The sequence below is a fragment of the Malus domestica genome, chromosome 10 (assembly GCF_042453785.1).
Source record: "Malus domestica chromosome 10, GDT2T_hap1".
Lineage (NCBI taxonomy): Eukaryota > Viridiplantae > Streptophyta > Magnoliopsida > Rosales > Rosaceae > Malus > Malus domestica.
In genome coordinates this window covers 9,698,825-9,822,646 of record NC_091670.1, presented here as the reverse complement: position 1 = coordinate 9,822,646, position 123,822 = coordinate 9,698,825, and the positions used below count along the sequence as shown (strand labels likewise).

At 36.7% G+C, this 123,822-nt stretch overlaps 5 protein-coding genes, 2 long non-coding RNA genes and 2 pseudogenes across 12 annotated transcripts; 8 read left to right on the top strand and 1 right to left on the bottom strand.

The window, feature by feature from the left end:
- Nucleotides 1-18,117: 18,117 nt before the first annotated feature.
- On the top strand, nt 18,118-21,664 carry LOC103440385 (uncharacterized). Its single transcript, XM_008379060.4, has 4 exons — nt 18,118-18,375; nt 18,742-20,108; nt 20,341-20,369; nt 20,565-21,664. The coding sequence occupies exons 2-4, from the start codon at nt 18,812-18,814 to the stop codon at nt 21,309-21,311; spliced, it is 2,073 nt and encodes a 690-aa protein (XP_008377282.1). The 5' UTR covers nt 18,118-18,375; nt 18,742-18,811; the 3' UTR covers nt 21,312-21,664.
- A 3,377-nt stretch (nt 21,665-25,041) lies between these two features.
- On the bottom strand, nt 25,042-25,725 carry LOC103440386 (uncharacterized). The gene has a single exon (XM_008379062.2). It carries the CDS (start codon nt 25,723-25,725, stop codon nt 25,042-25,044), a length of 684 nt encoding a protein of 227 aa, XP_008377284.1.
- Nucleotides 25,726-31,117: 5,392 nt separating this feature from the next.
- Nucleotides 31,118-32,961, top strand: LOC108173897 (uncharacterized). Its single transcript, XR_011572472.1, has 4 exons — nt 31,118-31,316; nt 31,718-31,884; nt 32,306-32,464; nt 32,681-32,961. It is a non-coding gene; the product is annotated as an uncharacterized lncRNA (long non-coding RNA).
- A 10,612-nt stretch (nt 32,962-43,573) lies between these two features.
- Nucleotides 43,574-45,094, top strand: LOC103440523 (small ribosomal subunit protein eS25y-like; annotated as a pseudogene).
- Nucleotides 45,095-65,458: 20,364 nt separating this feature from the next.
- On the top strand, nt 65,459-66,028 carry LOC139188546 (uncharacterized). Its single transcript, XM_070806143.1, has one exon. It carries the CDS (start codon nt 65,459-65,461, stop codon nt 66,026-66,028), a length of 570 nt encoding a protein of 189 aa, XP_070662244.1.
- Nucleotides 66,029-74,923: 8,895 nt separating this feature from the next.
- On the top strand, nt 74,924-78,463 carry LOC103440525 (disease resistance protein RPV1-like; annotated as a pseudogene).
- Nucleotides 78,464-78,472: 9 nt separating this feature from the next.
- On the top strand, nt 78,473-82,910 carry LOC103440387 (disease resistance protein RPP2B-like). The gene is made up of 5 exons (XM_070807149.1): nt 78,473-78,604; nt 78,771-79,730; nt 79,850-80,468; nt 81,751-82,521; nt 82,635-82,910. Exons 1-4 carry the CDS (start codon nt 78,557-78,559, stop codon nt 82,131-82,133), a joined length of 2,010 nt encoding a protein of 669 aa, XP_070663250.1. The 5' UTR covers nt 78,473-78,556; the 3' UTR covers nt 82,134-82,521; nt 82,635-82,910.
- Nucleotides 82,911-87,412: 4,502 nt separating this feature from the next.
- On the top strand, nt 87,413-92,915 carry LOC103410487 (uncharacterized). Its single transcript, XR_525355.4, has 3 exons — nt 87,413-87,605; nt 87,728-87,814; nt 92,158-92,915. It is a non-coding gene; the product is annotated as an uncharacterized lncRNA (long non-coding RNA).
- Nucleotides 92,916-108,883: 15,968 nt separating this feature from the next.
- LOC103440384 (glucose-1-phosphate adenylyltransferase large subunit 1-like) lies at nt 108,884-114,206 on the top strand. Of its 6 annotated transcripts, none has more exons than XM_070806051.1 (15): nt 108,884-109,042; nt 109,356-109,577; nt 109,737-109,865; nt 110,035-110,205; nt 110,510-110,602; nt 110,749-110,832; nt 110,907-110,962; nt 111,491-111,584; nt 112,150-112,335; nt 112,594-112,674; nt 112,966-113,052; nt 113,130-113,234; nt 113,353-113,459; nt 113,555-113,615; nt 113,774-114,206. In XM_070806051.1, exons 2-15 carry the CDS (start codon nt 109,374-109,376, stop codon nt 113,873-113,875), a joined length of 1,560 nt encoding a protein of 519 aa, XP_070662152.1. In that variant the 5' UTR covers nt 108,884-109,042; nt 109,356-109,373; the 3' UTR covers nt 113,876-114,206. The 6 variants fall into 6 exon arrangements, with proteins under 6 accessions (XP_070662152.1, XP_070662153.1, XP_070662151.1 ...); XM_070806052.1 differs by having other exon boundaries at nt 108,898-109,042; nt 109,365-109,577; XM_070806050.1 differs by having other exon boundaries at nt 108,904-108,987; nt 109,365-109,577; nt 109,743-109,865.
- The last annotated feature ends 9,616 nt before the right edge of the window (nt 114,207-123,822 follow it).

Genomic DNA, 123,822 nt, shown 5'->3' with positions numbered 1-123,822 from the left:
ATTGGCATTGGAATTTGGAGGCTTGCATCCACATCTGCTTGTTGGCAAACTCATGTCGTGTACCGCCATGAGTTTGACGGGAGGTGTTGGAAAATATTAGTATTTTGGTTTATTTGAATGTTTGGTTTTATGGGCTTAGCCCATTAGAATTAGGTTTTGTTAGAGATTATGGTTAGTTTATTATGAATATGGTGCTTTGTTATTCATTAGAAATAAGTTAGCCATAATGTAGTCTCTTAGGGTTTTGTAGCCGTTTTGGCATTCTCAGTTTGTTTATAATATTCTTATTTTGTTAGTCTTATTCGTTGCGCACTCTGATATTCAACTAATTAGTCATTTCACAATTAATTATTACTTATCAGCTATAACTACCAATAAAATTTTAACACATGGACGCAAAATAATTCAAAAATATATAGCATAATGAGAAAACATAAAAAACCAAAAGTACACAATAGACCAACTCACATTGTCATTACACATTATTTTGTTTTCACATGTCATAATTACATTGTTGATTATAGTTGATAAGTAAGAATTGATGAATGAAAGACTGATTTTCCTTTGAATTTGACGAAATGGTAGATGAAATTTACCTACAAGGGATCAATTAGCTTATTTCAAATAATTCAGGATTAACTTATAAATAAAAAAAAGTTTCAAAAAAGTCAATTTTAACTGAAATAATAATTTAAGAAGTCAAATTACAGTTAATCCATATTTATACTATCGTAGACAAATGGACCTCCCAATGACATGACGTGGATAAAATGTGGCCAAACTAATGATGTTTGGTGAGTGAACAAGATTTGTGGCAACCTAACCCTCCAACAAATACTAGGATATTATTAATTTGGTTATTTATTTTATTTTATTTATTTATTTTGTTGGTCCATACCAATATCTCTGCTCTGCTTGCTTCCTGCTTGGCTCCACTCTGAAATGTCTGGAAAAACCAGCCGAGCCTCAGCCTGCCATCTTTCATTTTCAATGTTTTGTTTGCACGCGTCTTCATGCTTATCTTTTCTTTTGGACAAAAATCTTCATGCTTATCACTCACTGTGGTTTGTACACGTCTTCAACCAATAGGGACAATGCGTTTGACTTACCTAAGTGTATGGTCTAAAATATTCATAATATTCCGATATTTTCATCGAAATTTTCGTGTTTTTAGACTACCGATATTTCCGATATCATCGATATTTTAGACCTTGCTAAGTCACTCATGTATCTTACCATGCAATGTATAAAGTATAAAATATTGTACTAATTCATTATATATAAATGATTATGGTGTGTTTAAACTTCTTTTATTAATTATTACATATTTTCTACACTCACAATGTTTACCAACTCGCTATATAATCAACTTAAATCAGTTATATCTATCATGCAATGCATTTTCTTCCAATTTTTTATGATAAACTAATAGATAATTGACTAAATAAACATCCTGCAAAGTTTCAATAAAAATTTCCAAGTTTTTCTTACAATTTTCGTGGTTTTTATTCAATTTTTATCGATATCGATAATATCCCGATATTTTCGTGTTATTGGACTATCGATATTTCCGATATCATCGATATTTTATACTTTGCCTACGTGTTACTCTGGTATTTCCTAACAAGAATTATGTATTTTGTTTTTCTTTATACAAATGATTGCTATCTACATTACAGAAAAGGAGATTTAAACTAGAATGTAGAGAGATAAGTGTGAATGCAAATTTCTTCCTCCTTATTCTTGAACAAAATTGCACATACTAAACAAATAACACCTTAGGTTAAGGTCAAGAGTTTCACGCACCTACGATGAATGGGGGGCTTTGGCCAAAAAACCTTCGAAGCCAAAGTTAGAATTTTGAGAGAAAAGTGTTTGAAAAATTTAGAGAATTTAGCAAGAAAATTGGAATCGAGTTTTTGAGAGAATGATGTAGTATTTATAAGGGTGTGACCGGCCTCCTTAGGTGAGAGAGGACCGGCCACTTGGCTTCTTTTGTGGGCTAGGTTCTTGATTTGTGTTCAATTGGGAATAATTGAATAATTAACTAATTAATTAGTCAATTAATAGAATAATTGCCTAATTGATTACTAATTAATATAATAAAAAAGGGAAAGATTTGAGAGTTACCTTGTGGATAGGATTTGATGAAGATAGATGAAATATGTTTTGAATTATTACCTATTTTGGGCACTTTTGACTTGGTTGAGGAATGATTGCCCGCTGCTCGTGCGTAGGAATCCCAGTGTGCCTCAAGGGTAATTTTGTCATTTTTTATCCAAAAATCCACATGTCGCCTTGTGATTATTTTTGGCTCCACAATAAGCACACTATCTTTACTCTTGTTAACTTACCTAAACTAAAATGGAATATCATGTTTCATAGGTAATCATGTATTGTGATTTCATTTTAGACAAAGAGAGGTTTAATTGATCTTTTACAGAGCCCACTTTGAATTATGTATTAATGATTCGAACAGTTAATCTGTTAGATTTGCTTTTTTAATCGATCGTGTTCAAAAATTAGACAAATCTAAGAAGCACTAAGACATTATCACTTAATATTACAGTTTAATGATATTTCTCTTCACTAGTTCACTTATAAAGTGAGAGATCTTATGTTCGATTTTCGCCAAAAGCGAATTGAACCTTTTTTTTTTTTTTTGGACAAACGATATTATCCATATTAAAGAGAAGCGAGAAAAGCTTAGTCACAGAATGAGTTAACAATAATGTAGTTCAAATTTACCTTTGAACCACAATATTATGGAGCTCATTATAATGTTTAGCCCACTCACACACTTCCTTAGTGTAGATACTATTGTTTGTTCAAGAAAAGAAAAAAAAAACCACCAAAATATCGTATTTCATGAAAATACTAAAATGACTATTATTTTTAATAAGTAAAACAATTTAGGATGAATTTGTGCAAGGATTTTCCTTAATTAAAACGCCAAATTTAAATTTGGGTTGTTGAATCATCGTTTACCTTTGTACTTAACCACATTTATATGAATTGTTGGATCACCTACAAAAAGAATGAACTGAAGAAATAAAACGTATACATTTTTCGAGTGGAGTTATCATACCCTAAATCCTTGAGCATAATTTGATGCCTCCATTATTTTTATTTGATATAATATTTTACATACATAATTAGGGCTGAAAAAAAATTTCGAAAATCCCGAATCGTACCGAAAAAATCTCGAAACCGAATAAAAAACATCCCGAACATAAAATCCAAAACCGTTTGGTACCCAAGCTCAAAAAGTTTGATACAGGATTTAGGATCTCATATGGCTTTGTTCGGTAATTTCGAACAGAACCGATTAATATTTTAATATAATTTTATATATAGTTGAACTAATAATGGCCATTAGATTTAGTTGAGATTCAATATCAACGATTCGTTACTCTCTGTCACCTCACTTCCTCAGAGACTTCAAACTCTCCGATCTGTCACCTCACTTCCACAAAGGTTCCTACACCTCTATCATCATTATGTATGGAGCCATAATGACTTTCAAACAAAAAGCAAACACAAATTGGCCTTCACACTAAAAAAAAAAAAAAAAAACTAATGAAAAAGGTTTGAAAACTTTGAGTTTTAACTAAGACTGGAAAAAAATCCCAAAAATCCCGAACCATACTGAAAAAATCCCAATCCCGAACCGAAAATCCTGAAAATTTTGGTACCAATCCCGAACTGTTCAGTACAAGAATCGATCTCTAAGTTTCTTTTGTTCGGAAATCCCAAACTGATATATATATATATATATATATATATATATATATATATATATATATATATATTGTTGAATCAACCAAGCCGTTCATTTGGCCAATAACCTTTTTTGGAAGATAGCCGACCTATATCCACCAGCCTATATCCACCCACCTTTTCCTTTTATAATTCTTTCTTTATCTGTCATCTTCACTAACCATTCATTTCCTTATTTTATTTTTTGATAACATCATCATCTTCTCACTCCCACAGAACAAAAAGCCATCATTTCTCTCTCCATCCACCTACTCCCTCAAATGCAGAAGCAAGTCCAAGGCTTCCAAATCCTTTCTCAATCTTCAAAAGCAGCCACACCCGCAACCCATACCCAACCCAATCGTTCTTCCAAGACATCAGATCCATTGATGTAAAGCAGAGCAGCCATCCATCGCTACAAAGCAGAGTAGCCATTCGATGGCGATTTCGTTCGGTAAGACATGAAAAAACTCACACATTGACGATGATCGGTACCTGATTATGTTTGATGCACTTCGCAAAGCCCTCTGACTCCCTAAGGCAGCAAAGACAAGCCCAGGAATGAGAGGGATGGAGATAGGGGTGGAAAGGTTGACGAATCTAGGACAAAGTGTGGTTGTGTGGGCTGGAGGGGAAGGTGGGAGGTGTTCGGGCAAGAATTTCGCTAGGAAGGGTCCCTAACTTGAGCACACAACTCCCTAATGAGTTAGCACTTTGGTTGTTTGTCGAGCTCCTGCTTGTCGGGATACTGTAAGAGGAGGACACGGTTAGTTCTGAAAGGTGCCTTTGTGGGGCCTTAGGTGTAGGCCTTGAGCCTCACAATCAAAACTAACTAGGTGCTTAGACGTGCCACTGCCATATATATATGGCAGATGTAGAACAAGTGTGTTTTAAGCCGATTACTTGCCCCCCAAGTTATTTCTGACTTCTTGTTTATCAAATAATTGTTGTAGATGGGTTAAGTCTACATTAAGTTCTTTTCTATACCCTGAGATCAAAGACTTTTAGTTATCTTGTATGCTCGAGGGATGAAGCTCCAGATCTGATCAAGTCATCAGTTTGATTCATTTCAATCTTTATAAAACCACTAAGTGAACCAGATCTGAGAATTGATGGGACTTTGAGTCATCAAAGGACTGGAAATAACTTGAATATAAACTAGGGAATACATTATAACACCAGATCTGTTAATTGAAAGACAAAAACAAAGAGAGTCGGGCAATATTTCACCTTGTTGGGTAAGGTTAAACGTCTTGCTGTCTCTTCTCTTTGTAGTTTACAAAGGATTGAATACTAAAGGGGACGCCTAGAAAAGAGTTTATACACGAGAGATCGATACTACAGCATTTAGGAAAAAAAGGTAGCAGAGCTTTTACATAGATAAAAGATGTATTTCTAAGGAAATCTAAGGCTAAAAGGGTGTAGAGTCTTGACAAAGCACGACTTTCTGGGTATTTGCTTGGCTGAGAGTCAAGTTGTATGTTTGTTTGTTTGATTGGTTGAGTGTCTTTGTCTTTGGGCCCTCTTCCTCCTTTTATAGATGAATTCGCCCGACTGCATGTAGCTATTCTTGTTCGAAAGCAATTGAAGGGTAGTGACTCATAAGTATTTTACTTGTATTGCCACTGAAAAGTACTTTTGGGTTAAAGGTATGTTGATTTCAATCAGTTGTCACTTCTCTTGTAAGCACTTAGCCTTTGCATTAATGGGGAAGCGCTAATTGGTCTTGAGATGAACGGTCTGAGCTTGGTGCTGGGCTTTGAGCAAGCCTCATTTCTTTAGTCTTTTTTGGGCCTTTCTTCCTTTCAGCCTATTGATGTACAAAATCAGTGAGGACTTTGGTACAACAGAAAGTGTTAAGTTTGTGAACTTCGCTAGGTTGCTCCGGTCACTAGTGTGAATAAGTATGTAAATGGATAGGGACAAGGAAGCAAACACAAGATGTACGTGGTTCACCCAAATTGGTTACGTCCACGGAGTAGAGGAGTTCTCATTAACTGTGAAGGGTTTACACAAGTACATAGGTTCAAGCTCTCCTTTAGTGAGTACTAGTGAATGATTTAGTATAAATGACATTAGGAAATATTATGGGAGAATGATCTCCTTTTATAGATAAGAGTTTCTAGCTTTGTTCTGACATTGACACGTGTCATGTTGTGATTAGCTTCCGATGTTGACACGTGTTGCGCTATGATTGGCTTCTGATGTCAACACGTGTCGCGCTGTGATTGGCCTCCTGGTTGGAGGGAAACTCTTCTAGGTCCTTGACGGTATAACGTTGACCAGTGCTTGTTAGTTTCAGAATTGGTCAAGTATGGTACAAACAGTGCTCCCCTAAGTTCCCGAGTGAGGGAAACTCCTCGGTTGGGGACTTGCAAGATCCAAGCCGCTGAGTAATCATGAAACTTCTAAGTACCGAAGTGTGGTATCGTCTTCACTTGCCTTATCTGTCTCATATGTAGATGTGGCATATTCTCTGGAAATACTTTTCCTCCATCCAGGGGTGGTATCTTTAACCGATAGAGATGCACAAGGTAATGTATCAATTTGACTTGAAGCTTACTTGTAATTTCAGGCTTGGTCAAGCGCGATATAAACCATATAGTAAGAATCCCCCAAGTTGTCGAGCTAGAAGATTTGCCGAAAGAGGTGACAGACAAGGTAAGCAATCAAAGCTCACAGCAATCAGTCCCAGATCAGAAGTTTGATTTCAAGTTCCGGCTAATTGTTCTCATTCTCCCTATCTTACAGGCAACATGAAGGATAAAGAGAAGAAAAATGAGAAGAGATGATATGAGATACTTTTGCTTTTGAAGAAGTAACTTTCCACAGGCTTATTCTTGAACTGCGTTTGAGGGTTTTCTGGTTTCCTCCAGAGTACAAGGCCGACTCAAGAATTTGATGGTCAAAACAAGTCCATCAAATCAAGAGTGTGTTCGACCTTGATGATATGGGATACTTTTGTTGTTGACAAGGTAATAGATGAATCGGCACGTGTTTTGTTGCGCTTGTCTCCACATGGTTCCTTGTATCATTCTCACTTGCCCTATCTGTTCCTCAGGCAGATAGACTCTGCTGAGAGTGCCCTCTCGGATGTGAAGAAAAGTTGAGCATTTTTTTTATTCGCAGGTCTGCCTGGCTGTGGAGGATGAAGGTCGACATATATAGGAATTATCCCAACAACGAGTGGTAACGCTGCACCTTTACCCTTCTCGGTCATAACAATGTAGTAGGAGCTGCAAGATTCACGTGTTTTAACTTTGTCAGAGCACTTTGAACAAGTGGTATGTGGTATTTAGAAAGCTGATGTTGCGTGTGAAGGTTGCAGACAAGTTTTATCCAAGGAAATCTGGCTCTTGAAGTTCGAAGAGCGGTGCCTCTTCGGTTTTCGAACAAGCAATCATGTTGAGGATCTGGGTCTCGAGATTCGGAGAACGGTGCCTCTTCGATTTTTGAGAAAGCAATCATGTTAGAAGTCTGGCTCTTGAGATTTGGAGAGCGGTGCCCCTTCGATTTTTTAGAAAGTAATCCTGTTGGGGATCTGGCTTTCGAGATTCGGAGAACGATGCCTCTTCGATTTTTGAGAAAGCAATTCTGTTGGGAGTCTGGCTCTTGAGATTTGGAGAGCGGTGCCTCTTCGATTTTTGAGAAAGCAATCTTGTTAGAAGTGTTTTCTCGAATGTGAGTAAAGGTTGGGCATTTTTGCTAGTCTTTTTTACCATGGAGTACAGAGGTTGACACACATAGGGACTTTCCAGTTATTAAGCAGTGGTACTGTTCCTTTACCCTTGTGGGTAATAGTAGGGTAATTGGACCTTCAAAATTTATGTGTCTAAACTTTGTCAGAGATCTTTGGCAAAGTTATCTGTGGTACTCGATGTTGAAGCATAAAACCGGAGGGATCTTAGAACAACGTAAATCCGACCGTGAATCTGTAAGAAAGTAAAGAACACAAGATGTATCGTGGTTCACCCCAATGTTTGGGCTACGTCCACACTGATGTTGATATTGTTTCACTCGGAATGGTGAATATACAAGAAGGCTAGAGGCAGTGTGCTCTCTAGCCTATTTTCTGTGTTTGCCCTCTCTGAGATGTTTTCTCTCTTCCGATGACCTAAACCTTGACCTCCCCCAATGAGGAGAGTGAGGAGTCATTTTATAGAATAAGGGCTCTTCACTTATTACATATTTACCCCTTCATTTATTACATAATTATATTTGAGCCCCCGAGTATTTATACGAGGTCTAAATACGGAGGCTCTAAATATGGTACAAACAGTAGTCCCTAAGTCTTCAGTCAAGAGAGTCTTTTGGTTGAAGACTTGAAATTCAGTCCATGTGTGGGCCGAAGTAACTAGATGTCGTCTAGAACTGATACTTGATATGAGGCGGTGCTCAATGTGAAATGATGCTCAACTAGAAGTAGCACATGTTGCGAGGCTACTCGACTTGTGGCTTATGTTGCCTTGGTTGGCTCGGCTTGTGGCGTTGAAGGTGAGGGAGTCCCTTTTATAGAATAAGGGTTTGCTCCTCAATATATAAGTGATGGGCTAAGAGTCTCTCTCTAATGAAGGTGAGGTAGTCCCTTTTATAAAATAAGGGTTCGCTCCTTAGTACATAAATAATGGGCTAAGTCCTCCAAGTATTTTTCATAAGGCCCAGTTGTGGAAGCCAAAATATATGGTACATAGTGTAGTCCCCCAAGTCTTCAGTCAATAAAGTTTGTTGGCTCGAGACTTTAAATTCAATCCATGTATGGGCCGAAGTGGCGGTTGTTCAGAGGCGGTCTCTGTATACAATACACTGCAGCTTTGTAGGTGAAGCTTTGAAAGTGAAGTTTTATAGGTGAGGCTTTAAAAGTGAAGCTTTGAAACTAGAGCTTTTGAAGTCGAAGCTTTGTAAATGAAGCTTTCGAAGTTGGAGCTCTTGTAAATGAAGCTTTCGAAGCTGGAGCTCTATAAATGAAGCTTTCGAAGCTAGATCTCTATAAATGAAGCTTTCGAAGCTGGAGCTCTATAAATGAAGTTTTCGAAGCTGATTGACATGAGTGATGCTCATGAATGTTTATGTTGATTGACATAAGTGATGCTCATGGATGTTGACATGAGTGATGCTCATGAATGTTGGCATGAGTGATGCTCATGAATGTTTATGTATGATTGACATGAGTGATGCTCATGTATAATTTTAGAATACTGGATGTACTTTTGATCACCTAGTTGGTGATAATAGCGACAGGCTGCTGAATAATTTTGGAGTACTAGATGTACTTTTGATCACCTGGTTGGTGATAATAGTAGCAGGCTGCCAAATAATTTTGGAGTACTGGACATACTTTTGATCACCTGGTTGGTGATAATAGCAGCAGGCTGCTTGAATAATTTTGGAGTACTGGACGTACTTTTGATCACCTCGTTGGTGATAATAGAGGGTGAACCTTAAATGGAAAGATGGAGGTTGGAGTTTGAAGCCATAGGGCTTGGCTCTTTTGGGCATATGGGCCTTCGCCCTTCACATAACATTCCAGCCCACTATTTTGGGCTTGCCGACATTTTGCCCCTTTTTTTTTTTTTTGGCATGTTGCCTTCTTTCTTTATTTATGATTACAAGTGTGAGGGGGAGTCCCTCCAGAGAAAGAGAGAGTTTGAGAGCAGGGATTGTGGTTGTGAGCCTTGTGGCTTCTGTATATGAGGATGAGACTTCTGGATTGTGAGGGTGAGAATGCCCTTTTATAGATTAAGGGCTCCTTCCCTTTTACATAAATCATGGGCTCAATGTCTAGAAGCCCAAGTAACGAGGCCCAATATAAACTTATCATTTTAGACAATGTAGTGGGCATCTTCCTTGGTGGTCGACAAAAGCCATTTTGCCTGATAATAAAGTTCTTATCTCTATTTGTGACGAAATTATGGTCTGCTCCCTTTATTCCTTGTTTTTGCAGTGCCCCCCATGTGCTCTCGCATAGGAAAGCCTTATTTTATTCCTTGCTTTTGCAGTGTCCCCCATGTGCTCTCGCAGAGGAAAGCCTCCATTTATTCCTTACTTTTGCATGTGGGTGGTCAACAGTGCGCCATTTTCCTCATCAGCACCTCTCTCTCTGTCTCTACCTCACCTTTCTCTCTTTGGGATCATTAATGGCTTTAGATTTAGCACAACATATCTGAAGCACTTGCAGCCTCAATGATAACCTCAGTATAGACGGACCATCGTATTTTTCCATTAGGTTAAAAATTGGTCTAGTAACCAACCGATAAATCTGGCCATCATAAGTTAGACCAGTTCTTCCTCTACGCTGCTCAGCCTGAGAATGAGAAACCCAAGCAAGCTTTGCAGCTTCCTTCTTCTGAAAACTGTTCCAGAAGACTTGTAAAGATCGACATGAATCAATAACATAGGCCACCTTGGGTATTGTTACTAATGATTCTGCAATATTGGTAGCCAGTATCACTTTACGATGGGATTTCCATATCTTCATACTCATGAGAGCTTGTTCAGTGTCAATGCTGTTATGTAAAATATGAACTTTAAAAGATGAACTAAACGGCTTCAGAAGGAACCATTGCTGCTCTAGTGCATAGTATGTAGGAAGAAAAATCAAAATGCTCTTCTCAATGTCTGGCTCGTGGTCGTGAATATGTAACACCAAACGATGGATAAGTTGGTGCACTTCAGGCTTAATATCAGCTTGAGCCATTGAAGGACTTGCATCTGGACAATATTTTGAAGGAATCAACTCTGAGTCAATGTTGAGAAGATCGGTGCTTAAAGCCGCGCAACCCCACTACCTCATTTTTACATGAAAGCCGAGAGGTTGTGATCTCTGTCGGCTACTATCGTAATCGACGACCTCGACGCTGACGAAGAAGACTTGCCGAAGAGCTCTGATGGAAGTAGCACATTGTTAACGGTGAAGGTGGCGAGATGAGTCGCGTCCAGAACCGTGTCGGCGACTCAAGATGAGTCGACTCCGGAATGGAGAGTGACCTGGTCACCGGTGGTGGTTACTGTGAGATCGTACTTTTCGACTCCGTTCGTCACGAGAGTGCTGACTGTAGCCTTGGAGGTCTTGACATCACTTGGAGTCGCAGTTCTGCTGTTGTCGGTGATGGAATCATCGTCGCAAACTGGCAGTGCCCATCTCAAGGGCTCAGATGACAACTCTCTGGATTTTGACGCGGGTCCTGAACGAGGCGGAGATGGAGCTCCGAGCGACATGAACGGGTCGCCACGCTTCTATTAGCAGAGCAGAGCGAAGCGCAGTCCTGCACGCCATTTCTAGTCCTTTTTCGATTCCGAGAACATATTGTTTCCTCTGTGTGTGTGTGTGTGTTTTTGGTTTCTGTAGATTCACGATGGAGTATGGTGAGATCTCACGGTGGTGAGATGAAAAAATGAAAGAGAACCGACATAGTTTTTCGTGTCGTTTCCCACAGACGGCGCTAAATGTTGATGCACAAAATCAGTGAGGACTTTGGTACAACAGAAAGTGTTAAGTTTGTGACCTTCGCTAGATTGCTCCGGTCACTAGTGTGGATAAGTATGTAAATGGATAGGGACAAAGAAGCAAACACAAGATGTACGTGGTTCACCTAGATTGGCTACGTTCACGGAGTATAGGAGTTCTCATTAATTGTGAAGAGTTTACACAAGTACATAGGTTCAAGCTCTCTTTTAGTGAGTACTAGTGAATGATTTAGTACAAATGACATTAGGAAATATTGTGGGAGAATGATCTCCTTTTATAGAAGAGAGTTTCTAGCTTTGTTCTGACATTGACACGTGTCGTGTTGTGATTGGCTTCCGATGTTGACACATGTCGCGCTATGATTGGCTTCTGATGTCGACACGTGTTGTGTTATGATTGACCTCCTGGTTGGAGGCAAACTCTTCTAGGTCCTTGACAGTATAACGTTGACCGATGCTTGGTAGTTTCGGGATTGGTCAAGTATGGTACAAACACAGCCCAAAGTTCAAATGTTAACCCAAACAGGAGATCTATGAATCCCAAACCATACCGAAATTTCGGATCGATTTTGGTTTCTGAAATCTTATCCCGAAAAAAATCAGTTTGGAATTTGGGATCCCATATCGAACCAGCCATAGTTTTAATGATAAGGACAAAATAAAGGGTAAAGTGAATAGTACAAGGATTGACTTTTTAGTGTAAAAATATGGTTTTTCATTAAAGTGAACAATACCAGAAGCTTTTCGTTAAAATTTCCGAAAAAAAAAGGCAGCCACCATGCACCACCACCAAATGACTTCGTAGCGCAACCACCACATGTCCACCGCCACATCGCGTAGCCACCATGACTCGCTTGTTATTTCTTTGTCTCTCGATATGTCCACCTCCCTTATTCTCCACCTCTGTCGGCGCCGTGGGAAATCTTTGCACATAAAATGGCCAATCCCAGATCGTACTGAAATCTTGAAAATTTTTCGGGAATCCCAACTTTTAGTTTCGGTTTTTGGAATCCCATCCCGAAATAAATTGGTTTGGGATTCAGGTTATGTGTTTCGGTTTGGAATCCCGTCCCGAACTACCCCCATATATAATATATAATGTAGAACTTAAAAACAAATTATTCGAAGAAAATATAGACTAAAACCCCACAAATAGTATCAATATACATATTAGTGTGGATGCAAATTTCCGTCATATATTTCTTTGACAAAAATGCACTTGCAAAATAATAACACTTAAGATTAAGGCCAAAATCCTTACGCCCCCACGATGAATGGGGGGTTTTAGTCGAAGAATTTATGATGCCAAAGTTAGAATTATGAAAATAATGTATTTAGGAGTTTGTGAGTAGCAAATGACTTGGCATGTTAGTGGGATAATAGGGGTATTTATAGGAGGGTAGCCGGCCATTTGGTTGGAAAGTGGCCGGTCATATATGGTGGTAACTGGAGAATAATTGCAAGATATTATGTGAAATAATATCTTGTAATTAACATGACTATTATTCTTAAATTAAATAAGAAATTTTGGGAGTTACCTTCTAAATAAAATCAATAAGGGATTGATGAGGAGTGATGAGAGGGATTTGAATAAATACCATATTGATCACATTTGACTCTTCCTTAATTGAGCTGTTATTGTCCGTTGTATGTTCGTAGAAATCCTGGTATGCCACGAGAGTAATTTTATCTTTTTAATCTAAAAGTTCACATGTCGCATCCATAATGTTTTTAGATTATTTTTTACTCCACAATTAGGGTCTATCATTTTTCACATTCATCTTATGCGGGTGGATAACAGATTTCCTTAGAAATTTGTTGACGCTGAGGATCTGTGTAGATATTGGCGACCATATTTCCAAATGGAGAAAAGATATTTTCGGATTGAACCATATGTATGCTGCTATTGCCATATTGAAAGTTAGCATGGTGTGCCAGGCCAAGACTCTAGAAATAATATTATTATAAATATTATGGTGTGCCTCATTTTTGTTCAAAATACATAAGGATATTATGTAGTATCCTTTAATGATATGGTGTGTGACGCGGTGACTATCACATTTTTGGTTAGTGACATACTTTCCTTCCTAAATAATGAATATGATAATAGGGGACAACGGCCTTGTGATCCAATAGAGAATCTACTTGTCTGTCTACTTATGATTAACCTATCTTTATTATGCGAACATCATAGCAGGAACTGTTCATTTTTTTTATCATCTAAAGATCATATCTAAAAAATAAAATAAAAAATCATTCAATTTGGAGATCCTCCTATGCATAAAAAAATGAACGGTTCAACATGAGAATGCTACTTATTACCAAAATTGTCTATTAGTTTGACACATATAGATGGCTAAATAATCTCCAAACCAAATGGTTTTTTTGCAATAGGATCTTTAGATAATGATAAAGAGAATGATCAACGATTATGGTAACGATGTTCGTACAGCCAAGATACGTTAATTACAAGCGGTGGATAAATAAGTTCACCCATAAGGGGAACACAAGCATTGTTGCATGATTCTTAATAATATCCATCACATTTGACAGTTTCCCTAAAATGTTGCAAACTTGAAAATAAAAGTGAAAATACTAGAACATCTCCAATGGAAGACGAAAACATGAGAATTAAAGGCATATTTACATCTCCATTTACAATTTTCAGTGGATAAAAAGAGAAAGAAAGACAAATAGTAACACTATGTTTGGATGAAGAAATTTAAAATTACTAAGGAATTTTAAAATGATGGAAATTGAAATGACGAGATTTTATTTTATAGAATTTGTGAATTTTCTTGTTTGGTTAACCTAAAAAACAATGGAATTGAATACGGAATTTGTTATTTTTAAACTCTCAATCATAGAAATTGGAATATGACACCTATTTACATGGAATTTAAACTTGAGAATTAGAGATCCCAAATTCCAAGTTTTTTTTCCATGCAAAAATTCTAAATTTCTATGTTTATGAATCCAAACAAAGAAATTGGTGCATGTTAATTTATAAATTCCGAATTTTACCAAATTCCAAGTTTATTTCCCTCATCCAAACACTTTGATTTTTAGGAATACGAAACCTCTCCCTACCAAAATTCCTATGCTGGCTGCAGTAGTGGGGAAAAAAATATTTTCAGGCCAACCAAAAGGAAAAGAAGAGGGGGCAAGATAATAACCAAACCAATATTAGATGGAAATCACCAGAACCAAACACTTTAAAGATAAACTTTGATGGCTTCGTGGTGGTTGACAAGGCTGCTGCTAGCTTTGTCATTAGAGATGAAAATAGAATCCTATTGTTGCGGGTGCAAGAAGTATTGAGGAAAACACAACTGCAGTTGTGGAGGCTCTAGCATTGCGAGATGCTCTGAATGAAGGAAACTAAGTTCATTGAGCAACATAGTACATGCATTTAACAATTAAATGGCAGAAGCATGCTTGTATGCACTCTAAAACATAACTTAAACCATGAAATTTAAAGTCTAGTAGTGGTGGTGAACCAAGACTCAACTCAAATCACAAAGAGAGTTGAGAAACTTTATACCTTTGTAGCACCTCTTTGCTTAGCAAAGGTTAATCACTCATGAGAGTGCCTTCTTTACTTTGCATCCTTACTCCTTGGCTCCATGGATATTGATGGACAAACTTTGCTTCTTGGCTCCTTGTCATCTTGGATTTAGATGAAGGAATGGGTGAAGGAAGAAAATGAGTGGCTTTGGAGGAAGAAGATAAGTGGCATGGGAGGAAGAAGTTGCTAAAAACCCCCTCCCCCATGTGGCCAGCCTCTCTAAGGAGAAAAGAGAAAATGTTTTCTCATCTTTCCTCAAAGAGACTCTAATGATGTTAAGGCTATAAAGTTGACTTTTACCCATTTCTAAGTGAGTGAGAAAATTGTAATAAGTGAACCATCACTAACCCTCTGGCATGGCTGGCCTTAGTGTGTTTAGCTAGGTAATTACTCATTTTATTGTAGTTGTTACACAACTTAAAGCTTATGTGCCTTGTGAACCAAAACCCATTTGGGTTTCGAAACCCAAAACTAACTTAAGGCCTAATACGAACCTTTTCTCTTTAATTAATTAACTTTGAATTTGTCTTTGCCTTATAAAATTAAACTTTTTAATTGTTCTTACTCATCTTCATTATATTTTTCAATCATTTCCTTACACGGTTTGCAATTCATTAGGCTCATTTTAGCGAGGTAGTGGATGATTGAAACTCTTACTAATTGATTATGAATTGAAACTTACTTTCAATTCTCCCTTAGTGATTCTCCATCTTCAGAGCTTCCACAAACTATAAGTGACACCTATAAGTATTTCATAACACCCAAGCTAATCAGAAGAGGTTGGAGAGCTTATTCAATTTGGGATTACAATGCAATACAGTCTTTCTCTATTTCAATACTCTTGATTACATTGTTTGGTTGATAGTTCAGTCATGTCTATTATCCAATGTGATTCTTTTGCCTATATGATTACCTTGAATGTGATTTGGAACGACTTCCTAAATCTCATCCATGCTTTGGCAAGAGATTCTTAATCATATCATAGAGTATTCTCCCACAACAGTTTGAAGGTTAGAGTTCCTTTGTTGTACATTCACATGCTCACATGATTAAGTACCTTAGCCCAACTATGCCGTGGACATCCTCAAATGAAATGCCTTTAACACAGTCAAATACCTAACCACAAGGCAACTATTATGTCTCAAGTCAAAATACTATTTTGCATTATCCCAACCATGAGTTCTCGTGTGACATGACTACGAGAACTCATTGTTGATCGCGTTCAACAGACTCACTCTCTATTAAGCATCTACATACTTGTCTTGGTGTCATTCACACCAATAACTCGAGACCAATCATTTTCCTGAGAGAGAAGACATAAATTTATCCAGATTGTCAATGCCCAATTAGTAATCCTATGATCATGAACGTTTAGGATATGTGAACTAAAGAGAAAGGTCTCATGAATCTAAATTCTTGAAACCACATTCTTTTAATTACATATACCTTGGGCTTATTGTCTAAGCGTATAACATTTGATGATACGACTTTAAACAATAATATTTGCAATTACATTAAACTAGATTAGCTTAATATGTTAAATGTTTGTAAGGTATCATCTTATGATTGACTTTAGGACACATTTCCAACACTAAAAGCTACACGAAATAAGGGGTTCAAGAATGTCTGTGCGGAAGGTGATTCTAAGCTAGTCACTGAAGTGGTTGAAAATAGGTACAAGACCCCTTGCATAATACATTCAATTATCTAGGATATTAGAAGGTTGGCAGCTTCTTTTCAGACTATTTCTTGGAGTCACATATTTTAGGAGACCAATTTCCTTGTAGATGCTGTTACTAGTGTAGGAATTAATATTAGAGATACCTATGTTTTGAAATGCACTCTTCTTGCATGTGTCAATCTTGCTTATGCTTTTGACTGCTTGGGAAATAATTGTTGTCACATCCTGGCCCAGGGCGGACCACTTCCCAGGCCCGCTCCACCACCGTAGCATAATATTGTCCGCTTTGAGCCCCGACCATGCCCTCACGGTTTTGTTTCTGGGAACTCACGAACAACTTCCCAATGGGTCACCCATCATGGGACTGTTCTGGCTAACTTCTCGCTTAACTTCAAAGTTCCGACAGAACCCAAAGCCAGTGAGCTCCCAAAATGCCTTGTGCTAGGTAGAGATGGGAATATACATTTAAGGATCACTCCCTTGGGCGATGTAGGATGTTACAATCCACCCCCCTTAGGGGCCAGACATTCTCGTCGGCACACTTCCGGCCAGGGATTGGCTCTGATACCATTTGTCACATCCTGGCCCGGGGCGGACCACTTCCCGGGCCCGCTCCACCACCGTAGCACGATATTGTCCGCTTTGGGCCCCGACCACGCCTTCACGGTTTTGTTTCTGGGAACTCAAAAGCAACTTCCCAGTGGGTCACCCATCATGGGAGTGCTCTGGCCAACTTCTCGCTTAACTTCAAAGTTCTGACGGAACCTGAAGCTAGTGAGCTCCCAAAAGATCTCGTGCTAGGTAAGGATGGGAATATACATTTAAGGATCACTCCCCTGGGCGATGTGAGATGTTACAATTGTACTCGTGGTTTTTCCCTTTAATGAAGTTATTTTCTGAGCAAAAATAAAGTATTGTCTTTATCCTTTTCTCAAAACTCTTGAAACTTCATGAAACTATTGCAAGTTATAACGTGGGAATTTTAATTCTATTGTAACTCTCGAATTACTTCTTGATGCTTTGTGAAGGTTCGTGTAACTTCGCCATATAAGGCCTACTATTTTTATAATACTTCCTATTTTTCCTTATAAAGTTCTAGACTCTTCGTAAAAGTTAAGTACACGAGAATGTATCATATCTTTTTTTTTTTTTTAACGATTAAAAACTACTTCTCGAGGCTTCTTGGTCTATGTGTTATATCAAGTGTCATAACTTTCAAAACACGATAACACATTATGTCAAATACTTTCCCTTAACTCTTAAATTATTTATTGATGCTTTGTGAAGGTTCATGTAACTTCCCCAATTTACTTCAAAATATTCCAAAATCCCCTATTTATATCTTCTAATTTAATAAGTATTGCAAGAAGAGAAATAATTGCCAAGTACAATGTCATTACAAGTTAACAGTTGTCAATTATTACATCCAAATTAACCGTAAATTCATATTTGTTGTGCGTTACAAACCCATTTATTACATCCTACGTTGTTAAAAAAACAACAAAAAATAAATGGGTCCCGTTTTTATCCTAATTTCCTAATAAAATGATTCATGTACATACTTTTATGAACAAATATATGCAATAATATCAAATAATTGAACGAATAAACAAAGTAAAAAGTATGAAAAGAGAAGGAACCAATTGGAAAAGCGCAGGTGAGTTGGGTCCCCCCCCCCCCCCCCACCTCCCCCGCGGGCGGGCCGGAGCTCACATATTGTGGCTGTGGCTATATGGCTGAGTGTTGTAAAGCCTCGGCTTTCAGATGCTCCTTCCTCTTCCTCTCCTTCTCATCCTCTATAAAAGCTTTTCTCTTTTGGGTTTAATTGCTACCTCTCTCTCTCACTCTCTCATATCTGGCAGCTTTGGTTACCATCTTCACCTCTGGATCTTCTCCTTTGGAGGTAACTTTGGCTTCAATTCTCTCTTTTAATCTTTTTTTTTTTTTTTTTTTACTTTTAATTTACAGATGATGAAATTATATACTTGGTTGCAATTATTGTGTGAAAAAATGATGGAAATTTAGGTGCCTGCATTAACAAAAATTGAAAAGTGTGTGTCTTTAGCAAATAAGAACAACACCCGAGAAGCGTTTGCTTTTATACTTTTCCCACAGTTATAATCTGGGAAAAAGAATGTGAATTTTCTTAGCATAAATTTGGAACCTTTATGTACGTATTGGATTTCCAAGGCTTAGAATTTGATTAATTTTGATATAACATATGAAAAGATGGACTCTGATGAGTTGTTGGGGTGTCTTGGCTGTTTAGGTGATTTCTGATATGCCATTGAGATCCTTGATATTTTCGAAATTGGGTAGAGTTTATAAGTCTACTTATCATGCATGGTAGTGAAGGAACTAGTGAGCTAGCTTCACATCCTTATGAATCTGTTTGGATGGCTCATCGGAGGTGCACAAGTTGTAAGTCAGAAACCGAAGCATGCGGCCATGTATCGATTCGTTATGAGGAGGCCCAACAACACAATCATGGTGTTAAGAAACATTCCTTGTTTAGAGGGTTTGATGAAGTAACTGAACCGAAAAGAGTAAGAAATATTGATGAGGGCCTCGGTTTGACAGAGAGTTCGAAGAAAACAAGGAAGGAGATATGGGAAGGCCAGTCCTTTCCAATGTTCAATCTTCCTCCAAAGACTAGTGTGGTTAAACTGAATCAGGACAATTCTACTTTCCATGGGGGATTACTTAGTGAGAATAGCCCACCGGCAATGCCTGTCTGGACTCCTACTGATGCATGGGCTCTGGAAGCCGCCCCACCACCTCCAGAGCGACAGGTGAAATATCATAATTTTCTTGAGAACAATAGCCTAGCTGTTTCCAAATCTTTTCGAGTTGAATCAATGAGATCAGATTCCAAAATTGTGCCGCATCCATCTTTCCTGTGTAGTGAAGAGGAAATTAATCTATCCAACTCTTTTCTAGCACCTCGACAACATGCCACAAGCACTTATAATCACACAAGGTCCACATTGTTGGCCCATGAGAATAACTTCCATAACAATTTTGTCTCTACAAGATCAGGGGGTTCATTGCCAAGGCAGAATGATATGGTTTTGTTACAGCATGACCCCTCCACAAGCAGTATGCAGCAACCGAATTATTTCGGTAAGAATTTCCTAGAAATGCAAAATCAGTCTTGTATTGGATTGCTTTCAAGCCACGCCAGCCCCCCAGAGGTGACCGGACTGGAAAAAGTATTTCACGGATCCGGATCTCTGCCAAGCCTGCAGCGTTCTGTGCATAACATAGAGACTATGAGAATACGCGCCACTGTCAACGCTGATGAAGAATTATCTAGGGGTCCTCGTATGTTTTCAAAGACAGCTCACCATTTTCAGATCACGAAAAAGACTGGTGTTAACTTGCCTGAAGTAGGTCAAATGTTTGGACGGTCAACTGTATCAACAAAATTGAAAGGAAAAGCTTTCAGTAATCTTTCTGGTTTTTCCACGGAGTATGGTCTCCCTCCTCAACCTAGATTGAAGCTGCTACCTTACAGGAGCTCTACAGATACCGACGGAGAGGAAGATGTAAGAGTTGTCAAGGCTCAAGCACTCGAATCATCATCTGAAACAGATATTATGGACATGGATGCTTTCCAGGATAACCTTCTTTCTGGTACTACACACCCTATCTCATATCGTTCAGGAATCTCAACTTTGTTGAACAATATTTATACCATCTTAAATGTGTAGGCTATTTAGCTTTTACAGCATCATGCTTGGATTAACTCGTGTTTTAAAAAGTAATTATCACTAAGTTCATATAGTATAAAAATATTATAAGTTTTCAGTGTATTGTTGTTTCATCATGTCTTTCGGCTAATAATGGGTTTTGCTTCTTGTATCAGGTGTGGCGGTAGTATCCACATCAGACAAGGTAACTTTTATAATTCTGCTTTTGTGAATATTTGTTAAGTAACATAGTTTTGGAATCACTATTTGTTCATCCAAAACACTTTTTATGTCGCATTCCCAGGAAACTGGCTTTTAAAGGATCACACTATGTTGAACTGAATTTAATAATATACTTAGCATAGTACTAAATTGCCTTTCTGATTTTTGAATTTTGTAGCATGTTGAGAGTGGCAAGAAGTCACCAAAATCTCGATCAGCCATCGCTTCAGGTAGAGAAGAGAACGGAGCTAGACTTCCATACACAAAATTACCGGACATAAATCAAGAGCTTCCTGATTCAGCAAAAGAAAGGGAGACGAGCACTTCAAGAACCCAGAGTTTGGATGTCGAACATCTCCTTTCCCATGCTGAGCATCCCACAAATTCAAAATCCAGATCATGTCCAGAAGGATCTCAGGGACCAGAACCAAGCAGCAGGTGGGTTAAACGGCTCAAGTTGACGGCTTCTCAGTCTGTTCATGGTACAAAAAGCTCAAAAATGGGAGAAGCCTCTTCACCTGAAAAAGTCAAGAAATCTTCTAACTCAACTATGAAGTGCAGTATAACTAGTTCACAACCTGCCACCGGCAGATTTCTTGGTAAAGAACAGATGGTGCCAGATCAAACTGCAATGGTATTAAGGAATTGTGAGTCATCTCCCATTGACTCCGCCAGGAAAGGTCCAAATATAACGCTGTCTCATCCTTGGATTCGGAGGTGGTCTAAAGTAGCATCCCAAAAGAAGTTTGAAGCAGTGGTTGCTTTTCAATCGCAATGTTTGAAGCCAACAGTGGATGAGTTTCAGAAGAAGCAGTTTCCAAGCATCGCTGCTATGGCACTCATGGGAAAGGCTATGAGTGGTTTCCATCCATGTGAGTTTGCAAACAAGGGGTCTTTTGTAGTTTGGAATACCAAGGGATTTTAAATAGACAAGTCATGCAACTCCAGAAACAAGAGTATGGTAGACAAAGCATGGGAATATGATTGTCCAACTGATGGTTAGCGTTTGCTTGACAAGGATAAGGAATGCATTGTCCATGTTTGAGAATCCACAAAGATGGCTGATTGTGGAGTTTGTAGATTATGAATGTCGCATCGGTATGTATCCAACTTGTAATGTTGGTTTCTTTTTTAGTTTTAAAAGTCGGTAAACAAAGGGATTGATTAGCGGCCCTAGTTTATTGAGTATGGCCTCTACAATGGGGGATGAGAGTGACTGTGTCAACTTCTCTTACTTAAATTGAGTAATTGGAAACTGATCTGCTAGTTGTGGTTCTATTGCTTTTCCAAAATTCTGGAAGGAATGTCTCTAATGCTTAGCAACCAAACACCGAAACTACAAAGAAAATAGGTCATCTCGGTGCATATGTCATAGACAATGTTCCTTGTGATTGTTAGGCAGGCAAGAAAGATAGTACCTGAAGCTCTGGAAGAATCGTGGGTCGTGTCCCCAAGAAAGATAGTTCTATTGCTTAGTTTTTACAATTTACTATAGTTTGGGGCAATTATACACTTCAATTACTTGCTTTTTCTGAATGAGTCGATTATGATTGGAGTAGACAGAGGAATCATTTATGCGGATTACATTGATGGCCAACCGTACAGGATATGGTCCAGAGATGCTGTTTAAGCTGATGATGCAAGGGAGGTTTTGATAGAGACGAGTTCAGGACCGACTGTGCAGTGAATCACTTCCATGTTCAGTTTTTCTTGAACTAGCGGCTTCGGCTACTAAGTTCTAAGTTTTGGTAAACAAAATGTGAGAGAGTTTTACAATCGTGTGCTGTATTGGCATTTGGTTGGTCTCCTCAATTCTTTGCTGCTTGATACTTGGTTTGAGTCTATGAAACATACCATCAATTTTCTTTGGTTGATAGATTGCTGATCTTTTTATACCTCTCAAATATTTGGCATTCAGAACGATCATTTTGGTCATGTTTTTTAAAATATTACCAAACAAGTTTTTTAGTTTTCAAAAAAGCTGAAAACTGTAAGTGAAAATACTTTGCCAAAAGAGTAGCTTTCAATATTGAAATTTAGAGATAATTTGTTTTTGAAAAATGAAAAAAAAAAAAGTTATTAAACGGGCCTTTGTAGCTATTGAGTGGCATTGTGATTGGTTTCTCATGCTTTCTTTGGCTACCCCAATTGGAAAAATAGATCTTGAAGATCTTTTCTCAACCTATGCAGGCCATATTGAGGCCATCTCCAATCGAGGGCTGGCCAGATGGCTCGTTTTAGCCCTTTGGCCCTCCAGGATATTAATATTTTAATGAACAATACATGGTCATATTTGCCTCCATCTCCAACCGAGGGCCATAGGGCTCGTTTTATCTATGTCACAAAAAGTCGTCTCCAACCGAGGGTCATAGGGCCATAGAGCCAAACATAATTTTTATGTTGGTTAATGTTATTTAATGTTGTTTCATATTGTTTAATGGTGTTTCATGTCACTTAGTTTAATTTAATGTTGTATAATGGTTTAGGAAGTTATAGGAAAAAAATAGAATTTAAAAAAAATATGAAATTCTTTTGTAAAATAGAATTTTAAAAAAAAGTATGAAACAAATTTTGTGAAATAGAAGTTATAGGAAAAAATGGAATTTAAAAAAAGTGTGAAACAAATTTTGTAAAATAGAAGTTATAGGAAGTTATAGAATTAAAAAATAGAAGTTATAGGAAAATTTTTGTAAATAAAACTGTAAAAAAAAAATTCAAAAATAACGGCTAGCTGACGTTAGCTAGGCGTTATATTCAAAATTTTCCCTACTATTCCTGTCGGTTATAACCGACACTATTGCTCTTAATCCTGTCGGTTATATCCGACAGGAAATCTGACATTTTAAAGCAAAAATAGAAGCTAGCCCTTTAGCCCTTTGGCCTTTTTAGATTTCGTGGGGCCTAGGAGCCCTCTGGCCTAGCTCTCAGTTGGAGACGATTTTCGGGTTATTTTCGGCCCTTTGATCCTCTAGACCATTCGGTTGGAGATGACCTGACTCCTAATTAGTTATACACACGCCACCTTTAATTGGATAAGTACTTTTGAAATTGCTATGTGGCAAGAACATCCTTGAAGATCTTTTCTCTAACTCTTAGCTTGGATAGATTTTTAAGTGTACTTGGAACACACTCAACATATCAAGTGTCATTATACAAGTGATTGGATACTTGAAAATGAAAATTTCAAACCACTTATATTATGACAGTTGGTATACTGGACTGTGTTTCTGACACTAAAAAAAATTCTCCCTAGCATGTAGTTGTAACAAGTACTAATAGTAAGTCTACCAATTCTATTATATACTAGTATATGCCCACACACAAAGTGTGTCCAATTTTTTATTTTTGTTTTTTAATTGAAGGAGATAGGAAGAAAGTCAGAGAGAAAACATGAGAATGGGAAGTTTAATTTTTTAATTTTATTTTTTGTAAATTATCTAAACTATATATTAAAGAACCCTCTTTATCAACATAAAAAGGATAAAAAGACTATTTAATCTTCTATCACATCAAAAAAGTTAAGGACAATAAAATAATTTTACAAAACAAAATTTTGCTCTTAATAAAATAGAAGTAACATCTAGCACTCTCTTGTGAATTATGTTTAACATATTGGTAATCCAATAAGGTTATAGTTTAGTGGGGTTACCAAAAGTTATTATAGTTAGTGCCATTGAAAGGGCAAAGATTTTTTAGTTGGTGCTTTGTATAGGTGGATGTCCCTCTTACTCTGGTTTGTGTTAGGAAGTGCTTTACAGTTGCTCTATTTGTTTCAGTTTTATAGGAAAAAGTCATCAGACTTTATGCTCCTAACTTATCCAATCCATCCCCCCCAAAACAAGAAAATTTGGAATTGATTCATAATGATGTGTTAGAACAGAATTTGGAATACATTCTTAGCAATGATGTCATACCAAACACCTCTGGAAAATTCTCTAATTATCTGCAATTTTATTCTCTTAAAATTGGAATTACCTATTTGGTTTTGGCCTATTGGCACATGCTTGGAAGTCATGCCATTTGGACAACTTTTGTTTTTGGTAAAAATGGAGAACTAAAGCGAGAGGCGAATTTTGATTGTGAGTGAGATATATGCTTACGTTATCTATTTTGCTGCCCATATGCCATGTTTGGTGTCTAAAATTAGATCACATTAATTAATGTACTAGATTTAAGGTATGTCGAAGTAAGAAATAAAGGCCGACTTTTACCTCTAAATTTTGTCCAAGTTGAAGATTGGATATTTAGTTAGTGCGAATGAAATCTCACCATTTTACATGGGAATTGGAAGGGAAATGTTTCATTCATAACTAATCCATCTTTTACCCAAGTTCCAACTTGGATAAAATTCGGAAGTTGACTTTTAATTCTTCCTTCAACATACATGAATGTAGTGAGTTGTCGAATCCAAATCCGAGCCACGAAACATGAGCAGAGAAAATTGTTGTTTTAAAAGTTTGACAAAATTACTAAATCAGTGGCATAATTGCTTCTGCTAAAAACGGAGAATAATTAGAGTGAAATATGAACAGAACTACAGTAGATTTACATTGCATGCTTTATATAGCAATGTCCTAATACATATAGAAACACCCCACAATCCCCCAAAGAGAAAAAAAAAAGAAACATAAACAGAGATTTCCCCATATTTCACCCTAGTTTACAGAGAAATCTTCTTGCAGTCGAAACTTCTGCTGCCTTGCAATGAACGACTCAACCTTGCTCCGAAACTCCTCGTTACTCATGCCGTCTTCAGGGTACACGCTCCCTGCCGGCTTCCCACCAGGCTGAACGTTTTTCTTGAACTTCTCCGTCTCTGATCGTTTCAATAAGCGCCGCGAGCTCTTGCAAATCTCATGTTCTAAATTCTCTGACTGACTCCTTGTGAAGTTCTTGACTTCCAAATTTTGAGGAGCTTTCTCAGAAAGTATGCTATCCTTAGGTGTGTTTTTTATGGCCTGGTACTCAATCACCTCGCCACGAAGTTTCTGATTTTTTTCGCTGTTCTGAACAAACTCTTCATAAAGATCATCGCCCGAGCTGCCTGTGCTCGAGTCTTTAGCTGAATATCTGCCCGACTTGGCGAAGAGAACGATAACTATTACATTTCCAATGACAAACACGAAGCGAGGACTTACCATGAAGCCGGATATGTCCTTGAAGTAAGAGCCAGAGTTCTTGACAGCATGAGGGAGTTGGACAGAAAACCTGGAAAGCAGGAGCAGAACAGCAAGCACCTCAATCAACCGAAACAAGTTTGCAAGTTTTCGAAGCTGGCGGTATTTCAAGATTGCGTTCGCCTTCTCAGTTTTGATGTCATAAAAATTGACTGAATCCATTTTTTGTTAGTGAGGTTGTGTGAGAGAAATCAATGAAAAATCCGGAAAAGGGTTTCGAAGATTTTGCGTTTCTCACTCGAAAAGGATTCGGGTTTTGATAGAGGATTCGTAACCCACCATGTCCCTGACGAGAGCCAGTAGGAGCACTACTATCAGAGTAGTAGATTTTATAAGGATTTTGATCACCGGAAGCATGAAAGCAGTGGATTCAGAGTTGTTTTAGAGAGAGAGAGAGAGAGAGAGAGAGAGAGAGGGAGGGGAAATATAGGGTTGTGTGAGATGGGATTTTTTGTTGTTGAACACTTTACATGGTGCAGGCTTTGTATTTATAAGGCCATGGGAAGATATAAGATATTTTTTTTATGAATTCTTAGGAGACTAGCCTTTTCTTTTTCTTATATTCCCCCATTCATTCTTTTCTTTTTCTTATATTCCCATTCATTTTTGCTTTATTTTAAATCTGCAACTGCAAGTTGAGGGTTTATCCAAGGCTCCATTATACTAAGGCCATCATCCTGCTGCATGATTTTCCGGAATATGGTACACTTGACTAGGATTTAGATATAAAAGAGCATGGACAAAAACATTAGGAATAAATTAGACAAATATATGACAAGATTTTTCTTTCTTTTTCTCCAATTGATTTAACTGAATTGAACTCTCGACCTTGGCCCCTAAACCCTAAATTAAATTCTTTTTTGCTAAGGTAAATGTTAAGTTGTTCACAATTAACATAAAGTCACTTAGTACTATGATCTAGTGGTATTCCTCTTTACTTGTAAGTGAGAGTTCTAAAGACGAGTTTGAACAACATTATTGCTAGTCTATTGTGAGGCTAAGCCCTCCCCTCCCCTTTAGTGTATATAATATTATTTGTTAAAAAAAAAACATAAGAAAATAGCATGCAGCGGAATTGGAGTTTAGTTAGTTATGCACCCGACATTCTAAGTTTGATTCCTCCTTCCCCTCCCCCTCCTGTATCGCTTGCAATACAAACAAACATGAAAATACCAACTGCATATTGGCAAAATTCTTTCTAGTGGCGGAAGACGTTCCATGTTCGTTTCTTTCTTCTTATGACATTTTTCTTGTATATCTTTTGAGTAATCTTAATTGCAAAGACCTTGTTAGTATCATACTAGCACATTCTTGTGAACTCTGATTAGGTATTATTGTGCTTTGAACTAAAAGTTACTAAAAGAAAAAGTGAGAAAATAATTTAGAAAAAAAGTTTAGAAATTATTGGTTTCTTGACTTCCACAGTCCATCTAATGGAGTTCCCCAGGTGGCAAACTCAGATACAAATCCATATCCCTGTCATCTAGATTCCAGGCTCAATTTCTTACTCACTAAGAATGTGCCAAGTAAGACCTAACTTTCTCTTGCTTTAGTTCATTTCTTTTTTTCTTCAAATAACTTTTTTTAATTGCCACATTACCTTTTCTTCTTTTAGTTTGGCTTTCAGTTGCTTCCGTGACCTAATTGACCCACCAAAAATAATGGCCCTCTCTTTTACTTGTGGACCACGAGGCTGTGTGGCACGTTATGAATCACAATGTTGGTTGTTTTACACCTTCCTCCTCAATCGTGGTATTTGTCCAAAAAGATTATCTCTTTGTAAATCACATGATATGAAATAAGTTTAAGAGTAGTAAGGAAACTCTAATGAATGTGTTCTTCTGCTTAAGAAGGTGCAAAGGTGGTTTAGAGTTATACAAATAAGGAATATAGTCTTGGACTAGAAAGATCAACACACGCTAATGATAATTTTTGTTGTTGTCAAAATTAGCTCAAGCCAACTAGTATACAAACAAAGCTCGCAGTAAGTTGGTGAATAATAACGAGTCAATTAATACAGAAAGATTAATTCACGCTAATGATAATCTATAGTCGAGTGACGTAAGCACTACTACAAATTTGACGTGAGCACTACTACAAAATAAGGAATGTATCTTCGGGAGACGAACATTTTTGTTAGGGTTCTACCGCACCGCATGCCAATTTTTTTTTTGGTTTTTAATCAGTTTTTATTTTTTATAACTTGAAAAAAATAGTTATCAAATGGGGACTTAAGAATTGAAATTAATATAGAAAATAGGTTTTTATATTAATACCTTACAAAATGTTGAATGCACCACACATTAAAATTTAATATTAAATGACTTATTTACTCCACTATGCAATGACAATTTTGACCTTATTAGGTTTAAAAAAAAGTAAAGATTTATAAATACACCCCAAATCACTTTTAGCGTATTATTTATCTTCTCAACTATCAAACATGTTGATTAAGAAAAATTGTTTTTGATGAATGGAACACGAAATCGATGTTTCAGGAGCTTCACATGAGGTAAGACTTCATAGTTTTCATTGTTTTAGTGATTTCGATGACATCGATAATTATTTAGCCCCAGTTTGGGGTTGAGGTGATTTTAAAAAAAACTCCTATGAAAAAAAGCTGGGAGTGTTTTTGGTGTTTGGTAAACTTAAAAAAAAGGGCTTATTTTAAAAGCTGCTGTGAGAATAAGCTGAAATCAAAGGAAAAAGCTGAAGCTGCAATTTGTAACTTTGGAAAACTGGCTTTTTTTCAAAGCACACAGACCTACATTGCTCCTTTAATGAAAAAACCCACTATCAGACTGCTTTTTTTTCCAAAAGCACTTTTACAAAAAAGTTTACCAAACACTCTGCTGATTTATTTCACAGCCGCTTATTCTCACAACACAGCCGCTTATTCTCACAGCAGCTTTTTTTCAAAGCATAGCAATACCAAACCAGCCCTTAATCTTGCGTTTGCTGCATTATTTAAACTTCTATATTCATATTTATCTTTTAGTGTTCATATGGTTAGATTCAACCCCTGAAAATTAAAAATGAGTGTTATAAGATTTGAGAAATGTGGGGTGTAAAGAAAATGTGGGGTGTATGTACAAAATATAAGATGTATATTGAAAATATGGGGTGTGGGGGTATTATGGGAAAGTAAGTGGGGTGTATTAAGATAATTTTTAAGTGAAAAAACAAATATGGGGTGTATTAAGTTTGTGGGGTTTATTCAACAATTTGTGGGGTGTTAATATAATTAGCCTAGAAAATTTCTCTTATGAAAATGTTATCATTTGTTGCAAAATATTGGTTAGAATTTAGATCAAACATAGGACATCTATTACGACCCGTCAAGTTGGATATCTATTACAGTTACTTTTCTTAAAACATAGGACATTTTCATTCGAAGCACAGTGCACATAGAACTATAGAACTATAGAAGCACAGTGCACATAGCCCATGAACGTTACGGAATTATACGTAATTAGAGATTTTGGTGGACAACGACCATATACCCCATGACTCGAAAGTAGTGTAAGCGACTTTTATTAGGCTTTAGCAAAATAGAACTCGCATTACTTAATGATACCAATAAATCTAGTTTGTTCAAACACTTAATTGATTTAATTATCAACAAAATGTACTTTTGTTTAAAGACCAACGTTTAAAAATTTTGTTTGTGTTTTTTTTTTGTTTGGAACAAAAATTTTGCAAGCAAACAACAGATTATAATTGTTAATACTTGATTTTATTACATGATATTCTACACTAAGGAGAGGGAAATTTGGAACTCATAATGTAGTTGGTTAAAGAGATGGATTCTAACCATTAAGACAATCCGCCACTTACTACTAGCACACAATTTTAAGAGCACAGAAACTCTAAAGAATAAAATATTATTTACAGGGGCTTAAGACAATTAAGGACGCAGTGTGTGTGTGTTTCGCTACTCAACGTTTAAAAAATAATCAGGGGGCGGTGAGATCTTTCCCTTGTGGTGTCATTGCGGGTTTAAGGGAATTCATAGGCGTGTTTGTTGTCGTTTGTCTTTGCATGTACTTAGGTGATAGTATTGTGTTTACCTTATGTGCGTGGAGGGTGTTGGTAAGGTTTAGGCCATGTAAGCTTATTTAAATTGTTGGTTAGGTATGGATATTTTGTGGCCGAAGAATTGTACTTCTGAGGAGTTTGTTATGTGCTAATTTGGTAAAGGACTATAGGGACCTTTTCCTGATGACTCAGAGCAGGGCTTCTTTGTCAAAGTACTGTCGTCCCTTGCAAGTTCATCAGAAGGTAAAGCACGCTTTTGTTCTTATGAGCATTATCTTTTATTAGGTTAGATGTGAGTGAAGTTTTGTATTATCTTTGTGTTGTGCATTTGTAATCTTGAAATTGTATTCCATGTTGATGATGTTCCTCGGTTTATTTATTAATGAAATTCTCATGTTTCAAAAAGACGTAGTCCATATGAATAAGACCAAATCGTTTGCAAATCATCATGTGCTAACCATTGGGTTGCTTTTAATCAGTTTTGTCCTTAGTTATTAAAAAGAAAAATGTTACAGAGATCATATTTTTGTACTGTACTATAATGGTGTATCATCTTATATTGCAAGGGGTGTTTACATGCCGTGTTAATCAATTAGTTTATTTGATCGGATGTTAATTGTTCATCATATGCCACATCCTATGGTATAAAAATGTAGCATTACTCTTTTAGAAAACTTGGTTACACGTTTTACGGGAAAAAATAGTATTGTTAGAGGCTATATAGTCAAACTCTTTTAGAAAATTTTTAGTCGTATACCCACATTAGTTAGAGCAAATATGTTAAAAATGTGTGTATATATAAATTTGATAAAAGATGTGGGTCTTTACGGGAGAATATTTTTGCTTATCACCCTCAAGTGATGGTGATACTCAATGATACATAAATTTTGAAATTTAAAATAAATACTGTACTGAGCATTACCATTGCTTGAGGGTAGTGAGAAAAAATTCACTCTAATACAACACAACATCATATTTACCACAACATTTCTATCATAGGCTTTAAGAGCTCGTGGTAGAAAGGAATCAATTATCACGGTCAAAGTCGGTCTGTGGTAGATATGATTAATTAATCACGATCATATTCGCGCCCGTTGTTAAAATTGAGTAAGTTACAATAGGTATGTAAAATGTAATGCCCATGATTGAAAACAAAAATCACCACGTGTGGTGCTTGTGGTGATTAACTAAAACCACCTCACCGCCCTTTTAAATTTCAGCACGTATTTGGCCCGTGGTTGATGTTTTTGATGTTTTATTTATTTATTTTTGTTAGCGTCTTGATAATATTTGGGGATATTAAAATTATTTACTTCCCCCGTGCACGCCACAGTTGAGTGGTTTAAAATTTTTCCCAATTGAGAGATAAGGTCGTGAAAATTGAAAACCGTAAATATCCATCGTTTCCTTATTCACTTTCAATCCTCTTGTTTCTCCATCTCCCGTCTCTTTTACTCAAAGCCCGTACCTTAATTAGAGCTGAGTGGTTTTTATTTTTTTATTTTTTTATTTTTTATTTTTTTTGCTGTTTGGAGTTTGAGCAATTATTTAAGTACATCATAATTTGACTTGCATTACTTGTTTTTATTGGAATTTTGATTGCAGGTTATGGTAGTTAATGGGAAGTTTTCAGGCCCTCTTATCAATGCTACTACAAACAACAATATTGTTGTTAATGTACATAATGAATTGAACGAGAATCTCCTAATAACTTGGTAAGGCTTTTGTATAAATATCATTATATTTCATGAATGAGACGTTTTGAGATGTTTATGCAGGTTGTGTGAAATTGATTCTTATCACATTTGTTGTTTGACTACTAAGAATTATTGTTGATACTTGCGTTCGGTTTAGTAAGCATTTCAGATTTTTAGTTGTTCGTAGAGCTCCAACCTTACCTGAATTAGACATATTTGTCACCGTGATTTGAGATAGTTGTGGTTGAAATCGTGTTGTGACATATCGGCAACTTATTGATTTTGATGTCTACACATTTCTGTTTCATAATTTGATCTTATGGGCATGGGGTTTCTTCCTATGCTTTGGTTTTACACAAAATTTTCTGGTTAAACTTGTTGTACATGGTTGGTGATTCTGCAAATTTTCTCTTTTGTAGTGCAAGTTTTGTGAGTGGGGTGCAATGATTATGATGCACCCAGATCGTGGTAATCCACTAACCCATGCAATAAGTAAAGCCAAGCAATTCGCCCCATTGATGATGTTCGAGTGCAGGGTTATTAGCCTGTGATCTTTGTATTTGATGGTGGCTGGAAAGCTAAGTATGTAAGTTTCTCTTCCTCACGTGCAACTTTTAATCATACAGCATTCGAATGAACATTTCTCATTGTACTTGACCCTAGAAAATTCCTTTCGTTGGACCTATGAGCCGAATAACCTTAATAAATAATATATGTGTGAAATTTCCCAACTTCAGTGAGCATTAAGGATTCCTTTCCTGTTTATATTCTGGTAGTTCGTTTGAAAGCTTATTTTGTTGTTGTGGTTTGTTTGTGTTTTGATCCTTATTAGATTCTAGTAGTGTTAGATATCATGTTATGAGAACAACACATTCGAGATGTGGGAACTGCAGATAATTGAGATACTTTTTTTTTAACCCCGTCTCTTGGAATAACATTTAACTGTCACCAAATTTAATTGTATTGCATTTTATGTAAACTTAAACTAGTGTTCATTTCGTTTGTAGTTGAATGGCGCAAACTTTGAGAACATTGACTTGTGTCTGAGGATTTTGCTGAATATGATGAGAAGGGAGAGTACCCGGTTATGATTTCTAATCTTTAGGCTGCTTTTGTGGTGAGGTCTTAGATTTTTTGCCACATGAAATGCACATGGGTATATAAAGGTTGGTATGAGAAGCTAATTGTTCGTTTGTGAATAAGATAGACTATTTCTTGTACTGTGAACAGAAAAACCTATGTAATTAATAGACGGTGGATGTTCTAGAAAAATTTAGAATTCATCTTTTGTACGTTATTCGATTTTGTATATCTATTCACTTTTCCTAGTTAGGAGCACAAGACTTTTTTTCCTTTTGATACATATGCTTATGCCTATGCAGATATAGAAAGCCAAGAACTGTTGCGACTCAAGCATTAGGGTTAGTATTTAACTCTCAAAGTCCTTTCATTGGAGGTGTTTGAAGAAACGTGAAGTCTTCAACTAACAATGTTCTTGTTATTGGAAGCTTGGTTTTGTTGTTAGCTTTAGTGCTTGTAATATTTGAATTTGTGATTTTTTATGTAGTTGTTAGATTATGGTGAATCTGTAATTTTGTTGGTTATTCTGTTCTAAAATATATAAGTACATATATATATATTTGTTAAATAGTTTTTTTTTTTATTTTGGAAAATAATTTATAACTGGCATTCGTTGTGGTCAATTAGTAATCAACAACGGCCATAGCACATGGTGTTAGATACCAATCTACCACGGGTACAATCCGTGGTTATATTGCATTTGACAACTAGTATAACCCGTAGTAGAAACTGAAATTTTTTATCACATCCAAAATACTAACAGGCACAATATCTGTAATGGATTGCAATTGATCACGGGCATTCACCATGATAGATGTGCTCTTTTTCTAATAATGTGTTGGGCCTTTTTTTTTTTTTTGTCATATAATGTGGCGGGCTATGAGTGGTGTGAGAAGGAGTGAGACACAAAATGAGAACGGTGAACCTAACGAAATCAAGGGAATGGGATAGATGATGATTTTTGTGTTTTGACCCATAGGGACACGCGGTCCAGTCCGGACACAACAGAATTTCTCTTTTATCGGGTGCGGTTTTAACTTCAGACGGGCTAGGTCTTTGGGCTCCATTTTCTTTATAGGTTACATTATTCAATTCTCTGCGTGTTGAGTGTGTGTGTTTGTGTAATTGTGTGTGTGAAGAGAGAGAGAGAGAGAGAGAGAGAGAGAGAGAGATGCCTTTCGAATCTTAAAAATAATGTCGAGTCCTGTTGGAAAAATTGGTCCTCCTATCCAATCCATACCACAATATATAATGTTGGAATCAGTTGCTGATTCAATTAGAAGCTTTTGTTGTTAGTGGTAATGCCACTTTTCTTGCTGGTAAAGACTTTGGAGAAGAGATAAGGCTGCGACAAACAAAAGCCACCCAGTTTAACTAATTATTGTTAAATAAAAAACTAAGTCCCTTTATTAGTGTCGATGGAACGCCAAATCTTCTTTTCAAATTGTTAATTTCTTACATGTTTCTTTATCATTTTAATCAGCTGAGATCCGATTGCCTGGAGTTTAACTGATTGGCTAATTTTATAAATGCGGTGAAATAGTTGACTCAAAAAAGTACAGAACCGATGTTATTTTGTCGAAATTGTCTTGACATTTAATGTTATTAGACTATCAATTCACTCAAATATTTATACATAACTAGGAATCCATAATGACTCATAACATAACATTGAGAATAAAGTTATCCAAAATAGTCCATGAGATTGACAAAATTCCACACTTTGGTCTCTAAGATATAAAATCGATATAAGCATTTTATGAGATTGTTTCTTCAATTTAATGGTGAAAAATGGAGATTTTTCACAAAATGACCAAAATGATTGACAGTAGACAATATCAGGAATCACTTATATCAATTTAAAATCTCATGAACAAAAATGAGGAGTTATGACAATCTCAAGAACCATCTTAATTGAAAATTAATCCATAATTTATGGAACAAAGCTACAGTTATTCGTAATTCAAAAACCAATGCGAATATATTTTCTAACATCAAAATCAGTTGGAAAGAAAAGGTTCTCTTGATTTTTTATTTGAAAAGCTAAAGACCACACAATTCTTCTCCGCCTTGATCGAGCATTTCATATTTGCTATCCATTATTTCCTATGCATACCACAAAACGCACACGTTGGATTTGAATTAGTCAACTTTATATTTATTTGTCATTTTGTGGGCAGAAATTAGATGAAGGCATGTTAAGTCTTGACATATCTTCGCATGAGAGGAAACACAATCGTTAACAACTATCCACTTTAAACATGTTCAGTGCAAAATCATCATGTCTTGGATCGACGGTTTGATAACCATTTTATTTTCAGTTTTTGTTTTGACCTTTTTTAAATCATTGAAACTTGTTTAGTAAGTACTTTCATTTAGAATATTGGGTCGTGTTCCTCATGACCTGATTACACATTCTGGAGAAGTTATTCCAAGATGATTCACGCATGGCCTGTTGGTAACTATCCATCTTCAAAGCTGAGCATACTCTCTGAAGCGTAGTTAGGGGTAAATGTGGGACCATGATTTTCTGGAACCATAGCACGTGGCAACTTGGGAGGCAAGGTTGACTGGAATGCATGTAGCCCATGAAGTGTAGGCCAACAACCTTACTCTGACAGGCTAGGCTTAAGCCCATTGAAGATACACTTGTCTCCCAAGTAAGAAAACTCTAATTCAGATCAAATTAGGATATCTTGAGGATTAGTCAACATAATCATAAATCCTAGAAGGATTGAATATCTTATCCGAGATTCTCTCCTAGATAGTCTCCCGATTTAATTGGGATTATTCTCTCCACAAGGATTCTCAAGATCTTTATAAATACTCTAGCTTGGGTATTTATCTGTAGACTTATCTTTTGATTCTGAGACGACTCTTCACCTTTTTGGACTCTTCATTCGTTCCAATGTACACATATTCTCCCTACGCTTAACATAGGCTCATCCTACATATTTGCCTTTGCTTGCGCTTAGACACATCCATAGATAACACATCTCCTTGACACCCCACCATAGACTATTTGTGGATGCAAATTTCTTCCTCATTCGTCTTGGACAAAATTGCACCTACAAAAGAATTAACACCTTAGGGTCAAGGCCAAGAGCCTCACGCGCCCACGATGAATGGGGGGGGGGCTTTGGCCGAAGAATCTCTGATGCCGAAGTTAGAATTTAGAGAGAAAAAATGTTTAGAGAATTTTTGGAATTTTGCAAGAGTGTGAGAGCTTCCCTTTGGAGAAAATGTGAGGCTTTTTATAGGAGCGTGGCCGGCCTCCTTGGGTGAGAGAGGACCGGCCACCTAGCTTTGTTTGTGGGCTCATTTGTTTCAAATTGGGAGTTATGAAATAATTAGCTAATTAATCAAAATAACTCCCTAATTAACTTAGCTAATTATTATCATAGAAAGGAAAGATGTGGTAGAAAATGTAGAAGGCATGGTTGATTTCTTTGGGGGTGAAGGATGACCGGCCTTATTGTACGTTTTGGGTAAAATGAATGACTTAATTGACAATTAAGGGATTAATTAGACAATTAACCCATTAATTAGCTAATTATCATGATTTTAGAAGGAACGTTTTAGGAGTTATGGAATGAATAAATTATTTAACTAATTGATTAGCTAAATAATGAAGTAGAAAATATATGGAATGAGATAGGTTTTGGGAATTACCTTGTGGATAGGATTTGATGAAATAGGTTTTAAATTGTTACCTATTTTGGGCACTTTTGACTTCGTTGAAGGCTGCTCGTGCGTAGGAATCCCGTTATGCCTCGTGAGTATTTTTAGGGGTGTGATATCCACAACATTCTTACTTAGAACTGCATCTATGGTTTGATTTTCCTTCTCGGAGATATATAGGCAATCCAATATGGATTCAACCACACCACCCAATTAATCTTATTCTCCCCTCGCCGTATATCATGGACAATACCGACCTGATCTCCGTATGTAGATGTGTGCGAATTTGTTTCCAACAACATGATTGAAATTTTGTGTGGCGATATCTTGATCGAATTAACCACTTGATTGTTTTCTCTATTGCGGCTACCTTGGTAACTGATGGCCAAGGCATTCGTGGCGGTGGTGGCGCTCAGCTGTTGGAAGATAGATAGAGATTAAGGTTTCTGTTATGTTTGTTTGTTTCGGTTATATTTTTTGGTCGAAAGTTTGTTTCGGTTATTGGGTTCGGCTTATTTTGTACTCGGGTTTTCCCAATTTTTTTGGATTGCTTGCAATCCTTTGTGTTGGCCCGGTAATATATGCAGGCCCAATCACAACTCTTGTCTTTTCTTAATGCAATCAAATTATTTTTTACAACAAAAAAAACTTGCTAAATTATTAAAAAAATACGTGGACAATAAAATGGTACGGACCATGAAAGCCGCACCCAATAAATTAATATAATTTCAAAGCCTCATGGTGTAACGGGAGAGAAGTTAAACCCAAGTATTTTGGATCTTTAATTTCAGGCATGGGTTGGTCTGTCAACCCAAGGGACCCCAAATGGCCCAGAAACATGTAAATTTGTAATACGAGGGCAACGAAAGCGTTGCTCCCTAACCCCTCTATCTCATCCGCATTCACTCACACTCCCCCGCCCCAAACCTTCATCTATCTCCTTCTCCCTCCCTCTCGCCGTAAACCGATCCAGTGGTACGGACCAACTCCACAACCAAGTTTAACTTGCACGTTGATCTCCACCTGTTTGTAAAATGCCTCTAAGACCATCTCCAACCATGTGATAAAACTTAAAATATAAGCTTTACACCCCCCCCCCCCAACTAAAAAAAAAAAAAAAAACCATCTTCAACCATGGGCTACAATAAATTCTGGGGATATGCAGGCTAGAGTCTCCTAGGATTTAAGTTTGGCTTAGATTATTTTGGATCCACCAAACTATCATATTTTAAACTTTTTGTTTTTGTTTTTTTTATTTATAATCTAACGACAATGATCAAATAAGGTCAAATCTAATGGTAAACAAAAGGTTTGACGGCACAAAATTAAATCTAACGTCTAATATAATTTAAGAAAATTATTTAAATTAAATTTAACTTCAAATTTTATAAATACCTATGTATTTGTATGACTTTTAATTACTTATCAGAATTTAAATATTTTTAGATTAAAATGTTCAAAAAAATAAATTAGGATAATCTACATAAATTTTATTTTAAAAAGAAGTTACCGAAAACAAAAAAGTTAGGCTAAAATCATTATTTAATAATCTCAGGCTTGTTGCAGTCCTATTGGATTAGGAATGTAATTTGTGTAAATCCTAGTGTATCTAGGAGTATCTTGTATATTCCCTTTAGTAGTTAAATTCCTATTAGAGTTGTAATACTAATAGGGTAAGGATATAACCTTCCCTATTACTATAAATAAAGGCACAATGAGGTGATACAGCACACACCTTAGAATTACATCTCTCTTTGTTACCGCTGGCCTCTCTCCCTCTCTGTCCTTTATACAATTCAGTCAAATAAGCTTACAATATGTTATCAGCACACTCTTGCCAGAAGCTCAGGAACTGAAGGATCATGGATGAGGCTTTCTTCTACAAAATCAAAGGCTTCCAATTATTTTCTACCAATCAGGTTCTTCTAATATAAATTAAGATATTTGAAAAAACCTTGAAGCATGAAAACATTCCCCATGATGCATGAACCCCTACATTTATATTTCCTTTCAATTATATATATTGTATATATGTTCATATATTTTGTCAATATATACTTGTTAATGCGAGACGCAATTATGCTACGTGGAATTTGTGAGTCAAAGCATCAAAATTAATTTAAAAGCAATTAGGGGTTTAAACCATAGAATTCGAAAAAGAAAAAAAATTATAAAAACTTGGGATTTTTTTTGCAGCACCGCAGCTGCACCACTGTGGCACCATCGCTAAACCATCGTGCTGTCCTGCAGCCCAACCGTGTGGGGAACGGTGTCATTTTCGACACCCTGGACCAAGCATAACAACCTTTTGGGCTTGCTGCCATTAACTCGCAACCAGGCTTCGACATGGGTTGAATTGCACATGGGCTTGAAACCCTAGTCCATACCTAAGCCCATTCCAGCACAGCCCGAAGCTATGCTGAGCTTATCCCTGATCGGGCATGAAGCCCCGACCCACGCCAGCATGCTAGAAGCTTGCTGGGCTTTGCCTTTGCCACAACTCACAACTTTATAAGCCAGCCCATGTGGTTGGGCTTGTCCTTCCAGCCCAACAATCTAAAAACCAGCTTCAGCTGGGCTTCCTTGCACCACCAGCAAGCCAGCCTTGGGCCGGGCTTGCCCCGTGTACTGGTTTCGGCCCACATCCTCAACAGCCTTGTTGTTGGGCTTCCTAGACGCTCGGCCCGTGGCCTACAGCCACCCGAGGCCATATGCTTCTTTAGGGCTTTGCCCTACTCACAGTACTCAAGCCCAATGCTATTGGGCTATGGTTTTTCGAATCCAATGTTATTTTTTTGGCATTCTCTATAATTTTAACCCTAATGTCATAATTATTTTTGCTTCTACGATCAACCTAGAACGGTCTCAATCTATTGACTTAATTAAAGTGACCAACAGTCCATTAATCTGACAATTAATCCAAAATTATTGGCTTGAAGCTCACTTTTTGGCAATTAACAATTCAATAAATTATTTCGTTTCTTTGAACTGTTGACTAACTTTCGTAGTCCCAAAGCACTCACACTTGGGTTTCTGAAGCAATCCATAAATCCACTACACTTTATTGTATATTGTATTTTGTGTTCTTGCAGGTACCCCTATATATGAACTAAACGTTCATAACTAAATCGAACATGTAGTTTTGAATTTAGTGCATTTGAAACCCGAAGTTTTCATTCAAAACTTACCACATGAAACCTGTAGCTTTCATGCTTAAATTAAACCAATACATGCCTACATAACCTGAATGTTCTACGATATATGTTTATGGCTTTCCATATGACTAACCATGTTTTGTTGTACCCTCTGTTTAGGGACATGTCGAACTTGAACAAACTCGATTTCACTGCTTTGGAAGTCTCTGGAAGAAACTACCTGAAATGGGTTCAAGACATGAAGCTCCATCTTACTATAAAAAGTCTTAAGAGCTACTATCGAGGAACCTATCGACGATGAACCCGTTGACGAAGGTCAGAAAGCTACTGCTATGAACTTCATCCGTAGGCACATCCATGATGCACTGTAGACTGAGTACCTCACAAAGGAGGATCCACATATCATCTGGCTCGCTCTAGCCAATCGCTTCAATCACTTGAAAGACATTTACTTGCCTGAAGCAAGACACGACTGGCAGCATTTACGTTTCCAATACTTTAAGTCTATGAATGAATACAACTCTGAAGTTTGTAGAATCTGATCACTACTTATGTTTGTAAAATTCGATCACTATTTAAGTTTTGTAATGAAGACTTAATCGAACAGGATCTCTTAGAGAATACCTATTCGACCTTCAATGCCACCAATATTATCCTGCAGCAACAATATAGGGCACAGAAGTTCACCAAATTTTTGGATTTGATATTTGTTTTACTTTTCGTTGAAAAGCAGAACCAGCGTTTGATGAAGAATTATCAAGCTTGACCCATTGGTTCGAATGCTCTGCCTGAAGCACATGCAACCCATTTTAGCAGCCACAACTAACGAAAACCCCATTGTGGCCGTGGAAAAGGGTGGCAAGCCCCACCACGGGACAAAGTTCAACAAAACAGAGGCTTACCCAAAGGAGGAAATTTGACCCAGAAGCGCCAAACCTTGCCCCTAAGGCCCCAAACTTCAAGAACAAGGGAAAAGCTACCGTTCAATCGATTTCCATTGAACTGGACATGTGCTATCGCTGTGGATCAAAGGATCATTGGTCATGCATATGCCGAGCTACCCCCGAGGCTATTGCCAAGTATCATTCCGGTCGTGAGACTAACTTTGTGCATGTGGAACTTCCTGAAGATAATACTACAACTCTGGAGGTTTCAAATTTTAAGGAGGCATACGCTCCTATGGAAGATTAAAGTTTTATTTTTTCAAGACATGTTAGGGTGTTTTACACCCCTAGTGGCCTAACCCACTAGGAGTGGCCTAACCCCCCTAAATTTCTAGGTTTATGGTTTAATTTTCGGACAATTTTTCTAAGTATTTGGAATTATTTGTTTGGTTTTGGTTTGTTTTGAATTATGGTTAATTATTTTATGGATATTATTTCTCGAATTAATTAATGGAATGAATGGAATTATATTTATGCATGTGACCGATTCAATTAATTTATTTCTAGGTATGACTAGTGGGGAAGTTAGTTGTCTAGCTAATAGTGCCACCACGCATACCATATTACGTGAGAAACACTATTTTACTAACTTCGTACATAAAAATGCACCTCTGACAACCCTCTCAGGCCCATCCAACCTGATAGAAGCATACGGAAAAGCCCGTATAATGTTGTCCAATGGTATTGAATTAACCATTAAAGAGGCACTTTATTCTCCACGTTCCGGAAGAATGTTGTTGAGTTTTAGAGATATTCGAGATTATCAATATCATGTTGAAACCACTGAAGAAAATGGTTATGAATTTCTTTGTATCACTTCTTACGAATATGGTAATAAGTGTATTCACGAGAAGTTGGAACGTTTCCTAAGTGGGCTGTACATAACAACCATTCAATCTGTTGAGACCCACCATATGGCAGGCCCTATGGCCAAGTTCCAGACCACTTTGCTGCTTTGGCATGATCGAATGGGACACCTCGGATGAGATATGATGCACCGTATCCTCAAAGCATCACATGAGCATCACTTAAAATCTTATCCTAGCCATCTGCTTTGCAAAGCATGTTCTCTGGGGAAGTTGAACATTCAACCCTCACTTACAAAGATTATTCATTACCCTCCTAAGTTTCTTTAGAGGATTCAAGGGGATATTTTTGGACCTATCCAACTAACATGCGGACCATTTATATACTTCATAGTGTTGGTTTATGTATCGATGTGATGGTCACATGTCTGCTTATTATCCACACTCAATGCAACATAAATGATTAAGCTTAAGGCTCACCACCCTGATTATCCGATTAAGTTGATTCGACTGGATAATGTTGGAGACCTTACGTCATAGACTTTTGACGATTATTGCATGTTTATTGGGATTGAAGTTGAACATTCTATACCCCATGTTCACACCCAAAATAGCCTGGCATAAGTTTTCATAGAGTGCCTTCAAACAATAGCTCGGACTTTGGTTATGCGAACTAATTTACCCATATTTTCTTGGGGCCATGCAATATTGCACATAGCTATGTTGGTTCGCCTGAGGCCCACCGCTACCCAACCTCATTCACTTTTACAGTTGGTTACTGTATACGAGCCTGGCGTCTCGTATTTACATGTGCTTGGGTGCGCAGTCTATGTTCCAATAGCGCAGCCACTATGTACCAAAATGGTTTTCAGAGAAAAATGGTTATGATTCGCCATCCATTATTTGCTATCTAAAGCCATTGACATGAGATCTCTTTACCGTACGTTTTGTGGATTGTCACTTTGATAAGACAATCTTCCAGTCGTTAGAGGGAGATGAGATAAGTAATGTTCCTGTAAAACGCAATGAATTATCGTGGATTACTCCCACTATGTCTCATATAGATCCCCGCACCCCTAAGTTTGAAATTGAAGTGTGACGTATTCTAGATCTTCAGAGCATCGCTCAAAACATGCCAAATGCTTTTACTAATTTAACAAAGGTGATGAGATCACATGTCCCCGCTGTAAACGCACCTGCAAGTATGAACGTACTTAACATAGGCCGTAACACCACCTTGGAAAGTTAGACAGTCCCCAAAGGTAAGGCGGTCGCGCCTCTCACACTACACATCACATTGGCGACTAGCCAATCACTTCCTCCTACCCTGAAGCATGACAGGCCCCATAGTTCAAAGGATTCACAACCCCAGAAGAGGAAAACGACACAAACTAGTAACCCTAGTCTGAATCCGACCATTACTTACTTATATGTTCCAACGCACGAGGTTATTTTAGATTACGATGATGTTTTAGATGAGACATACCGACCTCCCGAGAATCGTGAGATTTCGGTTCATTACGTAGTATTGGATGAGGTTTGGAATCGGAATGAGATGATTGTCGATGATGCATTCGCGTATAACATTGCTTCCGACATCATGCTTAGTGATGACATTGAACCACATTTCGTTGATGAATGTCGATGTAGAACAGATTGGTCAAACTAGAAACAAGCAATCCAGGTTAAACTCGATTTGCTTGTGAAACATAAGGTTTTTGGGCCCGTAGCTCCTACTCCACCACATGTGAAGCCCGTGGGTTACAAGTGGGTTTTCGTGAGGAAGTGTAATGAGAAGAATGAAATACTGCAATACAAAGCACGCCTTGTAGTGCAAGGTTTCTCTCAGGGCCTGGGATTGATTACGAGGAGACGTATGCCTTTGTAATGGATGTCATAATGTTTCGCTACCTTATTAGTTTGGTAGTTTCCAAAAAATAGAATATGTAGCTTATGGACGTGGTAACCGCGTATCTCTATGGGGATCTAGATACAAAAATGAACATGAAAGTTCCAGAAAGACTTCCATTGACTGGTTCAATAAATATAGACCACAAAACACTTTCTCGATTAGATTGAGGAGATCACTCTATGGATTGAAACAATCCAAGCGGATGTGGTATAACCATCTGAGTGAGTATTTGACAAGTTAGGGTTATGTGAACTACGAATTATGCCCATGTGTGTTCATTAAGAAGTCACATTCTAGATTTGTGATCATTGCAGTTTATGTCGACGACATGAACCTCATCGGAACTCCTGCAGAGCTTGAGGAAATTACTGTTCACTTGAAATCACAATTTGAAATGAAAGATCTTGGGAAAACTTGATATTGTCTCTGCTTGGAGATCGAGCTTTGTTTAGATGGAATCCTAGGACATCAATCAAATTACACCCAGAAGGTGTTGCGACGTTTTAATGAGGATAGAGCGAAGCCTTTGAGTACTTATGTGGTCGTTTAGACTCTAGATGCTAAATGAGATGCCTTCCATCCTAAGGAAGATGAGGAAGAGATTTTGGAGCTTGAAGTTCCATACCTAAGTGCAATTGGTGCTCCATTGTACTTGACTCAATGCACTAGACCCGACATTTTTTGGCTAGATACAGCAATGCGCTTACACGCAGACACTGGAATGGTGTTAAAGACATTTTTTGCTACCTCAAGGGTACGATGGATTTGGGCTTGTTCTACACCCACAAATCCTCGAGAGGAGCCGCCGCCCGACTCGGTCCTCGGGTTGATTCTTGCCTCGTTGGTTATCTGTCTGACCCACATAGGGCATGTTCTCAAACAAGGTATGTCTGTACCGTTAAGGACACCGCTATATCTTGGAGGTCTACCAAGCAAACGTTAGTTGCGACTTCTTTGAACCATGCTGAGATTCTTACCCTACATGAAGCATTGCGTGAGTGCTTTTGGTTAAGAGCAGTCATGGAACATATTTGAAGCATTAGTGGTCTTACTTCCATCGTTGACCTTCCTATGACGATCTTTGAAGACAATGCAGCATGTATCGAGCAGTTAAATAAGGGGTACATCAAAGGAGACAACACAAAGCACATGTCACCGAAGTTCTTTTATTCTTACTAATAACAACAACATCAGAACATTACGTCAAACAAATCCATTCCCAAGAAAACTGGGCCGATCTCTTCACCAAGTCTTTGCCCAAGTCTACTTTTTTGAAGCTTGTCTAAGGATTCGGTATGCGTAAATTGTCTGAGTTGAAATGTTTGTAGTTCTCTTATTTGGAAGTTATGTCTAACTCATGGGGAGTATCCAGAAGCATACTCACTTGATCTTAATGTACTCTTTTTCCTACGATTAAGAGCATTTTTCCCATTGGGTTTTTGCTACCTAACAAGGTTTTAATGAGGTACCCATCCTGGGATGATTATACTCCTTTTAGTTCACTACTTTCGTCCTGTTTGACGTTTATTTTAGACATTATGCATACTTCTCAATTTTCTCCTTAGTCTATGGGTTTTCCCCTGCCTTGGGTTTTACCATAGCTAGGTTTTGTGAGTTTTACTACCAATGCATATTTTCTTTTAAAGTTGAGACTCGTATTCACCCGTTGTGCCGACGACTTCATCAATCGTTCTACTTTATCTACTGAAGATCTGATGTGATGTTTTATTTGAGTATTTACACACTCAAGGGGGAGTGTTGTAGTCCTATTGGATTAGAAAAACAGTTTCGAGCTTATGGCTTAAAATTTTCTGGCTTAAATTTTTAAGTTTTATCCTTAAGGGTTGAAAATGGTCTAACAATTCGAGTTTTTTAAATTTCAGGCACCAAAGAAGGACAAGGAACTGCTGCCCTTATTGAAGCCGACGAAGTCCGGAGGAGAAAAACAGAAGAAGAAGAAGAATAAGAAGAAGTAGAGCAAAGGGAAGCAAAATGAGAAGGTTAACAACATGGTGCTTTTCGACCAGGGCACCTACGACAAGCTACTCACGAAGCTCTCACGTACAAGCTCTTCACGCTTTCCATTCTATCCGACCGCCTCAAGATCAACAGGTCGCTCGCGAGGAAGGCAATTAGGGAGTTGATGGCTTGAGGGTTGATTCAGATGGTTTCGGCTCACGCCAGCCAGCAGATTTACACTATAGCCACCAACACCTAAGTCCATTTTGCATTTTCATGTCTAATTATGTAGTATTGTGTTTATGACTCTGCAAGCTTGGATTTTTTTTTGGCTATTGATATGCCTCTTACGCTATTTAGCAACGTTTCGAATTTACAATCTTCAGTTTTGCTTATGAGAACCAAGAAAATTTCTGATGAAATTGCTTTCTACTTACATATATGCATCTTAGATTTCGGTTTTTGTTTATTGTCCATGATACGATCTAAGGCATTTTCTTCATTAGTGGGGTTTGTCACATAACTACGTAGACTATTATCCCGATTTCATGTAAATGGTGATGTTGTCTAGAATTTATTGTATAGGCTTGAAACAAAATCAATTTTGTTTAAAGATGAATTGCATCACAAATGTTGTATGCTTAACTAATGATGGTTATCCTAATGCGTGTTAATAGATTTTCTTTAGGTTGTGTGTTGCATTGTTCCGTGGTGAAACGACGTTTGGTGTTTGCCTCAAGTGTAATATGAATACTAAAACGAATTTGGTGATTATGGGAAAAGTGCTCCTAATCGTAGTAAAAAAGAGTACATTAAAGTCAAATGAGTAAACTTTTAGATAACCCTCTAAGTTTGACAAAACTTCTAAATGAGATTTATAAGCATTACATATGAATAGTTAGGCATACCAATTCCTTGGACAAGTTTCTGGAAGGTTGACTTCGGCGGTGATGTCGTTAAGAGGTCAACAAGGTTGTTTAAGATTGGATTGCTTAACTTCAATCTTATGATACTTTGGTGATGTAGATGTTGATGCAATATGTCTTGGCATTGATGTATCATATTTTGGTCGGGTTGATACATGCGGCATAATCTTCATGGATCGTTGTTGGAACTTAATGATGGATGAAAACTATATGTACTTCGAATAAGCTTAACAATAGTTCTCAAGCATGTCTCAGGTGTTGGAACAATTCGAAGATTTCGCAACTAAAGCCATTTCGTTGACCAAAGATATTGCGGTATCCCTAATGGTAAAGACATAACCATTTCGGGACGTGCCTTGTACGGGTTTGATACGTAACCTGTGTTAGCATAACAAACAAGACAAGCATCATTCCAAGGATCAGGGGTCGGATTTGCTCGGGATGCATTGGGATAAGCCCAAATTTGTAGTACCTTTTGGGTAACAAAAATATGTCTTTAATATCAATTCAATGGTTGTGTGTAGGCACAGTTCTACATCTTTACTAATAGATCAATAACGAATGAGATATCCTGTCTAATGCAATGAGCTAAGTATAACAAAGCGCAAAGTTAAGCTCAGATATGGAACTTCATATTCCATAACCAATTCAAGGTCTCATTTGCATATAGCTTATGGAAGATCATAGGTATACACAAAGGTCTTGTATGACGGTGTGGGTTTAAATCCCGTCGGTGACTAATCTAACAAAATCTGTCATTTGACAAATAATAATAATAATAATAATAATAATAATAATAATAATAAATTAACTATTTTGCCTTTCACTTAATAATAACAATTTTTTTTTTTAAAAAAAGGGTTGTGTAAGAAAAACACAAATTTCAAGCATGTGGCCCTTTACCACAGTGATTGAGAGAGCAAATTCTAGGTTAGACATTGCTCTACATGATAATTATGTGGTTGCACATTTCCATTATGTACTTTCTATAGGAGCCATTTTTACTTTATTTGCAGGATTTCACTATTGGGTGGGTAAAATCTTTGGTCGGACACGGTGTGGGTTCAAACCCTGTTAGTTCCCTTAATCTAACATCTAATCTAACAAATTTATTGTTTGACAAAAAAAAAAAAACATAAATTTCAACAACTTTGAAAGACATCACACAATTACAACATTAATGGGTAAATTACACAAAACTTCTCAATTATGGGTCGAATCACAATTTCATACCTCATATTTTAAAAATTACAACGACATACCTCATCTTACGAATTTGCTGTAATGTCAGACCTCTTTTAGTTTTTCTGTCAATTTACTCTTTTTATAGGCATCCCAATTTCCAAAGTTCTCTGCTTTGAAAATAATAGATTTGAAATTGGTTTCTGATTTTGAAAATGAAAAATTGGTTTCTGATTAAATGGGGTTTACCATTGATTGTTATAATATGCATTTCAATCTGGGGAATTTCAAGCGTGGATTTTTGCCCAAATTTTCTTGAACGGAATCAGTTTTATTGGTTTAAGATCCCGACCTGAATTCTGCCTCCTTTTGCTGTTGTCAAATTTTTTATTCTTCCTCTGCCCATCCTCGCCTTCCACAAGCCTCGAGAAGGTCCTTGATATACCTGAACCTCGTAAACGGATTCAGATTGCAAGCGAGGGTTTATGGGATGGTGCTCAAGAAGGTCTTTGACGGAATTGACGTCGGTAAAAAACTTGTCCGCGACTGCTTGCTTGAGAAGAAGAAGGTGCCTTTTTTTATTATTTTAACTTGGGCGGATTGATGATGACTCGGTGGTGGAGATGAAAGAGGAGAGGGCGGCAGTGGGGGGGATGCGGGGAGGGGGTGGGGATGGGGGAGTGCAGAGACGGGTGGGCTTGGGAAGAAGATGAGGGGGATAGGTTTCTAAGGGTGGGTCCCACATTGAAAAAAAATTATCTAAATAATTTAATTTTTAATTTTTAATATTTAATTAATTTTTTAATCTAGTTGAGTTAGGGAATGGGCCTCGCCTTAAGCCACCTAAGCATTTAATAGAGAAGTTGACAAAAAAATTGATGGAGGTATGACATTGCAACAAATTAGTAAAATGAGGTATGACATTGTAATTTTTAAAACATAAGGTATGAGATTGTAGTTTGACCCATATTTGAGGTAGTTTTGTCTAATTTACCCAGCATTAATAATGAGTGCTACTAAGCCCAACTCCTTATCTTATTTTCCCATCCACATTTTATAGACAATATTAATAACATGTTTATCCTTCTAGAAAAAGACTTTCAAATCCCTACCCATTTCTCTCCACAACTGTCTCTAATCTCCCCGTTGTTCCCTCTTCTCGGCTTCTCTACCATCTCTCTCTTCCATTTCATCTCTCTCCATCCAGGAGAAAGATCCATTTTTTTCCGGCGGCAGAAGAAGTTCAAGAATCCACTGATAGGTAGCATTTCTTATTGTTTGTTTCTATGATTTCTAGGGCTCTAATTCCAAATATGTTAATCAATTTGTAGTGTTTCCCAATAAATTTTGAACTTTTTAATGTTTTAATGCAATTTTGAATTGCATCTTTAATTTGATAGCTTCCAGCTCATTTGAATCAAATCCCAACTTTAGGATTTTTTTTACTTTTTCTGATTTTTTTTACTTTCACTTTTTGGATTTAATTCTTTTGATTCGAACGAAATTAGTTGAATTGAGGAAGTAGATCTCTTGCTCTCTGCAACTCTCCAACAAAACCAATGACTATGAATTTCAAGGTTGTAAATTTCACCAGATAAATTTCTGGGGTTGTTTAGTTTGTATTTTTAGAGATTTGCAATCTTGACTTTGGTGTAAAGTTAGTTCAAGGAAGGGGAACATAACATTGTAGGTGTAGTGGTATAAAGATTATTTTGGGAGTAATAGTTGGTGGGAAAATAAGATTTAAAATTTAAAATTTTTTATGGTGGGTGAGATAATAACGTGCGTGAGAAAATAGGACAATGAAGTGAATTTAACAACACTCTTAATAATTCAGTGGGTGTTGTGACATATGTTCTAATACATATTGTGATTGTGTAAATCCTAAGTAGAGATAGATTAGGAATCCTTTGAGATCTAGAAGATATTTCCTAATAGACCTTGTATTACTTGGAGAGCAAGTTTCTCTCTTATTACTATAAATAAAGGCACAAGGATTGGAGAATTAACACACAATTCCTCAAGTCTATTCTCCACTCTCTTTCTCTCCATGCCACACCACTCAGTTAAATATAAGCCACAACACGTTATCAGCACGGTCATCCGCTGCGCTAAGGAATCTGACGTGGTTATTCTTCAATCAGGGGAGTATTACGTTTCAATTATTGTTAATTGATTAATTTTGGCTTTGTTGAATTCGTATACTTTTATTGATTCAATTTACAATTTTTTTTCTTGAACGTGATACAAGCTTTGGAGATGGAAAGCCGAAATTGAAGAAATAATTTTCCGCATCAAACCAGTTCATTAATATCATCACGCAATCAGGTTCTTCCAAAACAACATTTTTTATTTCGTTATTTTTGTAGCCCTGATAGCATAAACATTTACCATAATGCATGACCCAACTTTACGTTTTTCAAATTTTAGATTCTACATAAATTGTGTATGCATTATACTCATAATTTTAAATTATGTGAATTAATATTGCTATGAATTATATTGAATATACATGAATTGAATGATATATTGTTATATATGCATAAAATTGAATTTAAAAAAATTAATTAAAAACTAGAGATCGAGAACTCAACTGAGCGAGCTGCAGGCTTTGAACCGCGCCGCCATGCGAGCCATTGAGCTGTGATGCACCAGAGCACAGCTATGTTGTGTTGGGAACCCAAGAAAACGACACCGTTTGGGCATCATCCCCAACCTAGAAAACCTAGCCTCCCCGTAAACCGAGACCACATCTTTGCTGCTCTTTTTCTAGACATCATGACCTGCAGTCGTGTCCCCTTTGGGGTTTGCATTGTTGCCTTCGACGACGTCCTTTGAATTTCCCGTTGAAATTCATTGAAACTAAGGGTTTCTCGAACCGAATCCTCTTGGTTCTACCCTTTCCCGGCGTCGAGGATCCTCCTCCGTTATTGCGACTGGTTCTTTGATGAACCACCATGCATCGCAACTCATTCCCGATGTTTCCTAACCAAGACACCGTCGCCAGAAATGACGGCTCTGGTTTTCTTCACAGTTGACCAACCCAACACTACTGGGATTCTTGATTGGATCAAACCCATGACCCTTTATGCCTATAGTAAGCCTTGTACTCACGGTCCGCTACCGCTCGCGCTCAGCCCACACTATACCAACCCAATTGTGCTCTAGTGTTCCCGTGTCCCGCGCTGCAGCGGAACCTAGCCCACGTGGCTGTTGTGGATTCCCTTCATTGCACCACACTAGATCCAACCTCTATACTGGTGCATCCGTGTACACGATGCACATGATTTTGCCCTTTTTTGGGCCTTCACCATCTGGGCCTGAATTGGCAACCCATCTGTGCACATGGGCTTATTGCCCTTGGCTGGGCTCGCCTCATGTCCAGTCTAGATTTGGGTTTGGACCCCACGACAACAATTTTTAAGTGCACCCGTGGGTTTTGGTCCACTGTTTTGGGCCCCGAATTTTAAATGCCTATTCTTTTTTAGGTCTTATGGATTTTTATAATTTTTTTTGCTTAACCTTTAATTTTGGCCCGAAGTCTAAATAATTAATTCAATTATAATCATAGGCCCCAAAGATCTATATGTATATATTTGTTGCATATTTTTGTCTTGTATATATTGTGTTTGTTTGCAGGTATTATGAACTTGAAGTTCATATTTCCAAACCCAAAATTTCAAAAAAGTGCCATAGAAACCTAAAGTTTCTTAATGTGCAACACTCATGTTGAGACCCGAAGTTCTCCATACTTTAATCCGTTTAAACCAAACCATGTCTTAGACCCTGAATATTCTAACTTTGATGTTTATGAAAATTTTATTTCCTAAAACACCAATCACATTCTTGTTTTCGCCATTCAGTGTATTGTCGAACCGTAACAAGTTCGATTTCACTGATTTGGAAGTTTCAAACAAGAAACTACTTTATGTGGATACAAGACATGACACCTTGCTTGACTACGACTAGTTGTGAAATCATTGTAGCTAGTTATGGTGTGGAAGAGCTGAATAAGCCTCTGCCATGATTTTCATTCGAAGACTTATGCTTGAAGCATATCAAATAGAAATACCTCACTACCAAGGACTCCATGGTTCTTTGACTCGTTATGGACCGTTTCAAATCATGCTAAGATGAATTCTTACCTGAAGCAAACTTGATTGAAACTTTTACGTCCATGAATCGTACAATTTTGAACTTTATATCCGTTTGAATTTTGACTGGGAGAAAATCTTTCTACCACACTTGTGAGAGAAAGGTACCACAATAATTTGGCTAGGAGGTACTGAATGGTATAGGCCCAGTTTCGGCTATAGTCTATTGAATGGTGGTGCCATGCTTCGGTAGGGATGCACCGATATGCATGCTCTACTTTGGCAGAGGTGCACCGACCGACATGCTTTGCTTTGGCAGAGTTGCACCGAACTGTATTGCTCTGCTTCAGCAGAGGCCTACCGAATAGACCTCTCCAGCTCCAGCTTCGGAGGGAAAAGGTTCCCCCAATATTTTCATTTTCCGCTTGCAACTGTCACTTCAATTATCTATACGGAGGGAAAAGGTACCCCTAATATTTTCATTTTCCGCTCGCAACTGCTGCCTCAATTATCTACATGGCGTGCTCAGATAATGCCACGTGGAAATATGTTAGGAATATTTAATTTTAGTGAATAAAAAATAATAAAAAATAAAAAATTTTAAAATTTCAAAAAATTATGGAAATGCTCGGGATCACACTTTCTACGTCATGGTCATGGTCATATGGCAGTGTGGATTTTCAGAACTATCAAAGTAGTCATGAATAGTGTTTTCACTAGATTGGTCATAAATTTGTAAAAAGTATAATATTTTTTTCATAAATGGAAAAAATGTGAAAAAATAGAAACGCTCGTATTGACAATGAAGGATGAAAGTCCAAACCCTGTACCGATGATGCAAAATCTATAACTACCAATACTAACTGTCAGATTGTTGTTTATGTTTACACCTTGATTGATCATCACCATTAGCATTTTGTAGGTAATTTTTTTTCCAAAGTTTCACCTTTTGGCTAAATGCGAGAAATGAACAGTTTGGATTGTTGACCTCTCGTTCGAAATTTTATAGGTTGGTCAAATATTGCTTGATGTTTTAAACATTTTAGAAACTTTGTAAACATCGAGCAATATTTTAGCAAACTACAACTTTCCAAATGCGATGTCAACAAATCATTCATCTTTTGCATTCTAGTAAAAGATGAAACTTTGAAAATGAAATTACCCAAAACATGAAAAAACAATCTGATGGTTAGTATTGGCTGTTATTGATTCTGCATTATGGGTAAAGGGTTTGGGCTTCCGTCCTACAAGGAAGTTGTAGCCTTTGTCCATACGAGTGTTTCTATTATTTTTTCCATTTATAAAAAATTATTTCATTTTTTAACAAATTATGGCCAATCCAGTGAAAATGCTATTCACGACTGTTTCGATCGTTCATAAAATCCACATCTCCATATGACCATGACCATGACATAGAGAATGTGATCTTGAGTGTCTCTATATTTTTTTTTGGATTTTAAATATTTACACTATTTATTATTTTATTATTCACTAAAATTCAATATTCTTAACATTATCTGAGCACGCACGTGGATAATTGAGTGGCAGTTAAGGTGGAGGGCAGTGTTTTTTTTGGGGGGGGGGTGGGTATGTTTATGAAGAGGATAAATCTCACCCACCCACACGGTAAATCTGGTGGTGGAGGGGAGCTTTTACTTCATCCTTTAGTGTTGGCTGAAACATCCAATCATACCCTACAATGTGTCCAAACCAGGTGGTTTCTTCTTAGGGGGTTTCTTTTCTGGGTTTTGGTGTCATAACATATCATAAACCATCATCACATGCGTAATAAAGTTTACAGCTATAGATTTAACACCCACTTTGGCAAATGAAGGGGTGGGAATAACTGCAGGAACTTCTACACTTGGCATGCAAAGTATAGGTGAGGAGGTTATGCCCTTTATATGCCATGTTTGGGCAGCCACTATTAAATACGAAGATATTGCAGTTCTCCTAGGCACATTGGGGGCAATGATCTTTCATTTCCCCTAGACGCCTTGGGGGCATGATGTTTACATGCACAGATGACTTCATTATGCACATATAATTGCTATATTGGTCATTATTATTTGGCTGTTGGTTATGTTATGCACGCCACCATAATACTTTATTTAAGGGTGATTTTAACTTTGCATGGCATAATCTCCTTGCTATCTCATTATTTAAACCCGAAGTTGTAAACTCCCTCTTAGTCTTTCTCTTTTCTAATGGCTGCCAACTTACTAGTTCCTGGAATTTTCTCCTATTGTAGGAGATCAATCTCCTTACCCAATCTTTCATCATGGGCAAACCCATTCTCGGTCCCTAACTGTGGATAACCCATATTTGTTGTGGAAAAAGACAACTGTAAGTTCACCTTGGAGAGGGGTGTCACAAAGGTTGTCACCAACAAGGTCTTCACCATGAATGTCACTCATATGAAGTCTAGGGTGTTTATGGACAAAATGCTCAGGAAAGCTGAAGATGCGAAGGTCATCCATAGGGAACTCGCTCTTTAATGCAATGGCTTTCAGGGTTTTAATAGAAATCGACGTTTGTCTGCCGCTCAAGCAAGTGCTAGTCGTGAATGGGGATGATGAGTTGCCAACTTTCCTGAGTTGCGAAAAGTTGTTTGAGGTATGTTTCTATTATGGGAGAAGAGCAGTTGAGAAATGTGGATGTGATAAGGAAGATTTGGAAGTAAGTTGGTTCCTCGTTAATTAGATGTTCGAAGATGAGCCGAACGTACTACGTAAAAGATGACTGTCTCACATTGGCAGATGCAGAAGATGATATCATTCTTTGCTTCCATCAACCATCAAGTATTAAGGAAGATGGTCCAAGGGATGAGTCAAGAGTGGGTCCAGAGGGTGAGGACGAAGAAAGGATGACTGCGCTGGCTGCGGTTCGTGTAATAAAAAGAAAAAAAGATGCGATGGCTAAGGTGCAGGGAGTAGTAAGATGGTCGCCGACAACTGATAGCGGAGTTGAAGAGTTTACAAGTGCAGATAGTTTAATTTCAAGTTTTAATTATGTTGTCGTACTTTATGGTTTAATTTCATGTTTAAGACTTTTTAATTTATTTTGTAATTATTGTACTTTATGGTTTAATTTCATGTTTAAGACGATTTAATTTATGTTTTATCTTTTAACTAGTAAATGTATTTTGCAATTCGTAGGTTCTTTAATTCTAGTTCCGCATTTGTGAAATTTCATTTCAATGTTGAGAATTTAACAATCGATGCTCGAACTTGTTAGCTTTAATTCATATATTTTATTATTTTACCTCTATATGTCCTTATTTGGTCACATGAAGTATTTGTGAATGAGACTTTCATAATCCTCATTTGTTGAACATGTTAACGAAAATAAATGTCATTTACGTATTACTCGTAGCAATGACTGGAAATGTAATGTCATAAACATTATGGTAGGTTTCATAAATGTTCATTCAACGATAGGGTTTATTTCATAACTTGTCACGTACATTCAACAAGTACCAATTTGGAAAGATATTAAGAAATAAAATAAACTATCACATTCATTTAGCATAATAGTTGGTTTCATAAATTCTCACAAACGTTCATTCAACACATAAAATTGTAAGGGGTGCCACTTAAGTCATCCAAAACAAATAACAAGTCATCACGCAGTTGTCCAATAGACTAAATTCATCCCACAAAATTACAAACTCGTGAGCTAATGGAAAAGATTTCCAACATAAGATATAAACAATAAATCATTTTGTTTATGGATTAACATTGTTCATCACATTATCACCCTACACTAAAACTGCACTAAAATTCTTAATTTAACTGACTCTGCACATTGTGAACCCCTTGCAACATGTCAATTGTCATCCTAAGTCGAAATGCAAGGATGTTGGATGGAATAATTACATCCAAAGGAAGGCCAGCAGACAATAACTCAATCACTTTTAAGGGAAAATATTGCAATTCTCTAGTGCAATACAACAATTCAATCACTTTTAAGGTGAAAATACCGCAATCCCCTTGTGCAATACAACAATTCAACAAGTTTTAGAAACAATTAAATAATTAACTCAATAACAAATCAATGAAATTTCAAGTCATTCGATCTCTTGTTGTGGGGACCTTGGACTTACGTTGATTGGCTAAGATCCCTTCTTCACCTCACTTGACAGGCTAAGGATGACATCTATCAAGACGTGAGTGATGGGAGCCAGTTTTACAGTCGTTTTCTGGGTGGGCGTCTTCATTGAGTCATACATAGATATTCTTCCATCTTTAAGAGTTAACTTTACCATCACCTAGTGGTGATCAAAGTTGAGAGGCATGCACACCCTATCTACATCTTCCACTCATGATGCACCAAATGCCACCTTTTTTCCTGTCACTGTTCTATATAGCACCGGCTTAAACTGTTTGGACACAACCCCTTTCCATTCTCTACTTTTCAATTTAGCATTCCTCTCATCATAGCTTTGTTTACAATATGACTATCCATAAGTGTAAAAAAAAAAAAAAAAAAAAAAAATTGTACAACACTTCATCGAACAGAAAACACACTCAACATCACAATTGCCAAACTTTTCAATATTAGGAGAAATTAAGTGGGATACATTACCAGAAACCAGTTTGTTGTGTTGGTGGTCTTCACTTTCCGAATCTTCCAAGCCTTGTCCTTATGCTTCCACAGGAGATAAAGTTGCAAGTGAATGTGATATAATATACAAAATTTAATTCAACTTTCACACCAATGTAATCACAACACATTTATATCACTGCATAACACATAGGGTTTAGTCACTTACGTCTATTAATAGCCGCCCTTACTGGTTTAGAAGTTGCCTCCTCAAATTGGTGTCTCTAACTGTTATGAAATCCAACTGGGCAACCAGACTAACAATATAAATCATCGTATTCGTTTCATCAGGGTTTTTTTTTTTTTTTTTCAAGATTACATAAAATCATAACTTTAATGAGTAACTTACTTCTTGTCTTTCTCCTTCAATTTATTGAAATGATGGAAATATTGCATCACCTCAACCACACATTTTTGCATCCATGGCTTTAATTAACGTTTCTCTTTGCACAACATCCTCCTTGCAATGATTGGCATGGATTTTTTGGCACTTTGTGACGTCAAAGATCAAAAGGGTACGACGAACCACTTTCATCTTATTTTTCTATCCCGTTTTGGTTCACATAGACTTTGACATTGCCCTTGTGCACAGGACATTCTTATTGGTTCCCATAAGCTGGCGCTGGCACTCAAGTGTGTATATTACTACCTCATCGTCTTCATCTTAAAACTTGATATCTTCATACTTCTCCAGTGCCTGTTCTCCAACTAAACCAACTATCCATACATATAAGGGGTTGGCCCAATCAACAGTCCCTACAAATTTATTCCAACCCACTACCTCCACAGCTCCCATTACTTCGTTCCCTCTCGATCCCTTGCCTTCCCCCCTTTGACTACATTCTTTAATTCCTCATCCTGATTCCTCTCCTCACCTATTGGTTTTTCCTCCCCTCCCTCAAAACCATTTTTTATCAACTCCTTTATCACCACCATCTTCTTATTCTTCCTCTCAATCCCTCGCCTTCCCCCGTTTAACTTTATCGCTTAATTTCTCCTCCTGATTCCCCTTCTCACCCATTGATTTTTTCTCCCCTCCCTCAAAATCATTGTCTCAGCCATCTCACCACCGCAATTTGCATATATTCGTTATTGCACTACCACAAAACAAGCATGGGACACTTCGAATTCTACATAAAGGTGAAAAATAAGTGAGGGATCTTAAACTCTAAATGACTCATTCAAAGTTTGAAGATTTAAGAATGTTAGAGTCTTCTTCGAAAAACCTTGAGGATCTTGCCTAAGATATTTCAAGCAAAGAAGGCTGCTATACAAGAATTTCAAGACTTGAATGAGATTAAGCTTGGAAAGTTAGTTGGCAAACTCATCATCTATGAGATGAAGCTGGACATGGATGAATATGAGTCTAAGAAGAGAAAAGAGGTTGCTTTTCAAAGTGTTGACAAATCTCAAGCAATGAATGAATCATGTGATCAATCTCCCAATGATGATCTTACCTTATTTGTTCAACAATTCTGAAGGATTCTCAAGAACAAAGGAAAAGATGTTAAAAAGGTTAGAGAGTTATCAAGCAATCCATTTGGCCAACATAATGAAAGGTTCTATTTTGGAGGGAATCAAGGGAGGTTTGTTGATAGGAGGGATAACTCTTCTTCAAGTGTACCTGGACCGTGTTTCAAATGTGGTGGAAAAGGACATCATGTTGTTAAGTGTGCAAATAACAAAATGTGCAGTAAAAAATGTGACAAAGCCATGATAGCCACATGGAGTGATAGTGAGATGGAGATTCTATTTATTTTGACAAGTCATCAGAAGATGAAGAAAAGTAGTTGCCTTTGTTGCATCTGTAAAAGAAGCCTAACTAGTGACAATGATGAGCTTTGAATGGTTCTGAAGAAGATTTGCATCATAATGTGTTTGACATGTATGACTCTTTATTTGATGAGACTTGTGTTTTAAAATTGGAAAATACTGAGCTGTTTGAGAAGGTGTTTGAGTTGTAAGAAGAACTTGATTCTCTCTATCTAGTTAGGATAGAGTTGAATGAGAAACTTATTTTTCTTAAAGCTCAACTTTGTGGTATGAGTGAAATGGCTCCTATCTGTATTGATGAAGATGAAAGAGATGATCTTATTGCCTCTCTTAAAGCTCAGGTTCAGGAATTAATGATATCTTAAGAAAGACTATTACAACAAGTTCATGAGTTGAATGCCAACAATGAAATGCTTCTTAAGGCCAACTTGAAGCTATCGTCTGAGTTGAATGAGGCTATGTACAAAGTGGATTATTTGACTCTTGATACTGAAAGATCTAACAAAGGTTTATGTGTTGGAAGTCGGTGCTAAGAATGCTCCTAATTTAGTGAAAAGTGGTTCATGTTCAATAAGCGTAAACTCTCAAATTATGGAGGAATGTTTGCCTATGACTTCTATGGTCAGTACCTCTTCAAGTACAATATCTATTCCTACTAGTTATCACTGTGGTGAACTTGGCCATATTAGACCTAGATGCAGAAAATTGTACTCATAAAGGACGAATGACTTGAAAAGTAAAGTTAATCGACTAGCCGTGGAAGTCAACAAAATGGCTCAATTGGTTGATTTTTTTTTTCTGGCTTTGGCAATGTCAAGTCATGTCTGAGTCATTTTTGAAGGATTTATGATAAATTTTGGTAGCTCAATGTGCCCCTTATGTCCCTAAACCAGATGTTTGGTACCTTGATAGTGGGTGCTCTTATCATATGATTGGTGACAAAGAGGCCTTCATGTCACTTGCACCTACTAACGACAATATTATTGAGTTTGGTGGAGGATGTATGGCCCACATTACTTGAAAGTGTGTTGTTTAGATTCCTAACCTTCCCCAACTTGAAAATGTCTGTTATATGGTTGGGTTAACAACAAACCTTCTTAGCATCAGCTAACGATGTGGTGGAGTTGCTAATGAAGTATGTTTCTCAAAGAGATATTGCATAATCGTTGGTAAATACAGAAAGAACATGCTGGTTGTTCCAAGATCAAAGGGTGATTGCTACTCTCTTGTTATTCCTAAAGGCGGTGGGCATACAAATTGGAATAAAAAAAACCAATAAATCATGGGTTCGAAGGGGGCAGCCACGTCTCTTATTCTCTTAATGTTATTTATGTGGATCATGCAACTTGGAAAACACTCTATAATGTCTCACATGAATCACTTGCTCTGGAATCTCCAAAACTCCTTATCTGGTTGAAATGAACTCAAGTACTTCGTACATGGGTGATATTTTGTGGATTAAATGTGAATAATATTTCCAGTGTGATGTTAAAGATTCTCCTCAGTATGGCTGATAGTCTATGAAACTTTGACATCAATTTTCCCACTTATGGTCAACATAGTCAATTTGCCAAAAAGGAAATCTCAATCACTCATCCCTACAAGTGTGTTCTCAAGTGCAATGTCATGTTCATTAAATCATTCTCAATTATAAGAAAAAGTTCAAAAGTGTTTTGTAGTGCTTCAAATACATCTTGCACCGACCATATCAAATGACTTGGATTTCTTACTTCTATATGCCATCTTAAAGTTTCATTTGGCTTTGGCTTTCCATTGCACCTAGTTTTGTGTTTTACTCTTTTGCTCAATTTATGTTCCAAGTATTGTTTCTTGAACTTAATGGATTATTAAAAGTTCAGTTAGCCTTCAAATTAACTGTGAGTCTAGTGGAATGAAGTTTTGGTTTAAAGATGGCCATCTCCAATCTCATTCCCATACCTTGACACATCATGGTTGCAGTATGAACTTGTGTTATTCTGTTCTTTACTATCCATTATGACTTTGAAAACTTGTGTCTATAGTACTGCATATCATATTTCCTTTCAAGTCTTTAATTGAGTTTAGCTCTTTTGTTTGGAAACATAGATATTGGAGTTGTTTTCATCTATGTTCTCTGTGATAAATGTCTAATTAGTTGTAGCTTAATGGTGCCTAGATTGTGCTCATCTTTTGTGTTATTTATTGGTTTGAGTGTGGTTTTCTTTGGGATTCATTGCTTAAGGCAGCAAAATTGTTCTCAAAATGGGAGTTTGCTTTGTTCTGTCCATTCGTTAGAACTCATTAGAAAAGTGATTATCATTAAGGGTATTTCCATCTTTGCACTTTATGTTTTAACCTTCCAAATCTCAATCGTTGGTAACATCTCTACGGTTTAAATTGTTTCACATTATCCTAGGCATCTATCCTCTCAAGCCCTACTAGGTTTTTAGTTTCACCTTCATTGGTGCTGTTGGTTTTAGTTCGTGTACCTTATCTTCTATCAAACTCCGATCAATTTCGCCAAGAAACTTTTACCAATCATGTCCTTGAGTCGGCTATCACTCCATCACACCAGTTCTCAATTTTGCTAGAAAACTCGCTGTCAAACTGCGAGAGAAGATGAGGACAAAACCTCCAATGGTTTTCCAACCACTTGTGCCAAGAAGTTCTTTGAAATCATGGTAGTGTGGCAAGTGGTCTCTGAATGAAGAATTGTCTGGGATGATCTTCCTATTGCAGATGCAATCCTCTTTGATGATCTCATAGAGAGATACAAACTTTATAAGGTAAACTCTCATCCTCTCATGTTCAATCTTACCATTTCAAGAATTCTACGCACATGTGTCCTCTAAGTTCTTAGATTCTAGAAGAGATGTGTATGTCCAAGGAGTTTTAGTTCATTTTGATGCTTCTGTCATTTGTTTAGTTCTTGGTCATCAACCATCTTCGGCTTCTGATATGTCTAGTTTTAATTTACTCACATGCCAATATGACATGAATGCCTATCATCGTGAAGCTTACATTGATCCCTCCATCCCATTATAGATTCTTAGGTTCTTCAAACAATGGGAATCCTACTCTAGAATCTACAAAAATTTTGCTTGTCATCTTAACCTTGTTTGATGTTCTTTTTGGTTACCTGATTTTTAAATCAATCCTTTCCAAAACCAAGAGTCCTGGAAAACAACAAAGGGGTTCCATTCTTCATCCATATCTCATTACACTCTTGTGTTAGCATGTTGGTGTCCCCACTCGTCTTAGTGATGTGTGTCTGCGATCTACCAATGATTTAAGCAAAGGCTTCATGAACCTGAGTGACGTGATACGTGCCGTTGTTCATGGTGAAACTTGCCTTCCTCTACCACAAAATGTCTCACAAGAAAGAAAAATTGCCTTCTTAGAATCTAAGCTGAAGTCACTCCAAAAATAGTTTGTTGAGTTTAAATCTTATGTGAGTCAAACTGCCTCCTCATCTTATGTTAGTCACACCACTCCTGCACAAGGTTCTAAAAAACGCTAAGCGCTAGTCGGGCGACGGGCTGGAGCCTAGCGCCTAGGCGGGCGCCTAGGCGGATTTAGATAAATTTCATGTATATCTTGTAAATAAGTGCATATTGACACTTACAAAAAATTATACTTGTATGAAATCCATGGATAAGATAATAAAAGAATGATAAAATGCAAAAGTATCCAACAAGTCCAAATTTTAAAAACAAATTAAGCATGTCTGTCATATAACCATAGTGAGGAGTATTGTCGGATGACACATGTACAATAAGTTGACAATTTAAAACCACATAAAATGCAAAATAGGATGAAAATAAGGAAATATAGTAATGTAGATAGAATAATTAAATTTAATATATAATTATTGAGTAAGGTTAATTAAGGGGATAAGTAGATAATATGGTAATTTATCATTCTTTTAAAGTAGGTTAATTAAATTTAATATATAATTATTGAGTAATATGTTTTTTTTAAAAGAAGAACATACATATATATGTGAGTATTTTAAGTAGATAATATGGTAATTTAAAATAGAATACAACAAAACATTATTTATATATCCTCATAAAACATTATTTTAAGTAGATAAGTAAATAAAAAATAGGCAACTCAGTGGTGGGTGGTTGAAAACCAATCAATTACTCTATGTAACCCGCCACCCCACGTTTCTCACATAATCCAAGGTGGAGTCCGGTCCTATTACCGCCTTTGACCCCTTGGAAAGTGGAAACCTTCATTTTAAATTTATTTTGTTTCTTCTTCTTCCTGCAGAACTCAAACTTTCGTTTCTCCTTCTCCATCGCACAACCAGGCTGAAATCCAGAAGGCTTAAAACCAATCAATTGCTCTCTCTCTCTCTCTCTCTTCATGCTTTCTCTTCCCTCGTCCACGCACAGACTGCAAGTTGCAGAAATTTTGCATAAGGCTTCGCTGATATGATAAAAATCAAGAGTTGCAGATTCGATGAAGAGCTGCAGCGAGATTCAAAACGCCTAGGGTGCCGCCTAGCACCGCTTAGACCGCCTAGAGCGCCCAGTTAGTGCCTAGGAAGCCGCCTACATCTTCCCCGCCTTAACCGAATGTTTTGGCCTAAATCGGATCGGAGCTCCACCGCCCAACGCCTAGACGCCACCTAGGCTGATTTTTAGAACATTGCTCCTGCATTGTCATTGAGTCATTCTTTCCCAAATCCACCTCATTTGTACATGAGTCTTCTCTACATCCTTTTAAATTGACTCTTAAACATTTAGTGATTTCTTCAACCCCCACAGTTGCTCCTCAACCTCCAATTGCACCATCTCCACCGTCCTATTACACTGCCATCTCCTATGCTCATTCTCAGGATGTTGCTGCAAAGATGACTACAATCTATGTTGCCAAAGGAAAATGGGCTGCTTTTCATGAAATACTAAACCTAGCCAAACATGTGAGGTTTACATACTCCGATGATGAGGAGGATGAAGTTGAAAAAGATCTTGAAGAAGACCTTACTAAACCGAGGCTATTGGTTCGCCACTTCACTGGAATGCATTAACTCAATTTGAGGAGTTCTATATTTTGGGAGAGTGAGCTTATGAGGGAGTGTAGTTTGTGAGTGTAGGTTTTTAGGAGAGCACATGTTATGGGGAGTTCAATTTCTTTTGTTAAGTTATTAGACATTTGTGCTTAAAGCTGTAATTTGAAACTATATATTTTTTTTATTTTGGTATATGTGGTTGTGCTACTCTTGGTTGTGTTGTCAAATGGGTGATTTGAACTGATTACATTGACATGCTCTTATGCTTTTATTATTTTGGTATCGAGAATTGTATCTTGTGCTTAAACTTCATTGTTGTTATGCCTTTGTTGTTGGTTATATACTTCGTTTGTGGTTGGACATTTCTTTTATGAGCTTAATTGAAATATCATTTATTTTGTTTAGTTGAACTGGCACATCATTCATTTTAGATCATTTGTCTTTGCCATGTCAAAATGGGGGAGAAAAATAAAATTTGAAAATTTGTGTTGTGTTGCAATCATGTACAATGCTAAACAATTTACTTCTTTGCAATTACTTTAACCATGATAATTTTTCACTTGTTCTTGTCAAGAGTACTTCTTTGCAAGATTCGTTCTTTGGGTCTTCTTGAGTGAATTTGAGTGAATTTAGTTATAGGGTTTGGGTTATGTTGTCAAGGAAAGCCAAATGGGGAGATTGTGAATTCTAGTTTTATTGTTTGGCTTCCCTTGTCAAATATTTTAAATTGTACCACACATACTCCAGTTAGATTTAGGGTTGAAATGCTACTTTTAGGATCATGTTGTTGGAAATATCATTTCAAGAGCTTAAGTTCTCTCATCAAAGGTTTGTTCATTCATATGCATTTCATGCCATTATATCTAGTAAATTTTGTCTAGTGGTTCTGTCTCGTCAAAACTTCTCGTTGCTTTCACTGGGCACACACTTTAAGACAACCCACATGGGTCATCTGATAGATTTTTCTCGAAAATGGTTTTTCAGTCTAAGATGTTTCCAGATTGCTTTAGCTCATAACACGTGGCGTTTCTTGTCCCCTTTCTTGTCTGAGACAATGCCCACTATAAAAGCTTAATCTAGGGTTTCATTTTCACTTGGCTAGGAGATTTATATTTTCTGATAAGGGTTGTTTTCAGCTTGGACCTACCTCTTTGTTCTTACTTGAAAGCGCTAACCACAAATTCACACTCATGCACTAAATACCCACATCATTGCATATTAGGGTAGCATTATTTTTTGTGATTTTGATCTTTGTTTTAGGACAAGTTTTTCTAAGTTTCAAAATCTTTGAACTGTCTTCTTTTTGGATTCACGTCAGTTTCATCTTTCAAGTGTTTGACTGATGAAATTGACTAGACATCGAATCCAAATTTGCATCAACTTTATCATAACATCATTTGCATAAGTTGATTTGATTTCGGTGCACAAGGTAAAGAGCTCAGGAGGAGCTGCCACTTCGTGAAGACCAAAGGAATCCATCTCGTGAAAGGTAAGGTCTCACAAAGGTACAAGCTGCTCTATAGATTAGGATCTAGAAATTGACCTTGTGTGGTTACTTTGTAAGAAGCGTGTTTTCACTAATGGATTGGACTCAATGGAGAGTCCCCTATTTTTTAGCCTAGAGGTTGGTTTTTATCGGTTTTCTAGTTTACTTATCTTACTCTTTGCTTGTGATATATGTTCATCATTATTTGCAAATAGATAAGTCTATGCAACTATAAGATTGTCAAAGTTAAAATGAGCACTGAACTGGATCTTAGTTATCTAGGAACACTTTAGTAAACTGAGCTTTAAATTGACTTCTTCCGTTGTGAGTAGACTAACATATCTGATCTTAGTTGACGAGTGTCGCTAACTAGTCAGACAAACACGTATATAGTTTTTAAATTGTAGGTTAATCTACCTGATACCAATTTCATAAATATATAAGGCCAAAGGGTGAGGACACGATTCTAATTTAGTTGTGTATCAGATGCATGAAACATTTTTATTGTTAGATTTGTATGGTTGTATCTTTACAGTTTTAGTCCGACCTTTCAAATACGTACTCATACATTGAATTATTATAATAAAATCCTATTTTTTTTATAACAAAAAAAAAAAAACCCTAATTTTTAGATCGCACACAACTAGGCTTGGGGAAACTTCATCCTTCATTTTTATATTATATATTTTGTTTACGGACACGCATGCGAGGTATTTTAATAATGAGGGTTTTAACGAAACACTATATGATACTATTCACTACACTTTTATTTGTCATTTTTCATTAAAACTAAAGTTTTTTTGGACTTTTCTTTAGTTTTCCTTTTAATTTATTAGTGTTACCTATGTGAACGGAAGACTAATATACGACAGAGAGGCAACGACGCTTTCATATCGGTAATATATTTAAGGTAATTATTAAGGAAACTAAATTTTTTAAAATTAAATTTATTAAACTAAATGATGTGGATGTTGATGATTAGATTATTACTTATGTTAAAAGGATATCCCGGATTGATTAGGTCAACCATTGTAAATTGTTCATTAGTGATTTATTTCCTTATTTAACTCTAGTTAGCTTTGATTATAGGCAACTAACTAGGATCGTGATATACACTGTGTGTATAAGAATGTAATCTTGTTTCTGTGAATAATAAGAAATCAATTACAACATATCTAGTTTCTTAAGATGGTATCAGAGCGAAAGAATTGGGAAATACATCAAAGAAGAAATACAAACCCTAGCAACCATAGCCATGGGCGACAAACCAGAAAAGTCGACCTCTTCAGGCATGACTTTGTATCAAAAGTGGGAAAACCCTAATCATCGACTCTATCTTCATCACTCGGATCAACCTGGTGCAGTGCATGTGCCGCAGCCGCTTGTGGAAGACAACTATGGTACATGGGTCCAATCCATGACCATGGCTTTGATGGTCAAAAACAAGTTAGGCCTCGTCAATGGGACGATCGAGAAACCAAACGATGACCAGATTGAAGAATTTCAACAATGGAACTGATGCAACAACCTGGTGAAAACATGGTTGCTTAGCTCCATGTCCAAAGAGATCTCGGGAAGTGTCATACACTGCAAAGATGCACGGCAGATGTGGCTCGACCTACAAGAAAGATTTTCTCATGTGAACATTGTTCAACTTTTCCATATAGAGAACGAAATTCATGACTGTGTGCAAAAAAGTATGACAGTAAGCTCTTATTTTACTAAACTTAAGAGTCTTTGGGATGAACATGATGCATTGGTTTCGATCCCTGCATGTCGTTGTGAAACAAAGAGAGAGATAACGTCGTATGTTGAAACTCAGAAAACGATGAAGTTTCTCATGGGTTTAAATGATTTGTATGCCATAGTTCGTAGCAGCACCTTGTTGTTAGAACCACTGCCTACTGTCAACAAAGCCTATACACTTGTTCTTCGACATGAGAAACAAGCTGAAGTCTCGAATGGGAAACATACTGTCCAACCAGAAGTGGCTGTGTTTGCTGTGAAGGGTGTTGGCTGCGACACTGAATTAGACGATGGAGGGCCGCGCTGTGGAAAGTGCAATAAGACAAATCATGTTACAAAGAACTGTCGTGCTCACCTTAAATGCACTCTTTGTGACTAGAAAGGTCACACCTTTAACTTTTGTCGCAAGAGAAAAGCAGCCGCTGAAATTGAGTCAAACCGTTCCTTCTCTTCGAAAGGGAATCAGGTTACATCTCATAACAAAAATGAGGTAATGTCTAGCTTTCCTTTCTCTCAGGAAGATTGCAAGCAAATTCTCAACATGTTGAACAAAAACAAGCCTTCCTTTACCAACCAAGTCAGTAATTCCTCACATGTAGAAGAACTTTCAGGTAAAGCTTTCTCCTTTACATATAATGGCAAGCAAAATGTCTGGATCCTAGACAGCGATACCACATACCACATTGTTTGTAGTCCTGATCTTCTCACCCATTCCAGGGAAGTTGCAAACCATATAGTTGAATTACCAAATGGTTCCCTTGCCCAGGTTACCTATATTGGACAAATAATTTTCTCACCCCACTTCATGCTTATCAATGTCTTATGTGTACCTCTTTTTAAGCTCAACTTAATATCCATAAGCAAGTTAGCATATGACTCATTCTATATCACCATATTTCTAAACCATTTTTGTATCATACAGGACCTACGCTCGGGGAAGATGATTGGGACGGGCAGTGAATGGAAGGGGCTATACTACCTTGATCCACCTAAGAAAGGAACATGCAATCACGTTCAAGTTGCTTCTCCACATTGTTGGCATCAACGTCTCGGACATCCCTCTCCCACAGCTTCTTCGCTATTTCCCTTTTTCACTAATAAACATTGTGCTTCCAATAACTGTTTGATTTATCCATTAGCCAAACAAACCAGATTACCTTTCTCATTAAGCTCCATTTATAGTCAATCTTGTTTTGAGTTAATACATATTGATATTTGGGGTGGTTACCAAGTTGCGTCTCTTTCAGGAGCCAAATACTTTCTTACTATAGTAGATGACCATAGTAGGAGCACATGGGTTTATTTAATGAAGCATAAGTCAGATACACGAACCCTCTTAGTCCAATTCATTCATATGGTCGAAACTCAATTCAATGCTAAAGTCAAAATCGTGCGAAGTGATAATGGTCCTGAATTTAAACTTGCAAGTTTTTACGCCTCCAAAGGCATCATCCATCAATCTAGTTGTGTTAACACACCTCAACAAAATGGTGTTGGTGAATGCAAACATCGGCATTTACTCAATATGGCTAGAGCGTTGCTTTTCCAAGCTTATCTTCCTAAATGTTTCTGGGGAGATGCCATTCTTGCTGCGACATATCTCATCAATAGGACACCAACCCTTCTCCTCCAAGGGAAAACACCATATGAAAAATTGTTCCACAAGACACCAAACTATTCTCACTTATGTGTCTTTGGTTGTCTGTGCTTTGCTTCCACTCATGCCCAACGACCTTCCAAATTTGATCCCCGTGCAAGTCGTTGTCTCTTCCTTGGTTACCCTTATGGTAAAAAAGGTTATCGACTCTTTGATCTCAACCTTAAGAAGATCTTTGTTTCACGGGATGTTGTGTTATTTGAGGATCAATTCCCTTACCAGCATCATGAACTTTCCGTTGTGCCACCACCATCCTCTTCACAACCCATTTCCATTTTTCCATTAACCATTGATCCCTCTCCTCCATTTTCCCCTTCAGACTCTTCCTCATAGGCATTTCCTTCTCTTTCTCCTTGTCCTCCTAACCTACCGGAGCCTACTTCACCATCTCCTACTACCACCACTATTCCTCCCTCTCCAACCCTACTCCACCCTCCAACTTCACCCTCTCAAACACCTCATGCTACTCCTGCCTCCCCTGATCTCTGTCGAGGCACGCGACCAATCAAACCATCCACGTTTTTGCAGGACTTTCACATTGAGGCAGTCCTTCCTTCACGTGCGGCTCCCACATCCTTCACGAGCATGGTCACATCCCCAGGTACTTCTCGTTCCCTTTCTCATTATTTGTCCCATGGTCATTTGTCCTCTCACCATAAAGCCTTCACCACTGCTCTCACCCTCCTCAAAGAACCTACTAGTTTTCAAAAGGTTGTTCAGGATCCCATGTAGCATGAAATTGCTGCTCTTCAAGCCAACCACACTTGGACTCTCATGCCTTTACCACTCCACAAACGTCCCATTGGCTGCAAATGGGTCTATAAAGTCAAGCTCAAACATGATGGCAGTCTCAAATGGTACAAGGCACGCCTTGTTGCGAAAGGATACAGTCAAATCGAGGGTGTTGATTATCGAGAAACTTTTACCCCGGTTGCCAAACTGACCACGGTTCGTGTTCTTCTCAGCATTGCTTCGATACAAGGGTGGCACTTGCACCAACTTGACGTGAATAGTGCGTTCTTGCATGGTGATTTATATGAAGATGTCTATATGTCCTTGTCGCCTAGATTTGGACGAAATGGGGAGACTCGTGTATGCAAATTAAATAAATCCATTTATGGCTTAAAGAAAGCCTCGAGGCAATGGTTCATTAAGCTCTCCACTGCTCTCAAGGCTGCTGGATTCCATCAATCACAGTCTGACTACTCGTTATTCGTCCGAAGCCGTCAAGGTAGTTTCATAGCCTTATTGGTTTATGTTGATGACGTGATACTTGCAGGGAATAATTTGCAAGAGATAGAAGACACCAAGCAATTCCTTTCCTCACGATTCAAACTAAAAGACTTGGGGCAGCTTAAATACTTCTTGGGGATAGAAGTTGCAAGATCAAAAAAGGGAATCACTCTATGTCAACGCAAATATGCGTTGGAAATATTAGAAGACACGGGGTTTCTTGGTGCCAAACCCTTACGAGTTCCTTTGGAACAAAATTTATCTCTCACACAAGCAGATAGGGAATTACTAAGTGATCCGTCTTCATATAGGCGACTCGTTGGCAGATTAATCTATTTGACCATCACAAGACCTGACCTAACTTATGCAGTTCATGTATTAAGTTAGTTCATGGATAAGCCACGACAACCACATCTTGAAGCAGCACACAAAGTTCTAAGGTACATCAAGCAAGCTCCTGGAAAGGGAATATTTCTTCCTTCCACAAGGTCATTACAACTACAAGCATTTTGTGACGCTGATTGGGCTCGATGTAAGGACACCAGAAGATCGATAACTGGTTATTGCATCTTACTTGGTCAAGCGCCAATTTCTTGGAAGACAAAGAAACAAAGCACTTTGTCTCGTTCCAGTGCAGAAGCAGAATATCGTTCCATGGCAACTACGTGTTATGAAGTCACATGGTTGAAGAACATCTTGACAGATTTGCAAGTAGAACATGCACAACCTGTTACGCTATTCTGTGACAACCAAGCGGCTTTGCACATCTCCTCAAACCCTGTATTTCATGAACAAACAAAGCACATAGAGATAGACTGCCATGTAGTGCGTGAAAAGATTCAAGGAGGGATGATACGAACAACCTATGTACGAACAACGGACCAGCCAGCTGACATGTTTACCAAGGCACTGGGTTCAGTCCAATTTGAAGTCTTACTTACCAAGTTGGGTGTTATCAATATACACTCCAACTTGAGGGAGAGTGTTAAAGAGGATATCCCGGATTGATTAGGTCAACCATTGTAAATTGTTCATTAGTGATTTATTTCCTTATTTAGCTCTAGTTAGCCTTGATTATAAGCAACTAACTAGGATCGTGATATACACTGTGTGTATAAGAATGTAATCTTGTTTATGTGAATAATAAGAAATCAATTACAACATATCTAGTTTCTTACGAACTTACGTGTTGATTAACTCATTTATTTTCTATAGGTCTCTCAATCATTACCAACGTATTTATGTTGTTGCATCGGAGCAGTAAGCCAGCAATTAAAAAAGTCAACAAGTGGAAATTAAGGTTAAGTTATTATTGGCTGAAAGAATACCAAATTTTATGAACTAAGGAAATACCTGGATCATTCTTATGGGAACTGGGAGAAGTCATTCACTGTTTGATAGGTGCATAAATCTTTATTTGTGTTTTTAATGACTGAATTCAACATATCAACGGTGAAATGAAAATATATAGTGAATTTCTTTTTTATAAATCTCAGCATAAAGTATTTTACAAACTTTTAATAAAAAATGGAACAGTAAGTCATTAGTGAAGGGTCAATCGTGGTTATCAAATTTAGCAGGATGAATTGTCATCTCTAAGTCTAACTCATACATCAGTTTGTTTAGAAACTTCATTTTTATTACTCTAGGGATGCACATGCGAGGTTTTTTTTTTTTTTTTTGGTCAATGGTTTATTATTGACTAAAAGGATACTATTTTATGAATTAGAAAAATACTTGAAAGGTAATACTACAGGATCATCTTCTTGAACCACATTCTGCAAATTCGCTTTTGAAATGAAGTTGCCACATTGAAAGGCAATAGGTAAGAAAATACTTAGTATAAATCACTTATGAAATGAAGTTGATATGAAAGTTCTTCCCCTTCAACTTAACCACATTCACATTGAAAGGTATGTAGTAGGTAGGAAGAAAAGAACGAGGATTGATATAATAATAGAGGGCCTTGTCCATACCACACTGCATATTCAATTCTTTGAGTGGCTTTTTTCTTTAGCTTCTCTGGCTTTAATTCTCCTATGGTCAATCAAAGGAGTTTTTTGAACTCAGGGGATTATCCTGAAGTGTACTCTCATGACCTTAATGTACTTTAAATTTTCGTTACGATTAGCGGCACTTTTTTTCCCATTGGGTTTTTGGTAACCTGATGAGGTTTTGATGAGACACCTGGCTAGTCATCATACCTTTGTGAGCTTTAACGATCCTCCTGAATATGTGAAACATCAACACCCAGTATTAACTCAATTTTTTCTCCTTAAGTCTACTACATTATCGTAGCAAGATTTTTGTGAGATTTTCCTTTTGATATGCGCCCCTACTATGAGACTCATGTTAGCAATTATTGTATCTGCCGAGAGTTGACGACAACAACTACCATCCCTTAATCATGAAAGACCTAATTGTCACATCCCGACCTCGCCTCCGCTGTAGCACAATATTGTCAGCTTTGGACCCCGATCACGCCCTCACACTTTTTTGTTTCTGGGAACTCACATGAGAACTTCCCAGTGGGTCACCCATCCTAGGATTGCTCTCACGCGTTCTCGCTTAACTTCAAAGTTCTTATGGAAGCCGAAGTCAGTGAGCTCCCCAAATGCCTCGTGCTATAGGGAGGTGAGCATGTACATATAAGGCATAGAGGGTCCTCATCCCTAGGAGATGTGGGATCTAACAATCCACCCCCCTTAGGGGCCCGACGTCCTCGTCGGCACACTTTCGGCCAGGGAGTGGCTTTGATACCAATATTGTCCGCCTTGGGCCCCTCCTCCGCCATAGCACAATATTGTCCGCCTTGGCCCCCGACCACGCCCTCATGGTTTTTATTTTTAGGAACTCACTCGAGAACTTCCCAGTGGGTCACCCATCCTAGGATTACTCTCGCGCGATCTCGCTTAACTTCGGAGTTCCTATGGAATTCGAAGCCAGTGAGCTCTCAAAAGGCCTCGTGCTATAAGGAGGTGAGCGTGTATGTATAGGCATAGAGGATCCTCACCCCTAGGCGATGTGGGATCTAACATTGATGCAACTACTTCTTAATTGTACACGCTCAAGGGCGAGTGTTGTGAACATAATTATTAATTAGGAATGCGATTGTGTAAACTTAAAGTAGAATCCGATTATGATTTGACGACCAAATCCTCATAGCTTTGTATGACTTGCAAGGCAATAAAACTCATCATGATTAATATAAGTACAGATACAATGCCAAAGGATGATAACACAATTCTAATTTAGTGAAATGTTTTTACCTACTAACGCTATCAGTTGTGCAAAAAAAAAAAAAAAAATTAGCAAAAATTCTACAATACACTTGTGTATGAGGTGCATGAAACTTTTGAATTGTTTTGTATGGATAAATTTTGACAGTCTCAGTCTAACTTTTCAAATACAAGTACCTCATACGTGGTAGCTAGTATTATAGTAAAACCCTAATTTAGATTGCAAACAACTAATCTTTTGGGAAACTTCATTCTTCACTTTTATATATAATTTTCTTTATGGACGCGCATGCGAGGATTTTTTAATAGTATTACGTACCTATGGGAAAGGAAGACTAACTGTAATATAAGACAGGTATCCAACGACGCTTTCATGTGTGTAATATATATGTTGTTGCAGCGGGTGCCGTAAGCCAGCAATTAAAAAAGTCAACAAGTGGAAATTAAGGTTAAGTTATTATTGGCTGAAAGAATACTAAATTTTATGAACTAAGGAAAATACCTGGATCATTCTTATGGGAATTGGGAGTAGTCATTCACAGTTTGATGGGTGCATAAATCTTTTTTATTGTGTTTCTAATGAGTTAATTCAACATATAAACTGTGCAGTAAAAATAAATAGGGCATTCCTTTTTTTATGAATTTCCACATAATGTTAATATTTTACAAACTTTTAACAAAAAAAGGAAACCAAAGAACGGTAAGACGTTAATCGTGGTTACCGAGTGTAATGAGTTGAATTGTTATCTCTAAGTGTATGTTATACACCAGTTTCTTAGGAAACTTCATTTTTATTAATTTAGGGACGCGCATGCAAGGGTTTTTTTTTTTTTTGGGGTCAATGGTTTATTACTATTGTTACTAACTATAATATAAGACAGAAGCAACAATGTGTTGTTATCTGATTAAAAGAACAATTAAGTTAGTGAACCACATCCATGCTGATCCACCGGATGTCGTAAGCCAACAATTAAAGAACTCAGCGAGTGGAAATTAAGGTTAATTGGCTGAAGGAATACGATTTTATGAAGAAAGAAAATACTTAGAAAGGTAATGCTAGAGATACCATCTTCTTGAATCACATTCTGCAAATTTACTTTTGAGATGAAGTTGCCACATTGAAAGGTAGTAGGTAGAAAATGCTTGGTAAAAATCACTTTTGAAATGTAGTTGCCACATTGAAAGGTAATATGTACATAGGAAAATGCCTGGTAGAAATCACTTTTGAAATGCAGTTACCACGAAACTTCCTCTCGTTCACCTTGACTACATTCACATTGAAAGGTGCCTAGTAGGTACTAAGAAAAGCATGAGGACTGATATAACAATAGAGAGCCATTGTCCATACCATACTGCATCTTCCAACTCTTTGAGTGGCTCTTTTCTTTAGCTTGTCTGCCTTCAGTTCTCCTATGGTCAATCAAAGGAGTTTTTCGAACCTAGGGAGAGTATCTTGAAGTATGACCTTAACGTACTCTTTTACCTATCATGAGGATAACTTTTTTTTTTTCATTGGGTTTTTGGTAACCTGGTGAGGCTTTGATGAGACACCTAAGCTAGTCATACCCTTGTGAGCTTTATTGATCCTCCTGAAGATGTGTGAAACATCGACATCATGCGCTAACTCACTTTTTTCCCCTTAAGTCTATTGGATTATCGTAGCAAGGTTTTTGTGAGATTTTCTTTTTGATATGAGCCCTTACTATGAGACTCGTGTTAGCAATTATTGTATCAACCGAGAACTGATGACAACAACTACCATCCTCTAATCATGAAAGACCTGATGCTACTACTTCATAAGTTGTACACACTCAAGGGTGAGTGTTGTGATAGAATTATTAAGGGGTTTTTAAACATTAGTCATTGCAAAAGATTAAGATTCATAATTAAAAAAAAAAACTGGTGTTTTTAATTACATATCCAATTTAATCCTTTAAAGTGTACTTTTATTAAAATTTATATTCTATTTTTGTTATTTAATGTCTCCATATTAAAAATTTAATTTTATTAATATGCAAATATTAGTTCTTTCAATTATATATGAACATAAAGGAGAAAATATTAAAAGAAATTAGTGACACGTAAATATGTAAATACATAAGTGTACAAAAATGATTGTACCGAAATGTTTGTACTGACATATATATAATGAACCTAAATGTATGTACCGAAATATATTATATTGAATTAATGTACCGAAATGTACATACCGAAATATATTAAATTGCATTAATGTACCTATATATTTGCGTCAATGGATATACCGAAATATATGAAATGAATTAATGTACCTAAATGAAGATTATACAAAATTGTATATTCCTATATTATATATATATGTATATATATATATATATATATATATATATTAGTTTACCTAAATGTACACATCAAAATATATTATGATGAATGAAATGAAAATGAAATGTAATTAATACATTAAAAATAGGAAGAAAAAAAAAGAAAGAATTAAAACATCAAAATATAATTAATAAATGAGATGATTAAATGTATCAGGGACTAAAATTAGATTTTAATCTTACACAAGTTTATAGTCTAAAACTCATCTTTTTCTAAGGATTAAAATGAAGTTTTCTAAATTATTAATTAGGAATGTGATTGTTTAAATTTAAAGTAGAATCCGATTAACGACCAAATCCTCATAGGTTTGTATTACTTTCAAGGCAAGAAAACTCATCATGGTTTGTATAAGTAAAGATACAAGGCCAAAGGGTGAGGACACAATTCTAATTCAGTTTTTTATCCACTAACGCTATTGTTTGTCAATTTAGCAAAAATTCTACATTACACTTGTGTATGAGATGCATGAAAAGATTTGTATGGCTTGATTTTGGCAGTTTCAATCTAACATTTCAAATACTGGTACATCTCATATGTGGAAGTATTATACAAAAACCCTAATTTTTAGATCGCAAACAACTAGGCCTTGGGAAACTTCATTCTTCATTTTTATATTGTGTATTTGGTTTACGGACGCGCATGCGAGTTTTTTTTATTAGTGTTCCTATGTGAACGGAAGACTAACTGTAATATAAGACAGAAGCAACGATGCTTTCATTGTGTCATATATATGTTGTTGCATCGCATGCCTTAGGCCAGCAATTAAAATACTCAACAAGTGGAAATGTAGTCGGAAGGTTTCTCTCCTTCAACTTTGACCACATTCACATTGGAAGGTACGTAGTAGGTATGAAGAAAACCATGAGGACTTAAACAACAAGAGAGAGTCCATTGTCCATACCATACTGCACATTCCATTTCTCTGAGAGGCTCTTTTCTTTAGTTTACCTGGCTATAATTGTCCTATGGCCAATCAACTTGTCGCTTCTTCTTCCTTGCCTCCTTCATGGAGATATGATGTGTTTTTGAGTTTTAGGGGAGAGGATACACGCACCAGTTTTACAGATCATTTATACAAAGCTTTGGTTGATAAGGGAATCAACACCTTCATTGATCGTCAACTTACAAGAGGAGAAGAAATATCACTAGCACTCCTCCAAGCAATTGAAGAGTCAAGAATTTCTCTTGTCATATTCTCTAAAACCTATGCATCTTCAAGGTGGTGCTTGGACGAGCTCGTCAAGATTCTTCAATGTAGAGAATCAAAGCAACAAATAGTTTTGCCAGTCTTTTACAAGATTGAACCGTCTCATGTACGAAATCAAACGAGTAGTTTCGGTGACGCGTTTACAAAACTTGAGGGCAAATCCAAGGGCAACAAGGAGAAGGTGCTCATGTGGAGGAAAGCTCTTAGAGAAGTAGCAAATTTGTCAGGACATCCTGTCAAGGAGGAAGAGTACGTACATTTTCCCCCTTACTGTATGATATAGTTAATTTCCTACAATAATGTCATCAATTTAGTTTTGTGTTTCATTTTTACTCTTTAGATCTTTAGCAAGCGACACATACTGGACTTTAGTAATTACTAGTGCATTTTGGATAGAAAAAGAGAAAAATTTCAAGTACACTTTTTGTTAATATCCTGTAATATTTTTCTCTATTTGTTTTTAATGCACAAAAAAATAAAAATTTAGTAAAAAGTCAATAAAAGCTTTATTAATGAACCATATATCAATGGTCATTTTTTGTTTTGGATCTAATCAATGAAATATTCTTACTATTTAGGTATAAGTCACGAGGAATGTTACATGGGTTTCAAACCCATATAAATAGTTATAAAAAAAAAATTTTGCCCCAATTAAATCATAAAAAGGTTTATGATATTCACTGTAAAAAATCCATCTCGTTTATGCACATGAAGATGAATCCAAACACTCTCTATTCCGTCTCGAACTGAGATTCTCTCCGAACCCTACCATCAGAAGCCTAGGAATCCTTCAATCCTCACCATTCACACAAAATCGAACGCTCAGCATTAATTTAACTTTTTTTCACCGGAAATGTGCACCACTCTATCCCTCTCATCCTTTCTTCTTCCCTCCCCTCTCTCTTCAACTCTATCTCTCATCTCATTCTTCTCTTCTCCATCTCTCTTTATTAATAAAATTCGTTGATTGAAGCCTTTGCAATTGGTTTAGCCAATGAAGCTTTAGTGCTAGTGATGGAGGACTGGAGCTTTAGTATCTTTAAAAAAAACAAAATAAAATCATTGATCATAAATTTGGTAGAGAGGGCGATGGAGAAGAGAGGAATGGAAACGGACACTGTAACGCAACGTCTAAATAGAAATGTGAAAAACTGAACAGTAAACGGACACTGCATTGCGGTGTCTAAACCCAAATTTAAAAATAATGTAAAAAACAGAAGAACCAGGAAACGGACACTGCATTGCAGTGTCTAAATCAAAATATAAAACCACAGAACCAAGAAATGGGCACTGCATGACAGTGTCTGAATCCAAATGTAAAAATCAAGAGTTGCCCGAAGTATGAAGCGCATGAGGTGTGTAAGTGATGGAAAAAAGGGAACCAAGTAATGGACATTAAAACACAATGCCTAAATCCAAGTGAAAAAAAAATAGAATCAGGAATCAGCCATTGCAACGCAGTGTTTGAATCCGTATTAACCTATTCCAAAATATTAAAAAAAATATGAGAAAGGGTTTGTCAGTTGAAGTGGGTGGCAGCTGTTGTGGCAAATTTTGTATCTTGTTTCTTTTAAACGCATTTAAATATCATAATAGGTAATTGGCCAATTTATAGTTATCATATATATTTTTTATTTATTGTTAATATTGTAACTTTTTATTGATTTTATACAAAATCACCTTAAAAAAATTGTCACTGATTAAATGTGTTTTTTCTTTTGAACTGCTAGCTATGAAGCTACAATAATCAGCAACATTGTTAAGGAGATCTTCGTCCGAGTACTTGATGGCACATATTTGAATGTGGCCAAACACCCAGTTGGAATACAATCTTGCGTACAAGGGGTGAAAAAGCTTTTAGGTGTTGATGGAAATAGTCGTCGTGTGGTTGGGATTTGGGGGACATCCGGAATAGGCAAGACAACAATTGCAAAAGCTGTTTATAATGCAATTGCGCACAAGTTTGAAGGTAGTTGTTTCCTGGCAGATATTCGAGAAACATCAATGCAACACGGAGGCCTAGTCCGACTACAAAACACTATTCTAAGTGAGCTTAATCATGGTTCAAAGTGGAAAGTTGTCAATACTCATCGAGGAAACAGCCTTATAGAGAATTTGTTGAGGCGAAAGAAGATTCTCTTAATTCTTGATGATGTGGATGAATTGGAGCAATTAAACAACTTGGCTGAAGTCAATTGGTTCGGCGAGGGTAGCAGAGTGATCATAACCACAAAAGATAAAGGATTGCTGGAATCTTATGGAGTCGAGTTGATCTACGAGGTCCAAAAGCTAAAGGACGAAAAAGCTCTTGAGCTTTTAAGTTTGAATGCTTTCGGAAGTAATGAACCTCCAGACAATTATTTCGAACTCACACAACGTGCAATAGCCTATGCTCAAGGCCTTCCGTTAGCTCTTAATCTTATAGGTTCTCATTTGCGTAAGAAAAGTATAGATCGTTGGCAAGCTATATTGGATAGTTATGATTCTTATGAAGGAGAACCTTATAGAGATATTCAAAGAGTACTTCGGAAAAGTTATGATGCCTGGGATGATGTCGTGCAACAAGTTTTCCTAGACATTGCATGCTTCTTCAAGGGTAAAGATAAAGACCATGTGTTACAAATATTAAAAAGTTCGAAGCTCAATCTACCTCAAGATTGTATTGAAGTACTTGCTGAGAATGCCATCATAACTATTGAATATAATAGGATTTTGATGCATGACTTGTTAGAAAAAATGGGTAAGCGTATAGTTCGTGAAGAATCACCCATTGAACCAGGAAAACGTAGCAGGTTGTGGTTTCATGAAGATGTCTATCATGTTCTAACTGAAAACAAAGTAAGTATAATATATTTTCTTACATTTGATTTGGCATGATATTGAAAGAATAATCAAGAACTTAAAACAGACCTTGTGTTTTGTTTTTTAATTAAACAACATGGTTTGGTAACAATATTTCACTTTTTTCCATCTTAGGGTACAAAGAAAATTAGAGGCATTGTGGTGGAGCTGCCCAAACCTGGTGTGATACCCTTGAATGCAAAAAGCTTCTTGCAGATGGTAAATCTTGAAATTTTTATAAACCGTAATGCATGCTTTTCTGGACGTGTTGATTAACTACCCAACGATTTGAGGTGGATTGAATTAGGTGGACGTGACCATCAGGTTAAGTTCAATTTGCAATCCAATTATCATCCAAGGCATCTTGTCATGTTTGATATGCCATATAGTGGCATCAAACAATTGATCGGATTTAAGGTACATACTTTAAATTATTTTGAAATATTATTTATTTGCACATATATTTTATTTCAAAAAAGAAGAAAAAAAAACTCAAGCGTTTAATTATATTCTTTTAAAAGCATGAATTTTTTTTTGGTTTGATTTTGGTCTCACAGATTTTGGTTTGATTTTGGTCTCACAGAATTTGGCAAAGCTTACATCTATGAATTTAAGAAGTTGCGAGTTCTTGGAAAAACTCCCCGACTTATCCGGAAGCCCAAACATAAAGCACTTGGATTTACGGGATTGTAAAAGTTTGGTTGAGGTTGACGATTCTGTTGGATTCCTCTGTAAACTTGTTGAATTGAATCTTAGTGGGTGCTCTAATCTTACGAGGTTTGTAACAAGACTTGGATTGAGATCCCTTAAAAGACTTTATCTCGATGGTTGCACAAGGCTTGAGAATTTCCCGGAAATAGAGGAGGACGAGATGGGATCTTTAATGGACTTGGATATAGGAAAAAGTGGCATAAAAGAATTGCCTTCATCAATTGCATATCTTACTCGGCTTCAAACATTGAGTGCAGAAGGTTGTGAGAACCTTACAGGTGCATCATTACATCATATTTATGGGTTGCAACGTCTCAATGAGGTTTATTTCGGCGACTGCCCAAAACTCGTGACATTTGGGAATGAGGTGAAGTTTGATGAAGTTGCATCTTGCAGTACCGAATATCAACTGATACCAACTGACTTAGATACTACATGTGACAACCGAATCAAATTCTCCCTTCCTAACCTAGACTATCTTGATTTTGATGGATGCAATTTATCAGAAATGGATTTCCTTGTGCCTCTTGATTGCTGGTCCACATTAACAAGACTTACAGTACTTAATCTGTCGAGAAACAATTTTGTTAGTCTTCCAGATTGCATCAGCAAAGTTGCCAACTTGGAGAAACTTTACTTGAGTGGTTGCAAGAGGCTTCGAGAAATTCCACAAGTCCTTCCCCCAAAACTAAATTATTTATGTCTGAATGATTGCACATCATTGGAGAAAATTCCAAAATTGCCCCCGATGCTTAAGCTTCTGCGGTTGATTAATTGCTTTAGACTAAGTGGTGATGAGGTGGCAAAGTTGGAGAACAATTTGTTGAATCAGGTAACTCTCTCTCTTCTTAATTTCTCTTGAAATTGAAATTAACTTTGTTGATACTTGAGTGAGCGATTAGATCAAAGAATGTTTGTAAATAGTTTATCTATACATGATTTTATTTGCAGGAATCTCGTCGGCGCTCTGAATTGAAAGTCATTCTTCCAGGCAATGAAGTTCCAAAGTGGTTTAGCTTTACCTCTGACCATCTTACAACCACTGAACATCGATCAAAAAATGAATTTCGTTTTGAAATTCCTCTATATTTACTAGGGGACACGTTATTAGGATTGGCTCTATATGTTATTATTGATGCAACGACTCCTCCTGATCCTAATGCTGATATTCTCATAAACGGAATACAAAGGTGTGAAAAATATTTATGGTATGTCAGAGACATGGAGGCAACTCATGTGTGGCTTGGGTTAGTGGATTTCGACATGCGCCAGCAGCAGGGACCTTTTTGTGAAGTTATATTTCATTTCCCCGAATCTGCACGCATTAAAAGTTGCGGGGTGCACTGCCTATCATACGAATGGCTTCACTTGTCTTCCAGACCAACAAGTAGTCTTGGGAAAAGGACTCATCCACATAGATCCTCAGATATCATCGATGATGCATATGAACAGCAACAGCAATGGCTTTACTTATCTCCGGAGAAGCAGAGGCATAAATGTGATATTGAGGAGGAGCAAGAGCGACCATCCACTTCAATCGATCGACAGTGTGTAAGGTCTTCAAAGGAATGTGAGTTATAATAAAACCATGATATCGAATATGTTATGAGGACTAATTTTACTTATATTAATAATGTACTCACAAGTATTTTAATCATGATAAAATACATAAGAGGGAAATTATTAGAACTAAAGATAATGGGATAAGAGTTGATTACAAACTCTCAAAACTGCAAACACAACTGCTACCACGATAGGAGGAGTAGTTGTGATCTCACGTAAATAAAACTGCAGTATGGTCTCTCTTCTCAGACATGAGGTTTATATGCACCAGCCCTATGGAGAGTTAAACCATTCTGAGTCCTAGAGAAGAGAAGATCACTGTAAAGGTTTTGCCACAACAACTCTACAATCTATTAATTAGAGTTTGTGTTGGTTGCCTGGATCTCATGGCTAATCTTGCAAGTAAGTCTTGCATCCTTTATTTGTATATTAATACTACATGTTGACAACGATATTATATATAAATGTAGTCTAGTGATCTGGATGATCAAGTTCTTTAAGTATCAAAATGCCAACATGTGGTATTAGAGCTCAGTCAATCTAGACATTAGACTCATTCAGTTGTCTACATGACTAACTATGTTTTGGTTTTCCACTACTATAATGATATATTTCATTCTGATCCATCAACAATAATTGTTAACGGATTGGTTGCTCAGTATGCATGTTCGATTTTCTGCAAACTCTTGGTATTTATTTTATTTTACTCTTTACAACCACTGAAATGATAACTTTCATTCTATAAAGATCCTTTCTCATAGGATACATTCTGAGTTCGTATCAGATGAGGGAGAAATGGAATGGTTCATTATGTTTATCAAAAACTCTTATATAATTTAGCATCTTATATTGCAAAAATATTTCATTGTTAAGTGGATCATCAAAATAACTTGTAAGGATCACCAAAGTGGTTTAATTGCTCTCATGATTCTGTAAGATTCAATAATGTATAACAATATGTGACTTATATGCTCTAACAAGTAGAAAATTTTCCAAAGAAACAAATTACTAGGATTGGCTATAAGTTATTGTATAGTAAGTTATGAAACTGGCGATATATATATATGTACACACACACATTCATTCTTGCCCAAAGGTATTGAACTTATACATATTCTAGTGTTTATAATTAGCTATGCAAGATTTGAGATTCATAATCATGATTATATGGACAGTTTCTTGGTCTAAAATGTAACTGGTTCCATAGTTTTTGGGTGGCAAAGAATAATAAGTTCCTTTTCTTGTCACAAAATCATGATTCTCGTAATCAAATGATGTTTTGATAGCAGGGTTCAACATGCTCAATCTCATGAACATTGAAAAGTTGAATTGGAATAATTTTAAGTCATGGAAGCAGCAAATTGACATGCATCTTGGTATGTTGGAATTCAACATTGCATTCACTCAGACTCAACCAACTGCTTTAACTGAGACAAGCACTGCTGCAGAGAAAGAAACATTTGCCAAATGGGAGAGGGCTAATCAGATGTCTTTGCTGATCATGCAAAATTCGATGGAGAAACACATCACAGGTGGCATTCAAAATTATGACTTGGCAAAGCAATATATGGCCAAGATTGAAAAAAAGTATAAGAGAACTGATAAGACTGAAATTGGGGTATATCTTTCAGATTTGATCAATGCCAAATTTGATGGTACTGGGAGTGTCTGAGAACATTTGCTTAAGCTTGTCAATCTGTCTAACAAGCTTAATGCAACGAATGCAACTATTGTAGGCAAATTCCTTGTTCGTTTGGCTTTGTAATCTCTACCCAATGAATATGAACAAATCAAAGTGAGCTATAATACTCAAAAAGAAACATGGGATATCAATGAGTTTATCTCCATTTGCTGTCAAGAGGAGGAGAGAATGAAGAACAGTAAGCATGAAACTGTGAATCTGGTGCAATACGGGAAAGGAAAGGGGAAAGTTTTTGGAACAAGCAAAACTGCAGCACTTAGGATTGGCAAAGCTGCAACTAAGTCAGGTTCTCCTTATCTTGGTTCCAAGAAACATGCTTCCAATTGTGCTGGATTTAAAGATTGGCTTATTAAGAAAGGTATTGCAGTCATAAATGTTTTTGTTACAATTGAATCAAACATGGTTTTTATTACTCAACACTCATGGTGGTTTGACACTGGCTGTTTTATGCATATAACTAATTCACTACAGGGATTTCAAAACCGGAAGAGCCAAAGTAAGGAGCATTACAATGTCTATGTTGGAAATGGAAACAAAGTCACACTTGAATCAATTGGTAAAGTCATGTTAAAGCTTTCTTCTGGTTATGTTTTAGTGTTGAACAATGTGCTTTATCTACCTTCTATGAGAAGGAATTTACTTTCTGCAACTAAGTTTGTAAAAGATGGTTTTTCTTTCATTGCTGATGACAATTATATTCGTTTTTATTCAAAGAATCAATATGATAATTTGCTTGGTTTTGCATCACTTAATGGAGATCTTTGGCAAGTGCAATGCACCTATTTTTATGAGTGTCTCAATGTTGATACTTCTACTCCTAAGAGATTGATAACTAATTATGGTTCTTCTTTCTTCTATGCTATGGCATAGAAGATTAGGACACATCTCCAAAGAGAGGATGATGAGACTAATGAAAATAGGTGTGCTGCCAACCTTAAACTTCAATGATTTTGAGACTTGTATTGATTGTTTGAAGGGAAAAACTATTATTTCAAATAAAAAGACCAGTTCAACCAGAAGTAAAAACCTTTTAGAGATAATTCACACTGATATTTGTGGTCCATTTCCAACAAGGACAATTTGTGGCAACACTTACTTTGTACTCTTCATTGATGACTTTTCTAGGTATACTTATCTTTATTTGATTTTTGAAAAATCTCAAGTGCTCAATTGTTTTAAAATTTATAAACTAGAAGTGGAAAAAAAAACTAGGGAAACAAATTAAAGTAGTAACATCAGATAGGGGAGGTGAGTATTTTGGAAGGTATACAGAAATGGGACAACAAAAGGGACCCTTCGCTTTATTCTTGCAGCAAGAGGGGATTGTAGCACAGTATGCTGCACCAGAAACACCATCTCAAAATGTTGCTGCAAAAAGAAGGAACTGCACTCTTAAATACATGGTCAAAAGCATGCTTTCACAGTCACAACTTCCAGAGTTTTATGGGGGGAAGCCATTAAAACATCAAACTATTTACTTAATCGAGTACCAAGTAAGGCAGTTTCTTCTACACCTTTTGAACTTTGGACAGAAAGAAAGCCAAGCATTGCACACCTGCATATTTGGGGATGTAAGTGTGAAGCACGACTGTATAATCCACATCAAAAGAAACTGGATATGAGAACAACTAGCTGTTATTTTGTTGGATATCTAGAGAGATCCAAGAGGTTTCGTTTTTACTATCCTAATTCTCACACCAAGTTGGCTGAAACAAATATTGCAAAGTTTGTTGAAAAGTATCAATCACTGCATTCTCATTCCAAAAATAGTTATGTATTTGAGGAAATTGATGTAATGCAAATGAATGCTGACAATGGTGCTATAGTTTTGACTTTGCCTCTAATTGTTGTATCCAATAGTTCACTCACACAAGCTCGAAGAAAGCTTTTTGCACTCGCTGATCAACATATTCCTTCATTAAGTTATGCACCAGTTTCAGTTACTCAAGAACCTGCATACCACCACCACTTTCAATACCAACTGAGCATGTAGGACCATCCAATATTGCAGCATCATCCATTAATGCAACACTGAGGAAATCATAAAGAACTAGAAGGTCTGCATTGTCTAGTGATTATGTGACTTAAGTTAATGAGGTTGAGTATGATTTTGGAGATGAGGTTGATCCAACTAGCTATATAAAGGCCAAATTGCACAAGGTTCTTTATGGTATGCTGCCATGTAGGATGAATTGTGCTTGATGGAAAAGAATGGAGTTTGGACCCTAGTTAAAGGATGCACATATATGAAGCCTGTAGGAAATAAGTGGGTTTTCAAGACCAAACAAGATTCCGATGGTAATGTTGAGAAACTTAAAGCCAAATTAGTGGCAAAAGGTTTCACACAAAAAAAGTGTTTAGACTACACAGAAACATTTTCTCCAGTATCTACAAAAGACTTTTTGAATCATCATTTCCCTTGTAGCTCATTTTGATCTTCACTTACATCAAATGGATGTGAAGACTACCTTCTTAAATGGCAGTCTTGATGAAATAATTTACATGAAACAACCCCAAGGATTCGTTGAAAGGGGGAAGGAAGATTTTGTATGCAAGCTTAATAAGGCTATATATAGACTTAAACAAGATTCTAAACAATGGTATAAGAAATTTGATGAGGTAGTGGTTTCATTTGGCTTAAATGAGAACAAAATCGACAATTGCATCTATTTGAAGGTGGTGAAATCAGGTTTCATTTTTATGGTACTATATGTTGATGACATAAATGTGCACTTATTGAATGAAACCAAAAACATGTTGTCTAGCAGCTTTGACATAAAGGATTTGGGTGCAGTGCACTTTGTCTTAGGCATTGAAATTGTGAGAAATATATCAAAAGGAACTATTGGTCTTTCGCAAAAGAATTATATTGATAAAGTGCTTAATAGGTTCAACATATCAGGTTGTAGCAGTGGTGATGTATCTATTTCAATGGGTGACAAGCTTTCTTTAGCTCAGTGTCCAGTTACAGATTTGGACTTTGAAACTATGAAAAGTAAACCTTATGCTTCACTTGTGGGAAGTGTGATGTATGCACAAGTGTGCACTAGACCAGACTTGGCTTTTGCATTAAGTGTTCTTGGAAGATTTCAATCGAATCCTGGTGTGGCACACTAGAATGCAAGAAAGAAAGTTTTGAGATACCTCAAGAAGACCAGAGATTATGTTTTGGGGTTTCATCAAGTATAAAATCTGGAAGTTGTGTGATATACTGATGCTGATTTAGTTGGCTGAGTGGATGATAGGATGTCAACAGGTGGCTATGTTTTCATTATGTGTGGAGGAGCAATCCCATGGAGAAGCAAGAAACAAGCAACAAGAGTTGTATCCACAATGAAATCAGAATACATTGGCTGCTTTGAGGCAATGACACCAAGCAACTGGCTAAGGAACTTGATCCGAGAAATGCAGGTGGTTAAAGAATTGAAATGCCTTTAAAGATTTATTGTGACAATGCAACAGCTGTTTTCTTTTCCAAAAACAATAGAAGATCAGAAGCATCTAGACTAATGGACAATAAATATTAACTTGAAAGTTCAAGACAAAGTTAAAGATAGAGTCATTGAGATAGAACATCTTGGTACTTTTAACATGGTGGTAGACCCTTTGACAAAAGCAATACATGTTACAGCGTTCCAAAGACATGTTACGAGCATGGGTTTGCGAACATGCCTTGATCATGTTTGATTGTGCGAGTAAGGTACGATATCCTTACTCACATTAATGAATTTATATTTATGCAGTAATGTTGTTTAGCGTAGTTTCAAACTTCATAACTGATGTGTACTGCATGCATTTTGTTATTTCAAGTTTTCATGAAAAGTTTTGGTGATGCAGAAAACATAACGAATACATAAATGTATTAAAGGAGACCAATCTTATGTGGGAGGATTACTGGTACCATTGAAGCTCCCTACTGAAGTTCCCTAAGTTACAATGTCAGCACTTACCTTAATCAGTTTGTAATTCTAAAGTACTTATACAATATTTTTATGTATAATGTTTTCTTGAGTTCAATTGACAAGCCAGTGATTGATTGTAAAAGTCATTATGATTAACATGAGTCAATGATCACCTTGGTTGTCTTAACATATATTTTGAATATGGTTTAATTATACTCATGTGGGAGAATGTAAGGTTTTCAAAGGAATGTGAGTTATAATAAAACCATGATATCGAATATGTTATGAGGACTAATTGGACTTATATTAATAATGGACTTACAAGTATTTTATCATGATAAAATACATAAGAGGTAAATTATTAGAACTAAAGATAATGGAGTAAGAGTTGGTTAAAAACTCTTAAAACTCCAAACACAACTGCTACCACGATAGGAGCAGTTGTGATCTCACGTAAATAAAACTGCAGTATGGTCTCTCTTCTTAGACATGAGGTTTATATGCACCAGCCCTATCAAGAGTGGAACCATTCTGAGTCCTAGAGAAGAGAAAATCATTGCAAAGGTTTTGCCACAACAACTCTACAATCTGTTCATTAGAGTTTGTGTTGGTTGCCTATATCTCATGGCTAATCCTGCAAGTAAGTCTTGCATCCTTTATTTGTATATTAATACTACATGTTGACAATGATATTATATATAAATGTAGTCTAGTGATCTGGTTGATCAAGTTCGTTAAGTATCAAAATGCCAACACAGTGATCTCCGATTTGTTAGGAATTTGAATACATTCATTTGCACTTTCCTAATCTTTTAAAGTAAGTTAAGCATTAACTTCTCCTTGGTCTACTATTTGTGTTTATCCTTCTGTTTTCTTGATATGCTGGTGTAGCCAGTAGTGGAGCCAAAGCGGGGGCATTGGCATCCCTTTGACACCAATAAGTTTGTAAATGTACTCTTTTGAAATAAAATTTGACCCCTATAACAGCAGCAAGAGATGAAATAAATAAGAAAATAAATAAGGATCTTTAATATATATTTTTTTAATTGATACAAAACTAAAGAGAAAAATTGAACATGCTAACTTCTCTTTGTCAAAGACATTTTTTTTTAAAGAAAAACTAATGAAAAAAGCTTAAAACTTTGAATGTTAATGAAAAACCATATAGAACTTTATTTAATGGTTAGGACAAACCCAACATTAAATTAATTCAATCAAAATGGCTCAAACAATGAATTTTCAATTTTACCCGTACGGCATGCCCTTCCCCGTTTAACGTCTCTCTCTCCCTTTCTCGATCCTCCATCTTTTCTCTGCTATTGCTTTTATTTCCAACTCCTTCACTTCCTCCATTTTTGCAATCTCTCTCACTCTCTCTCTCTCTCTCTCTCTCTCTCTCTCTCTCTCTCTCCATCCAATCTCTTTTTCATTTTCAATTTGAATTCCACCGGTTCACAAATCAATTGAATCATCGAATCCGATAAGCACAGGCAAGCGGCTCAGTATCAAGCCTCTGGAGCTCAGTTTCTCCCGTCAAATAGTACGCTATCTTCTCGTTTCGGTTTCTTGTTTGAAAGATTTGCACATTTCTAATTTCCTTCCTGATTTCAATTCACGGTTTCTTTATTTTGTTATTGAATTTCTCCAATCAAATTAATGAAGAAGGTGAAGACTCTGGCAGTCGGAAGCTGGAGCTGCTGGGCTTGGAGGGCAAATGACAAACAAGGAGGTCAAGAGCTTGAACAAACGGTCAGAGCTGTTTCTTCATGCTTTTGCTTTTCAATTTGTTAGGTGCTTCATTTGGCACCTCCTATTTAATATGAGGGATGAGTTTTATTATCTAATTATCTCTTAATTACTTTTCTAGTACATATACATCTTAAATAGTTTATCGCAATCATCCAATTTGACCTCTTTTCATTGTTGACGTGGGATTCTATCTTTGTGAATGTTGATCTATCCCTAATGAGTTTTAACTCGATTAAATTATAATACTATATTTGCTGTGATCTGGATGGAATGAGTGGGTTGGGGCTTGTGGTTTTCAAATTTCAATCCATGAGTTGGAGGACGAGTAAATGGTTTTCATATTTCATTACAGGAAGTTGTATTTGGGAATAGCATTGCATTGTTCTTATGAATTCTAATCTTGATTCTGAGCAAACAAGCTATCGTCAAATGTTTTTACATTTTTAGGATTGTTGGCAATTGCTTAGCTGAGCAGGTTGCATCAGCCTTTTCCTGGGCGACTCGCATTGCCTCACCTACATTTAGGTGCCTGATCATAGTTTTCTGAGACATTGGTTGACGTGTAGTTGTAGACCTTTCTTTTTTCCTTTTGTTGTGGTTTGGATTGGGGAATGGTGTTTGTCTAAGCATTTAAAAGGTAACTGATATCCGATGGTTGACATGATAAGTGAAATTATTTTGGAGTTCAAATGGTAAGCTTGTGGATGAATGGTTGATATAATGGACAACGTAAAAAGTTTGATCCTTATCCTACCTTAACAAATATGTTCATTCTTATTAGTTCAAAGCATTCAACCCCTTCAGACTTTGGTCTTTGACCAGGAGGAATTTTGATCACAAATCTATTTGCCTTTGGTCACAGTGATAAGTTAGAAAAGTTATTTATCTTTTGGTTACTTGTTATCAGCTTTATATTGCCAACTTAGTATAGCTTAAACTCAAGAAAACGCTAAGCATGACAAAAGGTCAAAAGAGTACAATGTCACATCCCGACCCGAGGTCCACCACATCCCGGGCTCGACACCGCCGTAGCACGATATTGTCCGCTTTGGAGCCCAACCACACCCTCAGGTTTTGTTTCTGGGAACTCACACGAGAACTTCCTAGTGGGTCACCCATCATGGAATTGCTTTCGCACGAACTCGCTTAACTTCGGAGTTCCGTTGGAACCCGAAGCTAGTGAGCTCCCAAAATGCCTCATGCTAAGTAGAGATGGGAATATGCATGTAAGGCTTACAGGATCCTTACCCCTGGGCGATGTGGGATGTTACAATCCACTCCCCTTAGGGGTCCGACATCCTTGTCGGCACACTTCTGGCCAGGGATTGGCTCTGTACCAAATTGTCACATCCCAGCCCGGGCTCCAACCACATCCCGGACTCGACTCCACTGTAGCACGATATTGTCTGCTTTGGGCCCCGACCACGCCCTCACGGTTTTGTTTCTGGGAACTCACACGAGAACTTCTCAGTAGGTCACCCATCATGGGATTGCTTTTGCGCGAACTCGCTTACTTCAGAGTTCCGTTGGAAACCGAAGCTAGTGAGCTTCCAAAAAGCCTCATGCTAGGTAGAGATAAGAATATACATGTAAAGCTTACAGGATCCTCACCCCTGGACGATGTGGGATGTTACATACAATCTTTCTTAGCACTACGATAATTTTGCGTCCTATAATATTTAGAGTTTTAATTTTTAAAACTGAGCTGAAATAATCCACACTATTTTTGAAATTATAGTAAGATGACACATACTATTTTTGAAAACTGAACCAAAATAACACACTATTTCTGGAAGGAAATAAAATAAACACTTTTTTTAAACTACAACAAAATAAACTACACTATTTCTGAAAATGAACGAAATAAACTCACACTATTTATGAAAATGAAAAAAAATAAACATTATTTCTAAAACTATAGCAAATTAACGAACATTATTCTTGAAACTAAACCAAATAACTCGTAATATTTCTAGAATTATAGCAAAATAACCCACACTATTTTTGGAACTACAACAAAACAACCCACTATTTATGAAACTGAACAAAAAGAACTCACACTATTTCTAGAACTACAGCAAAATTACACACTATTTCTGAAACGGAACCAAAATAACTCACACTATTTCTAAAACTAAACCAAAATAATTCACACTATTTATGAAACTACATCAAAATAACTCACATTAATTATGAAACTGAACTAAAATAACTCACACTATTTCTGGAACTACAACAAAGTACAAACTATTTCTGAAATTGAACCAAAATAACCTATAATATTTTTGAAATTGAACCAAAATAACTCACATTATTTCTAAAACTACAGCAAAATTAAACACTATTTTTGAAATTTAACCAAAATAACCCAAAAGTGAATAAAAAAATCCACACTATTTCTGAAATGAACAAAATAAACATTATTTATAGAAATACAGCAAAATAATGCACATTATTTAAGAAATAGTTATGGTACCCATGTTCTGTTCTATAAATAGTAATTGTTCAGTTTATGAAATAGTGATAGTATATTTGTCCAGTTCTAGAAATAATTGTTCAATTTATGTAACTGTTCAGTTTACGAAATTTTAGTTCTCCAACCAAAAAAAAAAGAAAAAGATTAATCCTCTCCTCATGCACTTCCTTTCCATGTAAATGCTTCTACAAAATTGATATTTTCAAATTTGGTCTTGCAAATGGTGTCATTACTTAGTTTTAGAAATAGTGGCAATGTTCAGTTCTAAAAATAGTGTTAATGTTCAGTTACAAATATAGTGAAGTATTAGTGTTGAGTCCTAGAAATAGTCAGTTTTCAGTTTAAGAAATAATGATAGTACTAATATTCAGTTTCAGAAATAATGATAGTATTTGTATTCAGTTTGAGAAATAGTGATAATAGTCAGTGTTAAGTTTAAGAAATAGTGATAAGAGTAGTGTTCAGTTTAAAAAATAGTGATACTACACATGTTCAATTCTAGAAAGAGTATTTAGTTTAAAAATTAGTAATAACATCAGTACTCAGTTTAAGAAATAATGATAGTACATTTATTCAATTCGAAAAATAGTTAGTATTTAGCTTAACAAATAATGATAGTACAAGTTTTCAATTTAATAAATAGTCATTTTTCAGTTCTAGAAATAATCAGTATCTAGTTAAAGAAATAGTGATATTGTCGCATCCCGGCCCGGGGTCCACCATATCTCGGGCCCACTCTACCACTGTAGCACGATATTGTCCGCTTTGGGCCCCGACTACGCCCTCACGGTTTTGTTTATGGGAACTCACACGGGAACTTCTCAGTGGGTCACCCATCATAGGATTGCTCTTGAGTGTTACTCGCTTAACTTCAGAGTTCCGATGGAACCCAAAGCCAGTAAGCTCCCAAAATGCCTCATGCTAGGTAGGGATGGGAATATACATATAAGGATCGCTCCCCTGGGCGATGTGGGATCTTACAATCCACCCCCTTAGGGGTCCGACATCCTCGTTGGCACACCACAGCCAGGGTTAGGCTCTAATACCAAATTGTCACATCCCAACCCGAGCCCCCACCACATCTCTAGCTCTACTCTACCGTAGCATGATATTGTCCACTTTGGACCCCAACCACGCCCTCACACTTTGGTTTCTGTAAACTCACACGAGAACTTCTCAGTGGGTCACCCATTTTGGGATTGCTCTCACGCGAACTCGCTTAACTTTGAAGTTCCGATGGAACCCGAAGCCAGTGAACTCCCAAAAGGCCTCGTGCTAGGTAGGGATGGGAATATACATATAAGGATCACTCACCTGAGCGATGTGGGATCTTACAGATAGTATATGTGTTTAATTCTAAAAATAATCAGTGTTTAGCTTAAAAAATAGTCAGTATTCATTTTAAGAAATAGTAATAATATTAGTGTTAAGTTTAAGAAATAGTGATAATACCCGTGTTTAGTATACAAAATAGTGAGTATTCAGTTTAAGAAATAATAATAATACCAGTGCTTAGTTTATGAAATAGTGAATGTTTAGTTAAGAAATAGTGAAAATACCAGTGCTCAGTTTATGAAATAGTGAGTGTTTAGTTTAAGAAATAGTGTGCGAGCTTTCAGTTTAAGAAATAGTGATAGTGCTAGTGTTCAGTTTAAGACATCATAATAATACTAGTGTTCTATTTAAGAAATAGTAATGGTACCCCTATCCAATTCGAGAAATAGTTAGTGTTCAATGTTTATAATTGACAATTTTGTTTACTTGGGGAAATATTGTAGCTATTTGATCTTTCTTTTTTTACTTGAAGACGTAAAGTATCAAATTGTTAGTATTATATCAATGCATTTTTTTGTTGATTTGTTTTCAGGTTGTTGCTGGGATAGAACAAAGCCACGAACAACGCTACTGGTAAAGGCATATAACAAGGAGAAGATGGTGGTATTGAAAACACCCGAGGCGGTGAAAATACCGAAGCTTTACGAACAAATCTACAAAACCATTGTTTTATCTGTCAAGAGTCGAGACCTTACTTGCAAATCTACAAAGACTCAAAAACTAGAAATGAAACTGAGATAATTTCCAATGGAAATGGCTCCTGCATTATTGGAAAATGGGTTCTAAGTGGTAAGCAAAACTAAGAGTGGACATTAATCAGCAAAAGAATTTGAACCACCTAATTACAAATAAGTAATAAATTAATAAAATAATATTAAAAAAGAAAAAAAATATATATATATGTATATGTGTGTGTGTAATAAAAGTAATTGGGGAAGCAATTGCTCCCATTTTCTTTAAGCGTGCAAAATGGGTTAAGGAGGTGGCCATTCTCCTTCACCCACGTTGAGTTTTACCTCCCTTTTAGGAGGAAGGGGGACGACAAGAAGAAGACAAGAAAAGAAAAGCAAAACTTGAAGAGAGAACGAACGGCCAAAAGAAAAAAAGAAAGAGAGAAAGAACTGGCTGTTAGGATATAATAGTGCCAAGTGTTACATGTATAGCTTACCATGTGTCTATGTATCATTGGTTAAGTCTTGAGTTTGTTATAGTTGTGTATTTATAAGACAAGTCAATGTATTGTATTGTATTGGATTGAATAATGTGGTAATAATAATTCAGTTTACAAAACTCTCTCTACTTTCCCTCTCTAATTTCCCTCTCTACATTTCATAGCTCTTACATTTTCTTACAGTTATCATGGTATCTTCGCCGATCAAGGCTTGCGCCGTCGGTTGATGATCCTATTGCTTCCGCTCGTTTGATTCTTCGTGTTGTTTGATCGGAGTGTTGCCTTTGTTGCTCTGTAGCAACGTCTAATCGTTGGAGTTCGTGGGAGGTGTTTGTCGGTGGTGATTGTCGGTGAAGTCGGTGTCGTCGTCGTCAAAGTTCCTTAGAAACCCTAGTGTTTAGGGGATTTATCGCGGTGTTGAATCGTCAGAGTTTCGAAGGTGACATTCTTCTGATTGTTTCCTGATTCTTCATCCCTTGCCTCTTGATTCTTGTTCCTCTAAACCCTAATTTTTTGGGAATTGTTGTTCACGATTCCTACTGTATTCTGTGTTTCTGCGATTTGCCTATTTGTGCCGTGCTTGATCTGTTTGTATCTTCACAATGGTTACCTCTGCTCAGTTAATGCTTACACAATCGCTTATTGCTTCTTTATTTCCAAGTGTGGGTAATATTGTTACTATGAAGTTAGATGACTCAACTATGTGACTTGGAATTTTCAATTGGAGTTGTTGTTAGATGGTAATGGAATTCATGGTTTTGTTGATGGATCCATTATGTGTCCTACCAAATTTGTTGATTCTAAATCTGAGGGGGAGGTTGATAATCCAATGCCAGTAATCTCTGATGCATACAAGGTGTGGAAAATTCATGATAAAGCATTAATGACTCTTCTTACTACTACTTTGTGCACTGCTGCTTTATCTTGCGTGATTGGATGTCAGAGTTCTCAAGAAATGTGTCTTAGGCTTAGAGAACGGTTTGCGAACATGACTAGGACTAGCATAGTTCAGATGAAAATTGATTTGCAAAATATACAGAAAGGATCTGAATCAATTGATGAGTATCTTTAAAGAATTAAGGATACCAGAGATCAACTTGTTGTTATTGGGGTCTTCATATCTGATGAGGATATTGTGATTATGGTTCTTCGAAGCCTCCCTTCTGAGTATAACACCATCAAGTATGTGATTCGTGGTTGTGCAACTCTTATGTCCTTGAAAGAGTTGCGTTCACAGCTTCGAGCTGAGGAGTCCACTTTGCAAAAAGTTTCCAAGCAAGTTCCTTTAATGTCTGCAATGCTGGCTCAATCTTCCAAATCTGGCACACGGGTAGCTTTTCCGGTTCTTCACAGTTTCATGAATCCCAGTCACTTCAAAAAATGCCTTTTCTAAATCAATTCTCCCAACTGCCTGTGTCTGGACCATTTGCTTTTGTGTCTCAAACTGGTTCAGGGTCTTACAACAATTCCCGAGGAAACAATTGGAAGAACAAAGGCAAAGGCAAGAAGTTTTTATCCGGATTTCAACCTTCTCAATCTCAATTCTCAGGAGGTCCGTCATATCCTCAACAATTTCAGTCTGGTGTTCAACCTTCAGGACAACAAATGTTATCCTAAAAAATGCCTTGAATGATAAAATTGTCATTAACAATGTTACACTGAATACAAAGCAATGGCAACAACTATTGTCGAGCTTGTGTGGCTACAACAATTACTCAAAGACTTACACATTGATACTTCTCTACCTCCTTTACTTCATTGTGATAACATCTCGGCTATGTCTTTGTCAACTAATCCTGTTTTGCATTCCAAAGCAAAACACATAGAGATTGATTGTCACTTTGTGAGGGAGCGTGTTCAGCAAGGCACTATTTCTTTGCAGTTTGTGGCTTCTGTGGACCAATATGCAGACATTCTCACCAAGGGTTTATGTTCGCCATTGTTTTCTGCTCATTGCTCCAATCTTATGCTTGGACAATCCCAGCATAAGATTGAGGGGGAATGTTAGGATATAATAGTGCCAGGTGTTACATGTATAGCTTACCATGTGTCTATGTATCATTGGTTAAGTCTTGAGTTAGTTATAGTTGTGTATTTATAAGACAAGTTGATGTATTGTATTGGATTGAATAGTGTGGTAATAATAATTAAGTTTACAAAACTCTCTCTCTACTTTCCCTCTCTAATTTCCCTCTCTACATTTCACAGCTCTTACATTTTCTTACAGTTATGACTGGTTGACATAATGGTATACTTGTAAATGAAGGAAAGTTTATTTCTAATAGAATTGGCCGACAGAATAACATTGCTGTTAGGTGCAAAGGTGGAAAGAAAAAATCATTTCGTTTTGGGCTTTTAGTTCAGCCCATGTGTGTTAAATGTTTGTGAGTCTAATATAGATTAGCTTTGTCCTTATGATTAAATATGAAGCCTTTTGGTTAAATAATAGCATAGGGTGATTTTTTATTAAATTAAACTTAGTTTAAACCCTTTTCATTAAAGCTCCATTTTTTTAATTGACACAAAACTAAAGAGAAAAATTGAACGTGCTAACTTCTCTTTGTCAAACACGCACACGCACAAGGTCTTCTAATTCTCCTCTGTGACGACTCCACCACAGACGCCATATCCTCAAATCAAATTCCAAGTTTCTCCGTTGTTCAGGTTTAGTTAGACACCTCCACCGCAATTGGTTGTACTATCTGGGAATCCCAAATTTCCAATCATCGATAATTTTTCATATCTTCAATTTATTGTGGTTTGTAGGTTTTCACTCAATTCTAGTTTTGGACGGAGCAAAAGAAGGGATATGACGGAGAAAACAAAACTTACAATTAGAAGGTCTGAGTGCCATCGTCTCCATTTATAATAATGGGCATGAAAAAAGTTCTTAAATGTAGTATAATATAGTAAGACTTATGGTTAATTTGTGATTCTTTATTCCAAATTTCATTAGTTAATTCTATAATAGTTTGGTTGTATATGTTGAGAAAGGCATATTTGTTTTTATTGATAATGATGTTGTAATACGACGTTTTCAAATATGAGAACACGTCGTGAACAATTATAAATGAAATTATTGTCGATTTTTAAGGCTTTTTATATTAGCACCCCACAAAATGTTGAATGCACCTCACATTAAAATTTAATATCAAATGACTTATTTACCCCACTATACAATGACAATTTTGGGCTTATTAGGTTTTAAAAAAAAATAAAAATTTCTAAATACATCCCAAATCACTTTTAGCGTATTATTTATCCTCTCAACTATCAAAACCCTCCCACCCTCAATTGTTGAACAAAACCCTAACCAATGAAACTACAAACAAGTTGATTGAGAAAAATTGTTTTTGACGAATGGAACACGAAATTGATGTTTCGGAAGCTTCACATGAGGTAAGACTTCATATTTTTCATTGTTTTTGTGATTTCGACGACATCGATAGTTATTTAATCTTGCATTTGCTACGTTATTTAAACTTCTATATTCATATTTCTTTTAGGGATCACAAGGATCCCTGTGGCTGTTCATCAGTTTCTTTGCTGCTAGGGTTTTGTTGTTTTTTGGGCTTTGTTTTTGTCTGAGAAACTCTATAATCTGGTTACTGGCATGAAATTAGTAATAGACTGAATAAGAGGTCTCCTAATAGATTATTTAAACTAAGGTTACTGCAGCCCTAGCATCCTAGATCTTTGGTACTATATTAAAGCAAAAAAGAAACTGTTAGCAAAGACAGAGGGATGACATATGGGCATCATTAAAGTTGAGCATACTATACGACTCTCTTGACCCAGATCCAGAATCTCCTTGTAGTTAAAAACAGGAATCTCCTCTTCACTGGCCAGGCTTGACTTCTCCCCCCAAAGCAGAATTACAAATTTCATGACAACCTTGGACGAGAATGCTTCTGCGATCCGATTGAACAATTCAGGACTGTCCACAGCAAGTGCGACACTGTAGTAGTGATGAAACTTAAGATTATTTTATGGAGTCATCAAGGAAAAAAGAGAAGGAAACATGTGTTAGAAAATGTGGGGTGTATAGAAAATATGGGGTGTATGTACAAAATATAAGGTATATATTGAGAATGTGTGGTGACACACCCCGACCGAGGTCAAGGCATGCTGGCCGTCACGTGAGAGTGACGTAGCCATGTGCACAGTGTGGAAGCGATAAAGATAGCAAACATACAAATAATTAAAAACCATAATACTAGTGTGCACTACTAAACATAAAATGATAGGAGTTATACAGTAAACACTCTTAATCAGAGCATAAAGTTTAGGTGCAGTCCAGTAGGACAAGTACTAGTTACACAGTACCAGGAATGTCCTACTATTATTCGAATAGGTCAGAACTGCCGAAGATCTCGAGCCACCCACAACAATCTTACTTCAAACCTGGAGGGACGCAAAACAGAAAATGTGAGTGGGCAAAAACAAATGTTTTACAAAATCATTTCATTTATCAACATACTAACCCCTCGCTGTAAAACATATAAGATTTTCCTAGAACCAAGATATAAGCATATATAAAATATATTTGAAATCATATCGAGTCAATTCATGCTTCACATAATCATATTCATATGTATGTCATGCCAAAATATAACAAAGTAAACAGTTCAGGTAAGAATGATTTCATGGAAATACGATATGTTAGCCGGAACTCCTATGGTAGTCTATACGGCTGAATTCATAGCTCAAACTCAATCTAGCCGAAGTCACTATTATGACATGTACGGCAATATTTTGCACATAAGTCGGAACCACTAAAAAGGGGTCTGTACGACAAGATTGAGTGTAATATAGTTATGCTCAATTTTACTCTCTAAATGCTAGCTGTGCGATAATATGTTAGTCACATACTAGTCAGAACCACCTATAATGGTCTGTACGACAAGACTGTGCACCTAATTGGATCCAATGTGAGCATATGGTGTGGGAGGTGACGTAATATATAGGCATGTGCCAATTCTCTCTCTGGCTAAATCGCAATCACCCTAGTGCAGGTTATGAGCTCAATGTTCATCAATGCATTTATAATCATTCTATTCACAACTAAGGCCTTTGTCTCAACTATTGTATGACTGCATCTAACATATCGTTAGACTGCCTACGTACCCTGAATAGGGATCAAGTCATTCGTAGTTCACATAATCAAATATAACTTACGTGAACTTACCTGTGCCTCCACAGCACCACATTTATATATATCTAAATATATATGCAACTATGAAATGCATAACCAAAATATAAAGGCATATCATTTATAAAACATTTCTGGGAAATATAACAAGTATATAACTATATATTGAAAACAAAAGGCCACTCACTGATATGTCGACGGGTCGTAACCCCCGAGTCGCCCGTGGATACGCTTGTCCTCGGGATAAGTCTCACCTATATGCGAATTAACTATAAAAACGTTATTTTAAAGCACATAGACAAAACTAACTAATAACTTCTCAACTAGCTAATAACTTCTCATACATTGCTCAAAATTAGTATATGAATATACCATAGTGATCTATACAACCTCACGAACATTGTGATATGTTTAGAAAATTTTTCCTATGGTTCATGCGCCCCCACGCGCCAGGGAGGGCACGGCCTCACGCGTGGCCCACGCGTATCTTCTTCAACCTCCAGACTCCGGCGACCGTTGCTGGCGCCGGAAACTGGGCAAAATTTCAAACTCACTATTCTCAACCATTTTTCATGAAATTTGAACCAAATGAAAGCTTAGAGTGAGAAGAATAGCGTTATACCAATTTGAAGCTTCAAATATCACGAAATCACATCGAGGAAGCTTCGAAATTCCGACCAAAACTGCAACTCGACGTTTCTCATAATCCCGACGTCCAAATTCCTCGAACGAGCTACCCCGAGACTCGTGAGGACCTCATTAAGCTTCCTATAAGCTTAGAATTCCCTGAAATGCAAGGTTTTACGTCCACATGAATAGTGCATGAAAATTGGGTTACGGGTTCTTGAGATTTCGAAGGGATTCTTACCTGAAATGGGTACCAATCAACTCGTAGCACCATGAGGAACACAATGATGCACCCAAAACCTTCGATTTGTGAAGTTTGGGGTGATCTTGAAGCTTGTCCGTACGAATAGCAAAGAGAGAGAGAGAGAGAGAGAGTGTGAGTGAACCCAAGAGAGAGAGTGTAAGGGGAGGAAGAAAGAGAATGAGGTTTGTGTGTGTGTGTGTGATCCACGTGGGTCACCCATCCAAAACCACAAAATAATCTTTAAGTCTCAATATGTCATACACACACACGACAATTTCCCTGTCCAAGGATAAAACCGTCATTTCACATTATCGAAAAATTAATTATTTGGGACGGGCTGTGACATGTGGTGTGGGGGTATTATGAGAAAGTATGTGGGGTGTATTAAAATAATTTTTAAGTGAAAAAGCAAATGTGGGGTGTATTACGTATGTGGGGTTTATTTAACAATTTGTGGGGTGTTAATATAATAAGCCTTTTTTAAAGCTATTTTTTTTACCCTATGATTGTACATTCCTGGCTCCGCCACTAGGTGCAGCCCTTTTAATAGACTCTTGTTTAATAACTTCCTTTTGTTCTACTATCAAATCTATGCATTTCTGCACATGTGGTAAATTGTCGCAATAAATTGTATATATTATGTCAGGGAAGACAGGACATCCTTACCTTAAGGGTCACTTTGGTTCCGTTCCCTAGTTAACCTAATTGTTAGAATTAAACCTTATTTGTTTGAATAATTTGATCCAGGTCCCTGACATTATTTAATAGATTTACTCCTACATTTATGCATTCAATATCCCATAAATTATAAAATATAAACAAATTTAATAATATTTACAATATAGCAATTACTTAAAATTCAATAATAGAGCAATGTTATGCTTCACATGGTTCTAGCAAAAATAATATACCCATGTGACTATTGCTATATTTTAAGAAATAACTATTAATATATTTAAAACATAAAATAATTACATATAATCAGCATGGGTACATTCAAAAAAAAAATATGGGTACATACTAAATAAAAAATATGGGTACATATCAAAATTCAAAATTATTGGTACAAATTAAAACTAAAAAGAATATTGGTACAAATTAAAAAAAAACGGTACAAGTTATAAATAGAAACATATGAAAACAAAATATACTAAAAAGGTATATTTGGAAATGATTAATAAATTTTTCATTTTTAAAATTGACCAATGATGACTTGTAAATAATTTTAATATTCAAATAATGACATGGAAATTAATCAAGGGACCTTGATAAAAAATGAAAAAGAAATAAGATTTTGTTGTAGGCCTAATTTATTGAAATATAATAAGGACAGAGAGAAAGGGGGTGCGGTATAGTAGAGAGAAAGAGAGAGAGTGTAATTGTGAGGTGTGTGTTATTTCACTCCATTGTGCCTTTATTTATAGTAATAGGAAGGTAAATTCCTTACCCCAAAAGAATTATAGCTCTAATAGGATAATATCTAACTCTAGAAAATCTTCTAGGATATCTCAAATACTTTAGGATTTACACAATCACATTTCTAATCTAGTAGGACTGCAACACTCCCCCTTGAGTGTGTATTTACTCAAGTAAATGACGCATCATGTCTTCAACGATGAAGTTTAGTTGATAAAGTCATAAGCACAATGAGCAAATGCGAATCTCAGATCAACGGAAGAATGCATTAAAGGTAAAACTCACAAAACCTCGCTATAATAAAATTCAAGGTGGGATAAAAATCCATAAACTAAGGAGAAAAGTGAGAAGTTGCATTAAGTCAAAACTAAACGTCTTCTGGACGCAAGTAGAAGAGCTCACAGGGGTATGACCAGTCAAGATGGGTGCCTTGTCAAAACCTAGTTAGTTAGCAAAAACCCAATGGGAAAAATGCTCATAATCATTGGCAAAAAAGAGTGCATTAAGATCAAGTGAGTATACTTCTAGATACCCCCCCTAAGTTTAACAAAACTTCCAAATGAGAACTACAAGCATTGCATATGAATAGTTATGCATACCAATTCCTCAGACAAGCTTCTGGAAGGTTGACTTTAGTAGTGACATCATGTAGAGGTTGGCAAGGTTGTTTAGGATTGGTTTGCATGACTTTAATGTCCTGATGCTTTGCTGATGTGATGTAGATGCAATATGTCTTGGCGTTGACTTTATTGATGTATCATGTCTTGGTCGGGTTGATACATGTGTCATAGTCTTCATGGATCATCGTCAGGACTCAATGATGGATGAAAACAACAAGTACCTCGAATATGCTCAACAAGAGCTCTCAACCATGTCTCGCATGTGGCGTAGTGAAGTGAGATGAGTCTTAGAATGATTCTAAGATTTCGCAACCAAGGTCATATGTGGACCTCCAAGATATTGCGAGATCCCTAACGGTAAAGACATAACCATTAGGGGACATGCCTTGTGCGAGTTTGATAAGTAACCAGTATCAGCATAACAACAAGACAAGCATCATTCCGAGGATTGAGAAGGTCGGTCAACTCAGGATGCGTTGGGATAAGCCCAAATCCGTAGTACTTTCAAGGTAGTGGAAAACGTCTTTAATACCAATTCAATGGTTGAGTGTAGGCGTGGTGCTACATCTGTACCAATAGATCAACAACGAATGAGATGTCCTGTCTAATGCAATGAACTAAGTACAACAAAGTGAAAAGTTGAACTTAGATATGGAACTTCGGATTCCATAACCTCTTCAAGGGTTTCATTTGCATATAGCATATGGAAGATCATAGGTATACTCAAAGGCAACTTCAGGTCAATGCGTAAATGAGTTTTCCCAAGATCCTTCATCTCAAATTCCGTCTTCAGGTGCGAGGCAATTTTCTCAAGCTCTTCCTAAGTCTTAGTGAGATTCATATCAACGACATAAACTATAACTCTAGCAATTTAGAATAAGACTTCATAGTTTAACACGTAAGAGCATAATTCATATCCCTAACTGATCAAATAATCACTTAGACGGGTATACCATATCCGCCGGATTGCTTTAATTCGTAAGTGAACGCCTTAAATGAGTTGAGAGGGTGTTCCGTGGTTTGGAACTCTTTGAACCAGTCCATGTAATTCTTCGAGAACTACATGTACATCTTTGTATCAATATCCCCATGGAGAAACACTAACCATATTTCATAATGTTGCAATCAATCACAAGGTGTTTGAGAGAAACCTTGCATCGTAAGACGTGCATAATATTGCACTATTTCATTCATCTCATTACGCTTCATTTCCCACTTGTAACACAACAGGGTTACCTTGGGTAGCGTAGGAACTACAAGTCCAAACACATTTTGGTAAGAAATTTAACCTAGATTGTGATTTCAGTTGTCCAATCAGTTATACGTTGTCACTAATCAATGGAACACGGTTCGATATCGTCGCTTTTCATTTATGTCGGTGCCTACCATATAAGTGAAAATATCATCGATGATAATCTCATTCCAATTCCATTATCTCAACCAAACTAGTATACTGGACCAAGAACTTCAAGTCTTGGGAGTAATCCAGATTAATTTCATGAATTTCATGAGATGGAAATGATTTGAGACATCGATTGAGTATGGATTCATGTTGTGCCATGATCTTCCTCTTCTAGGGAAGTGAACCCTATGAACTGAGTGATTTGTCATGCTTCAGGTTGAGACAGATTAATTGACTATCAGTTGGTGTACCGGAAAGTCCAACAGGGGCGGCCAAACCGTCCAATAGGGGCGGCACACCCCTAAGGGATGTTGACTTAACGTTCGTTAAGTATGTCCATCCTTGCAGGCATGTTTGCAACTAGTATATAATCTCGTCACTTTAGCTAGATTAGAAGAATATGTTTGGAGCAACATTCTGAAAGCTAGAATACAACGCACTGCTTATCACACTTGTGAGGTATGGAGATTGAGATGAGACATAGTGGATAATGTCTATGCAAATTCGCAACAGGGCCGACCTTAGCCCAAAGCTATTAAGGCCTTTGTCCAGGCCGAAATTTAGAGGGGCACCAATTTTTTTTTACACATACATTATATATAGAAAAAAAGTTTGCTTCAGGCCCTAACGTCTTAGACTCTTGGGCTTTTGTTCATCAATTTCGTCTTCAACACCTCGTAAATTCTTCGGTCTTTGATATGTCTTCTAACTTTCAAGGACCAAGTTCCAAGTTCCAACAACAACAACAACAACAACAAAGCTTTTTCCCACTAAGTGGGGTCGGCTATATGAATCCTAGAACGTCATTGCGCTCGGTTTTGTGTCATGTCCTCCATTAGATCCAAGTACTCTAAGTCTTTTCTTAGGGTCTCTTCCTAAGCTCGGTTTTGTGTCATGTCCTCCATTTGATATGTCTTCTAACTTTCAAGGACCAAGTTCCAAGTTCCAAGCCTTAATTAATTAAAGGGATCATGATTCATGAATCCGTTCTTTCAACGAGCAATGACTGTATATTGCAAAATTCACAAAGGGCCACAACCCAGAATTTCGAAGCAATTTCCCCAATTATAAATTACCTTCGACTATTCATCTTTGTAAACTTTTCGTCTCACAGACTCTCCGTCTCTCACAGTCACAAACCTGCAGTGCCGGAGGCTGCACGGTGACGCAGTCTTCCAGTCGACTATCAACATGCTTCCATCTTCTAATTGATGCAGTCCTTCACTTCCAGTCATCGTCCACTTCTGATTCTTTGAAAATCAGTCCCACAGCCTCAGAAGGGCCAAACCATGTTGGGGCCAATTCTGAGTTCACCCAAATTTGGTCAATTCTTTTTGTGTTCAATTTTCTCAATTTTTTCATTCAAGTTAATTTTACTCTTTGCAAATTAATTTTAATTTTATATTTACAAATTACTTAATCAGTTTTAATTTCATATCAGGATTGCAAAAACAACAATGTGTCGTATTAAGACTGCAAAAGTAGCAAAACCCTTGCGTCAAATGGCGAGTAGGTAATTTTAATAATATATGTAAAAATTTCAATTGCCTGTTGCCAATTTTTTTATTTATAATATATGCTTAAATGATATGTTAGTATTTTTTATAAATATAATATATGTTGGAATGATAATTTAAATTGAAAATTATTGAAGTCATGTCGTTTAGGAAACAACTCTGTGCTAATATGAAAAGAAAAAAATTATTGAAGCCATGCTTCAAAAAATGCAAGAAGACGATTTCTTAAAGGTTGAAATTTCTAGGAGTTTTTCTTGGAATGGTTGTATATGATTTTTCTTTTGATCCTCAAGGTTTAGGTACTATATCCCTGTTGTATGCATATTTTTCAAGTATTATAGCCCCCCTCCCCAAGCTTCGACTAGATTCTAGCTCTATCTAAATAATTTTTTTAGAACATGTTCGGTATTAAAAAAAGCACATTTGATCGTTCACCTTGGACATCAAAAAAATAAAGATCGACCCTGTTTTATGAACACCTATTCAGTGTATCGTGATGTTTGTAAATGTCATGAAGCCATGTGTAGGATGACTCCTTATTCCAGAGATGAGAGCCTCATGACATATCTGAAGCACTTTCTTAGTAGAGTTGGTGGAAGTGGAAAAACCTGTTGATAGATTGGCCCTACCATGGCACTCAAACAGGGCATGTACGTCCATTCACCTCTTTTCCAAAAGTTGAACAAAAGGAATTATGACTATTCATACTTTGGCGGAATGCTTTGATATAGTGGATGATTTGGCTGATCGAGATGAAAAGAGTGAAAGGACGAAAACCGAACCAGACTACCTTAAGTGAGCTGACAAAAGTAGGGGTGACAGGGGTACTCTTCCCCGTTCACCGCGACAAGCTACTAGAAGATGACATCGGGACAAACAAATTCCACCAAAGCCAAAGCACTACGCTACATTGAACACCACTATCAACAACATCCTCCACAACATAAAGGACAAACTATTCCTCTGACGCCCAAAGACGCTCCCAGAGGACCTGGCAAAGAAAACCTCGAATGAGTAATGCTCTTTTCATAAGAGCACTGGGGGCTGCCGAATGCTGAAGGATCATATTAAAGAACTACTCGATCAGGAGGCATTGCTTGGCGTTCGTCGGAGACAAGGCAAGGAAAGAAAGCTCAGTTGAACCCAAGGATACGGATTGATCGGACAAGCACACCGAGGATGAAGATTAGTATCCAGCGAAAAAGCCCACTCTCAACATAAACTGACAAAGAGGTGATGGAAAAAGTTGCTAGAAATTCGACACCCATCACCCAGAGATGGACTCCCTGCCGGCGCCTTCAGATAGAATAAAAAATAGGTAAATCTGAACTGCATACAGTTTGATTCTCTACAACCAGATGGGAAGTCGGCAAGTAAACAAATTTAAATGGTTTTTTTTTTAATTTCTTAATTTATAATCCGCAACATTTAATTCCTTTACATGATTTTGTCTAGAATTCGTTTAAAGATATAAAATTTCTCTTCACTTTGTTAATGGGCTTGATTTTTCCCCATCTGTTTTGCAGTTTGAGTCTACTGAGTTCTGCGGATTCACTCAATTGCAATCATCTCTTCTGCAAGTAATCTCTACCTTCATTGTTAGATGTATTAATACTTGGAATGTGGTTGATCATAATACTAGAAGATCAGTGACTGGTTATCTAGTCTTCCTTGGTAATAATCCAATATCATGGCAATCAAATAAGCAAAGTTTTGTTTCTCTTAGCTCTACTGAAGCTAAATACAAAGCTTTGGCTCACACCGCGGCTGATTTAACTTGGATAAGGGCAGTTTTGAAAGACTTGGAGGTATTTCTACCAACACCACCAGTTATACATTGTGATAACATGTCTGCGATTGCATTGAGTGCAAATCCAGTGTTTCACTCTAGAATTAAACACTTGGATAGGGATTACCACTTTGTTCGGAAAAAAGTGCAGCAAGGTGATTTGGAAGTTTCCTACATTCCCACTGAAGACCAATATGCAAATATATTGACCAAAGGGTTACATGGTTCCTCCTTTGTGAAGCACTGTTACAATCTTAAATTTGGTAACCCAAGTTACGATTGAGGGGAATATTGACCAGTTTCGATTGATAAGAAGGGTAGTATGGTCAAAAAGGTAAAATGGTGCTCATATGGCAAACTCTTAAGTAAGGCAATTGGTATATTTGGAAGTTAGTTATAATCGGTGGGAAAATTAGTTAGAACTGTTAGTACTAGTAGCTTAAGAGATAAGGCAGCCATTGAGATATATAAGTGTGTAAGAACCTTGTAATATTCATTCGAGCAATATACAGAAATCCATATCTCTTCTCTCTCTGCAATTTTCTTTCTTTCTTAAGTTTTCTGCTTTTCTTCGGTTCTCTGTGAACTATTATCAGTTCCGACTTGAAGTTGGCGCGGCAACCTCTCCTCACTCTCCTCCTAGCCTCTCCATCCTCCCCTAACCCCTCGTAGCTCCCTTTTGGACACTCCACCTCCCACCCTTTCCTCTGACTAGCTTCCTCAGGTGACCTTTCCTTCTTAATTTTTCATTTCTATCCCTTCAGTAGTATAACCATCAGTTCCTTTACCCCACCATTTTGTGGGCAACCAGGGCTCCATGGCTTCCATGAAACTTTCACCCTAATGTCGAGATATGCCACATCCAAAGTGTTTTCTCTTGATTTAAGGCAAGATATATGGTTTGGGGTTGGTTTATTGGTTGTTGGTGGCACGGATCCACCTCCCACAACTAATTCTAATGGTGTTATTGTTCACCATATTGATTTCACGGTGGTGCTGCCCTTACCTGGCCAGATCTGTGATGGCTCCGCCTTGCTTCTCTTGTGGTAGCAGCAGATTTCACAAATGTAGTATCGTCTCAAATAGAAACGACCCAATCAGTGGAGATGAGCTGACGGTGGACTCCGTTTCTCAGAATAGTGTTTGTTTCATAGTTACCACGTCTAGTTGTTGGTGATGTCTCGCCTAGCGAGTGATGCAATGTCGCATGTCAGGGATGGTTTTTGTGGTCTCACTTATCAGCGATGACATTGTGTGTGCTGCAATATAGTTTACTGCGTCAGCCGTCTATGTGGAAGATTTGTACCGGGTGCTTGTGCTGTTACAGAGGTGCTTGTGGTAGTAGTTAAGAGTTTTACTTTTAAGCTTATTTGTATGAATTATCTCCAAACCAATATTTTTTAGTCACTGAAGAATGTACTCATACGACACCCCTTATAATTATGTTATTGTGGGTTTGTAATTGTGTTCTTATTTGTCAATAAAAATTACTATCGCTATTTGTTAAATAAAAAAAAAATCACAACTTATAACATTCTATATCTCTCTCATCTCCTTCTATAGTTGGCAAAAGCCTTGATAGTTTAGTGTCGCTGTGAAAAGTTCTAATGAAATGCGCATGTCAATATTTCTATCAGCTTTGACGTCACTATTATAATCACTTAATATATTTTTAAGAAAAATTAATGAAAAAGTCATCAAATCTTTACATTTTAATAAAAAACCACTCACTAACTTTATTTAATGATAAGGATAAAAAAATAATTAAAATATTAAAAAAACCCTAAAAAACCCAACTTGGGCTGGGGCGCATACCCCCCCTTCCCTTCCACACTCCTTTTTTTTTCTCACCTTTTTCTCCCATTATCAGCTACATTAACAGATTTTCTCCAAGATGACACACAAGCTCAAGAAATTGGATGGAGAGCTACATTAATTATTGTAGGTATGTAAAAAATGTGAGGAAATTTTAATTTAGTAATTCAAAATAGCTTTTTAAATATAATTACTGAGAACTTAATTTTCTCAAGGTTTTGATCTAAAGAGTCACTTATGGGTTCATCGTTTTTGGCGCAATTGGTGCTTTTACAAGACCAAAAAGGGTCTAAGTTTTAAACCTTACGAAACTGAACCCAGAATTAGACACTATTTATAAAACTTCATTAATAAGTAGATACTATTCATGAAACTAGACCAATAAGTAGGCACTATTTATGAAACAAGACCAATAAGTAGACACTATTTATGAAACAAAAACAAGAATTATGCATTATTTTCAAAACTAAAATAGGTGGAAACTATTTATGAAACTAGACTATACACTATTTATGAAACTGGAGTAAGAACTAAACAATATTTATGAAACATGACTAAGAATTAGACACTATTTATGAAAGTGGACTAATAACTAGACATTATTTATGAAATTGGACCAAGAAAGAGACACTATTAATGAAACTATACAAATTACTATACATTATTTATAAAATTGGACCTAATAACTAGGCACTATTTATAAAACATGACTAAGAACTAGACACTATTTATGAAAGTCAACAAAAAAACTGGCACTATTTATGATATTGGACCAATAAATAGTATAGTACTGTTCAACTTCATAAATAGTGTTCAGTTTCATAAATAGTGTACAGGTCCCAAGCATCACATTTTTTTAATTGTGTCATTTTCATTAAACTTTAAGATTTTTTTGTCCTTTTTATTAAAATTTAAGGGGTTTTCATTAAAATTTATTTATTTTTCTTTAAATAAAGTTATAGCATGGTTTTTTGTTAAAATAAACTTAGCCTAATCCATTTTCATGAAATTTCCCATATTTTTAAAGGAAATTTTAATGAAAAGCTCCCGGTATTGTTCATTTTAACAAAAAACCACATTTTTACACTAAAAAGTCAATCATGGTACTATTTACTTTACCCTTTATGTTATCCTTATCGTTAAAATTCAAAGTTTTCAAGTCATTTTCATTAGTTTTTCTAATTTTAAAGGTTAGGTGACCATTTGCGGACCAAAATGAAACAACCACCATAGTTCTGGGAGCAAAATTATAATTATCTCAAAAGGTTTTAGTATCAATTTATTTATTTATATTTGTAACTTAATTTAAATAACATTAAGGTGTAACTACAATTAGAAGTTTTTAAAGTTTGTCGTGAAGGGTTCCAAGTCAATAGAGGTTTTAGATTCGATTCTTGTTAAAAATGAATTTAAACCATATTGTTACTAGCCGAAAGTTGACCCATCCCTTTTTAACGTAAATAATATAGTTCGTTAAATAAAAAACAAATAAAAATAAAGCTAATAACTTTCTTTAAACATCATTCATGTATTTCACTCATTTCTCTCAACTGTCCGGATCACTTTTCTCCCTAAATTTCTGCAGATTATACAGCTTACAATGACACCTGTATTCACTGTTAAACTCGGATTCTGTTTTGGTTTTCCATTTTTACTGTGAAAATGTTTGGTTCTTGGACTTGTGTGATTACTTGAGATTCTACTTTTTAGGAGTATCTGTCGTCTGGTTTATATCCACCATTTTCATTCAGAAATTCTGTTTTGGCGTGTTCGGTTTGATATTAAACATGCTATAAATGAGTTTGATTATGTCTCTGATTGCCACTTAATATTAATAATCTTTGTGTGATCTATACGTTACTTGGTTACTTAGTGATCAGATCACATCTCTTACTTTACCGAGATTTGGGTTTTACTGGGATTTTGGTTTAACTGCTGTCTGAGTTTACAATTTCTGATCGGTTAGAATTCTATTAGAGTTCGCAGGCAACAGGAATGGATTCTTGCTGTGTGGCTTTGAAAAACACCCATTTGAGAAAACCAAGTGGTTTCTGCAATGGTGATTCTGGGTTTTTGGGGGAGAGGGTTAGAGGGAGTTTTAATAACAGGCTTTGGGCTAATCAGTTGAGAACTGGCAAGAGGAAGGTGAAACCTGGAGCTGTTCTTGCTGTTCTTACCTCAAAAGACACCGAGGCTGTCGTAAGTTAATCCTTTCTTACATTCGATTGCCCATTTGATAATTTTCGAGATGAATATAATTTGTATGATCGATCACTGCCATTTGTGTATGTTAGTATTTGTTACTTCGTTTATGTGTATGATGAATTATGAAAAATGTTTTCTTAATCTTGGCTTCAGTCTCAGGCTCTGCAAATGCCATCGTTACCTAGGCGGAGGGTGGACCCAAAAAATGTAGCTTCGATTATATTAGGAGGAGGTGCAGGGACTCAGCTCTTTCCTCTTACCATAAGATCAGCGATACCCGCGGTAAGATCAAATATGTTTATGTATATATTGGAATTTTTCTGATTTATGCAGACAACTTTGGTTTTATGATTCTTAATATTGGTGACCGTACATGCTCATGATTTGTTCATGTTTGTGAATTTATATTGATTTTGATGTTTTATTATGTGTTGATTTGGCACAATTGCAGGTCCCAGTTGGAGGATGCTACCGGCTTATAGACATTCCAATGAGCAACTGCATCAACAGCAATATAAATAAGATTTTCGTACTGACGCAGTTTAATTCTGCTTCTCTCAATCGCCACATTGCTCGCACCTATTTTGGAAACGGTATCAACTTTGGGGATGGATTTGTAGAGGTATTGAATCCTTGAAGGCATTCGTGATTGAAAACTAAATAATATGACAGTAAATTTCGTTGTAGGCTGATGATTATATAAACATATTGCAAAAAATCAACTCTCAAATTGACAAATTAGTCTGTTAGGGAAGTTTCTTGTTGTTTTCTGGTTAATGAAGCGGTTCTCATTATATAAAAAGGAAAGAACAATGGATTTTTTGTTTCAGTGGATAAAGTTGTAAAAAAAAGTACATTCAGTAGAATGTGCACTTCTCAAATTTTCTGTTTCAAGTTCATTGATTATTTGGTGGCTTCAAGAGCAGGTGCTGGCAGCCACTCAAACGCAAGGGGAAGCAGGAATGAATTGGTTCCAAGGAACAGCAGATGCTGTGAGGCAATTTATATGGGTTTTTGAGGTGGGCAAGCTATTTTCCAACAATGGTTTTGTTTAAAAATTAAAGAAGGGGGTGAAGCGATAGCAGTAATTGGTCTGTCTGTTGTTCTTTTGGTTTTGCACATAGCTTGATCTCAGGTACGATGCATTGCATTGTTTCTTTTGTAGGATGCCAAGAACAGGAATGTTGAGAATGTAGTGATTTTGTCTGGCGATCATCTTTATCGAATGGATTATATGGACTTTGTGCAGGTATAATCATTTCCCTTCACAATGGACTTGTTATTGTTTTTGAATTTTTCTTACGCATTTTCCATGATATGCAGAGTCATGTTGATAGAAATGCCGATATTACAATTTCGTGTGCAGCAGTGGGTGACAGGTCTGTTTTTTTTTCTCCTTTTTGTAAATGTTTTAATGGTTTTCTGTGGGTTGTTGATAATGTTTGTTGGTTTACCTCAATCTCAAATGCATAAGCTGTTGGCTTGTGAGTCGACTATTGTTTGATATTCTAACATAACTCTCACGTATGGTCTTTTCCAACACTAGAGATCCCATATGTGTAACTTTATTCTTTGTTTACAACTAGTTACAAAAGTTTGGATTTGATTGTATCGTGTAAACTTTTTTTTCGTTGTTCACAACTTTTTACAAAGGTTTAAGCTGTTGCTCTCATGGGCCAACCTTGCTTGTATTTATTCTAACAATTACACATTGAAGACTATCGGAACATCAATCGTTGTAGCAGTTTCCTTATACACGCTATGTTACTTAAGGATACTTAGGAGGCAAAGAAGAAAGATAATATCAAATATATAATAAGTCCCCAACCCCAACCCCAAATCCTCATTCTTATTATCTTTTTAGTATCGCTCTTAAATTTGTCTAAAGTTGAATACATGTTTTCCAGTCGTGCGTCTGATTATGGATTGGTGAAGATAGACAGCAGAGGTAAAATCATCCAGTTTGCTGAAAAACCAAGGGGAGCTGATCTAAAAGCAATGGTGAGCAAGAACCAGCAGATTTATTTTATCAGATTATTTTCTCGCTTTCAGTGAGGTCCTTTGCACTTGAATTGCTTTCCACCCTCTTTGAAAATAACTTTAGCATCCTGTTATCGTATTGCTCATTATAGTAGCATTGGGAGGAAGGAATGGTTGGATGATGCTTTTCATTGTTAAGTCTTTTTTACACTATCCATTGACACTCAATCTTTATGCTTACAAAGCCTAGTTACTACTCGTTCCATTTAAGCCGTTTGTAAGTCAAATCATGGACATCAGAATGACCTCCGAAATGATACCACAAAATCAATTACAATATGATATCAGATTTCTTCTCTCTCTCTCACTCACACACACACACACACGCTCCATCTCATCCATTAAAGGCATTAAGTTTATTTGGAAGTAAAGTTAAAATATAGACGAGAATAAGACCATGAAATGCTGATATGGTATGTATTTTATTTGTGTTTGAACATTTACCTTGTACTCGGATGTACATAATTTAATTTATGTGAAAATTTATTTGACGTCAGTTTTACCCTTCTTGGTTGATATTCTGCAGCAAGCAGATACCAAGATTCTGGGATTGTCACCACAAGATGCCAGGAAAAGCCCCTATGTTGCATCAATGGGAGTTTATGTATTTAAGACAGAAGTTTTGCTAAATCTTCTGAGGTGGAGGTATCCGACATCCAATGACTTTGGATCTGAAATCATTCCTGCGGCAGTGAGAGACCACAATGTCCAGGTAACATAACAATTATAGTTGACGTGTCATCTATGAGAATGCAGACAAGTTTCTCCATCTCCATCAAGGCTTGACTACCCTGATTTTAGGATTTAATGAAACAGCAGAGTGAAGCCTCAACTGAAAGACCATAAATTTTGTGCCTTTTGTATCAACAATTCATGATTTTCATGTTTTCTACGTACCTATTGATCTGTTTATACTCAGACATTGAGTTTTGAAGATAACGTTACTGTAAATTACCTTTCTCATTTACAGGCATATATGTTCAGAGACTACTGGGAGGACATTGGAACTATAAAGTCTTTCTATGATGCTAACTTGGCCCTTACCGAAGAGGTAGAGTCATTGTTTCCATAGGGGCAACTTTTTTTTATTCCTTTCCCCTTCAGTTCCCATTCCTCGAGTTCATTAAGTTTGTATAGTAATTGCATACATGCCTTTCCTTTTTGTCCCGGGCACCCTGATATTGCACATCATAACGTTTGAACACAGAGAAGATACAAATCTCTACAACGATGTAGAGTTCTTACGTAATATCTTAATCTTAATGCGAAGCAAACAGCAAAAGCATTTTCTATCCCTGATACGTGATTAACACCTGGGAAAATTGCGTTATCTATTTTTCAGATTCCGAAATTTGAGTTTTATGATCCAAAGACACCAATCTTCACCTCTCCTGGATTCTTACCACCAACAAAGATTGATAACTGCCGGGTATGTTACAGACTTAGACTCTTATTGGTAACTTAACTGAGGTATCTCTCTTCTCATGCATTTGTTGTTTTTTGCAGATTGCAGATGCAATAATCTCACATGGATGTTTCTTGCAAGATTGTAGTGTCCAGCATTCAATTGTGGGTGAACGTTCACGATTGAATTATGGTGTCGAAATCAAGGTTAGTTATCATAGATTTGGAACAGAAAATTTGACGATGTGGCCATTTTGTTATTTGTTTACCTTTTGTTTACCTTTTCTCAGATGACTTAGTTTATTAAGTTGTTCTCTCATTGCAGGATTCCATAATGATGGGTGCCGACTATTACCAAACTGAATCTGAAATCGCATTGCTGCTTGTAGACGGGAAGGTCCCAATTGGTATTGGAAGCAATACAAAGATTTGGTAACTAGACTCATAATTCGAGAAACGGTCCTTTGCTTTAATTGAAATACAGAATGCCGAGTTCTCTAATTATGTCTTATGATTCTTCCTTGAAGGAATTGTATAATTGATAAGAATGCGAGTATAGGGAAGGACGTAATGATCGTGAACAAGGATGTAAGCATGGCTTCCCGTGATCTAGTCTTATTTCTAGGCTACATTTATCTTTTCCTTCTACCTCTTAACCAAAATTTTACCGGAGAAAGTTTTCATTAGAGCAAATATATACTTTCGCATGCAATCTTACGGTCCATCTAAATTCTCTGGTCCTGTAGGGTGTTCAAGAAGCAGATAGGCCAGAAGACGGATTTTACATTCGCGAGGGAATCACAGTTATTCTGGAGAAGGCAACAATACGAGACGGCATGGTTATATAATGGTCTTAAACGTCTCAACTACTTTCCAAGGCCAGTTGAGAAATGGTAACGAGAAAAGACTCTTGCAGTCGCAGTGCGCATTTGGCAGATGAGTGAATAGCTTCTGCAGCATTTTGTCTTTTCAATAGCCAAGTTCCACCTTGGTTACTGTATTCAAACCAGAAAATCCTTCAGAACTCATGAGTTTGGATTTTATAAGCTTAAAGCGTTAGAGAGTCGCGAGATGTATAAGTTACAGAAAGCTGACCGCCGGCTGCTTTCATCCTTCATGGAGCAGTGAGTTTGAAATATGGTTGTATGTTGCATAACGAAAATCATTTTGTCTCAGAAACCATCTGTCTACAAGCGTATTCTTTCAGGCGGATGTACGTTTCCAACTGCTTTGCTACTAGTCTGCTCAGTAAGCCTGTCCAACCGTGGACCTAGTGCGTAATGCGAGGTTCGCAAAACCACCAGGCCCAGAGTGGGTAGGGATCAACTTCTTACTCAGTAAATCTATTTGGATATCTACACTAATCTAAGCATGAAACTGAGAGTGAAGAGTCATTTGGTGCTGGAGGAGGAACTGAACAGATGTAGCTCATAAACTTAAACTTAAATTTGAAAGTTCCAGTTAAACCAGCCAAAGAAATTAAGAAGATGCATCATATAAAGGAATGTAATGGAAAAAAAAAAAAAAAATCAGAAAGTGGAGTGGCGCAGAAGAAAGAGAGCCTCGTCTCCAACCTCAAGTAAACAACCAAGAAATTGATTCGGGCTCTCTGCCCTACAACTCTTTCTTATTCACATCCCCTTCAGTTCTATACCTGCCATAAAAAACTCGCCTGGTATTAAGCATCAATTATATAATGTTCCATTCTTTATGTTTTTGATTTATTTTTTTATACTTTATTAGTTTTGGTCTTCTTTGAAATCCCATTTTGAAAGTGACAATTTTCCTTTTAATTTACTTTTTATAAGAATATATTCTCAAACTACTATAATCTATAGGACAAGTGATGGATTGCACTAGTGGCCTCATACAAAATTAAAAAAAAAAAAAAAAAAAAAAAAAAAAAGATCTACTAGATTTGAACTTGGGTGCAACGGCAATGAAGTTGGCAAACTGACCTAACCCTGACTTTTATCATTTTAAGATTTTTTTAGCTTTATCTCGTTTAATCAAAACAAAATGTTTTGTATTTCTACATGAGTGCAAAGTTTTGGAATTGAAAACTGGGGAAAGTGTAAGAGATGCAATTCATTTGTTGTACGAGAAGAAAATGTGTGGTGTACCAATTGCAGACACTACCTCAGGAAGTTTTCGGATCGTGATATCGGTTTCATTGATTTTGCAAGCATGATTCTTTGGTTTCTTGATCACTCATATATTTCATGCATTTATATCATCCGTTTCTAAAGTCTTTGTGATGTTTTTGTGTTAAAATGGTTGCATTTTACCTTACCTTGTGTTAGTGTGCAGTTAAATTTGCTTTAGGATCAATTTCAAGCAAAAAGGAGAAAAGGAAATAATAAAAACAAACAAAAGAATTGGAAGTGAGGCTTGTCTTCCACTTGTGGCCTTAGTGACTTGGAAAAGAGCTGTCTTTTGGTTAAAGGCAAGGAAAACACACGGAAGTGGAGGTGGGGAAGACAGAGAGGACACGGCAAAGAGTGAATGGAGTAGCAGAAAAGCAGGAAAAGAGAGAGCAAAAGAGGAGGAGCACACACGGAAGTGGGAAAGAAAAGATGGTAGAAAAGAGGAGATCATGGGGTACCCACTATGAAGTGGAGTTTGGTTGGTCTTCCACTTGTAGCTTTGGTTGGTTTTGGCAATGATTGCCTTTTGTTGAAGGCAATAAAAGGCAGAGAAAAAGAAGTGAAGAGAAATGGAAAGGCAGAGGGGAGGAAGTCAGGAGCAGAGGAGAGCAAAGGAACGAAGAGCTCGTCTTGTAAAAAAGGGTGTCTTCTTTCTTTGTTTTTTCATGGATAATTTCTTATGTATTAAAATAATTATGTATAACTAATTTCTTTTTGCTAGAGTGAGGCCATGAGCCGTAACATGATTACGTAGATTTCTCTTTCAATTGCTTAAGTGTTGTTACATGCTTGCTTTGATATTTTCAATCTCTAAATTAAACTATCTATACGTCTTGATGATTGATCACCATTAGGATGCTTAGAAAAGTCATTGGATGCAATTTTGAACGAATGTCACGTTAAAATTGGTTATGCTTCTTGTGATTGAGGATTATAATTTCTCCTAAGGTAAATATCATACTCTTAGGGATTACATGGTTTAACAAAATGATTTTCATCAAGATTAATGATTCATTCATGTTTATATTTAATCCAAATGTCATGGATAAATTGCATGTAGTGGTATGCGTTTTAACTTGAATGTCACAAGTAAAACATACACAAGGAAAACCCAACCTTCAAAGCATATATGTTTTTTATTACTTAAGCAATTGGAAGAGCTACGTAGGAGTGTTGTTGGTAAAGGTTGAACTCTAGCATATTGTCAATTTATTTTTCTTCAATCATTTATTTTATCTTGAATTTCCTCATTTACTTGTTTTGTTTAGTTGAATCATTATTTCTATAAGCCATTTCCCTTTTTAAATGTTTGTTTAAGTCACGTACAATAGTATTTAGTTTTGTTGAATTAGTGTAGTTCTTAGAGTTAACTAAGTTAAATACACAAAAGCTCATAAATTGTTTATACCAGTCCCTGAGGAGATCGACCTTGCTTGAGCCATTCTATACTATAACACTTGTTCTCTTGCAAGAATTTTCTATGGTTTAACCCTTTGGTTTACAAGTGGTAAAAAATCACCATCATTTCTTGAGGTAAGGAATTTTATTCTGTAGATTTAACATCCAAACCACACTCCCAGTTGACCATTCTTATAGTTATTGAATCTCACAAAAATTTTCATTTCGAGGAATGTGAAAAAGTAGGGAATCGCCGCAAAGAAACCGAAGCTGAAGCGGTTGGCAGTTGGGGTGTTTTTGACATGCTTGAAGTTGAACAGCATCCTCACATTGGCCAGACCAAGGTTTCATTTTTCTTTTCTTCCCATTTTTGCTTTTATCTAATGGGAGCTCAAAACTAAACCCCTTGTCCATCAACAACGAGTTGACACTCTTGTTTGAGTTCACCCACATTCTATCTACACAACATAAAATTTGATTTTAAATTCAATCCTCCTCCCACTCGTGATTACATATGAGTTCCACTATTCTGCTACCCTCTTCTTGTTGCGCACATTTTCTCCCGGCCTTGTCCGAAAGTACACGCACAATGATCATTCTGAGTCTTTCTGTTAGGCATGTTAACTCTAAACCACAAACAAGATTTAGTTACTCGAATTACAACCAAACAAAATACAGAACACTAATCCATGTAAGGTTGAAGCATACTAACCTAAAGAACTTCCATTGGATGCAGCCATGGTTATTCACGATTAACCTGAATGCACATAAGCTCTTCTTCTCTCTGTTAGGACGCTTATTGCTCAAACTAAGAATAGGACTTAATTCCAAAAGAGCGTGATCCTGTGAGACGAGAGGTCGCTATATATACATATCTCATAACAGAATGAGGACTCCCTATTAGAATCCTTACTGAAAACAACTTATGTTTTCCCAATCCATATCAGTTCATTACTGCAACAGAATCTGTTGACAAGAACTAATATACATCTTCCCATAAGGCTTTCTTATATCAAATAGCTAATGCTAGATCACCTAATCTCATGTTCATATTCTTACATTCTCCTACTTAAGCATGAGACAAAGATCAAGCACGACTTTCACCAATTATAAGAAGTGATTACATAGCCTTATTCAAGACTTCACTATCATGATCATTATTACATTGTATTTCAAAATACAGAGACCAAGAACCATGAACTACAAACAAAATGCAGTATTGATTCCAAGTCCACATATATCCAATCCGCAAATATAACTCATGACTCAAAACATATGCTCCCACTTTTCAAGAGATCAAAACATATTAATCACAACCAAGAGCAACATATCAATTACTAGATAAAAGAACAATTCATTAATCATGAGCTTAAAAAATAGACAAACTGTTTTTCGGAACATCAAATGAATCTAACTTAAAACAATATCCATCATTCAAAACTACAATACTCCAAAGCTGAAGTATTGAGCCTCGAAACTAAGGCACTTATTGAAAATCAAAATAGACTAACAAACTAGCTATAACTAAATAAATTAACCTCAGCTGCTTTAGGATTGCATTCATTATTCTGGAACTTATCACAATTGCAATCCAAATCTTGAGAAGATAATTGACTACTCCCACTGATCAAAACTTTCCAATACTCCCATCCGAGAAACATGTTGCTTAAACTCTCCTACAGGCAATTCTTTAGTTAAGGGATCTGTAAGCATCATAGTAGTACTAATATGCTGCACTTCAATCACCCCTTTCTTGACTTGTTCTCTGACTTTAAGAAACTTCACATCCATTAACCTTGATGTTGAAGTTCTTCTATTATTCTTGGCAAAGAATATAGTTGAGTTGTTGTTACAAAACATCTTCATAGGCTTCTGAATTGAATTCACAATCTTAAGTTAGTTAAGAAATTCTTCAACCAAGCTGCCTATTTCATATCTTCAAAACAAGCTACAAATTCAGCCTCCATAGTAAATGTAGCTATGACAGTTTGTTTTGTACTTTTCCATGAAACTACCCCTCCATTGAGCATTAAGATATATCCTCCCGTTGACTTTTTATCATCTATATCTCCAACCAAATCCGAGTCAGTGTATCTTTTAAGTTCCAAAGAATTGCTTCTACCATATACCAACATATAACTTTTGGTTCTCTACAAGTATCGTAGAACTTTCTTAGCTGCCACCCAGTGCGCTTCACTTGGATTTGCTTGAAACTTGCCTAGCATGCCAACAATAAAGGCAATATCTGGTCTTGTACATATAGTTGCATACATGAGGCTTCCAACCAATGAAGCATAAGGTTTAGATTGCATTTTCTTCATTTCTAAATCAGTTTTTGGACATTAATTTTTCAAGAACTTATCTCCTTTATTAACTCGAACTTGACCATTATTGCAGCTTTCCATATTAAACCTTACTAATATTCTATCAATATAACCTTTTTGAGATAAACCAAGAAGCCTCTTCTGCATATCTTGAACAATCTCTATTCCCAATACATAATGTGCTTCATCGAGGTCCTTCATCTCAAAATTATCACTTAGCATTCTTTTAGTACTTTGAAGCAATTGTGGACATGAACTAGCAAGAAGAATATCATCAACATAAAGCACTAGGAAGATGGATTTGGATCCTGAGAACTTAATATATATGCAATCATCCAACTTATTTTCTACAAAACCTTGTGAAGAGACAATTTGATCAAATTTCAAATACCATTGCCTTGATGCCTGTTTCAAGCCATATATTGACTTATTGAGCTTGCATACCATATTTCCCTTCCCCCTTTCAACAAATCTAGTAGGTTGCTTCGTATAGATATCCTCTTGTAGGTCTCCATTAAGAATATCTGTCTTTATATCCATTTGATGTAACTCAAGATCAAAATAGGCAGCTAAAGACATGACAACTCGCGTGGAATCTTTACAAGAAACTGGAGAGAAAGTATCATTGTAATCGATTCCCTCTCTCTGAGTGAACCCCTTTGCAACCAACCTTGCTTTATATCTCTCAATTCTACCATGAGCATCCCTTTTTGTTTTATACACCCACTTGCAACCTATTGGCCCAATTTCAAAATTTGATTCCAACAATGTCCAAACTTGATTCTTGAACATTGAATCTAACTCATCCTTCATAGCATTGTGACATAGAACTGAATGAGGACTTTTAATTGCCTGAGTGTATGTAAGAGCATCATCAATGTCACCTATATCAAACTCACTTTCTTTTAAGTACACATAGTCACTGATTTTAGTGGATTTTCTTAGTTCAATTGGAGGTGGAACATCAATTGGTACTTGTGGTTCTGAAAAGGGAATTGATGTTGCTGACAAAGTAACATGATTGTGGTACTTGTGGTTCTCAGAGTAGCCAACAAAGTAACATGATTGTGTTATGGGATCTAACTTCTTTTCATTAGGATTGTAAAATCTAGCCTTTGCCTTACATCCCCAAACATGAAAATGGGCAAAACTTGGAACTCTCCCATGCCACAACTCAAAAGGTGTTGTTGAAACTGCCTTACTGGCAACTCAGTTCAATATATAATTTGCTATTTTCAAAGCTTCCCCCCATAAGAAACCTAGTAGTCTAGATCTTGTCATCATACTCCTAACCATGCCAATGAGAGTCCTATTTCTTCTCTCTAACACACCATTCAGTTGAGGTGTTTCCAGGTGTGGTGTATTATGCCACAATGCCATTTTTCTTAAGATAAAGAGCAAATGGACCCTTTTGCTGCCAAGATTCAATGTATCTGCCAAAGTATTCTCCACCTCTATCCAATCTAACAATTTTAATAACCTTCCCTAACTGTTTTTCAACTTCAGTTCTATAAATAATAAAACAATTGAGTGCATCTGACTTCTCACCAATGAGAAAAGTATATCCAAGCCTAGAAAAGTCATCAATGAAATTGACAAAATACCTATTCCCACAAATTGTTTTGATTGAAAAAGGACCAAAAATATCAGTATGTATGATTACTAATAACCCTTGACTTCTCTCAGCATCCATTTTTCTAAAATTAGTCATTTTCTCTTTAAACAATTTACACACTCATTTGCAGTAGTGAAATCTAATCTTGGAATTAATTCAGCCTTTGAAAGTTTAATTACTCTTTCTTTATAGATATGCCCTAACCTTTTGTGCCAGAGAATGTAAAAAGTGTCATTTTCTAGCATCCTTTTGGAACCAACATTCAGTATTGAGTGATTATTTGACTCCACTAAACATTCTAGACTCCACAAGTTATCAGATAGAAAAGTAGTCCCCAAAACTGAATCAAGACAATTCTTTTTAAAGATTTTAGACATTAATCATCAGTAAAAAAGGAAAAACCATCTTTTACAATTTTGGAAGTAGAAATTAATTTTCTTCTCATATTTGGAATATAGAGCACATCCTTTAATTGTAAAACAAAACCAAAAGTTAATCTTAAGTTCACAACCCCTATTGAATGTACTGCAACTTTAGTCCCTTCCCCCCACATAGACATTATATAAAGTATTTCCAATTTCCTTTTGTTTTTGAAAACCTTTTAAAGAGTTGGTTATATGCACTGAGCATCCAGTATCAACAAGTACCTCACACAAATTTGACTCAACACAAACATGTACTTGTTCATTTTCTTTGCTTTTTATCCAACCCTTAAAGATTTCACAATTTACTTTGAAATGGCCCTTAGTTTTGCATCAAAACATTTAAGTTTAGACACATCTTTTGGTTTTTAAAACTTGGTAGATTTTCTAGGGGAGTCAATTACTTCAGCAGAAGTATTGAACCTATTAGAATTCTTAAATGATTTCGAATTCTTACCAGAACCAAAACAGCCTTCCTTGTTGAATAGATTCTTCTCCTTTCCAGTTTGCACAAAATTGACATCCTCATTTTCTTTGCCTCTCTCCTGCTTTTGACGAGTTTCTTTTTGTACACATTGTGCAATTAACTCATCAACGTCCCAGTTTTTGCCTTGCATGTTGTAGGAAACCTTTAACTGGCTATATTTGTTGGGAAGTGCTTGGAGAATCATGAATACCAGCTGTTTTTCACCAATGTTTGCATTCATTGAATTGAGTTTTTCCGTAGCATCGGTCATCTTCATGATGTGGTCCCTTATAAAACCAATACTGTGAAATCCTGTTCCCAAATTTCACTGTTATAATACACGTGTTTGTATTCTTGAGATTTTATATTATTTTTTCGAGAATTTATATTAAGTTATTTGAAGTTATACTTTAATTAAACTAGTTGCAAAGTTTAGAGTTTGGAAATTAATTATTTAAAATTCATAGACCGTTTGAGGTCACAATTTATATCTTTGGATAGAGCTCAATCTCACGAACGCGTAGGCGCAAACCGTTCGTGAAACGGATCTATAACGAAGAAGTTAGAGACGTTTTAGTTGTTGGAAAATAAATAATTAAAAGTTTAGAAGCTGCTAAGTGGCAGCAAGGGAGAGAGGAGAAAGGGGAGAGAGCGGGAGAGAAAAGAGGAGGGGGACAGCCAATCAAAGAGGAGGAAAGGAGGGGAAAGGAGGTAGACCCGAAATTGGTCATTTTGACCCGCGAACCATCAAAATTGAATCGCTCATATCTCCTTCATACGAACTCTGTTTTGGGTGATCTTGATGTCCATGGAAAGCCCTTAACGAGCCCTACATCTTTGTAGTGTTAGATTTCTCAATTTATTTCCCATTTTTTCAGTTCGAAGCCACAAACCCACAGGTATCAGGACGGTTTTATCCTTTTTCCAGTGGCTCCGGCAAGCTTTACCATCAATGACCACCACAAAAGGACTCCTCTCAACCCCAGGAACAAAGCCCAAGCAGTGGTGGAGGCATCGGAGCTCGTATGGATTCCGAATCGAAGCACACCCTTTTCTAGGGTTAGTGCGGGTTTGTGTAAAATCGAGGTGTTTCCCGGAAAAATTGTCCTTGTTCACAGGTATGAAAATTGTTCCCCTCACTGAGATCTACTTGCCTGTAAAATTTCATAATTTTTTAAAATAGTTGAATTTTCCGGCAAGTTTGGGTGGCCGACAGCCACCTACGGTGGCACGTGGCCAGTGGCCCGATGATGACTTTCTAAGTTCAATTAGATGTCCTAACTTTGTATTTGATATTCGTATGACATGGATTGATCGTTGAACCTAATTTCATTACGATACGTGGTTTGGTCAAAAATATGATTTGACGATCCGACTATTGGATCGTCACCAAACCTTAATGCGTGATAGAACATAACATTTGTGGATTATAGAAACTTACAGATCGGGAATCCGACGTACGGATCTTCCCTAATTAGATTTTTAAGTTTGTAAAATTAAATGTCGCTCGCGCACTTGAATTTTGAAATTGTTGGAGATCCAACCGTCGGATCGTGATGAAATTTTAGTATGTTGTTTTAGAGGAATAATGTGAATTTTACAAAAATTGCAGATCTGAAATCCAACGTGTGGATCTTATGGATCGAGTTATGTAGAATTGTGAACCCTACCTTTGATCGAGAGTTGACTTTTGGTCAACATGTCTCAAAACGTTCTAAATACTAAAATTAGTACTACGGGAGACACAGTGATGCCTAGTGGGCCTACATTGGTTAGAGAGTGACTTGAATATATGGGCTATGGTGATTACCTTAAATTCTTATATTAATATCAATTGTGATTACGACTTGGTTTTATAAATGTGATTTTATATATTTAGCCATAGGCCTATGCTTATTAAATAGGATTTGGCTTGTACACTGATGATGTTTGTGATATATATGTGTTTAATTATCTTTTTAATAATGTGATTGATAATTATGATGAATGTTATGACAATTATGAGATTTAATTATTGTTTGATAATTATTTGGATATGATTGCCAACTGAATACCTATTTGAACTTGGCATTACTACCTAGCTTGAGATGGAAATGAGTTAGGTACTTTATTAGATTTTTAGTAGAAATAGTAATTAAGGGAATTCCTTGTGTTGTGTTCCATATGACTAGATGTTGGTTGATATGTAGAATCGATAACATGTATGCGTATAATTATGTTTAATGTGTGATGATGAGATTGCACCACGTAGTAGTGGTACATGGATGTGGTCCTGCTTGGTATATCTGTGAAGGGGGACCATATGTATTCAGGGGTGATCATGCTTGGTATATCCGCGATGGGTGATCACTGCTTGCACGATGATATTATGCCTATGGTTCTGCTTGGTATATCCGCGATGGGGGACCATACGCATTCTAGAG

Coding starts and splice junctions, on each gene's coding strand:
- LOC103440386 (XM_008379062.2), bottom strand. CDS start 25,725: ATGGATTCAGTCAATTTTTATGACATCAAAACTGAGAAGGCGAACGCA.
- LOC103440387 (XM_070807149.1), top strand. CDS start 78,557: ATGTTTGATATGCCATATAGTGGCATCAAACAATTGATCGGATTTAAG. Junction 79,731..79,849: donor AGAACAATTTGTTGAATCAG/GTAACTCTCTCT, acceptor TTTTATTTGCAG/GAATCTCGTCGGCGCTCTGA. Junction 80,469..81,750: donor TGTAAGGTCTTCAAAGGAAT/GTGAGTTATAAT, acceptor TTTTGATAGCAG/GGTTCAACATGCTCAATCTC.
- LOC139188546 (XM_070806143.1), top strand. CDS start 65,459: ATGTCCAAAGAGATCTCGGGAAGTGTCATACACTGCAAAGATGCACGG.
- LOC103440385 (XM_008379060.4), top strand. CDS start 18,812: ATGCATGGTAGTGAAGGAACTAGTGAGCTAGCTTCACATCCTTATGAA. Junction 20,109..20,340: donor CCAGGATAACCTTCTTTCTG/GTACTACACACC, acceptor TTCTTGTATCAG/GTGTGGCGGTAGTATCCACA. Junction 20,370..20,564: donor TAGTATCCACATCAGACAAG/GTAACTTTTATA, acceptor TGAATTTTGTAG/CATGTTGAGAGTGGCAAGAA.
- LOC103440384 (XM_070806048.1), top strand. Junction 112,675..112,965: donor ACTTGGCCCTTACCGAAGAG/GTAGAGTCATTG, acceptor TCTATTTTTCAG/ATTCCGAAATTTGAGTTTTA. Junction 113,460..113,554: donor GGAAGCAATACAAAGATTTG/GTAACTAGACTC, acceptor TCTTCCTTGAAG/GAATTGTATAATTGATAAGA.